This window comes from Aythya ferina, assembly GCF_964211825.1.
Source record: "Aythya ferina genome assembly, chromosome: 14".
Classification (NCBI taxonomy): Eukaryota; Metazoa; Chordata; class Aves; order Anseriformes; family Anatidae; genus Aythya; species Aythya ferina.
This window is the reverse complement of record NC_140312.1, coordinates 1,778,772-1,902,759: the sequence shown is the minus strand read 5'-3', so window position 1 is coordinate 1,902,759 and position 123,988 is coordinate 1,778,772. Positions and strand designations below refer to the sequence as shown.

The window sequence follows — 123,988 nt, the reverse complement described above, 5'->3', positions numbered from 1 at the left end:
GCTGAGCCAAGGTCCAAGGAGAGCAGCGGGGAATGGCTTGGAGGCGTTTTTTCATCATCTGATTCTACCAGTCCAGGCTGAGCTCACTTTAGCACAACCCCACCTAGCACCTAAATAGTCGTGGCATTGAGATCTGGTCTAAAACCAGGAGAAGCAAGCATCCTGCTAGAGTTTCAAACCACTGCTTTCCCTGAGAGTGGAATCAAATCACTTTGCAGAGAGCTTGGCTGCCAGATGCACACACAAATATTTCTGGATGCCCCCCTTGCCTCTCGTATTACAAGACTTTTGTCTGAGACCTTAGCAGAGGAAATATTAAAACTATCTAAGAGTACTTACATAGTACAGTATAGTATTTCCCATAAAACAATGCACTGGGTCAGAATGGAGGAGGCAGGGATAACGAAACTCCTCTGACCTCAGTGGAGCTCAGATTTCTGAAACTGAGTTTTAAAAGTACACGTGTGAAAAGACCTCGTACACAAATAAATTCTAAATTTAGCTGTGTGCCTATTGACTTCCTTTTTTTTTTTTTCTTTTAATGAATGAAAAACAATCACACCAGATCCTAGAGAAGAAAGAATGGGAAGCCCAAAATAAAGGCATGCCAGGATCATCTCTGTGCTGCTCAAAGGCTCAGCCAAAAGACCAGTGTCTTTACAACTACCAGAGCTAACAGGCCATGCTACGCTAGGAAGTGATGTCTGCAGAAGTGCCATCTGCTTGTTAGTCTCACCTTAGTGTGCATAGATGGATCTTAAAAGCTGATGATTTGGGGCACCAAAGGGAATACTACCTCCATGACGGGCAGAAGGAGGGGGTTCTGAAGTGAGGGAGGGTGTGGGCACAGTGCTCTACTGCATCTCCTGCTCTGGCTGTGCCTGCAGGCTCAGCCCTGGCTGGTACCAGCTGGTAGCAAAAATCACAGAGCCTGCTCTGACCCAGAGCATTTGTCAGGAAGCCATCCCGAATCAAAACCCCTAAGAACTAGAGAAACATAGTCCATCAACAGGAAAAGGTGCATGGACAAAAACACTGAGGTGTCAACTCTGCCAGGTTTTGTCTTCTGGCAGAACTCAGAGACCTTGGCTGCAAGCAAAATCCTGCTCCAAACGTTTCCTGAGCAGCCAAACCTGTGCCAGGTCCTCCTAGCATGGTGAAAAGGCCCCTCACAGTGCTCTGCGGGCTCAGTCCTGCGAGGTGCTGAGCTCTGACACTGCTGAGCACCCGGGGAGGCAGCACGCGGTGTTATTCAGGATCGCACCCCTTGAGGACACCAAAGTGCAACCAAGAGAAATGGAAGGATGGGACGTATTCGTTAAATCCTGCTGCAGATAAGCCAGATGAGAATTAATGTGAGATAAACACTCGCCGCTTGGATGGAAAAGGTCTGTCGTGCTGAGCAGGAGCTCCAGCTGTCCCCGTGCCAGCGCTGGGGAGCTCGAGCTGGGTTTGCAGGAGAGGAGGGAAGACGAGCCCGGGGAGGAATCCGGCGGCTCGTGTTCCTGTTTAACGTAATTATGGTACGGCTGGGGCTGGTCTGGCAGCGCTCTGAACCGTGCCCAGCTGCACGTTTACAAGGTCATTTAAACTTCTACAAACATAGAAATAACCAGCAATTGCCTGACTGGCTTATTTAAAACTAAGAGCACCCGCACAGATTTAGTGTCTGATACAGGGAAGGGAAAGACACGTTTTCTATCCTCCTTATTTGAAATAACACCATCATATTTTAATTGCATTTTCTAAGTTGTTCCCCAAAAGAACTAGGAGATGTAGGGATGCAAATTTTCGCCCTCACTGAGCATTGGTGAGGTCTGTGGGCAGCTGTTTGGGGTGGTGCTCCCAATATTCTGCTCTGAGGCCAGCAGCTCTGCCAAAGCACCGGGCAGCTGCAGCCCCCATCATTTACATGCACGGGAGGCATCGTCCAGGGTGAAACATTTTCTAAATCATGTCCACGTTTTATGCTTTTTTATCAAAGTCTGGCCCCCTCCCCCTGAAATGAGTAAGCTCTTTTGTGAACTTGGCTAGCAGGAAGGATGAATCACCCAGCGCTGCCTGTTGGAACCGAGGGAAAAATCCTGCAAGCTGTCTGGGCGCGAGGGGAGATGCTGAGAGCAGTGCTCAGCATCAGCCCAGCTGGGGCAGGACACCCTCCTCCTGCCCATCCCTGCACCCCGGGCTGTGAGAGGTGGGGATGCACCTGGGCACACAGCTGCAGAGCATCTTCCGCCTGACCTTTATGTTCACCGCACAGCAGCAAATGTCACCCCTAACAGATGAAAGGAACAAAAGCCTCAAAGCAGTACAGCTGGACCACCCCAAAAAGCAACCTGTGAGAGATTTACCCTTGCAACACGTTTAACTTCAAGGCTTGTGGAGGAGAAGCACATTTCGACACCAAATAAAGCCCGGGAGAGAGCGTGGAAGAGGAGGCAGATCGTCCTGTGCTGTGCAGACCTTCCTCCCTGCATGCCCGGGATTTTAACACAGATTTCGTACGAGGCCGTGCGGCCAATGTAAAACAGGCTCTGTGAGTCATCCTTTCGCAGACTCCAGCATAAATCAAATCCAGAAATAGGACAGGCCAGTCGGTCACATTATTCCTTTTAGGTTTAGGGAAAGATGTAGTTAAGAAATGTGGGTAAAAGACATTAAAAGACCATTAAAAAAAAAAAAAAAAAAACTCAACCTGCATTTTATTGAGGCTACTAATTAGTGGATGACAAGCCAGGCCTTCAAAAAAAAACATACATTGAACCAGGCTACAGTCAGACCAGCATGAAACTTTCTCTCCAGACAGAGGATAGTTGGCAGCCACCATGCGTTACGTGGTTATCATCTCTGGTGCTTAACTCCTGTCTGCCTGGGGTTTGTACATGGGACTGAGACAAGTTCCTCCAGAAGGGATTTCTTGAAGGAGGGAAGGGTCCCTCCGGCTCTGTACCGCAGGGAGCAGCTCCCAGGCAAGGTGCTAGGTTGATTCTCCTCCCCAGGGACCAGCCAAGGGTCCTTCTGAGGTCCCTTTGCAGCAGCCTGACCCTGGCAGTGTCCATCCTGACCCACCTTGGAGCAGCAACATCTGCACAGCAAAATGCAGCGGTGCCCTTCTTAACTTCGGGAGTCCCAGAAATCCTTTCTGGCACGTCACCGGATTTTAAAAATATTTGGCTGACTTGAACAGTAGATCTTTATTCCTTCCCAGGCAGCAGAAGCAGCACAGTGTGTGCACTGTGCGCTCCCAGTAAGTAAACAGCGAATGCCTGAGCATGGGCACTGGCGCAGGGGTATGCAGCGAGGCAGTGAATTCCTCTCCCTTCAGCTGCTGGAAGGGAACAGCACATCTTCTGCCCATATCCACGCCCCAGGTCCCTCTGTAAATTCACACCGTGCACTTGTTAGGGTTCTCTGAGAGCCCACACCTTGCTGTCTGCCTGCGGTGGGACACAGCCAGCTCGCTGCTCGGGGACCCAGGGGAGCCTCGGGGCTGAGTCCTCCCTATAATGACAGGTTGCACAGCAAGCGGTGTGTGCGGTGGCAGTGCCATTCAGCTTCTCATTTTCTAAGCATATCTGAGTAAACCAAAGAGCTTAAATCAGGATGGGGTGTGGTCTTCCTTTATGTGATAAAATCCCCAACAAAAAAGGGAAAAAAAGTAGGCAGGCAAAGGATTTTACTGCAACTGCGAGAAGTGTCATCCTGTATCTGTAAGGAAGAGATAAAATTAACATTGCAGCAGGTTCAAGGCTTCTTTACAGGAATTTTTATAATTCCTGGTATAATTATGGTGGTATAACTGCGTGCTTGTATTTCCCAGTCTGCTCTTTGTTATATATGTCTTTACTTCAGCTCTATTTAGCAATTAGTGAACTGAGGCATTTTGACTAATGAAGAATCAGAGTTTCCTGGTTCATGCAGAAAATGGATACATTGGACAATGTGATTATCGCAACCACAGAGGCTAAATAATGATGTCTGCTGTAAAAACTGAAAATGTCCCTTGGCTCTTTTGCTTCCTCTAGAGCTTAATGGAAAACTGAAAGAAAAGGAAAATACATTTTGTCTTATTCAATTTAAGAAACACATTAAAATATCATTAAAATAGTCTTCAATCACCTTTCTAGTCTGCTGGATCTGGTTTATATTGCCTCTATGGATGTGACAGAGGAGAGATCACTGGGAAAATAATTTTGGCCTATGGACAAATCTTCAGCTTGTGCAAAGAGCAAAACCCCACCAGTTTCAGGACAATGGCTTTCCTTTAATCAGCAAAGTTTCAAGCCCTAAGAGACAAAGCTATTACATTAGCTGCAGCTCACACCCCGATGTCGTGGCCTAACATGCTTTCCTGGTAATGATTTTGAGGAGCTAAACGTGAAGTGAATCACCCTGGGCAGAACTACCATTTCTGCTGGGTTCTCTCAAAGGACGCAGCTTGTGGCAGAGCTCAGCAGCTGCGGTTTTACTCCTCAGTGCGAATCTCGCCAGGTGGACAGAGCCCAGCTCCGGGCAGGGCCCTGCGTGCAGGGATTTGCATTTCCCACGTCTCCTTCAGGGATCAGTTTTACTGCAGGAAATTAGAGGAAGCTCTTGGGCAACGTTCCCTTGGAGCTCCTCGGCGGGGCGAAGCAGCTTTCCCTCCTACCTGTGGCAGGATTAGCGGCTTGTTTCGTGGTGCCCAGCTCAGGGCAGTGCTGTGATTTCCCACACAAACCCAGTGCTGTGCTGGCCCCACAATGCAGCCCCAGGAAAGGTGCTCGCCAAGGGCTCCAGCTGCCTTCCCTCCTGCAAAGCAAGGTGTTGGAGCTGTTCCCCCTTGGGCCCTGGCTTCTGGCCATGGGGGTAAAACACCTCTCTTTTCATGGCACAGACCTAAACGTGGTTCCCCGTGCTTTATGAGCTCCCCATGAGCTGTGCTGCATGGCACTGAAAGCTGGCTCTGTTCTTCACCCCCAGGGCCACAGCCAGCCAGCTTCGTGCTCTGCTGGGGACCCCTCGGCTCTCACCATAGCCGGGGTTACCAAAAACCCCATCCCCGCTGCTGCAGGACGCTGGGAGCCGCCCTGCTCCCACTCACCCTAATTTTTCCCCCGGACTCCTTGGGTGCTTTTTCCCCGATCCCCTGCAGCCCGCGGGCTCCCGGGGGGGGTACAGAGGGGATGCTGCAGGCTGAGAGCCGCTGCTTTGAGCGGGGGGAGCAGGGAAAGGGCCCCCAAAAGGCATGGGCAGCTAGACCGGGGATGCTCCGGCGCCTCCCGGGCTGCGATCTCCGGAGCGGCCAGGAGGGAGCAGGAGAGGCGCGGGCACGGGAACGGGCACGGGGAGCCAGGGGCTGGGGCCAGCCATCTGCTCCTAGATGTGCTTCCCAAAAAGTGCAGGATCAACCGGACCCCCGCCCTACCCCACCTTTCACCCCCCCCCCGGAGCTGGGTGAGAGACCGGTGCCTCTTCCAGCCCTGCGTTTCCCTGCATCCGTTTCCCTGCATCCGTTCCCACCTAAAAACTTCCACCGAGCATTGAAATTATCAACGTTTTGCTTGCCAGAGGTGCTCAGAACAAACCCGTTTGCCCCTCTGGTGCTTGTGTTGGATCAGTGTGGCTGCGGTGGGCTGGTTATCATCGCTGCGAGGAAAAGTCTCCGCTAGCCAAGGAAGCAGAGCTGGGTAGTATCCAAACTCAAATATAAATTCACATTTTGCCAACATGCTGTGGCTACACACGCGAGCAATATACTTCACTACGCATCACATTTAATTTTTTACATGGTGCCAGCTTCTACTGTGCATAGTTTGGGTATGAACAAAGAAACTCTGGCACAAAATTCAGAAAGCAGGCTTAATGGTTCCAATGGCTCCGTTATGACCCAACTGGAAAACAATGGGGATTTCTATATTGAGGATGTGTGCTCTGCTTCTCTTAAAGCAAAAGAATGGAAGTCTGTTTTTCAAAACCTGAAGATCGTGGCCTCATCCTTCGAAGAATTAACCATACCCAAATGCAGAGCTGCGAAGGGCTCAGCAGCTCGATAGTGAAACACGAAACTGGTGGGACCAATGTTCCCGGTTATCCTGCGATGGGTAAGTCCAGGTTTCTCCCCTGGTCTTGGCAGAATCACTTCGTGTCAGTGTGATTCAGCTGGGAGGGAGCTGTGCTCGCTTTGCCTCAGCCAGGCTGCCCGTGCAGGAGCCCAGATGCTGGCTCTGCAAGACAGATGCTTTGTGTCGGCCTCTGAATCCCTGGCAAAGCAACGCAAGGCCTGGGTCCGTGCGCTGCCACCGCTGCGTGTGCTAAATGGAGCCTTTGTCACCACGTCGGCACTGAGGCCAGCAGACAGAGGAGCAGGGAGGAATGAGCTCCCCAGCTGCCCTCTCACCCCAGTGACCCATGGAAAGTGCGTGACTCGAAACAGGCTGTTTCTAAATGGATCTACTTCAGTTGGCACTGTCACTTTCTGGGTGGAAAATTGGGCGAGTGGCATGCCCACATCTGCTGCTCCCCAGCTGACTTCTCCAGGGCCAACCAGGAGCTGCACCACAGCTCTACAGGCTGGAAAAGCTGTTGAGACACCGAGGCTATTTCTTTGCATCATCTTAGAGACGCTTCCCCAAGGAAGGCGAAGTGAGGTGACACCAAAGTTCACCCAGTTCCTGCCCTGCATCCCACCCGCTTGAACCACGAGCTGAGCGCCAGCTCCTCGCCCTGTGGCCGCAGATGGCCCCAGCCCTGCACGGCAGCTGCCTGGGGACATGGATGGAGCCCTCACTGCCAGAGGTCCTGGAGCCACCACGGAGCTGCCTGACCTTGCTTTTGGGTGGCTCTGGGTGCAGAGATGCAGAGGGAGAAGGAACCCTGCTCCCCGCAGCCTTCTGCAGGCATAACCTGCAGCCTTGGCAGGGGCAGGGGAGCTGGGCTGAAACCTTCCCTGAAAGAGAGAAAGGAAAAAAGAAATGTAACACCTCCCTGGAATGAGCAGAGAGGCGATCCACGTGTTAAAAACACAGCAGGAACGCAGCCAGCCCTGCGCAGACACCCCTGTCAGCTGGCCCGGTTCCTCCCGCAGCACAGCGTCTTTAACACACCCTCCCCAAAAGACTTCTAAAAGCATTTCTGAAGCGGCTGTGGAAGGTGGCCAGGAGCTGTGATGCTCGCTGGTGTGGCAGCCCCAGGGGGTCCCGGTGACCCAGCCATGGCCCTGAGGATGAGGATGAGTCAGGAGGCCGGGCCTTGCTCTGTGCCACCACCATGGGACTCCCTCACAAAGCCCAGGGCTCCGTGGTGTCACCGCCCCACCCTGCCTCATGAAAATCCTTCCTCAGCGTTAGCTCCAGCTCTCTGTTCCTCCCCCTCCATCGATGTGATGTTTGGCTGTGCGGCTGGGTGATGCCTCACAGATGTGCACGTCCTGCGCCAGCACAGGACCAAATCCCCCGTGGCTGTGAAGAAGCAGCAGTGTCTGGGGGCTCAGCAGTGTCTGGGGGTTCAGCACAGGGCCTGTCGGGAGCCCCCTTCTCACCGGGTATTTTCTGAGCCCTGACTCCTGCAACTGGAGCAGCAACCAGATCGGAGCATCAGCGCCTCGCACTCACCTGCCTTTTGTTTGTGCAGGTGGAAAAATCCCAGCAGAGAAATGCTGGGAGCTGGCTCCGTGCCGTGACCTTAACGTGAAGCCAAAGTCCTCAGTTTGGTTCTAATTACACCGCTCCAGCTACACATCGCACGGGGTGGATCCCAGCAGATGCCGCTGGGAAGAAGTTTGGGGACAGACCAAGCGGGGTGGGAGAGGTGTGTGATGCTGAGCTGTGCTCTGCCGGCAGCCTGGGAACCAGCCCTGCTTCGTTAGCACCTGCACCGGGGCTCAGCAGGGCCATGCTGCCTGTGGGACACATCGGGGGCAGTTTGTCCATCCTGCAACCCCGTGGGCTGGCGCTGGGAGAGCTGCAGATGTGCTCGCTAACCACAGAGGTGCTCGGCTCCTCTTGGAGTCTCACTGGCGGATAAAAGCAGCCTAAGGGTAAGGCTGAAAGAGTGAAAGCCGCTACATCCAACATCTGGCTGCAGGCTAGAGAAGGGCTCGTGCAGTTGCATGTTAACAGCAGATATTTATGTGGGCTGAAGGTGAATAGAGCCTTTCATTGCTCGCTGAAGTCACAAGAAGAGAGGAAGGAGGGAATACATTGTCCCATTTACAAGAAAAATCACATACAATGCAAGATTTTATTATGAGATGGTCGTAAGAGGGACAATTTATAGTTAAAGGTCAGAAGAAGTGGAAGACGAGCCCTCAGAGCAGCCCGTGGCCGTTTGTGTCTCATCCTTTTGCTATGTCACTGTTCAAGGCTGGGGCTCTCGGCATCCTACGCAACACGCAGCTTTCTGCCGTTTGATGTGCCGTATTTCTGCTCCGAGCTCCCGTTCCCACGGCAACAAAACTCAACACCATTATTGGTATTTTCCATACGATCATGCAATTTCCCCTCTTCCCCGGGAACGGAGCCACGTGGCCACCGAGGGGCTCCAAGCACGCGGGCAGGCAGCGCTGCTGGGAGCGCTGGAGCAATCGGAGCAGCAAATTAGCGGCTCAGCCTCGGGGAAACCTGACGTGGTGGTGGGAATGGCCTGACTCCGAGCTGAGGCAGCCAGGCAGAGCCCGTGATGCTCCTCGTGTTGGTACCAAAAGGCCGCCCAGCCTGCCCACCAGGCATCGGAGCAGCTCGGCGGTGAGCACCGAAATCAGTGGAAATTCGGATACAGAGGAAATTAGGATACAGAGCTCCGGCTACAAGCCGCGGAAGCCGTGAGATCTTGCACAGCATGCTAAATAAGTGAAATTTTTCAGGGAAAGGCTGCCAAAGGTCATTTATTTCATGAAGTAAATGCTGCCCCAGTGGGAGCAGACCCAACCCCAGTGGGGCTCCTCCACCCGCCCCCAAGAAGCTCACCCCTGCCGTGCGTCCCAGTGGGCTCAGGGTGCCCTACCTGCCTTGTTCGTGTCCCCACCAAGCTGGACCTTGCTTATTTCAGGCATTTCTCCATTTCAACAGCGTCTAATCCTTCCCTCTAATGAGATCTCAGCCTCTCCTGGCTTTGCACCCACTGCAGCTCTGGCAAGGAGGCCGGCTGCCCTCTGCAGAGGCCAGGGCAGCGCCTGCTGCGTTGCCCTTTGATAAGGGCTGCAGGAGCTTCCAGTTCCTCGCTGCTGCTGGGGACGGGCTGTCCTCGGTGACCTCCACGCAGACGCCGACAGCCCAGGACCAGATAAATCACCCCCAGCATGCCCGAGCTCCTTAGTCCTTAAAGCCCATCCGAAGGCAGCTGGCTGGCACGGTGCTAAATCCCAAGTCAGCCCTGTGAGAAGGCAGCGAGTGGCTGCGTTTAAGCTCTGCTAACACCTCTTTCCATCCAGCACACTTTTTTTCCTGAGGGTTGCGCACTGGATGAGTCACTTTTCCTTTACACCTCCCTCCTCCGAATGCGTGCACGGCCATCTGCTGTCCATGGCCGGGGTAATTCAAAGGGCAAAGGGAGGAATAGTGCAGAGGCTGTAGGAGAACCCTCCCCCAGAAAAAATCCCCTCATCGTCAGGAAATAAAACCCACACAAAATCCATCAAATTCCTTGCTTGCGTAATTAAGACATTACTGTAAAAATCACCCCAGGTTGCCTTTCTTTTCCTTTTTTCACCTCCTTTCCAAAAACCTGTGGGATAGAAATCCCTGTTTTCCATAGTCTCCTGACACGGTGCCAAACTGCAGAGAGCAGCTGAGGCCGTATTTTGTCAAATAAACCAAAAGCCAGCATACTTGGCAATAAATGCGCACAAGATGTTATGGTCATTTTAATACAATGACTGGTTTCATTCCAGGCCAATCCGTTTTCATTGGGTTTAAAGCATTCGTGGCAATGCTCTGGCAGGGCAATTAGTTTCATTCACAACCAAGTTCCCAATGTGGCCCCTGCTAACACCATTATCATGCTAAATTATCAGAGGAGCTTCTGGCCCCTCCTCACATCTGCTCAGAGCAGAGGTCCACCTCGAGACCAGAAATACAGCTCCTGGGCTCCAAATTTTGCAGTGTTCCGCACAGAGGGGGAGCAATTCTGCCTTCATAATTTATTAATGAGAAGCATTTGGAAAATGAGGCGGGGAGAAGCAGGGCAGAGGGCTGTGACCTGCCCCAGCTCAGCTCCCTGCTCTCAGCACCCAAGCAAAAAGGAAACGCTCGGGAACCCAGTGCTGGCTTTGCCAGTAAAAATCCCCATTTAGGCACCACTGCCGATTTCCCAAAATACACAAGTAGCAATGAGGCAATCAGCACATGGGGCCAGGAACTCAGCTGATGGGAGCTGGCAAAGCTCTGCAGACACCAGCACCAGCAGCTACACGGGTCCGACCCCGGCGGCAGCTTTGGGATGCGGTGAAGGGCAGTGGGAAATTGCTCTGTGCACTGGTGCTGCTGCCTCCAGCCTCTTGGAGATGCTCTCAGCTCCCAGCTGCAGCCCCGTGAAGGCCGTGCCCTGACAGGAATTTGGGTTTTCTGGCTCAGATGCTGGAATTTCACGCTGGAGCACAGCAATGTGGGCTCCCGGGCCCGGACAGCTGGAAGGGAAGGAGAGGGCAGCAGGTGAAAATGAAGCGTGTTTAGCCAGGATGAGCACAGCCCAATAACAATGAAGTGATGTAAACCCAAAGCGTATCTTCGGCAATTAATTAACTTGATTTGATGTAAACAGCCCTGCTGGTAACTTCAGCTTGCGCTCTGCTGTAAAAGCAGACACTGACTCACCGAAAGCTGCAGGCCAAGGGTTGTAATGGCCTTCTTGGCTGTGGTCACACAGAAAAAGGGTAAGAAATTGCAGGTTGGGCTCAAGGAGTAAAAAAAGAACAAATCTTTATGAACCTCAGAGCCTATTTAAAAAATAAAAAATAAAAATAGACTGTAATTTCTTTAGAAACTTCTGTGAAACACAGTGCCTCTGTGGAGTGTCCAAGTGAGCCAATAATGCAGAATGCCAGGCTTTATTCTGGAGGCAGGCTCCGAAACAAAGGGGCTGTTTCAAGGGAGGTTTTTATGCCCTGAGCAGAAGCAACAGCCCGAGACACTGCCCCTGCCCAGGGATCTCCAGGTGTTCCCTGGAGGAAGCCAGAGACTTTTCCCTGGATCATGGTGGGGTCGGAGGGGCCGGGGCTGTGCTGGTGGCTTTATGTGTGCACCCTGCTGGTGCTCAGCACGGGGCAGGCGGTGTTCCTTAGGTGCCCCTAATCCAAAAACCTCAGCTCTGCTTGCTAGCAAGCTGATTTAAAAATTAGCTGGTTTATAAACTGATCGCAGGGAGAGCATCCAGAAGAATCTCGCATTCATGAGAGATTACCCACAGCGCTAATTGCAGATCTGCGTTGGATTTCAGCAGCTTCGTGTTCTGCTCCGCTGGGCACTGTGTAAGGGGGAGCTGACACGTCCAAGCAGAAGATCCATTCACTCTATTCACTCTAACGAAACATTTAGCTGAAATAATTAGAAACCCAGGTTCTGCAGGGCATTACTGCTGCCCTGAACTCAATCCCAATTGTGTATTCAGTAATCCAGCTCAAATTAAACAAGATCAGCTGAGTTCATCTAAAGAATCCCAGATACACTAAGAGTGGTGGGAACATATTTTCTTAATGGGATCAAATTATTTGCTCTGGTAACACAGTTATTAATACCATTATTACACCAAAGGTGGAAATCATCCTACATGCACCGGTCACAGCAAAGCTCTCTGCAAACACCTGGTCCTAGAGCACAAAAGCAGAAAACCTAAAGCTATATTTTTTTCCTTGGCAAAATCACAGTGAGTGGAATATATGATTTCCTCCACATTGAGAAGACAACAGGTTTCCTCCAGGTTATCCTGAAGTGAACTCAGTTGAGGGCCCCAGCCCAGCCACAGCAAGTCAAAAGACATCTTTCCACTAACTTTGGTGGGAACCGAAGATCTGTGAAGAGAACGTTGGCACATCTTTAACAGCACAGGAATTTGGTACCGAGTCCTTCGGGGAGTAATTACTTCATTAAATGCAAAAGAAATATAGGATTGTGTGTGAGTTATCGCCCGTGAAGAGAAGCAGGTGCTCCTAACGTGACTTCCAGACACCAAAGGAGATGAAGCCCTGGCGCAGCACACGAGCAGCCCCACGGATGGGCCCTCAGGTGGATGATGCTGCAGAAACAGCAGTGACTGCCACAAAAACATCTCCTTACACTGAGGGGCTACAGCCACAGCATCCGACTGACATCCACCATGGGATTTCACTCATTTACAACCATGTTTTATGACCAAGGTGTGCTTTGGTATGGAGGAGACGGAGCATCTTTCCCAACAAGCACACACCTTTCACTGACCCCATAGGGATAACGCGTTTACTGCTCCAGCCATACTTCAGGATGGAGCAGTGAGTGTATCCAGATGAAAAATGCCCATGAAACTAGGACTAGGCCATTGTGTGGCACAACAGTGTCACACTACGGTGCTGCTGGGCACTGTGCCCTGTGCTGAAGTCGCGGTGTGCACAAATGCACCCAGCATCAGCCGTGGGGAGGGAGCTGGGCTGGGTGCCTGGCCAGGGCCAGGGGACAGGGCTGGCAGCAGGGCTGGCTTCCTCAGCTATATCTGCTCCGCGGTGGTCTCGTAGGGGAGTTTACTTACAGGCAATGAAAAACAAATGGGGTGGTTTTATATGTCACATAATGCCTTGCTGTGGAAAGCAAACAAAGGCAAGAACTGCATTTCGCTTAGAAACATCCCTGTTTCATTAGGAACCAACTACATTTTGTCTTCAGCGACTATGAAGCAAATACCTGGGAAACATTGCAAGCAATCCATTCCCTGTCCTGGCCTGATCCAAAAAGCCGTGCTGACAGAAAGGCTGACACGGCCTGGGCCCGAGCCAATACGTGGTGTGTTTAGGGCCCCTTGGTGCACTCAGCAGGGGTACATCACCCTTGGGCTCTCGCCTCCCTGCCCACACCACTCCCCAATAGCCCCAGTACAAGTGTACAGCAGTGCCCTGGGTTCAGGTTCTGCACTGGTGCCACCAAGTCTGGGGCACCACACGACATTTTCTACACCCCAACACTAATTTGGGGCATCTGGGCATGACCTGTCACCCACAGCTCATGTCTGCCCTCACCCACCACTTTGGGATGGTTGATATCTACATCCAGAGCTGCAAAAATCCCACACAGGATGGATTTGGGATGCCTGAGGGCTGAGCACCTGAGGCACGGGTCAGGGCTGTGCTCCCCCAGGGGGTGCCGCAGCTGGAGGCTGTCACCTTGCTGGTGACAAACAGCACAGGAACTGGGAGGAAGCGGCTGGGAAGGGCGATGGAACAGAACCAGATTTCTTTATAAACTAACAAGCCACAGATGAACGTTCAAAGGAAATTACTCGAGTTTCTCACATAGTGAGATCTAGGTGACGGTGATTTGTCTGCCTACGAGAGGAAAAAACAGGAGATGTAAAAAAAAAAAAGACTCCTTTAAGCCCTTTATAACGGAGTTACGCAACACACAGCCATACACAATTACAGCATTTCTTTACCACTTAAAACAACCACTCCAGCTCTGTCAAGCCCTCTTTTTTTTTTTTTTTTTTTCTGCAAATATCAGCACTGTAACCAAAGTTATGAGTTTTCTCAGCATAAGAACATGAAAATATATGAGGCAAAGTGTTAGCTGGCATAAAGCAGCGGAGATTATTAGACTTGGACACCGCACAGACTGACACCAGCCAAGGATCCAGCCTTGCTTATTAGCCGCCCACTAGGAGAATTATATAAAAAAGGCTTTAAAAAAAAAATCAAACAATAAACTTGCCACCTGGGTGTAATTTGTGGGTTTCAGGATTTGTTTAGGTCATCACATATTTTGTCTCAAATGAAGCAGCCGTGAAGTAGCACAGCATTCTGTCTGACATGAAATAGCTCCATAAATGGAGATAAATTAGCAGGAGTTCAGCTCAATCCCACGTCGGGGTTTGCGGTTTGTTTGGGCTTCTGCATCCTGCCTGCCCCGCGCCTCGGGTGCGAGTCAGCAGCAGAAAGCCTCTCCCTGTCCCGCCAAGCTGGTGCTCGGACCCAACGGAGCACGTAATTCTGTCTCTTTTTAGCTTTTTTACAGTGGATGACCCAATCTGGTGAGCTAACAGGAACCTTACATCATTCGAGAGCAGAAAGCCCTGTCCGTGTCTAAAAATACCTCAACTAGTTGTCCAAAAAGAGAGACAAAGTATGCTTCCCTAAGCATGCTGTAAATATTCCGCTGGACACTGGCCGTGGCGGCCTCTTACTCACGGATCCTGTCTTCACCATCACAGAAACGGAGACAAGCCCTAATAAGCCGCCTCACTCACCCAGTGAAGAATATTTTCCTGACAGCATTGTCCACATTTTTATTTTTTTTTTTGCCAAGTTCAGCCAAGGGGCTCACACCATTTCCTTCGTCAGCCCCCTTCCAGGATCAGAAACACGTGGGGATTTTTTCCCCAGGTCTCTGTGGCTGTCAGCTGGGTCCCACCCCTGCCCCACAGCAGGGACATGGCACACACAGTGGGGTCTCGGTGTGAAGGTGGGATGAAGGCCACGTGCTCACTGAGGACAGGCTGCCAGCAAACATTTCCAAGTGAGTCACCACCACCGATGCTCGTGGCTGCGAGATGTGAAGCAGCCCCTGCTGCTGGACTCCGTACCAGCTCTACCCCAGCCTTGGGTGATGAACCATCGGGAGGCTCCTGGGACACTTCAGGAGCACTGCCCATCTCTCCTTCTGCTCTTCATATCCGATCTGACTGGGAAATGGGAGCTAACCAGCAAGCTGGCTCTGCCTGGAGCCAGAGCCAGGCTCTGGTGGTCTCCAGAGGCCCAGCCCAGCCTCACACGTGCTGTGGTTGTTCAAGCTATTTCGTTGGTGTGTGTTAGCCAGCAGAAGCTCACGAGTGTACTTCTGAAAGTGATCACGGACCAATACAACAGCCACAGCCCGTGATCCCACAGCCAGACACTGCAGAGCATCTGCAGGGGGGGAGTGGAGCCGGGGTAAGAGCAGCACCCATCCCGCAGCACTCCCAGTTCCTCACTTTGCTGCTTCTCCACCTTCAGCCCAAGAGCCACTGGAAACATCCCAAAGCCATCTACAAAACCTCTACCCGAACCCACCCAAACCCCCAGACCAATAACCCATACACACATTTCTGCATATGAGCAAAGCAACACGGGGAGAATCCAACCCCCAAAGCAGCTTCTTTACTTTGTTGTAAATCAAACCATCTCAGTAACACCATCCGAGAAGCCTGATGAAGCTCTCTTTCCCCCCAAAGTTTAGGCTGTCCTCTGTGTCCATGGGACATGAGCCTGTGAGATGTGGAGAGATGGGCCGTGCTGACCTGGGGGGATGCTGGCAGTGGGGCTGGGCTGGGGGGGATATGTGGGACCCCCCCAGACTGCCCCTACCATGAACCCAGCACTCCACTTTCTTTGCAAAGTATGGTTTAAAACACTCCTTCTGTCCATATTTTTTTTTCAGTCTCTTAAAAGAACAATAGTACACCTATTTCAGAAATTCTCCAAAAGCACAACTCAGAAAAATACCTGGGGATCCATAAACCAAAAAGCTTCCTTGAACACATGTTTAAACTATTCATGGTTCTCCTGAGACCTTCTGAAACGGCACAATTGACTCCGCGTCCATGAAAACAGAAAAGCAAATATCGACCAGTGCCAAGTATTTGTATTCGCTCTCCCTCGGCTGCAGCCCTGATTGTTTTAAATGTAGTGCTGAGACTGAGATATTGAGTGGAACAGCGAGAGGTTCTTGGGGTGAACCAAAGAGCATGGAACAACCTGGGCCTGACGAGTCCTTCCCGAAAGCAGGAAGGCTGGGGTGATGCCACGGCTGCACAGGGACAGAGCTCTTAACTGAACCAACCATGGACTGACATCCGTGGTGCTGAGAAAAAAAATTACAGGCTTTAGAGCAATATTAAGATTTAAAGCCATCCAAAAAGCCCGCACCATATTAAATCTTCAAAGAGGTATGTCAGGATTAAAAGGTCCGAACAATTCATCCTCCCTTCCCGTTTTATGAGCCCCCAGAACTGCTAGGATTTGTTTGATCTTGTAACACCTCACCTTGCATTCCTAAACAGCCATAAAAATTCCATATTCTTTGGCAACCAAATGCAATTTTGTGTGATGTCTTTAAAAGATGAAACAGCTTCATTTTGGCGAAGCCATTGGCTTCTCCTGCTAACTGGTGCTTTGTCCAAACAGCCCTCGGAGCAAACAACGGGGCAGCCGAGGGCTCGCAGTCCTGTGTGGGTTTCCCAACCCATCCATCTTTGGCTTAAACCTCAGGAGAGCAGATCAGAAGGCCGGGTAGGGCTCCGGCAGGAGCTGCCTGTTTGTTTTGCAACTGGTTGTTTAACCACTGGGTGCCACAGCCTTACTCATTTGTTAAATGCATTGCTGGGGTGTCGGTGAGGACAAATTTGGAGGTAATGTTTGTAAAAGGCCCTAAAGTGCCTCAGAGAAGCAGATTGGGTTTATATTCCTAATACTAAATTAAAGTTTGGATATAGCTTAATTAACATAATGTAATACAGTGCTTGAAGCAGACAAATACTTAAAACATTATTACATAATGCTGGCCCTCCTTCACTTGTGAGAGTGTTTGTTGCTTCTTTAGAACGTGACGTCTTTGCTCCACAGCCAGGTCCTTCCTAGGAAAGGCAGAGCAAGGCTGAGAAACATGAGGAGCTGCATGTGTTAAAAAAGAAACAGCATGATCTAACTCATCACTGAGTGGAATTGATGGTTATCCTAATGCCCACTAAACTCCCAGGATAAACTCCTCGAAACGACATCCCCCCTGTCGCTGCTGGGAGCTTTCCTACTGATGCCACTGGCCATCAATCTGAGACTTCAGTCCTGCTAGACACGGTTTTGTACAGTATCCTAATGGCCTTGCAGGTTCTTAAATATCCTTTATTTTATTTAAACTCTGAGGGCAAGTCTACTCCCAGTCATGCTACGCAGCCCTCTTAGCCTAAATGAGTTGCCCAGATGCAAGCGAAGGCAGAGGTTTGGCCTGGCAGCTGCAGTTCCTGAGTAAGACATCGCATGCTCTCCACTTCCTCGTGCTCTGCTAAATGGCAGACCCATTTCTCTGAGTAATGACAAATCCTTCAGCATACTTTAAACATTTGTTTCAGGCTCGGCTTTTCCAAGTCTCAGTAACTGCATGCGTGGAATGAAGGGAAAGAGAAAATTAAGTTACCATTTGTGCAGAACGAGTTCCTTCGAGGGGCGTGCTCTGCCAGGGAACCTAAAGCAATGCTCTGAAGGGATCGTACGAGCGTCTTCAGTGCTAGGAGCCTGTAGCCTATTAGCTACCTAATTATGTGACCAGAACCTAATGATACCAGAGGAAGGGAACGGACAAAGATGTGTCTGAACTTCTCTGAGCAGGCATGTCGAGGTATGTTGCCCTCTGACTGAGCCACCACATTGTCTCAGCACAGACCATGCCCATCCTAACCCTGATTTCAGCCCCGGGTAACAATGCCCTACAACTAAACCTGTTAAAACTAATCTTGCTTGACTGAAACCTATTCATGCAACCAGCCAAGCAGGTACGGGAAGGGTGCTGTGGAACCGAAGGGGATAACCTCTTCGCCCACGCAGCTGCAGCTGGAGAGGATGGGCACCAACACCCTGACACTGCAAACAGGGGAAATGCACAGCCCAGACCCGAGGGAGCAGCTACGGCACCGTAGGCGGGCGGCTGTGGGGCCTGACAGATGAAAGGAGCAGTGATGGATAGTGTTGTAGCAACAGTCACTGCAAAAGCAGAAAAGGGAACAAAAGAAACAGGATGCGGCTGTTTAAGGAGGTTGATATGTTACATTCCAGCAGGCATTTATGAATTCGTGCTTATGTGCTCAAATACAAATATTGGCAATTCTATTTTTTCGCTCACTCAGCAAAGTTAGGGCCTGTATTCAGGGTTTCTGGACTTGTGCTGTTACACGTTTTGTAATCTGGGTGCACAAACACTGAGATAGGGAACATTAAGAGAAAAATACAATACAAAACAGTAATTCAAAAACCAATCTCAAACGGTTATGGCAATCTTTCAGATTCTATTTGCGTATTATTTGATTGCTTTTGGTCTGATTTGGTGCCCAGGAGACTCACTCCCATGAATGGTGGGATTTGGACACCAAAAGCATCTTCACTTTGGCCTGCAGGCTCTGGTAGGGACAGGAAGGCTTAGTCCATTCATTTTTTTACAGTAATCAAAAAATGAGGGTTGAGCCTGTCAAAGTCATTAGGAATTTTCCTCGGTACATCTTGAATTTTGGATCACACCAGCACTTCCTCAGCTGTTTCTCCTGTATCCCCTGCTAGATCAGCCCAGCCCATGGCTTCTGGCCATTATTCCTCACAGAGGTGATCGCTGCTGACAGGACCGTGCTGCGGATGTGCATGTGTGCACGCTGCTGGGGAGCTTCTTCATTTGCTGTCGGTGCTGCTGTTACTGAGTTTCTGCATTTAATCCTAGGGAATGATGGATGTTTTTCCTTCAGTCCAGCCTGAGCACCTCATAGAGTTTCACCTCAAAGTTCAAGCAAAATATTTTTCAAAAGATACTTTGGAAATCCTCCTCCAGCAACCCAATGAAGTGAGGAACTGGGGAGAGTTTGACTTGTTAAGCACGTGTCTCATACCCAGCATAAACGCTGCCAAATATGCTCTGCTTTTTCTATACAGTCCCGGGGGATGTTTGCTCCAGTTCACACAAGGCAACAAAAAAGTGGTGCTGTGCCTGTGAGTGGTGCTCAGCTGAGGCCTGAGGATGCTTGTGCCTCTGTAGATAACTTCTGTGAAAGCCCTACAAGCGATGAAGAGCCTGAGGGGAGGGGAAAAGCCTCTGTGATGGTACAGACAGGGACAGCACGTGTCCTGGTATCACACCCTCAGCAGCTGATGAACAGGGCTGAGTTAATCCTGGCAGGATGCACAGGGACAAGCGATTGCATGGCTCATCGCCCCATTTTTTAGCTTGTTTTTCCCCTCTGTTCCTGTCAGGAAAAGGCTGTGGAATATTCTGGAATGGATTGGAAAGGTTCTGTGAAATCCACCTACAGAAACCTCTGTGATTCCTGAGGCTTAAATACGGCATCTGTGGAACTCAGCCTTTCAAAAACAGTGAGTTTGCTGAACTTATCTCTGAACGATAAAAGGCAAACTTTCCTTGACCTGCATAAATTGGGAACATTCAGCTTAATTTTCTCCAGTTGTCTGCATTCTGTAGTGGCACAACACCCAAAAAAGGAAGCACAATCAATGGGGTCCAGAGCTGGGATGATAAAAGCTGAAATCCCGAAGAAAGGCATGAACCTATCTGCTGAATAGTTGCGATTGCTTGCTTTCTACCACGTGAAATAATGATAATAAAGACGTATTGAGTTTGTTTGCAGAACACCCCAGCAGCTGACGTCTGTCAGGATTTCACAAGAACAAAACACAGAAGTTGGAGTGTGCACGGTGCACGGGCTCGCGTTACGCGTGGGGTTTTCACTTTGTTCTTCCCGGCGCTGCTTCTGACAGGGAATCAGTCAGTTTAATCCCATAATGGGAACAATTAGCCTTACAGAAGAAGCAGATCGCTTCTAATCTCATCTTCTCCTCGCAGTGTTATGCCAGAGTTTCTCGTTGTTTTCCCACCTGTGGCTCATCAGTCACAGGGCGCACGGTGCCGGCAGGGGAGCCTGGCTCACGTGCATCCTTCATCCATGTGCTCTGGAGCAGGACCGAGAGTGGGGAGAACACGGAGCCAATTCATTTTACAGCAAAACCAACGGGAAACAGCAAAGTTTTAATTCAAAAAGACTGTGCTTAGCTTTTGAGAAGTACAAGGGAACATTCTGTGAGCTTCCCATCAGCCCTGAAAAGCCGCCTTGTCCTCCTCGCGGCCTTCCTTGGGGCTGCCCTTTCTCGAGGACAGGCTGCTGCTGTGCTCCGACAATCGCCGTGTCGCTGCCTCCCGGTGCTCCCTGCCGGGAAACCCATCTGCCGGCCTTATCTCGTGTTTAGTCTGCACGGCTTCGGAGGCAGGGATTCATCCCAACCACACGAAGCTCTGGTAAGTGGCTGGCGGCCCGATGAGCAAGGACTGGAAGGGCACGTAGATGTTATCGCACCACCATTTGTCATGACGACAGAGCAAACCGCGTTTTGCATCTGCCAGTGTTCTTGCTTTTCATCTCCTGAGCACATTTTGAAAAGAAAAAAGGATCTCCTGGGCCCTACCACGAATCTGCTTGTGCTGCAGAGTCTGAGAGCCTTCGGTGGCAGCAGCAACCACACACAGCCCAACTGCTCACACAGTTTTCTCTGTAAAATCCTACAAAGATACAAAGCCTTGGGATGCAGCAGCAACCACACACAGCACACCTCCTCACACAGTTTTCTCTGTAAAAACCTACAAATCTAGGCAGCCTTTGGAGGCAGCAGTCCTCCACACCTGCAGCTGGTTACAGAACAAGGACTGTACCGGACTGCCTAGCGTTCTTTCATTACCCTAATGATTTATATCACAGCTCATTTTTTTTTCTCTGTGGGATGCCTAGATCTGTGAGATAAACTTTTTATAAATGATTTAGACAAACAAATGAATTAAACGGAATTCAGAATGACAGCTTCCAACACTTGGGCACTAGCCAAGGAACTTTCAAAAGCCAAAATAATAGCTCAGATCTGAGAGATTCTGCAAAGCCTATAAATTAAGTAATCCTTTTCAAACCGGCCGTCAAATCTGCCATAGGGTTGAGATTTGCCTTGACTTAATCCAAATAATGAGTTTCAAAATTAAATGTTTTCACAGGATGTTGTTCTTTGGATAGCTCGGATTTTTTTAATTATTAAGTAAAGAAATAAACCAAAACCCTTAAGAATTTGTTGTACATGAATATGGGGAAGGTCCCACAGGGTTAGAAAGGCACCAGAAAGTGCTAATTTAGGCAGGGGAGATGGAAATTAAGATGAAACTGTCAAGCACGGCTGATTAATGCATGAAAGGTTATACTCTGAGAAACACTGACTACTGGGAGGGCAAATTAAACCACAGCTGCACAAATGCCATGAAACTTTGCTTGGAGTCTTCACTCCCACAAGAATTTTGAATTCGTGTAATCAGCATCATTTCCAGGGACTGTTTCCAATCACAAATGAGAGGAACAGCCAGTGTCGGAACGTACAAACGAAAACTCCCAACAACTGAATTTCCAGCACAAGATTTGTTTTTAAATGGGAGTGCAACTGATGGGACGTCCAGCCCACAGGCGAGCACCCAGCATGCTGCTCAGCACTGCTTTTAAATGCCCAGTGTCTGAGTTCAACTGCTCGGAAATGGTCTAAGGAGACATTATTAATCATTCCCTGCACAGCTAGGGAACTCTGTTAGGTTCCCACCTTCATTTAAAAATGAAATATAGATATTTTTAAGGCCCAAAAAGTGCATCCCGTGAAACATGTAGGTACATTATTTTAAAATATTTCCAACAGCTGCCACACTGAAAGAGAAAGATCTCATGCCTAGGGTAAATACCATGAGCTGAAACAAAGGGAGCTATAAAAATATTTTCCTTACCTTAATGACAGAGGCATTCTAATTCTCAGGTGATAAAATTAAGCGGAGCTTGGAATTTTACACATGCTACATCAGACGTCAGTGTAACAGGAGCTCTTTCAGAGCAGTCATTCATCTGGAACCTCTGGGCAAATAAACTGCAAGAAGTATTTCAGAACGTGATGAATGTCACATTAAAATGAACTTTTCATCACATAGGAGCTCGCTACTTAAGCGAGCAAGGTGGGGAGCTGCACCTCCCAGCATATAGCGGAGGATGCCTGCAGAGGTGCAGCTCCATGTAACGTGTGTGGCTGCTGAGGAGGAGGCTCCCGACTCAGCCCCGTTGCACTCACCACCTTTGCAACATCTCCTTTATTTTTTACCCTCGTGATCGGTCACGGAGGCATCACGGGGGGCTCGGAAGGGCTCAGCAGCATCAGTCCCCTCTGGCACTTGGCTGCGCTGCTCTGGGTCTCCTGTGGCTTGCAGATGTGCCCCTGGGTGGCTCGGGGGACACCAGGGGTCAGGCAGTGGGGATGGACTGCAGGAGGGAAATAAGCATCACATGGATCCCTCCAGGACCTGACCGTGTGAGTGTGAGAGACAAGCACTGAGCACAAGTTGGGTTAACGTTTTTATCGCTAGCTTTCCATGCAAGGAATGGACCTGCCAAGTGAACCCTTACTGAACTCGTTGCAGTTTAATAATTTGCATTAGCACCAAATAATCAGCTTGTCACTTCTCAGACCTTCCATCACTGCCGCGCCACCACGGTGCTGCGCTGGCATTTCCAGAGGTGTCTCTTCTAATGGGGAAATTGGGCACGACGGACGGATGAGTGAAAAGTGCAATTCCTAGCACATTCCCTGTTCCAGGTCATGGAGTCTCATTGAATAGTTAATTGTGCAGTGAAACATACTCTGGGTAGAAAAAGAGAGGCAGAAAACGTAATCACAGATATTCCATGTGTCAGCATTCACACTGGGGACCCCACAAGAGTTTGGGTGATTCTGCAAGGCAATGGTGCTGGGTTAGGGGAGTTAGCGGTGAACCAACACGAGAGCCATGAAGCCACTTGGAAACCCAAGCTATGCCTACAGAAATAATGCAGAAATGTTGAGCAACTTGTCAAGCTGAGCTGCATGCAGCCAAGAGGGATTCCCCTGCTCTGGTGACCAATGTAGAGATTTATAGGCCCCCACATCAAAAAAAGATCCATCAAGAGGCTGAATTCTACCTTAAACTCCAAAAAAAATGAAGAAGCTTGAATTTAGCAAGCCTTTTGCAGATCTCTGACAAATGCAGTAATTTATTGAATTTGCACTAAATATTGGGTATTTTTTTCACAGTATGAAAATGGAATATTTTTGGTAGACCTGGGGCCAGTGCAAAGCCTCCAGCTAGAGAGGACCCGTGGCTGACTTCCAGCCTCCTGCAACTGCTCTGAGGAGAAGCAGCCCCAGTCCAGAAGAAGGTGATCTGCAGAGCAGGAGAGCCTCCTGGCCTGGAGGAGAGCCATCAGGCTGTAAGGACACCAGAAATCACTCCCGTGTGGGCAGATATTCAAAAACATTTTTGGGGGGTTGTTTTTGGGGCTCCCGGGACCTCTGCGAGATGTCAGGGGGTGGCAAATGGAAAAGCTGAGTGCTGGTTCAACAGGGAACACGGAGATGGAGATGCACAGTTTGCCCAGTCAGTCTGCGATAACAAAGGCAGGAAGCAGACAGTGACCCCCGTGGCAAAGGAGAGCCCGAATGAAATGCTCTAAAAAGAAACAGGGAGGCGATAAGGCTGCGGGGTGGAAAAACACTGGAAACATACACAGAGAGAAATATTGGGGGGGAAAAAAAAAAAAAAAAGAAAAAAAAGACACAGCAAATGGAGTGATGAGATTGAATTCATGAAAACATTTGACCTTTCTTTTGAGTAATGCGTCGTCTTTGTTAGAGCTTGCTATAGAGTTTCAGCACTCGGCAGAAGGAACATGTTGGAGATAGGGTGTTATTAGCTTAATGTTACGGCTTGCTCCCGCAGCAAGATCCCTATCATCTTCTGGTGATTCTGTCATTTCTGTTCCAGAAGTAGAACTCATTTCTGGAAATGACTTAAAATATAGCTGAAAAGTTATCATGTTAGGAGAAACAAAGAAATAGAAATCGCTGAGTCCGCTTTTGTTCCCCAAAACGACCGGGCCCTTTTCGGGCTGCAGAGCTGTGCTGGCTTTCTCAGAGGAAGCACATGTGGGAAGGTGTGGGAGCAACGGGAGGAAACGAGGTGCCTGGGGAAAGTGGGGCTCTTCAGCTAGTGGTCTCATTCCCAAAAACCTTGAAAAAACCCACCGGTGATAGAGGGGTACAAAATGAATTCCTGATGCAGTTCTCCGATCCGAGGGCTGGTCTACACATGGACACTTTCCAGCAGGAGGAATTCCACTGCAGATACTTTTATTCAGACTAAAACTGGCTCTACTTCAGCTCGGTTTAATGCATTTTGGAACGGAATTTAATTTGGAATAAGCACACCCACAAGTTTAAACTGATTTGGCTAATTCCCATTGTATTTTACTTGGGTTACCTTTTCCATCAGCCTTACATTACGTGAGGGGCAGCCTCGGCTGAGCATTCGAGAGGCCTTGAAGAGAAACTGTCCTGAAGTCAGCAGCTTTTTCAGCAGATTTCCGAAACGAATACTTTAATAGCGGGGGGCTCTGCGTTCTGATCGGCTACTTCCCATGCCAACAAATTGCTCTGAAACCCTGGCAGGCTGCTGTGCCTGCCACTCACAGGCAGGCTGCATTTTAGAAACCACCATGGAAATAAAGCCTTGGCCATCGCCGGCACCGCACGGATCAGCAGCTCCGTTTGTCTCTGTGCTTTGCCTTTTCCCTGTTGGCATTGCTCTCACTTTACAGCAGACTTAGTTTCCTGAAATAAAAGAATTTTTCTTTGTCCTCTGCAGGGGGAATGAGGGCAGCACTGCCTGGCTCAGCCCCGCGGGGCCGCACGCTGCTCCTGCCCCCCGAGCAGGACAGGGGGGACCCAAGCTGTGCCTCCAGCCCCCTGCGAGGCGAATGTCGGGGCTCAGCCGGGAAGCGAGCGAGGAAACCTCGGGCCAGCCTCCCCGCAGCCTTCTGCAGCCCGGTGATATCATGCAGGAATGAGGCATGATTCATCAGCCCTCGCACAGACAAAAGTGAGCGTTCGCAGCCTGCGTGCGCGGTGGAGGCACCCGCCCGCATGGGACAAAGAGGATGGGTAAAAGCCCGGCTGGTCCCAGCTGCGCCTCGGCTCTTCTTCTGTAGGTCTGTTTCTGTCAAGGCGAACAAAACTTATTGTATTTGGGGCTCATAACGCGTGCTTGCTGTGCTCAGGTTGCTAAATCACGGGGCTGCCCCAGAGCCCGCGGTTAAATGCCGCAGTTCCCACCCCAGCCAAGACCAAATTCCCCTGGAGAACCCGGGCACGGCAGCCTCCGACAAACCCTCCTATGGCACGAGCAAACACACGCAGAAACATTTCACAGCGAGCAGCACATAAATCAAAGTCGCAGAAACCAGGCAACACGAAGCTACTTCGCAAAAGTGGACTTTTCTAACAATGCCTCCTTTGTTTGGTGCTGTTTGGAAGCAGGGTATTTCGGCCCAGCCCTGCCCAGGCAGTGTGGGGTTTCCCAAGCCCAGGTCTCTCTCGCACCCCAATTTTCAGCAGGGACCCGATCAGCTGTGCCCATCGCTTCACCCACCCCACCTCTGTGCCTCTGGACACCCTCTGCAGTGCCAGCATCCCCTGGGTGCCCCCATGGGTGCTCGTCTGGGGCAGGCAGTGTGTTGGGTGGCAGCCCCATGGTGGCCCCACACCACTCGGCCAGTGGGAAGGGGCTGCACCGCGGGGTCTGACGCTGCCCTGGCCACCCAGGACCCCCTCCACAGGCTGGTGTGGAGGTTTCCCAAGCTGCTGTGACCCAAGTGGGTCATTCCGTTTGGAGTATCCTTCCAGACACCAGTGGTGGTGGACAGCATAATGCCTCTGGTTTTACTGGAACATCACAAATTTCGTCATGTGCTGCTGGGGGGCAGCCAGGGTGCGTGCCGCAGTGCCCACGGGGACTGCACACCCCCGAGCAGCCACCCTAAAACCAAACCAGAGCCCAGCCGAGCTGCCCGGGGCGGGGGGTGCCAGGGCTGAGCCCCCCACCCTGCTCCATGACCGCGGGGGCTGCGGGGGGGGCGCCGCCGGGGCCCCTTCGGAGCGGCAAAAACGAGAGCTGGGGGGGGGATGCGAGGGGGATGGAGGGGATGTGGGGGGCATGGAGGGGATGGAGGGGATGTGAGGGGGATGTGGGGGGGATGGAGGAGATGCGGGGAGCATGGGGGGGATGGAAGGGGTGTAGGGGGCATGGGGGGGATGTGAGGGCATTGGAGGGGATGCAGGGGGGATGGAGACTCCCGGGGCCGCCCCCCTCCCCTCCGCCTCCCGGTCCAGGGCCCCCCGCCCGCCGCTCCCGCCCCGTCGGGGCCGGACCCGCCCCCGCGGCCCGCCTCTCCCCCCCCCTCACCCCCCCATCGGGGCCGTCCCGGGGCTGGGCGAAGCTTTAAGGGCTGCGGCGGCGGCGCGGAGCGGAGACGGAGCAGGAGCGCAGCGCCACGGACCCCCCCCCCACACCCCGGTGCCACCACCGCCATGCCCCACTCGGTGGCCCTGCGCGGCCCCTCGCCATGGGGCTTCCGTCTGGTGGGCGGCAAGGACTTCAGCACGCCCCTCACCATCTCCAGGGTGAGCCGGGGGCCGTGGGGTCTGCGGGGTCTGCAGCGTCTCCCCCTGCTGCTGGGGGTCGGGGGGCGCAGGGGGGCGCAGGGCGCGGAGCCGTCGGGGGGCGCTGGGCGCGGAGCCAGGCGCGGAGCCGTCGGGGGGCGCCGGGCGCGGGGCTGCGCGCTGGGGGCTTCTCTTTTGGGCAGCTCGGCTTTGTGCTTTGGGGTCGGGGGAGCGCTGGGTGCTGGGCGGAGGGTGCAGGGGTGCCACTGAGCTCCCCCCGCTGGGCTGCGGGGTTTCGGGGGTTTTTGCTGGACGTGGGGGGGAGCGGGCGGTTCGCAGGGCGGCTGTGGCGTTGAGCTGCCCTCCTGGCGCACAAAAGCCCTCTGCCATCTCTTCGTTCACCGGCCAAAGGCGTGACAGAAAGTGGAAAATATTTACCCTGGGCTGTAAAGAAAGCTGGGGAGGAAGGCACCTTTAAAAGGACCTGGGGCTGTGTTGGAGCCCTGCAGTGCCCACTGCCCAGCTTCGTGGGGCTGGTTTTATTCCGGGCTGCCCCCACTCAGGTGGCCCAGTGGGGTTGGGTTGTGAAGGTATAAAGTGGAGAAAAGGGGGGGAGATGGATTTGGGAAGGACTGGGGTGCAGGCTGCTGCTCCTGGGGGGCTTGGGCACCCAGATCTGGTGTGAGTGCCCCTGGGGAGGTGGGCACAGCAGCTCCCCGAACTCCCCAGCCATGTGGGGTTTTATTGCAACTGAGCACAGAACCTGGGTGTCTGTACGAGCCTGCCTGCTGTGGAGAGGAACATCTGAATTTAGAGGAGGGAGCCTGCTCGGCTGTTACTTTGGAAAGTTTGGTTTAACGTTAAGCAAGAAAAAAACTCTGCTTTTGCATAGCCAAGCGCTGGCCCAAAGTGGATTCAGCAAACGCAGGAGGTGTGAGTATAACGCCCCTCTGGCTGGCTTTACTTTGGGCAGCAGAGCAGGGCTGGGGGTGATGGGTTGGCGGGGTTGGCACCCCCTTAGCCCAGGCCTGTTGTAACCCTGCTCCTGTTGAGGTGAGGGGCGATGCTCTGAGAGCAGCTCCCTGACGCTGCTGGGGGCTGACAACAGCCAGCTCTGCTCCCACCACACGGAGATGGTGCTGGTTTGGAAATAATGCCCAAAGGGGCAGAATTAGGGAGGCTGGGGGTGGGCATGGGCTCTGGGAGCTGGGCTGTGCTGAGATGTGGTTGGGAGCAGGTGTGCTGTGTGCCCCCCTTTGATTATGGAAGTGCATGGGGAGGCAATTAGGTGAATTGATGAACCAGGAGCTGGGGGAGCAGCTCTGCCCATCCCGAGGCTGGTGCAGCCCCCGGACCCCCAGCCCAGCAGTGGGGAGGAGGGGAAGATCCGCAGGGCCGGAGACAAAAGCGTGGGAGGGAGCCTCTCTGCAGGCTGATTGTGGAGGCTTTTGGCTGACTTCTGCCTGGTTCAAAGTGCTTTTTTATTTATTTTGTATTAAAATGTCATTAAATTACAAACAGATACTCTAAAAAGCAGCGATCCTGGTGGGAGGAGGGAGCAGACTCCAGGGCTCCCACCTCCAGCTGCGAGCCCCAGCTGCTGACATGGGCCAGGGCTGGTGGCTGTGGGGCTGGGGTGGCTGTGCCCCTTCTGGGGATGGATGCACCCCTCCTGTGCCCTTATGGGGCTTGGGATGATGTGGGGCATGCGGCTGGGGCTGCTCAGCAAGCCTCCTGTGTGTGGAGCTGATGCCGGCAGCTTGTGGGCTAGAATTTGGGACGTGAGACATCTGAAAGCCACCCACATCCAGCTCTCGATGCCAAAGGCTGTCTGTCTCTTTGTAGCCCTGCTTCCAGTCACTTGTAAAACATGAATTCATCTGCGTGGGGTTTGAAAAAAAATATCCTCAGTCACCAATAGGTTGGTTTTGTCTAGTCCTTGCTAGGCTGCTACAGGAAACAATTTCTCTCCAGACCTGACAGCTCCCTGGCAGTGAGGGAGCGCGCTGCTTGGAGCTGCTTGCTGCCTGCCTGGAGAACCCTCCCTGGGTGCAGCTGCTTCTCCCAAACCTACCTGCGTGCTGTCACTTCACCCAGAGCAATCTTAAGTGTTGCGTTGGTGGGACCTGACCCCAAAGAGGGGCTGTAGGAGGGGTGATGGAGCAGCCGGAGCTGGCTGAATGGTGCTGGAGCAGGAGGCACTGCTTTGGTGCCCAGGCTGGGGCGGGATGAAAAGGACAAACCTGGAAAAATATGGATTTGGCAGCAAGAAAAACAATGATCTCAAACAGTGCTGCTTTGGAGTAGGACTTGAGTGGCTTACCAGGACTTGCTTTACCCTTTCACTCCCTGCAAAGTCCTGCACTTGCACAGGTGCAGCTCGTGGTGGTGAGCCCTGTCGCTTGCAGCTGTTTCGAATATGCTCATGAAGTCAAGAAATGATTTATTTGTCTTGAAAGCAGGTCTCATCCCTCTGTGGTTTGATAAATCTTAAATGACAAGTGGTAAAGGTCTGATTGCTCGAGTCGCTGAGAACAGCTGATGCTGAGGCCATGGCTTGAGCTGGAGCGCGAAGTGTTAAAGTCTTTAAAATGAAATCTTGGGTATTAAAGATAAGGAAATGCAAATACAGATGGGTGTGCTTAGGGCATCTGTCTCATGTGGCCACTTAAAAAGCCAGCTGTGCTTGCTGTCCCTTTTTTTTCTTGTTTCTTCCCCTGTTTTCTTGGGGGCCACAGAGAGCAAGACTGGAGATGGTGGTGCTGCCCTGCAGGGGAGCCTGGGGGGGGACAGGGGACTGCAGCCTGTGGCTCTGTGCTGGGGAGGGAGCCTGGCTTGTTTTGTCCCCGTGGCTACAGCAAGTTAAAGCTCATCATGTAATGAGAGGTTCCTTCCCCTAGTGATATTTATAGGGGTGGGGGAATGACCCAAAGCACCTGGCCAAGGCCAGCTCTTAGGACTTGACAGAAAGTGGCTGTAGGACCTTATTAATTTTCTGGTAGCTGTCAGCTGCTTTTCCTTGGAGGCTAACAACTGGACACTGCCTGTGCCTGTGGCACGGGGGCTTCCTGCTGCTTTCACGCAGGTACCCACAACGCTCCCTTTCAGCTCCCTTTCACCCGCCAGCACACCCAGCAGCAGGAGTGGAATAACTTACTCAGCTGCTTTCAGTGCTGTGCCTGTAACCACATCAGTAACTGCTGTGGTTCCGTGTGGGATTGCTGTTGATCTACCCCTTGCCTAGGATTAAAAGATAATCAGTCATTAGTGTAACTGGAGTAGCTGAAGGTATTAATCGCCCGAACTCACTTGTTGAGCTCTTAGAGCAGCCAGCGTCATCCCCTGCCCAGCTCTGCCAGCGTCAGTCCAGAACTCCCTGGCTGAGCAGGCTATTGACAAATGGACTGTGAATCCAGTATTGGAAACAAAAAGTAGTTTTTTAACACAGCTTTTCCGTTATCTGCTGGCTCCAACATCGGTGTACCTGCTGGTCTCTAGCAGAGCAGCAAGAAATGCATTTGTCAGCGTTGGCTTGGAGCTGGAACAAGAAATAATCGGTCTGCAGCCCATCAACCAAGTAGTGTGGTGTGGAGAGTTCAGGTTGACTCAAGTTTAAGCAGCTTTTATGTTTGAGCAAATACTTGCACCATGTAAGGTTGGGATACACAGAAGGAATTCTGCCGATGGAGGAATTCCAATAAAAGTTGTCTTGTTCACTCCTCTGGGCTCCCTGCAGATCCCCCGGTGCCATGCTGGGATCCTGACCACTTGCACACCAAATGCATGCACCCCAAGCCCCAGTTTATGTTATGGGGTGGCTCACGGGTCCTGTTCCTGCATGCTCTGGGCTGGGGATGGCAGAGCCCAAACCTGAGGCTGGGCAGTGCTGGGCACAGGGGGGTGGTTTGGGTTAACCCCCTAAATCCTGACCTGTTTGCATGAATCCTGACACTTGGCAGAGAAGGCAAGAACCAGAGATGCCAACAAAAGGAGCAGGACTTTTTCCTTTGCTTTTCTGCTAGGCCAGAAAGTTGTTGCCCTGGTTTTATATGCAAATTTTATGTACTTGATTGTTTATTAAATGGAAACGGTCCACTTTGTTAATAGTCCCAAATGGACTGGAATAACTGCTCTGTGCTGATAAAAATCATAAAGCTACAGACACGGCTGATTTCTGCTGGCCTTTGGTATTTCTATTGTCTGTATAGAAGAACTGAGGGATCTTTACTGTTTCTCTTTGTTGCATATTATTGTTGTAACGTAATGATTCAAGTGGGGTGATGTTCTTAAGTGGCAGGAACTAGTTGTGCTTGTTGTTGTTTTGTTTTCGTTAGTCTCCCAGTGCTTGGTTGGTTGGTGCAAGGTCTCAAATGAGAAATCTGTGCTCTTACACTTCAAGCTGTAGTGGTGCTTAACAGTTAATTTAACAAAGATAAGGGCTAACAGAAGTATGTTACAAATATGTTCGCTGCTGAACGTGTTCCATCACTGAGGCTTTATTTAATAACCGAGAGTGAAGTAAATGCTTGTGCTGGTTCAGGAGACAGTAATGGGAGAATAGGCTGGAATGAAAGGCTAATGGTAATTACCCTAATCAAGCACACTGATAATCCCAAGTGGGAAACCGGGCGGAAAGAATGATTCACGCAGGTCCATTCATACGAGCTCTGACCTTGGTGCAAGTTTAGCAAAATAAACCCAGCACACCCTTGAAAACACTCAGGCCGCTGCCAGGTCGAACAAAGCAGAAGGTGCTCGGTGTAACCAGGGTGTTGAGCTTTTTGTTGTTGCTGCTATAAAACTGACATCACCTGCATTGTGAAGATGGAAAGATTGCCTGTTGGGACAGGTAGGCAGAGTCAGAGTTCCTTTGGAAAAATGTCTGGGTGTATCTCGCTCCATACGAGGATAAAGCAGAATAAAAGCTTAATAAAATGCTCCTGTTGATGTGGGATGCATGCAAGGAAAATATATGGAATGCTGCTTTTTTATTTTTTTTGTTGCTTTATGGTTCAACAGGTGGTGATACATATAGGTGGTCCTGCTGGGGGTAGATCAGTCCTTTTAATTTTAATACAAATATGTCATTATGGGTTATGTGGAATTAGTGAAGACTATTACAACTCGTTTTTTCTTGTAGCTTGGGGAGAAAAATGCATGTTACAAGTCTGCAGGTGTTACATAGTGAATCTCTGGAGGTGTGGATCCTTTTAAATGTAATATTTTAACTTAAATCGTTTGACTTCAGAGTTCTTAAAATGCATCGGCTCCTGGTTCTTAGATACCCAAACACTTAGCGAAATTATTTTTGTTCTAAGCCACCTGTGACCACAGGTGCTGGAGTGTGAAAGAAAACAGCAGATCTCTCAAGATCTGGTGGAGCTGATAAAACAGCTAAAACAAACATGTTAACAGAACACACTCCACTTGATTTGTTGTCAGTGCGGAGCTGCTGGATGTGTACTGAAGCAAGGCACTAATATATGTAGTGAAAGCTCGTTAATGTAATGGGTTTGTACACTGCCGTTAACACCAGCTCGCAGTAAGCCCTGGCAGATAAGGGCTGGGAATGTTTGGCTTCAGCTTCTCATCTTGCTTGAGGTTTCTGTGCGAGTACCAGATTCACTGGGTTACTTGGAGCAATCGCAAAAATGCAGAGCCACAGCGTGTCGTTGGAGTGGGTTTCACAGCCAGCAGAGACCAGGAAAAAAGAAACAAACGTTCTCACCATATAGAACGTATCTCTATTTAAAAAAAAAAAAAAATGCTGTGCAAGAGCATTTCAGCCGATAAATCTCCCAGATGTCATAAAGATGCCTTCAAAGCCTGTACCACACTCAATCTTTCTTGTCAACCAGAGCAGCAGAAACTTGCAGCTCAGATTCACACCCATTAAACCTTAAGTACTTTGACAGAAACACGTCTCGTGGGCTAACAGCAGAGTACGTGCAAATGACATCTTAGAGTACGAGAAGCTGCAGAAAGCAAAATACAGCTGATTAAATAAGATTATTTTAAACAATTATTCCTAATTATCAGTAACGGGCAGTGCATGGCTGGAAGAGAAACAGCCTTGAAGAACTAAAGCCTGTGTGGTTTGTGAACAGGCACCATGGGCTGGATGCTCTGCTGGAAGGTTACTGTGCCCTGAGCCTGGATGCTGTCATCCCCCGAAAGCCAAAGCCACGGACGTTTCCCAGAAGCCTTTAGCACATGTAAAGCTTCCAGCACAAAAGGCCAAACCCTGCAAAATATCTACTGTGCACAAATAAACCAGGAGAAGGCAGTGGCCCGCGGCCCAGTGGCAGCAGGGTGCATGATGTGACTGCCTCCTTGTTTCTCAGGGACCGAGCTGCAGGTTTGCTCCCTGCCTGAATTCAGACTGCTTGTGGTGAGCTGCTGCTTGACAGCACCTCTGCCACTCTCCTTTAGATCATAAAGAAAATATCTGCCAGGAAGATGGATTGAGAGAGCCTGTGTTTTAAAGGGAGCGCTGCGAGCACCCGGGGCCTCTCCAGAGCTGCTCCTTGCAACCCCTGTGGCAGTGCCAGAGGTGGGCTGGGGGGCAGAGAGGGGGCTTCACAGCAGGGCTGGCCACAGACCCTTGAATGGAAATGAGCTGCTGAGCATGATAAAGGCTTCTCTGCTGAACTGGTGTGCCAAATGGTGGCCATGGTGTGGCTCCTGGGGGACCTTGGAGCTGCTCCGGGCTGATCCACATCATGGGGTGTGCTGTCCCCCTGGGAACACGGGGTGACCCTAAGTGTGGCAGAACCCAGGGTTGTGGTGGGCTGGTGCTGGGTGTAGCAGAGCAGCTCATCCCCTGCTTCTCCCTGCTAAGGAGGGAGGAGAGGGGCAGCAGTGTGGTGGGGCTGAGCAGGGGATCTTCCTGCAGTCAGCCCCCTCCCATGGCTGAGCAACCTGTGGCTTCCTCAGCTCTTTGCGATTTCCACGTGGGTTACATGGCTCAATTTATATGGTTCAATTTGGTTCCTTGATTCTCATCCTCTTCCCTGTAGAGATCTCAGCCCTTGAGCTGGATTAGGACCTAAGCTACAAATCTGATTCTAAATTTGGATTCGGATCCATCAGCACTTGGGCTAGGAAGGGGAGTTTTGAGTGTTTTGCCCTTCGTAATGCTTGTACTCTGCTTCTTTCCCTTTTATGCTCTTAAACGTCTTCCTTCTTATTTCTTCAGCAGTTAAATGAAGTCACATTATGTAAACAGTGCTCCTTGCTTGCTGTGGTGTGCAGCATGCCCAAGCAAAATCAAGATATGTTGGTCTCTTGCACTTCTCTAACTGCTTATATAAACGGATTGGCAAGGAAAGCATATTAGTTCAAAGAACAATGCTATGAAAAGCTGAAGAGAATCCCTGGAAGGAGTGGTTAAAAGATTTGGGGAATTTATCTTCATTAGTTTGCCACTTAACTCTTGGTCCTTCCTGTTTTAAAAGATATTGCTGCTGTAAGAGCATCTGCTGCCTTGTGGTGTGCTTCCTGACGGCAGGACGAGTGCGCTTTGTTGGAAAGCTGAGAACTTTATCACACTGTCTTGAAAGCCTTTCAGAGGCTTTAATCAGGCCCTTTTGATCACGCTTGCAGAACAGAAAATTTCCCCTGACTTGCCTGTAACAAACTGCTATTGATTTGGTTACCAAGTTATGTGGTCTGTACAGGTTTGTGCAGAATTGTGTCTTTTAACCCATTAAATTCATAAAGATAGTTCCGATAATTGATGGAGTGAGCTTTTTTTTTTTTTACAGTAGCACTCCTACTGTGTTAACCTATTAATATAATTACTTAATATAACAAATGAAGCTTTTGCTTAAGCATTCATTGCTTCTGCTTATGGTACCGGCCAGTTTGAGCTCCCTTGAACAAAGCTGCTTTCACACAGAGCTGCGAGTGCCCTTCCCCTCCATGCCCAGCACCAGCCCCTGCCCGCACCCCACGGAGCTGGTGGTGCTGCACCCACAGCAGTGCTGGGGGCTCACCCCCAGGGTTTGCTCTGCCCTGCCTGCTCCTACAGGCCTGGCAGGCACCTGGCTTTGGTCTACAGGAGGGAAAGAATAATACTGCGTGTTTCAAGAGTAAACTCCTCTTAGTGCAAATAATCTCACTTACCAAATGAGATTGTGCAGCTTCCAACACCAGCTGGCTTAGTGCAGCAGTTGCCTTAATGTGCATTATTTTGTTGGCCTGGAGTCAGATGCTAGCACTTAGTAAATCAGCACGAGGCCCCAGCGGCCAGATAAGATAGCCACTGTTGGGTTTGGGGCTTTTCCCAGACCTGCTCCAGAGCATCCCCTTGACTGGGGATAGAGGGTGGTTGTTTTTTTTTGAGCATGGCTTGGCCTGGCGATGCCTCCCACAGTCAGTGCTGTCAGATGGGGAGCAGACTGCCCTGGAGAAGCAGTGTCTCCCAGCCCGATGGCAACGTGGTGGCCTCCAGGGCATCTCCAGCAGCACCACGCTGCTCTTGTGTGGCTTCTCCCAGCTCTGCATCAGCTGGCGTTGGATTAACAGCAGTGGGAAGCACAGGGTAATGATAATTATCAGCCTAATTTAACTGGTAGCTGGTGTTCATGTCAGTGCGAGGGTCACTGCTGTGGCCCGTGGTCATCGCTGGTGTGGCTGCGTGAGCTCACTGGGCTTCCAAATGGGGCTGGATTCTTGCTAGCTGGGAAAGAAGAACTTCTGGATAGCTTTATTAAAAATATTTAAAGGTTTTTGCTTTGGGTGTGCTTCTGCCACAGACTTGACTGCTCTCAATGTGTTATTGAGGCTGCTGTCAGCCCGTGGCATGGGCAGAGCTCTCGGGGATGCTGAGTGGCCTCGTGCCTGCAGGGCTGTGGCTGTGGGGTCTGCATGGTACAGCTGGGGTGTGTGAGACAATGTTTGATGTATTTATCCTGCTCTGATTCCAAATAAATCCATTATAAGACGTTTTTATGGTTGTCCAAAAAAAATTGTTAAAAATCCTGTGCTTTGGCACGTCGTCTTCCTTGGGCTGTAGAAGACCAGGGCTGTCCTCGCAGCCTGGCTGGAGCAGGAGCAGATGAACACCCTTGATCCCTCCAGCATGGGCAAGCTGGGGCAGGGCACAGGCACCACGGGACGTGGCCACACACCTCTGGTGGGTGATGTGTGCCCCAGGGGAGCTGGGGCTCTTGATTTGGGGAGCACAGGGAGGGCAGCACGGGGAGAGGGGCTGCAGCTTGTCCTGGCTCCGGGGATGCTGCTTTCACCAGCCCGAGTCGCATGCCCTTGGTTTTGTCTTAATCTGTGTCCCTTTAGCCTTAATCCTACAATGGTTTGTCCTCTGCACCCACAAACAAAGAAGCCTTACTGCTGTCTTTGTAGCCCTCCCTGTTCAATACCCGCGCCTTTGATGGAGGGCCCTTGTGAGAACACAGCTCCGGTGACTCACTGCAGGGTTTTCACAGGGTTTTTAACCTCATAATATATCCAGTTACTCTCAAATTTGTGCACGCTTGATTCATGTCATGCATACCGTGGTTACAGCAGACCATGGCGCTCTCTGAGCATGAATGGGTGCCTCTGTTCAAAGCCCCGTGCCAAGGCCTCTCTTTGCTGCCCCGCGGAGATGTTACAGCCACGTGCAGCACACCCGGCTGTAACCCGCATCGCTTAGCCACAGCCCCGGTGTGCACAGCCCTAGGTTTGTCGCTAGTACACCTACAAAAAATTAATTTGTTCACAATGGTGGATTCTCAGCAGCAGGTTTTCCTCTGGAAAAGTGGCTGTTAAGAACCTGGAGCATTTTGCTTTGAGCTGACTGCTGCTGATGTGGGTGCTGGCTGCTGGCAGCTGGCTGGGGGGTGCTTGACTGAGCCCCCCTCCTGCTCCCTCCTTGTTTATTTGTTCATTTGCACATGGTAATAGAGGCTCACCCTACCTGGATACTTGACTCCAAATGCATGTTCTCCTTCAAAGATTACATTTAACATTGCCTCCTTGTCCTTCGGGAGATCCTGGCTTTGGGGGAGGCTCTCCGCGTGGATGCTCACCGAGAGGAGCAGGTAGGGCAGTGCCCAGGGCTTGATCCTGTGTTCAGGCGCAGTGCAGTGGCCCAAAGCCTGAAGGGTTTGCCTGTGGCATCTTTGGTGGCAGTGGCTTTGCACAGCTGGAAGTTGGGAGAACTTGGCTTGAAGCTCTTTAAACACTATTTGCCAACAAATACGAGCACTGGACCTGACACGTTGTTATACTGATTCCCAAGCTGCTGTGACACTGATGCTGTATCTCAAACTAATGAGTTCTTGGAGCTCAGCTCCGTTTCAAGCCCTCAGTCATCTACGTGGATATCATAAAATGCTAATATGAAGATGCTGCCAAAATAACTTGAAATAAACCAGAAACTAAAAATAGGAAACAGCTAAGAGCCCCATTTATGAACAGCTTATTCTCCAAGGAAGCTGCAATGTGGTTAAGATCAGTGCAAGGGGAAAAATCCGTCAGACGTCCAGACAGCATTGAACAGACAGGAACAAAACGCAGCTGTAGTGGGTCAGACTGAAGGGCTCGGAGTCCAAAAGCCTGCTGGCAGCGGTGGCTGAGTGGTGGGCACCAAGGGAAACGTGTGACAACATGCGGGTGCGTGGAGGTGCTTCCTTGGAGGAGCTGCCTGAGCTGCTGGGTGGCTTTCAGGTAGGTCTGGCAGCTTCTGTGGCTGCAGAAGGAGCCTCGTACTGGGTGAATTTCGTGTTTTCTTACCCAGGTTCAAAAAAAACAACAGGACAAATTAATTCCAGGAAAAAAAAAAATAATCTCTCCGGGGTTAAAATGCCCTGTGTCAGAGCTTTGCAGCTAATATGTGCTGTGTTAAGAAATAGCTCCCATTGTTTGCTCTGGGCTTAGTCATAGGGGAGCCAGGCTGGGAAGGAGGTAGCCAGGCAGGTTTTTGTGGAGCAAAAGAACTGGCTGGAGCTATTGAAGAGCAAGTGGTAAATGTTGATTTGCTCTGACAACACAACAAAAGGCCTAATTCAGGCTGTCAGTTCTGCTTAGATGCAGAAAGTGATTTGGAGCTCCTCGAACACCTCCAGGTCTGTGTCTGGGTGGCACCTGGAGCTGTGGTGGAGGGGGAGCGCTGCTGCCGGGGCGGTGTGTGCCAGGCTGGCCTGGGGGTGCACAGGGCTTTGTGTGGTGTGATGGCCAAACCCTCTGCAAATTCCCTCTGAAAATAAGAGCTTTAAAAAGCAAACAGAAGGAAAAAGGTGAAAGCAGATGTGTGCATGACTTCTTCTTTAAGAGGCTGCCTATTTAGTGGTAGCATGGGCTTGGTGGCACCACAACACAGATGGCCAGCACCTAGCAGCTAACCAGGCAGCTGGAGATGGGTTACCCTGTGCGCTGGGGGGAGGTGGAGGATGCAGCAGGGATTCTGTTTTCTGACTCTTGTGTTTTATTCTGAAACCAAACTTGGTGAAAATGGGACTTCTACCAACTGACCCTGCCAGGAGGCAGCCTCTGGTCTCGGGGCAGGCAGCATCCTCTCTGGTCCTCGGCACACCTCTGGACGTGGTGAGGCACGGAGCCATCACCTAAGGCAGGACTGCACCGGTGTAAATCAAAATTAAAGGAATCAAGGCGCTATTACACTAAATACAGCTAGGTACAGAGGGGCAGAAAGCCACTGTGCTTTGAGCCATGTGTTGGGTCAGCAAAGGGGTAGCAGATGCTCTGGGTGCCCGAGGAAATTGAAGGACACACATGTAGTTATAAAGAGCTTAAATAGGCGTCTTTACCTGTCCTGTCTGTGTTGTATCACTTTATCCTATTGCAAAAATTAAAAACATATTTGGGCTGATGTAACCGAAAGGGTAATTTCTCAATGTTTTTTATAGGCTGTAGGTTTGGCCTTACGTCTGACCACAAATGGTACCTGGACATGTCATTAGCTCCTCAGGAAAGACGTTAAGTTTTATAAGGCTTTGGCATTCCTACAAAAAACAGTAGGAAAGGGTTGTGGATGCTTGATGAGCTGCGTTATGTTCCATGCAGAGCTGCAGAGAGACAAGTTGTTTGAATAATGGTCAGGAAAAACTGATGTCAAATGTAACATCTCCCCAGGAAGCAATTAGGGTGACTGCTCTCATCTCTAAATTACATATTTATCCAAAGCAGAGAGTTTCACGTACTCCTCAGGGACTGATCCTTAAAACACGTTATAGGGCCTGCCAGCTAAAGGAGCTTTCTTTAAAGAGGGTGTTGCATTGTTCGAATAAAGAGGTTGGATCTGATCATGTCCTGAGAGTGACAGAAAGCTCGTGCACCAAGAGCCAGCACCTGGTGGCATCGTATCCCTGACCCTCAAGGGTGCAGGGATGGCCCTGGCTGTGTCCCAGCTCTGGTAGCTGCTGTTGGCATTGGCAAAATGTGTGGGTCTCCAGAGAGAACTTGTTTCAACCTGCTTGTTTCAATGGGTCTCTTTAAAGCGAGCGTTCTTTTAAGTAACCCTTCCGTGTTCTCCTGCCTAGATTAACCCTGGAAGTAAAGCAGCCCTGGCAAACCTGTGCCCAGGAGACATCATTCTGGCAATTAACGGGGAGAGCACGGAAACCATGACGCACCTGGAAGCACAGAACAAGATCAAGGCGTGCACGGACCAGCTGCTGCTCTCCGTGAACAGGTAGGTGCTGCACGCCGCTGGCTGAGGCTGCAGGTGCCGTGTCCGTGTTACTGAGAAACACCTCTGTGGGCATTTCTGTGCAGCCTGCGACACCTTCCCATCCTTTTCGGAGCCCCTGCTCCTCAGCAGGTCTGCTCCTGGCTGGTGGGGCTGGAGGAGAAGTCCCAGTGCTGCTCCCCTGCCCTTCCAACGAGGGCGGCTGCTGTTTCTGTCCGTGCTCCCTCAGAGAGGGAGATGTGGGAACAGGACAGCGTTGGGGCTTTGGTTCCTTACGTGCTCTGTATCAGCTTCGCCTGACACTTCTCCAGAAGGCTTGCAGCTGGCCCCGGAGCAGGCGTGCTGTTAGATCCAGTTCTTGATGCATCCCAGCAGCCCGTGTGGTGCTTGTGTGGGTTTTAGAAACAGTGAGACAGACTATTTCTGGAGGAACACTGGTACAATAAATGGATCGAGGTCACTTACACGTGTCTGGGTTCTCATTTGCACCTTGTAAGGCTCCTGCAGGCTGAGTTGGATCAAACCCTTCAAGGCAGTGGAGCTCCTATAGACAGGACCAAAAATCCTACCTGGGAGAAGCCTCCTGTTCGATGTGCTCCCACCTATCATTTTCCCAAGTGTCTGTGCAATTAATACACATTTGAAGGTGCTGCCAAATACATGTGAGGTTTTTGTTTACTTCTTTTACTATTTCAAAACAAAATGAAGATTTGTTTTTTTTTTTTTTTTTTTTGCTTTCTGTTGGAATTAATCTTTTAGCTGAAGGCTTCAAGTGCGCACCACAAATGTTCTCGTCCCGCTGAGTGCTCCTTATAAGGCTGACACGGGACTGTTATCTCCAGTAGATTCAAATAATTTGTACTAATTGCCCACTTCAGATTAAAAAGGCATTTCCTGCTATAAAGAGCTGTCACTTGCTGTTTATACTTCTTTTAGGAAATATGTAGATTCTCACTGGAAGCCTGGTCCCGGCCCATGGTTGCAGCAGCCCTGCTCTGAGCACAGAGCACTGCCCCAAATGGGAAACCTGGGTTTGTTCTGGGGTTTCATGAAGCAGGGTCTGCAATGCCTGGCTGCAGCAGGGGCTGCTGAGCTCAGCCTGTGCTGTGGAGGTTGTGGTTGCTTCTCTGGGGAAGAAAGGAGAGGGAAAAATAAAAGAAAATCCTTCATGTGGGTAGGACTTCACATGGAGGATTGTCCAGCCTTCTATCAGATGAAGTTTTTGGGAGGCTCGACCACCTATTTACACCCAACTGGGCTACCTGGAGCAGGACGAGGATTCTCTCCCAGTGCTGGTGGAGCTTTCTGTGGGCTGTCTGAAAGCACAAGAGAGGTGGAAACACTCGTGTAGCAGGAGGCTTTGGTGGTCTGACAATGGAGCATCTTTTGTCAGGAGTTAGGATGCAGTTTTGCTGCAAACAGCTTTCACCTGAAGTCTGGCAGCATTGTGTTCTCATGTGTGGGTTCCTCCTATCTGAATTTATAAGCTGAAGTCCAATTTTTTCACCCCATTTTAGCCATCAGAATCAACTGGCATTTATCTGACTGAGATCAAACCGCAGGTATTCCTTTTTTTGCCCCCAAACATTGACATACTTCCACATTTGTGGGTTGCCTAGTGTCCTCTTGTCATGGTGCAGTTACTCGGTTACACGTTTATATTTGGAAGATAAAGCTGAGATGAATAGTGAATGGGAACTTTGTCATCACGGCAGCTTGAAGACTTCTTTCCATCCGTTCAGCCAGATGTGAGGCTGTGCCAGCGGCTGCCATCCAGCACTGCAGGGGAGTTAGTGCCCAGCAAAGCGGCTCAAATAGTCCTGGGACGTGCCTGGAATCGGAAACTGCTTTGTCCCTGCCTAGAGCAGGACACTGCCAGAGATGACTCAAGTTAATGAAATCATCACCTTTTCCATGGAGACTTCTTAATCTGTAACCTGAGGACAGCACCGCTGACCCCACTTTATGGCTGAAGAGAGGAGCAGGAGGACGGCGTTTGTCCCAGGACCTGGGGCAGGGTTTGGAAGTCGTCCACTAAGGGCACACAGTGGGAGGTTAAAACCAGAGCTGGAGCTGTTAGGGCATCCAGCTGTCTGCTCATGGGCTTGATGGCATTGCCATCTTGAGACGATAATTTAGTGGTTCTGACCTTTATACATGTAGGCATGCTAAGAGAAAGATGGTTTTGTTTTTCTTTATGCTCTGCTGACGCTGCAGTGGTTCCGGAGTGATTTCAGGTGCCCTTTAGTCCTGCCTGCTGCAGTTCATCCAGATCCTAGAAAGTAAGGAAATGACTTTTCTTGTGTCAAAGCCTTGGGTCCAAGTTTCTGCTGCCGAGCGACTGCTGGTGGGGTTATTTGGTGGCTCTGCCTATCGGAGGAGTCATGCTGACAGCAGAGAGCATCCATGGGCACAGCCCTGCTGTCACCCAGTCGTGCACAGAGTGGTGCTCAGCTCGTGGTGGCAGTGTGCTCGGTGTCAGCAGTATCTGTGAGAGTGGCTCCTGTTGTCCCAGCAGAGGTTCCCATCCTGGTCGCAGTACAGCAGGACGACATCCAGCCCGATGCCTGCTGCCCCAGAGCAAAGGGCAGCATTTTAAAAACCACAAGACCGATGCACACAGCTCCTGGGGACGATGAGGAATGGCTGCGTATGGGGTTTGGTTTTGGGAACGATATCCTAGAGCTGGTGCAGTTACATGGTTCTTCAGAAAGCAAGCACCTTGCGGGGCCTTGAGAGCTTTCTGCATCTCCTTAGCGTGGCCTTGCGCTTGATAGGAAAAACTGAATAGCTTGTTTTCTCTGCAGAGAGAGAAGCAGCTCCAGTGACACGTCATTAACTCTATTTTTAGTCTGGCCAAGCGGAGTGCTCGGTGACATGGCTCTTGGACTTCTCCCCTGTCTCCTGAGTGACCTCCTGAATCCAGCTGCCTGTGCCCAGCCGTTAGTCAGCACGGGCAGCACATCCAGCAAAGCCTCGGGAGCAGCTCTCGAAGAACACCGTGGCCTCATGTCTGGGGTGGCTGTGGGTGTCCAGCAGCTGTGTGTGCAGTATTGCTGTGTCCTCCTGGGCTCTGCAATGGGACTGTGCTCTGGGAGAGCCCCGTGTATGGATGAACGGGAGGCTGCCTGCTCATCCCGAAGGATGCTTCCCAAGCAGCACCCTTTCTGCATGCCCCCTTTGACAAAATCCCATACGGAGTGATTAAAAAGGCAGTGTCTGAAGTATTTGATATAACAAGCTCAGTGGTCTGTCTTTTATTAAATACACACAAGACTTGGTGTTGAGTGCCTTGCCAAGCATGGCTCCATCCCTCTGTGAGGGTGGACGGGGGCGAGGCAGTGAGCTGGGTAGTGGAGGGCTCCCAGGCTCCTGGTGCTCTCTGGGCTTCTTTCTGTGCCGTGCCCTTTCTCAGTGAACCCCTGACGTTGTGTTCCTGAGATGTATAACAAGATTGGGTTTGTTTTTGAATTGTTGAAAGTTCAAATTTAATTGAAAGTTGAGCAGGAAAGTCGGAGTGGGTGACAACCATACAAGGAAAAAAGAAGCGAGTTGTTGCTGTCTGACAGGGCAGGCTAACAGACCTGGGTGCCCTGACACCGACCAGTCCTGCTGGGTTTTGGGTGCCCTGGCAATGCAGACAGCCCCTTGGATTTGGGAGATGCTGATTATATTTATCAGATTTGCCTGAAAAGGGCTCTTGGTGGGAAAACAAGTAAGGATGACTGGTTTGTGTGCAGAGCAAACCATCAGTGTGTAAAGCTTTCCCACGCGCTGCAGACAGTGCTCCTCGCCGTGCTTGGAAGGAAACAAGTGAGTGGGACATCTGCAGTGATGTGGGCTGGCAGTAGCGAGGTGTGACTGTGTGGATGGGCTGCAAATAGCTGCCTGCATCTGTCCTAAGCACAGTCTGTCATTAGAAACATCGCCCTGGCTTTGGTTTTCTCTTGCCCAGCTGCAGGGCAGTCTGCTCACGTGTGCCAACTGCAGTGGGTGGTCGCTGGGGAGCAGGAGGAAGGCGTGCTTGTCTCCGTGGGATGTTTTTGGTTTGGGTTCTGGTGGTGGTCTCAGCTCTGTCACAACAAGCAGTGAGCAGGTCAGTGACTGGCAACGGGATCAGCCAGAGCTGTACCCCGAAACAAGAAACCTGCAGCCTCCTGGTCACCAAACCTGACCTTCAGCAGGCGTCTCCAAAGGAAGCGTGGAAATGGGAGGTTCCCACTGAGGCATGAGGTGGAGCAAAACCAGAGAAGTGCTCAAAAACTGCATCGGGACTCAGGGCAGCTGTGTGCACCTGATCCTCCATTTAGCTCTGGGAGCCTGGGGGAGGCAGTGGCTGCAGGCACTGGCAGCAAAACTCAAAGCGTGGTAAAAACAGGCAGGGCCAGGCCCTCCTGTTCTCCAAACAGCGGCAGCCAGCAGTCACCTCGGGTGTGAGGAGCTGCAAAAACAAGATAATTGCAAGCTTGATAAATCACGTCTGGATCCTCTGCAGCAACGTAGGTTCAGATGAAGAAGTCGCTATTTAAAAATCAGTGTTTGTTCCCATAACCAACCTTTTCTCCTCCTGGAAGGCAGTTGGCACGCAGGCAAGCACATAACATGCTCTGCCCAGAGATAACCCGCACAGCAATGCAGCTCGTCCTGTTCTTACATCTCATGTTGGAGTTCTGTTAGCGCTCTTAAAGCCTTGCCAGCTCCTTCAGATCGGGCTGTGCCTCAAGTGAAAGCAGGCACAGAGCTGGTTTGAGCCGCTGAGGGCTGGGCACACGGAGGACCTCGGGCGCCGGACAGGAGACCTCGTGGCATCGCTGTTCCTGCTGACGCACGTCCTTGGCAGTGCTGCCCAGGCCTGCCGCTGCCCCCCAGGGGAAGGGCGAGCCAAGAGGCGTGTGCTGGGCTTCTGCCCTCTGCCAGCCAGTGGTTTTTGGGGTTACATTTCATTTTTTCTAAGGTAGCTGGCCCTGAGCCCACGGTGGGAACGCCTCCCCGCATGCTGAGGGTCAGGGTAGCGCAGGGGGACCCTCAGCATGGTGTCAGTGGGGCTGCCCCTCGTGCACTGATGGCACTCGTGGCACCGCTGTGCCTTGTCCCAGCGAGAGGTGTGGGGGAAGCGCTGGCACTGGGGAGGATGAGCCGGGTGGGTCAGGATGTCCACGCCTACATCAGCCCGGTGCTGTGTCGGCTTCGGGTCCCTCAGGTCCCTGGGTGAGGCAGCAGTGTCTGCAGGAGAAGGTCAGTGGCATTAGGCATCCCTCATGAGTTACTACGTGCAGAAACGTGGTGTGCAGGTCTGGTGTTTAATCACAAAATCTGCGAGCTTGACCGGAGGCCAGGGATTTCAGAGTTTTTAAATAATGCAAATGTGTGGACAATGATGGTTGTGCGGTAAACTTTGTTCTCTTTTCCTCACTGTGGAATTGTCTCTAAGGTACACAAATGAAGAAATTCCACGTCAGGAAAGCATGCATGTTTATTCCTGCCCCGTGAATAGTGTGCTCGTATTCCTGTAATGCACAGAGAGGATTTCGTGTGTGTCTTGAGTCTGATACTTAAGAAATAATAATGTTGCTGCCTCTTTTCTCAGTGCAATCCAGTGGTAGCCCTTTGTTTTGGTGATAATGCTGGGCTCCTGTGCCCGGGGCTGGGTGGGAGCTGCAGACCAGCGTCAAGGGGCTCAGGGCTGTCACGCCTGCACTTCTCTGAGATGGAGCTTCTCTGCAAGCTGCCCCCCTGGAGGAGGAAGCCCAGGGATGAATCTGCCGGACACGGAGCCCCCAGAGCCCTGGATCTTCACAGAGCTGACTTGGAGCCTTCCCTGGCTCTGTGCACGTTTTTCTCGTGGCTGCAGCGCGTCTGAGCCGTGCAGTCGGAGATGGGAGATGGGAACCGTTACAGGGTGTGATGTGCTCTTACTGGAAACTTGAGAACAACTGAGTAAGTGAATCACAGCTTCCCCTCGGAGCTGTGCGAGGACTAACAGGGGAAAACCGGCAGCTTTCCAGCGCCCAGCTCCTTGGGAACAGCTCGAGCCAAGAGGAACGAAGGGAGAAGCAGCACCACGGCCTCTTCTGTATGTGTCCTGCGTGAGCTGGGGCCCCTGTGTGCAGTGAGGCACACCTGGCACTAGCATCTTTGTCAGTATGTGTGAACTCACCTTGCAGAGCCAGTGAAAGCCCCATGCAATGCTGCAGGGACTGATCCTGCACCATACAGCTACCACAGCGAGCCTGGAGAGCCACGAGCATCTGCTGGAGCTGCTTTCCTGCTTCTTAGAAGGGTAACAGCCATATGGGAAATAAAAATCACCTCTGTGGTCGTGACCTTGATGATGTGCTGTAGTGGGAGGTGGGCAGTGATTTCCAATCTCTGCCCCAGGAGGGACTGAACAGATTGGGGTGAAATGCAGTGACATGCACACGCTGCAGAGATGTGTGGCTGGTGCCTGCTCACGCCTACAAGCTGCACGAGAGCGGGTTGCAGCATCCCAGATTGGGCTGGTGCCCCTCGGGGTGCTGCTCAGCCCTTTATAAAGGAGCAAGTAGATGCCCAGTAAGACGCAGTTCTTGCAACTTGGAAGTAGCCCTGTAAATGTGGAGCGAGACTTGCAGATCATTACCAGGTGAAAAAACACTTCAGTAAAATGTGCCAGCATATGCAAGTAATTTCTGGAAAAATGATATTGAGTCTTTTTGAAAACAAATTGTGGGATAAAAGGTGTCTGCAACTTTCTTTATTTTCTTTCGTGTTGTCTTGTTAATGGGCCTGTTTCCCATGAAGCCCCATGTCGAAGGCCTAGCACTAACCTGGGTGAAGTTATTTTTCTTAGGATTGTTCTAGCAGCAATTAAAATAGAGCAGAGCATTGTTAATGCACAGTAATGATTTCCACATAGCTGACTTTAATCCCCTACAACACATCTGAAAACACTTTTCCCGTCCTTGAGCAGTAAATTAAACAACTCGGAACATTTGAGCGCGGTGTCTGATCTCTCACCCATTACGCTGGAGAAGCGTGATTAGTTTTTGCTGTTGCCTAAACACAGAGCTGGGACTGCTGGCAGCACGAGGTGCCTCGGGGTGGCCACAGTGACCCCAAGGTCCCTGCTGTGCCTCCATCCCAGGGTCCACAGGGGCCCGTTGTGCTGGGGATGCTTTCCTGAGTTAGCTCGTGCTCCCCTGGCAAGGAGGGGGGGGTCTCCTCCTCACCAAGCCTCAGAAGGTTTTCATTTCGCTTTGGTAAGGCTGGCGATTTCCCCAGTCCCCTTCGCTTTGTTTTTGAAAATGCCAAACAGAACCTGAACTGTGCCATATCGGTTTAATTTCAGAGCAGCTCAACTGGAAACTGCAGCCGAGGTCAGTCTGGGTTTGTTCCACCCTTGCTGGAAGCTGCACAGGGCTGCGTCCTGCTTGCTCCAGCGTCTTCCTTACTCCAAAAACTGGTCGCTCTACAGAATTGGTGAAGCCCTGGAGTTTAATCATTAAAAATGCTAACTATGAATGGTCTTCTGCATGCAAGCCTGCGGTCTGACCATGCTGTCCTTAAGTGTACAGGCACGATGACTTTGGAAGCTGCCAGTTATCTGTGTCCCAGGACAGCCACCGTGGCTTGTCGGGGTGCAGTGGGCTGGGAGCTGCAGTGTGGAAGTGGCGGCAGCGCCAGTGCCTTGGCTTAGCATGGAGAGAGCTTGCTGTTGCTTATCGCTCTTATCTCCTGGAAGCCGAGCCACTTTATGAATCTCATGTCTTACTCGTTGGCAAATTGAAATCTTCGGGGATTTTTTTTTAAGCTGTATTTGGCGTGTGGTCTCCAGAGCTGCGCAAACAGGAATGTCATAACCGCCCGCTCCTCGGCGGCAGTGCGAACAAACAGCAGGCTAGTTCAGCACAAGGGGAAAAAAGCACGGAAATTATAACCATGATTTCTGCCAATGCAATTAGGCATTCTCATTGTTCTGAGCCTCCAGATGAAATTCTTAACGTGGAAGCAATATACACAGCACTGGGTGACGGCAAAAATGGAGTCGGGGTTGTTGGGAACTCTGCCGTTCCTGGGAAGGTCAGCTTCCTTTGTCCCAAAAAACAACAGTCTGAAAGACCCATTTAGAAGGAAGGGTCCCAGCCTACAATCAAATAACTGTAGTAGAGTGTTTATCAGAACCAGACATCTTTGTCGAACTGTGACAAAGAGCAAGCTCTTTGTTGAACAAGCTGTGATGGTGGGGGCCCTGAGTCCGTAAAGGAAGGGCTGCATGTTGACAGGTTTCGATACAGGACACTGGAGGTAAAACTTTGCATCAAAGATTCCGGGATTAAAACTGCTCCTTGTTCTTCACACTTGGACTCTGCAGATAATTAAACCAAAACTGAACCCGGTGTGCAGCTGGGGCCAGAGTCCAAGGAGGGATGCTTGGCTGCAGCGGGTGATCCCAGGCTATGGGAACTAGAGCTGCTCTTTGCATTAAGTGGTGCATGCAGGCTGTGAGGTTAAACACAGCAATCTGCTCTGTGTGTTGGGTGTCTGATCTTGCCCTTCATCCCCAGTGAGGGTGAGAAGCAGTGCAGAACAGGAGCAGCTGGCTGGGGCGGCCTGGGGGAGCTGTGCCCGAGGCTCCTGGTTGGGAAAGAGATCAGGGAAACCTCCTGGGAAGCCTTTGGGCAGTGACAGTGCCCTGGCGTAGCAGGACTGAAGGTGCTTTTGTGAACAGAAATTGGGTTTTAGGGCCTCCTGTCTGCAGCACCTGGGTAGGAAGGGTCCAGAGTATTCCTACATGATCACACAGCCTTCTCACTGGAAGGCATTTGTGTTACTCCTGCTGTGTTCTAGTGTGTAGTTTCTGCCAAGTTGTATGTGTATGTGTGTTCTTGGATATTTTAATTTTTTTAATTTTAATTTTAAAGCTGAGTTTGCTTTATGTCCTATTTCAGAGCTGAAGGGAAGACCTGGTCACCCCCCGTGCTGGAAGATGGGAAGGCGCAAGCTTACCGGATCAACATCGAGCCCGAGCCACAGGTACTGGGCAGGAGCTGGTGCTGAGTTTTCAAACATTGCTCGTGGTTTCCCTCTCCATGAAAGTCATTTGTGTTAGAGTCTTTTCCATAAGAGCTTGTTTCAGTGCTCACAAAGCCCCCCTGAGCAAATGGTGTTGGCTTGGCTGTGTGGCTGACTCCTGGAGCTGGGCTTCCCGAGCATCTCAGGGTCCCGAGTCCCCCAGCCCTCCCTCAGTTCACTCCAGGATGAACAAAGAAGCAGCCAGGGTGATGCTCCGAAGGGTGGCATTTGCCTTGTTACCTTTGAGGAGGAGCAAGGAAATGCACCGACAGCAGGGAAGCGACCAAACGATGAGCTTGGCTGCCGGGAGGACAGGGCCGGGCTCTCCAAGCACCACCAAGAGCTCCTCGGTGCATTCACACCCCTGAATGCGTTGGCCATCGCAGCCCTGTGACACATCCATGGGATCCGTGAATATTTTGCATTCCCATGTAGTGAAAACATGGGGTGATGAGGGCGTTTGCTCGTGCCACAACATGATGACCCCTGGGATGGCCGTGTCTGCCAGCCTGCCCCGGTGCCACAGCGGGAACACTGCTTGTCCCTCTGCCCTGCTGGGTGATCTGTAGCGTTGGCATCAAGTTCTGGCTGCGGTGGTTTCATTAATCAATTATGGCAATCTTTTTTTTTTTTTTTGACAGGGTTTTTTAATAGACTTTGATGTGCCCCAAACCTTATGAGTAATGTTAAATAAGGAACAAATGTACAGCAGTTCCACTGCCAGATACAACATTTCTGAGGTTTAATGCAGATTGGATTTGATTCTTACTATTAATATATCTTACATGTGGATCTTTTTTAAAAAATTAGTCAACTGCATAAAGCATAATGAAGGGGGCAGTGATGCATTTCCCTGAATCCAGACTTACACTGGAAATGTCTAAATCTGGAGGAGTCAGTGGCTAACCAGGCAGCTTTGTGGCAAGGCCCCAGAAGAGGTGTGGGAATAGGAGCAAGCAGGTACAGTGAGCACATTCCTGCTCTTGCTCCTTCCTACAGCTGCAGCCAGGTGGGCAGCAGACCTGTTCCTGTATCTCCTCGCTCAATGTCCTCCTGGGTTCCTGGCCACTAGCTGTCCTCAGCCTTGGGTTTTTGCAGACATCCTTGGCCTTGCCTGATGCTAGTGGTGACGGCAAGCCCCAGGAGCACAGCCCCTGGCAGGAGCTGTCCCTGGAGCAGAGCTGGTGGTCGTGGATCGAGCTCCCCAGGACCCGTGGCGCCAGTTCAGTCCCTGCAGCGACCTCGTTTGTTAGGTAGCAGGAAAGAAAAGGCTCATTGTAAAGTAACAGCTTGGCTCCGAACGTGCAACTCTGAGGTGTGCTTCCTAGCATCTGGAAAAAAGCGCTCTGCTTTGAAACATGGGGAGGCGGGGGGGAAATCCTGCTGGAATTCTGCCCTCAAATTGCAGGAATGGATCTGGGGTTGTCTTTGCAAAGGTTTACATGTATTGTCCTGGGCAAAGATGTCTTGAAAGTCTGAAAGTTTTTTGATTTCTGGCTGGAGTTCCCCTGCCCTGAGACATGTGAATGTAGGCAGAGTGACTAAATTCATGTGATTTCTAGGAAAGCGTGTATCCCATAATCTCACTGTAGTTTATTGTTTTAGGTTTATTATTGTGGAAGGTGTGAACCGGCTGATAAGCTCTTGTGCTCTTTGTCTTCAATTCTGTTGTGGTTTGTCAGCTGAGCTTTGTGGAAAACCCCTACTCCGACCAGGAATGTAATCAATCCTCCTTATTAAAACTTTGATTAATGCCATGACTGTAGGGAGTAATTGCCATTGGAATGGAAGAACTTGGAAACTGGGAGTGCTGCTTGCTCACATTTAGCAGAAATGTGAATCATCTCAGTGAACTAATACTTAACTGATAACCAAAGTATTTTTTGTACTGCATGAGGCTTTCTTTAACAGCTAGAGCATGTAGAGAAAATAGTGAATTTGGTGACATTCACTGCATCCTAACAGGGGCTGTGTGTTTGTCCTGCATGAACGTGAGCCACCCAAGCTGTGCAGGGACATTGGGAGTAGTTTGTGCTCCCCAGGGAGCCGTGCCCTTGTCGTAGTTCCCATGGTGTGGCAATGGCATCACTGTTACGTGCTGTGACCTCCTGCCCAGCTGTGAATCAGTCCTGGCCGCCCCATTTTAGCATCAGGAGCAGCGGCCGAACCTCTCCATGGCCAGGGAGAGCACAGCACCAGTGTGTGGGATGGGATCGCTTCCTGAAAATCCCCGTCCTCGGCCGCCTGCGGTGTGAGCCGTCCAGTCAAAACACGGCCATGTGGTGCTAATAAAAGCGTGGGATGTTTGTTTTCTTGACCGGAGCCGTGCTGCTGGAAGTGACAGCTTTCTGGCCATGCTGGGCCGGCAGCGCGGCCTGCGAGGCAGAGCCGTGGCCGCGCTCCTCGCCGGTAGCTTCATGTGCCTGGGGTGAGCGGGATCGCAGAGAATTCAGCTGGCAGTGCACATACAAGTCTAGCAGGGGATGTGTGCGTCCTCCCGGATCCGGGCACTTGGACAGAGCCAGGGCTGGAGCCTGGCCTTCCTCTCGCCTGTCCGCAGCCCTGCAGCAGGCGGTTATCGCTGCGTCCCGTGGGAGTGGTGCTGTGGTGCCACTGTGTCTGTGTAATGTCACCAGTGTGGTTGTCACAGGAGGGCTGGGCACATTGGCTTGGTGCTCCTGGTTCCCTTTCTGTCCCCCTTTGGTTCTCCCTTGCACCATGCCCAGTAGTTGTGGCTGTCCCAGCCCAATGCAGGGTGGGCTCTGAGCAATGAGGATCAAGAGCCAGCCGTGCCGTAACGTGGGATAGTGGTGCAGGCAGCATGGGAATGCTGTTTCTGCTCCTCACTTCATTTTTTAATTATAACTTTTCCCCTATATTGTCTTGTTTTGTGGTTGACTGTGGAAAGCAGAACTGTGGCACGGAGGGATCATGAGCACAGCCCCCAGGATACAGCCAGCTGTGGGCATGTGCCAGCATCCCCGGTGGTGGGGCTTGGCTCCAGATGGCTCCACACAATTACAAGTTCTTCATTAATTTATTTTCCATTATGTAAAAAGCTGTGAGGCTTACCAGGAACCGAGCTGTATCTACAGTGTGGCAGCACAGTCTTTGCTGATGCTATAAAACTGCTAACAGCTTGAAAAGGGTCTTTTAATATTCTTATGTTAACTTTTTGGTCTCATTACGTTGTCTTAATAAGGATGAATTACTTCTCATTTGATTAATTGGCTCAGAGAACTGTTTCAAATTCTTACCGTGTTGGTGCTGTGCAGGGAACTTCCGAAACCATATTTGCAAAGGGCTTTTTGGCACAGGCCATCCTTATTTTTGTAAGTCTGGGGTTAAAGCCCCCTGGAGAGGGGGGATTTCTGTGCAGCCAGGGTGATGCCTGCTGTAGGGAGAGCTCGAGCCCCCGTGGCAAACCAGCCTGCAACCCCTTGGAGCTGGAGCTTTGTACAGGCAGTGAAATGTCTGCCCGTCCTTCAGGGAAAACAAGGGATGAGATAATGCCCTGGCACGGCGCTGGGCTCCCGGCACATGGGAACTCCCAGCGTGTTGGTTGAGGGCTGCTAACAGCAGAAACATGCCCCGTCCTGACAGCCCCTGAGCTGGAGCCAGCCCCGTGCTGCAGGTCCTCGGGCAGCGTTTCAGTCGGGTGCCCTGGTTCTGTACCACCTCCAAAACTCGCTGATCTCATTCACCAGGTGGAGGAGCTGCTCACGGGCTGGTGTGTGCTTGGGGGCTTTGTTCTGCGACCTAAGATTGAATCGCCTGAAAGCAAATGAATTTCCTCAGTGTGGTGTACTGCATCGAGCTGTAGTAGCTGTAAGCTTTTACATGTAATTCTCTAGGTACTTCTCATGTAAGTCAGCATCTTAGCAAGCGAGCTTCGATGATCCTAATATATGAAAGAGGAAAGAAAAATTTGGGAATAAAGGGAAAAGAAAATAGGAATTAAACTTAAAAATGTGTCTTTCTTCTATCCAAGTAACTTAAATAGTTTGCTGTCATTGAAGGTAAATAGGAGCTCCACTAAAATAATACCACCTTGGGTTGATATAGGACAAAGTGGGAAGTACCACTGGATGAAGAGCTAAGATACATGCTGGTTCTGGTTCCATGGGAGACCTGGTGGCTGGGGCTGTCTCAGGATGGAGCTGAGACATTTAGGCACAGCCTGAGCCCCAGCACAGCGCACCGTGTCCTCACCATGTGGGTGCTGCAGCTGCTCTCATCTCTGAACATGGTGGTGCCTGTGCCGAATGGCTTCATCTGCAGAGCTTTGGCTGAAAGTATTCTAAAAACGCAGCAAGGATATCTTGTGTCCTCTGACTTGACAGAGCACACGCTCCCCGGTTAGCCTGCTTTTTATAAAAGTGTTAATAAAGCAGAGACATTGGTACAAAGCCCTCCTCTGTCTGCTTGTTAAACACAGCCTCGCACCGCTGATATTAAAAACATGCTGCCGGAGCTGAGGCAGGCAAGATAAATGGAAACACATTTTAATCATTCTTGCCGTTCTTGGGTAACTTTTTTCCACCGCTGTGGATTTTTAAGAGACAGAGGGGAGCCAGGTAGCTTTGTGGACAAAGCCGTGCTGTGGCAGCTCGGGTCCTCTGGGAGCCCCCTAAGTGATGCCAGCCCTGCAGGCACCGAACCCAGCGCTTGCTCCTTGTCCTGCAGGCAGCTCCGTGCCCTTTGCCAGGTGATGTTTCCCAGGTGGAGATGTTCCCCTCGAGGGGCTGGGCAGCTCAACCCAACAACAGAAACAGTCATGTGGCTCCCTGCCCCTTTGCTCATGGGGAGGACTTGTTCCTCGGTTGGAGGTGTGCATTACAAGTGCAAAATGTGCAAATATAGAGCTGGAATATTTTCCTAGCTAACCCCAAAAGCACTCTTTTTTAATAATGCCTCATTTTACATCCCAGAGCTGCTTCTCCTGAGAGCACTCCTTCAGCAAAGGGTCACTGTCTTCCTCCCCCCAGAACAATACTGGATGTTAAGAAATCCCCAGCCCTCACTTGCAAATGGTACAGAAACTTCCCCATCCGTGCAAATACATTTCAGATGACTGCTGTCAAGGCTGCCGTAATGCTGTCAGAGGTGACGCATCGCTGAGCACTGGTAGGAAATGTTCAGCTTTTCCCTGCCTGGTGCTTTCAGTGCTGATGTGCTGCTCTCAGGCAGGGCTGGTCCGGGTGTTGGTGTAATTACTGCCCTAGAATAAATCACGGCTGCTGTACGGAAGGGTGTGCACCTTGGAAACGGGGTTTTGTGGCTGAAAATTCACACCGACGTGAGATTTCAGGGCTCACCTCAACCCTGCGCCATGCTCTAATAATTAAATTAAAAAAAAAAATGCAGCGGAGGTTTGCCTGTGATGCTTTTTCTCATAGCTTGCAGGGGTTTAACAGAAACTGCAGAACACAGCACAGAAACACTCGCAATAAATTGTGTTCCCCCCAGGACCTGACCCTGCTCGTGGGGGCCCCGCTCTCCCCTGCCTGCCCTGGGGCTGCGCCTGCTGGGGGCTGACCCTGCAGCCCCCAGAGGGGCCGGGGCCAGGGGGGTCACGCTTCACACGAACACTGCCTGCTGTCTCCTTAACCCAAACGCCCTCTGGGTGTTAAGGGTTTGGGTTTATGTTCATCTGAAAAAGGGTTTTGGTGTTCGGCTGATGTCTGCAGTGAGCAGGACGTGCTGCGTGGGGCTCTCCTTTGTGCCGAAACAGGGACTTGGCAGGATCTGTGAAGTCCGTCTCATAAAATAACTCACATGCTCCGTTCATCCAGCCTCAGACAGCCGCGCCAGCCCTGTTTCCTTATCTGTTCATCTCCCGAGCGGAGCTCAATAGCAGGGATGGGCTTACCGAGCTTTGCAAAGCGAGGCTGGAGCCTGCTCCTTCCATAAAACCCGGCCCCTCAGCAGGGCAGCTGGAGGGCCCACAGGGAAAGGAGAGCAGACCTTTTTCAGGGAACTCTTAAAACATGTGTAGCTGCTAAAATGTACCCTTTTCCCGCAGATTAGGGGCAGCTTTTGAGATATGTGTTTGCCACAGGCTTCTTTTGGGGCTGTTTCCCAGGGAAGCTCCTGGTGGCAAGTCCTGTGCATGGGGGGGCTGTGATCTATCCGCAGGCCCAAACCTTGGCCCCAGCTGCCACCTTGTCACTGTTTTCACCGCCTTATCCATCCACCTCTTGGTCCTGAGCTTCTTAAATCCACTCATGCTGGGAGATAAGCAGCTGTACTGCGTGGACCAAGCTGGAGAATCGCTCCCTGCCTGTGGACACTGGCCACAAAGTAAATCTGTTTTGTGCATTAAAACGAACACAGCACTGTCCGGCCTGTACCTCCTCGGGAATTAATATGATTTCCATTTCCAGGACTTTTGAACCCATCTCTCAGAGGCAAAGCACTGAGCTTATTGCTGAAAAGCTGGGGAGGGGAGAGGAAGGGAGGGCTGCGTTGCATTTGTCTTCTGGTCAGAGGCTGAATTTCAGCCCTGAGGGGTGTGCCAGCACGTGTCCGCACACCTACCTGCTTGTGAGATTGGCACAAAAGAGGACTTGTGGTGACTTCGCTCACAAAAGGCTGGAGCCTGGGGAAACTGAGGGGATTTTGCTGGAGGATGATCAGCTTTCGCCTGAAGCTGTTCTGGTGCAGCAGGGCTGGGTTGGCCATGAGGCTCCCTGCAGCCACAGAGGGTTTCTTTTGCTCTCGGATGAACCAGGAGCTTCTTCCTCGGGTACCTCGTGTAGCATCACCAGCCTCCGTGTTTCCTAAAAACCAGGGAAGGAAGGAGAAGGAGGGAGAGGGAAGGCCAAAGCTGCTGGTGAGGAGCTGGAGCGCTCAGCTCTGCTGCCATCCCGGGGGGGGGACACCAGCAACCGAGTGTGGTCACACAAGAGGGACCTCTTTGAGGTGACCCCGTGGCTAAGTGGTGCTTTGCGGCGTGCAAATATCGAGGCTCTTGTCGCTAACCCAGCGTTTTGGCAGCAGTCATCCTGCCGATGCTGACTGCTGACATTCTGCTTGGAGGAGGGCGGGATCTGAGGCACATCAAACGGAGAGCTGCTCTCCTCCGAGCCAAGCTGTTAATGACCTTCAGCTCTGTTTAAGTCTGGTGCATCGCGTGTTTATAGCGAGAGCAGGACTGGCCCCCCTTGGCTTAGCACAATAAACATCTCGCAGCCGCTTTCCCAGAGCAGCCGGGCGCCCGCAGGAGCTCAGCACCATCGGTCCTGTCCCCATGGACCCTCACACCCGATGCGCCCGGGGGCCTTTTGGCTGAGCCTCCTCGGGCCTGCAGAAGGCTCAGAGCTCCCCTGAATCAGCTGTGGGCTTACGTGGAGGCTGTAGGAGCCAGGACGAGCCTCTCAGATCGGTGACTTCAGTTTTAGTCTGCCTGACAGGCTGCAAGGTGAGCCCAAACGTTTTGTTTGTGTTCCTGGACTTTCAGGGGTCTAACTGAAAATGCTGTGAAGTGAATGCACTTAATACGCTTGGGATCATGATGTGAAATCTTTTGTCCTTTAAAGTCTTTTGTCCTAAAAAAAATATATTATTTTGTCCAGAATTATTTACATTTTGTCCTAAAACCTTTGGTTTCTGGATCTAAAGGCTTGTAGATGACAAAGGCTGAAAGACAAATGGGGCGTTTTGCAGGATGTCTGAAAAAGAAAAGAAACAGCTTTTTTTTTTCAGGTAGGTTGGATGTATTTTACAAAAGTGCATCGGGACAGAACTACAGGTTCCCAAAACTTAAGAAATTAAATCTTGTGCAGTACCTCCTGTGAGTGCCGAGGGCAGGTAGCTCCTGGCAGGCTGCACGGCGCCGCTGTAAGGAGCACGAATGAGGGCGGCTGGTACCGAGGGTGGCGGAGACAGCGAGCACGTGGGAGCTCTGCCTGCCAGGGGAAGAGCTTAGCTTTAAATCCTTGATTTAAAGTCTTCCCAGTTTTGGATCCCAGCACTATTCCTGTTAAGCAGGCAGCCGGAGCTGCATGCTTGCCTTGACATATTTTAAAAATCTGAACAGATTTATGCTTTTTGTTGACCCTACAAGAGTTGGTTACAGAATAGGATAAACTCTCCCAAAGACAGACAGACTGAGACTAGTTCTCAAAACCTTTCCAAAACTCGTGGTTGGCTGCACACTCCTCCTAGCTATGGGAATGCTTATTCAAGCAGTGATTAGCTTGATAAAAGCATTTAATTTCTGAGTCTTCTCTTATATCGCAGATTTGACTAAAAAGCAAGCCAGGGGAGCAAATATCCCAAATTATCTGCTCCAATGGAGTCTGCAGCACGGCTTTAATGAGCAGGCGAAGCAGATCTTGTTCTTTAACCAGAGAATGTTTTGGCTGGAAATAGCAAAGACCCGGAGTATATTTGTATTTCTGTTGAAATATTCAGCCTGCTTCTTATAGTGCTCTCCTGGACGGTTCCTGGGATTGGAAATGAGATATTGTAGCAGGGTCTCTCTGCAGGCACCAGCCCCAGTGCTGACGGATGCTGTGTGTAGCTCAGCGCCTGGGGACGGTCCGTGCCGTGTGGCTGGGGGTGGCTGCGAGGTGACGGCTGCTGTGCCCCTCGGGACAGGAGTGGGGTGTGCAGGCAGAGCTGTGGGGTGTGCAGGTAGAGCCCTGCAGCTCCTGCTCCCACCAGGCAGCTCCTGCAGTGTCCCTGCTTGTCACTTCTGAGCCCTGAGCACGCAGGGGTGAGAGGAGCCATTCGGGTGCCTTTGTGCTATCCTTGGAGAGGATACTCCTTCACGTGGTAGAAAATCAGATTAGTGCATTAATGTAGAGAAAAGGTTTTCATTAGGGAAGCCGAGGAAGCATTCCTGTTTCCAGCAGAGATGCAGAGCCGATCCATCAGCTGGGCAGAGCAGCCTGTTTCTCTTCCAGATTTCCTTGCGCAAATCCCACGAACTTTTTTCCCTGTGAGATTTATAGGCAGCCTGTAGGCTTCAGCTGATTGGCAGTACGGGTTGTTTTCTTAAAAAAAAACCCTTTTATCACTCTTGATACTGTGTAGTGGTGGTGAGAAATGCTGGGCACTCGTGGCACTTAAATTTTTCTTTCCCCATTTTCATAGAGGTGTCACCTGAGTGGGTGCCCCATGGTGCCCACGAGGCTCTTGCTGCATACCGGCTCTTCTCCATCTGCTCCGAACTGTCACCTCTTTGCTCACCTTTCCCCTGGTGGAAGATGAGCAGAGGGAAGGGCTTGGGGTCTCTAGCAGCCAGGAGAAGTCACCAGAACTGCTGCTGGGCACCCGCAGCCACTCAAACCCAGCTGTGCCCTGCGCCCACGACCCCGTGCTGTCCGGAGAGAGACAGACATGTGCTCAGCTTCTGCTAAGAGCCGGAGGCTTGAAATGCTCAGCCTGGGCTCCAGGAGTCCCAAATGCTGTGTGTCAGTTCAGCTACACTTCGTAATTGATGCTCCTACAAGGCAAGCGTGAGAAAACAGATTTGGAGTCTCCGTTTTGCAGGCTAAAAGAGCTCTTTTCGGTGAAACTGAGCAGGCCAGCTCCTAGAAGGGGTTTGCAAACCCTCTTAATTTAGGAGAGGCCATAAAAAGCAGGGGAAAAAAAGCCAGCAGAGAAAAGCAAATTAGGTCCCAAAGGGGCAAAAACTGTTGTGATCTTGAATTTGAGAACTGGAAAGAAACCCATCTGGTTCTAGGTTTCCGAGAACGAGTGCGGGAGCGCTGTGCATGATGTAAAGCCTTGCGCGGGGCTCGTGGGAAAACGCCGAAGCAGCTTGCGAGATGGAAAAAAGGAGACTGAACTCGGTCCAGGGAACAGCTTTTCATGCATCAGGAAGGATTTTAACAGAGAAACTGTAGAGCGAGAAGGAGGACAAGAGAGAGGCTGTCGTGCCTTGCGGAGAGTGTCAGGGCAGTGAGCTTTAGCTTTACAGGGGCGTTTGCGCCTGATTTACAAATTGCTGGGTTTAGCAGGAATGAGTGCAGGACACTTTATGAGCTGCTGTGGCTTAAAGCAAGCTCAGAGGTGACCAGGAAGGGCCTAAGGGTACTGGGGGGGGGAGCAGGGGCTCTGGTGCAGGAGCCTGGCATGGGGGAGCCCATGGACAAAGCACTCGTTTGGGCCCAGGTGCACAGGGATTTAACAATCGGGGCTTTTCAAAGCCTGAGTGTCCATAGCTCTGCCATCCAGGCAGCATGTGCCGTTGCTTTTGTTCCTGAGACATTTATGATCCTTCTTTTCCTCTCCGTGTCACGGTTGAAAGTATTTTCTTTATTTCCCTTGAAATACTAATGTAAATCTGGGAATTGGAAACCTCTAGCCTGGTTTTAATTGTATTTATTATTTCTTTTTAGAACAGAAATTGGGGAACAATTAAAATTATATTATTCCTGGCAGCGAAATTCCTTTTTTAATAGCTAATTTGGAGCGGTTGGGTTGGAAGCTGCTTTCCCACGTGCGTGCACGCGTGGTGTGTGTGGGGTGTGTGCTGCCCGGGGGAGCTTGCCTGAGGCTGCTGCCCTTCAGCTGGTGGCATGAGGAATTCAAAGGCCCGGTCTTGCAGCTCTTAATTAAGCCGTGTTTTTATCAATGGGGGTTTGCCTGAGGAAGAACCGAGGGATCGGACTTCCAGAATCTTTTTCTAGCAGGATCTGGTTTTTATTTCTCTTAGCTGTTCGTTTTTACTACGCTTGGAAGCGCCGGTATTTTCTCCTATGCACCAGTGATAGACATTTGTTTCCCATTAGTGTTTATTGGATGATTTTAGTCAAAAGCAAGCTTTGTACAAGAGCCCGCAGCATGCGCTTGGCTGTTTGTTCGCAGGGTGATGTTTTCTCTGCTCAGCTTTGCACAAGCTTCACCCTGCTGCAGCCACAGGCATCGCTCTCAGCCGGCGGATCTGCCCTGAGACAGATTAAATCAGATTACAGAGATTACAGCCACCTGTGTAAGCATCTATTTCATCAGTGCAGACGGGTTTCAGACTCAGGCAGATGGAAATAGCAGCGGTGATGCCCGTGGGCTGTGCAGCTCGGTGCTGCCAGCAGCACATCGCCGCGCTCGCAGCTCCGGGCTGGGTCGAGTGGGAAGGGTCGGGGTGGGCGATGCTTTGTGGGCATGCACAGGACTGAGCAATAAAGCTTTTGAACTGCACACGTTTAATGTATGTAGCTAAAATCATTAGAAAAACGTGCATTTTAATGGCATACAAGTTCCTGACTTGAGATAATACAATGGAAAGATTCCCATAGTTGTCCCTGCAAATACTCATTTATTAAATTAAAAGCTAAGAATTAAAAAGGTGATGAAGATACAAGTACCAAGCTAAACTCCTGACCTTATCACACTGCAATTGATCTTGTTTTGGGAAGAAACCTTTTGAAATCACAGGTCTCTGCGTAAGGGGTCATTGAAGGAAGGCAGAAATGCAGGGATGTGCCCCCAGGTCCAGGTCTCGCTCCGCTGCGGCGTGCCGGTGTGTGCCACGAGTCCTGCCCGCAGTTTGAAGGGGCTGAGCACCGCAGGAGTGCGGTAACAGGGAATTAGAAGCAGGCTCGAGCAGACTCACGGCCCTTCTTTAGAGGAAATAACAAATATGCTTTTACAGGAGGATAAACGGAGAATACTTGGCAATGGCTAGCCCCGGAGAAGCAGGCACGTTTGTGATTAGAGACCAGGAAAAGCTGCACGGCTTCAGCAAGATCTGATTACAGAGCGTGTTCTCCTTCTGCTGGTGCACAGCCCTAGCCTCCACAACACACATCAAACATGACTACTGCAGCCTCACGTCACAGAGCAGCCTCGCCGTGTGTTTGCACGGAGAGGGATAAACCTCAGGGGTTTCTCTGCTTCCCCTTCTCTTGCAGGATAACGGCCCCGTGCTGAACAAGCGGCCGATGCCCCACACCACGGCCGGGAGCCCGGTGGACAGCAAGCAGATGCTGAACCTGCAGTACAACAACCCCACCCGGCTCTACGCCAACAGCAGCGCCGACTCCGCTTTGCCAGCCCAGATGAGCGGGCTCCACATCGCTCCTTCCCAAAGGTAGGGCAAGCACGGTGCTCGTGCTCTGTACTAACTCCAGACCCCCAGCCCGGGGTCGGTGACAGGGGGTGTCACGAGCAGCACAGTCCTGTTTCTTCTAAATACACGGTCAAGACAAGATCTGCAGGTTTTGCCCTTGTGGTGGTCAGCACGGCTGGAATTGGTCACAGAGAAAATTAACCCAGAAAGCTGGGGTGCTCATAAATGTGCAATCTGTTCGGCGCAGCTGTCCAGGAGGCTGCAAAGTAAATAATGCTCATAGGAAGGACAAAGCTTTTGTATAGCCAAGAGCAGTTCGTGTGGGTAGTGGTAACTCAGAGACAGGCCGGGCTGTGAGGCTTTCACATGGCTTGTGCTGCCGATGATTTATGCTCCCACGGACTGGCAAAACTTTCTGCAGGGAAGTAAGGTCTGTATCAAGTGCAAGGGCAAAGAGAGTTTGTGTTCATCTCAGGAGCTGAGTGCCTGTACGAATTCATATTTCACCGACGCTGCAAGCCAGGTTATTCCCTGTGCTGCTCCAGGGAAGTTAATGAGTTTGGAAAGATGAGAACCGCACAGAAATGCTAAGAACAAAATCTGATGTGATCTGCGTGTGAGCCAAAGTCGGGAGATTAGCTCTGGCCGTGTCTGAGCAGAACTGGGGCAGAAGCGCGTTCCCGTTGGGTTTGTGCAGTCGGGCGCTGCCCTGGCCTCTTCTGCAGGAGAGGTTGGTTGGGGTCTGGTGGGCACGAGGGGAAGGCAGGTGGAGAAAAGGAGCCAGGTGGCACCAGAAAGGGTTCAGCTCTCTGATGGGCTTCAAGGCTCTTGCTGCTTTTATTGGTTCTGCAGTGACCTCGATGAGCTTGGCACTCAGAAAGGGAACTGGAGCCCTTTGTCGCAGGGCTTTTGTACCTCAGCCTCAGCACAGCATAAAAACACTTGAATTCATCTCTGCTTAAACATCTACCCAAGGTATTTTTTTATTTGAAATTATGTTTTTCATGGTTGGATGTACTGAAGAAGCCGGCACAATGGCTTAAACTGCAATTAGTGCAGCGTACCCCAGTCACGCCAGATGCAGGCAGCTTTGGGTGTAGGTGCTGAAGGCCAGCACTTATTTGGGAGGAAATCACGAGAATGTTTTTATATCCCATTCTCATGGAAGGCTGCTGTCCTCATCGGAGCTCCGGGTTTTCTGGCAGATGGATGTGCTGACTCCAAGTCAGCCACAGCGACACTGACCCAGAGAGGTGGCTGTGCGTAATCCTCCACGCGCTGTCACCCCCGTGCTGGCAGCAGAAACCTCTCCCTGTGCCCTGGTACGGGGGTGGCTGGATTCCCTTGGCCCTGCATAATGAATTAAATATGTTTTTTTATCCCGTTTTTTTTCAATGCATCTCACGGGTGGCAGAGCGATTCGCAGTGCTTGCAGCTGCCCTCTTTCCTGAAGGCATCTGGTAGCTGGTCCTGCCCCGGCTGCGTTGCTCAACAGGGAGCAAGCAGGAAACAAGTTTGTCCCCGTCTGTTCTCCTAGCACGGCTGTGCCTGCAGGCAGAGAGGCACGGGGGAAGAGAGGTGTTTCACAGCATCTGCCTGAAAGGGGATTAATCCAGGTACACCCCTGATTACCTGACGCTTGCTGTTTATATCTGACTTGAGTGTCCCTTTGTTTCCAAACAGCATCGACCCCGTAAAGTCTCTCCCACGGAACAGAAACGGGATTGATGTGGAGTCGGATGTCTACAAGATGCTTCAGGACTATGAGAAGCCCGTCTCGGAGCCGAAGCAGTCAGGATCCTTCCGATACTTGCAGGGCATGCTGGAGGCTGGGGAGAATGGTAAGGAGGTCTGCTGGAGGCTGGCATCACCCGGAGGGGCCCCAAAACCTCCCCAGTAGCAGCTGGGCTCTTGCCTTCATTCATTCCTCCTATGCCCTTTTTATGGCTCCCACGTCCACCAAGTTGCTGCTGCTGGCTTAACCCCATTCCTTTTCCCTTCCCAAGGTCCAGAAGCTTGGCAAGCCTCAAAGGACTGGTTGGCAGGAGCTGATGGGGCATTTTTGCAGAGTGACCGGCTGGGCTGCTCTGTTTTGCTGCGCGTGACTTGGAGCTAGGCTCTCTCATCAGCTTTCCAATCAGGATACCAAGTGCACGGGCAGAAGCTCGGGGCAGCATCTGGGCACTTGAGAAATGTTGTGGCTGAGCTGGGCATCACGGGGAAGGTCTGTGGATCTGCAAACGGCATCTACGTGGCAGTGGCTTTCCTGGAATTGTTTGTTTGGATGCAGTGGTGTAAAGGGGCTGAGTAAGATCAGCGATGGAGAACCCTGTGCCTTTTTAATAAACGGCATTTACACGGGGACGTGGATGGTCCTCAGCAGTGCAGGAATAGAGATCAGGAGCTTTTGGCTTACTTCTCAGCTCTGTCCCAGCTTCCTGTCTATATCATTAACTTGGGTAGTCGCCAGCTCTGACCACTCAGAATAAGATCCCCAAATGACACATTTCTGCCTCTTTTTATTCGCCTTTCAACCCTAAGTCCACTGAGGCTTTTGTGTTCAAGCCTTCAGGCTTCTCTTTACAGTCACTGGGGCTAAAATCTTCTTCTTGTTTCCTTCCAAGAGCCTCGGACTCTAATCATGTGAATCCAGGAACTTAGATTTTATGGGAAAATAACAACTACTGCAAATCTCATTACGAAGCTGCAAGAGTTAGGGAGCCAGGCTGCCGTGCTCCGGGGGCTCAGTGAATGAAATGGCAGAACGGTGTTTTGATGAGGAGATTATTGCTTCTTGCTTCCCAGGAAACACAACCACAGGTAGCTTCTGACCATCAGGAATTTCCACCAGTTTGGGTTTTCTGGGTGCCTGCGTGGCTGGGGTCACCCGTGGGGGCACCAGGAGGAAGAACCACGGCCGCAGGCTGGCAGGGAGCTCCCCGTGGGACAGGGACACGGCGCTGTGCTGCCTCCCCGCATCTCCACACCAGGAAGGAGCAAATAGGAAGCAGCTGAGATAATCCCAGGCAATAAAGCTGCTCCCCCTCTTCCTCCCATTCTTGTGCAGGGAGACGGAGCAGAACTGCAGCCTTGCTGGTTTGTTCGGTTTAATAAGGTTTTTATTTATTTGTTTGTTTTTGTTTGCTTTTTTTTTTTTTTAATGCTTCTCGGTTGTTGCTTTTTTTGGGAAAAAAAAGCAGCAATCTGCTGCAGTCACATCCTGGTGCTCTGCCAGCCTCTCTGATGGGCTTTCCAGCAGGCCCGGGGCTGTGCAGCCCCACGGTGCCTCGGCTGTCGCAGCGCTTTCGGTGTTTCGTAAGGGTTACCAACAAGGTGCACCTCAGTGAGGAGCACCTCTCTTGGCAGAAAGCTCTGCGATGTTTCAGCAAAGCTGAAATCACTGGGAGTGTTTGTGCTAGGTTGTTTTACAGCTTCCACCCTGTTCCATTTCCCTTAAGCCTACGCATGTCACAAAAATACCCAGTTTGGCCCAGGGCTGCTGCGTGTTGTCCTTTTAAAGTCAGGCTCTCCCCTGCTGTGCAGCTGGGTACCTCGGAGAAGGGGCTGGTTTATATGGGAAGCATTTCTACTGGAAGCTCTGTCTTCTCCAGCATTCCCAGCCCTGTCCTGGTACTGGGAGCACTGGTGTGCAGTGGTGTGCCGGATGGGAGGAGCAGGCCCTGCTGCTGGCAGTGCCCTTTGGACCACGACGTGTAAACCTGGGCAGCATCAGGAATCCACCCGCAGTGAGGCACTGATTGCAGATACGGAGAAGTCTCCTTAAAAAGTGCAGAGCCGTAGTGGGCACTTTGGGGCAAAATCCAAGCACAAATTTCCAAAAAATTTGCAGCAGGTACAGGTGCCTCAACCACAAAGCAGCTGTGCCCATGCCAAAACCTCACAGAGCTCAGTGGGGTCTAAGCACACCTTTAAGGGTTGCAGTTTGCTTCATTCCTTCCTTTCCTGTAGTTGGACCTCTGTGAAAGGAGACCTCATGCCCCAGAAAACCTCATTTTCTATCAGAAGGTTTTATTTTAGATTAGATTATTTTAGATTAAAGTAAACGAGCCTTCTAGGAAGAAAAATGCACGCAGTTGTGGTCGTTTGTTTCAATTTCCCTAGTTCTCCAGAAGACTTTCATCTTCGTCTCCTTGGCGGTGGTGGATTCAGCAGGTGCGCCCAAATGTTTGTGGGCTGGAATCGATTCTTCCTGGAGCTTTTTGGAGCTTTTTGCAATTTGTCTTTCTTTCCTGACTCACTAAACAGCACTGCAGCCAGATTCCTCTCTCATCTCCAGCAGACTGCGTTGCCTTTTGGCAATGTAGAGGTATTGAGGTGGTGCTGTGGCAGTACGAGGGGAGAGGAGCAAAGATTTCTACTGCCATCCACACACCGTGAGGATGAGCAGAAGATGAGCAGAGGGTCCATGTGCTGTCCTGCGGGCACCTGTGAATGCTGTGTGACTTTTAAAGGGAGTTGGTCTCGCTCTTTACTCTGTAGTTCCTTACAAGCAGGTTGTGACAGGCAGCGTGTGTGTTCTCCTGGGAAAAATAACTAAAGAACTCGTCTGGCTCCTTAATGAAAATTTAAAAAAAAACAGCTCTCAGAGGACAAGTTTTCAGTCTGTGTCTGTCTCAAACTCTTGGCAGGTGAAAAACTCGACAGACTGAGCAACCCTCGGAACGTCAAGCCTGCGGTGCCGAAGCTCGGCGGTGCCATGTCTGGAATGCAGATGCTCCCCGAGTGCACGAGATGCGGGAACGGGATCGTGTAAGTGCCGCACAGGGACGTGGCTGGGTCGTTTCCCACCAGAAATGCAAGTTGGAGGCTACAACAGAGTCCCTGAATCCCTTGGTGGTGGTCGGTTTGTTGGTTTTTGGGGGTGTCTGTTTGTTTTGCTAACCATGTCTGAAGCTGGGGTTGAGGTAGACAGCTTGGCTTGCCCATTTTAAAGGAATCCTGCAGCAAAATTTGGGTAATTCACTGAAGGGTTTGTGCCCTGCTTGTCACAGTAACTGCCCAGCAGCCGTGTGTGGCACCGAAGGCACTCTCAGTTGTTTGATGCCTAATTGAGGGAGAAATGCCACGAGGGTCAAGTGTAAGAGGCCTGTAATTATTTGTGTTTGTTTGTTGAGGAATTGCTCTCAGGGGATGTACACTGGGTCATGTTTCAGGGAATAGAGGTGCTCTTCTGCTTCTCCCTGTTGTAATTCGTGCTCTGCTCGAGCTGGGCTTGGTGGTGCTGGGTTCTGCAGATGCCTGGCACGGCAAGGGGACAAGTGATGGGGAAGGAGCAGGGGGTCGGAGAGGCCCCCGGTGCTGCTCATGTCCCCGTGCCCCTCTCGGTCTGACCCACGCTCTCCCCATCTCCCCAGGGGAACCATCGTCAAAGCTCGGGACAAGCTCTACCACCCCGAGTGCTTCATGTGCGACGACTGCGGCCTCAACCTGAAGCAGAGGGGGTATTTCTTCATCGAGGAGCAGCTCTACTGCGAGACGCACGCCAAGGAAAGAGTTAAGCCCCCCGAGGGCTATGACGTGGTGGCTGTTTATCCGAACGCTAAAGTGGAACTTGTCTAAATCCCGCTCTGCTCCGCAGAGGTCAGACGGCGCCCGCCCACCCACATGCACGCCGCCGGCTTCGCAATGTGGCTGTAATCAACCCCGATTACTAAAGCCCGAGTAAAATGCCTTCTCGTAGATAAAACCGTTTACACTTGGGATCTCGAGGGGATGGTGTTGAAAGCGTATGAACAGGTTTTTCCCTTCTCTTTGACACTCTGCTTTTTTGGGTTGCTGTGCCGGGTTATTAGTCTGTGCCATAACCTTATCCCAGATCTGCATAAATATTGATTCATTCCCTAGGGTTTTTTTTTCCTATAAAACTACTATACCTCCCCCCCATCCGAAAAAGCAAGGAAGAAGTTTTAAAAGCTCGAAGAACATAAGGCACTTTACCAAAAGAAGCTGATTCCTCTGCCGTGACTTCAGCCTCCTGCCCACGGATGACTGCTCTGTGCCCCCCCTGCACCGGGCATCCCACACGGCTTTCCCTGCTCCCAGCCCTGCTGTTCTGTGACCTGGCCGCCTCGCAGCACGTGTAGGGGATGCTGAGGACGGGGTGCTGAGGACGGGGTGCTGAGGCAGGATGCGGAGCCCACCTGGCTGCCCCCACGCTGCTCCTCCTGCCTGAATTCCCGGCCCCTTTGCTTCCGTCCTCCCGACTCCGACCCAGCTTCGGTTACGCTTCTGTGGTCCTCCCCATCTGGCTCTGCTCTGACCTCACAGCTGGGGAGAGGGAAACAAAATCCCCCCCGGGCACTTCGGAGGTAACGTGAGAGCTCTTTGAGCCCACCGTGAGGCCCCAGGCCTGGAGCGAGCCGATGCAAATCCATGCCCATGCCCTGAGACTGTGCTTTTAGCCAGGTTTCTCTTGGCCTTTATTTTATGGGGGAAAAAATAGAGGATCTTGGGATGTTGCTTTGTTGGAGGAATGTTTTTTATGTTAGTGTTTAGAGGAGAGAGGTGTGGTTTAGACACCCTGCTGTTAGACGCCACCACGATGATGGTGGAAGCCGTGTGGGTGGTACCATGAGGCCCTTTCTGAAACACGTTTCTGCGCTTTATAAATGAGAAAGTGCCTTCTGTACAGGCAAACCTTTCATTTCTGTGTCACTATTTCCCCATGTAACGGATCAGCGGGGTTTGGTCAGGGCGTTACAGGGCCAGGAGGAGACCAGGCACTGCGGTGCCTCGCGGGGCTTCCAGCAGCTCCTGCGGGCACCGGGCTTTGGCCTCAGGACTGCTCCTGTCTGAGGGCTGTGAAAGCAGAAGGCAGCGTGGTCGAGGCAAAAGCAGGACACAGCAGCACTGGTACTCCAAAGGCTGCCGGGCTGCCTTGCAGCAGGGGGGTGCTGCTCCCCCAGCAAGCTTCCCACCCCCAAACACTGCCTCTTGCAGCCGGAGGGATGCCAGCAGCAGGACACCCACCCCCAGCTCCTTTTCCATCAGCATTTTCATTATCGAAGTGCAAGGAACGCACGGCAATTTTACCACACAGCTGAGCCTTGTTTTCCTTGTACTTGCACAGCCTGGCTCGGTAGGTTGGACCAGCTGAACGGGAACACTCGGGACAGCTGTGAGCGATTAGGAGACTAACACTAAGCAGGTATGAAGTGTTATTGCCCCTTGTCTGCAGGCCTCTGCTTGGAGCTCATTAGTTCGCGATCAGCAGCAGTGTTTGTTCTGATTTCCCTCATTAACCTGGTGTGTTATGGGCCGGCAGCGGTGCTTTGGAGGTGGTGCTGCACCCTCTGTAGCAATGGGCCCGTTCTGGGGCTGCACCACAAATACTGCCCGCAGGTCACTGCTGCTCCCTTCACTGCTCTGCTTGGAAGATCATGCTCCTCCCAAACCCAGGGCCAGAAATCCCCCCGGGGCTCTCCCACGGTGCCACAGCGGGAATTGCACACCGGCCGTGTTTCATCCCTGGCACCTTTTGTCCCTGCTCAGTGCCATCTGTGGCTGGTTTCTCACCCCACAGGTGCCAGCCGTGCTGCAGCTCCAGCACAGGGAACACCTTAAAAATTGACGAGCTGGTTCAGCACCCGTGGGCTCTGAGCACAGAAACGATGTGGAGAGAGCAGACCCAGGCTTTGCCTGCGCCTTTCTTTCAATTTGGAAATGCATTCCCCCGAATCAATTTTTCCACACACACTCGTGATACTCTTTCCTATGAGTTACCAGCTGGTGTGACCCCCCTGAGGAGCTCAGAGCCCCCTCGAACAGCGATGCCCTGGGGCAGGTTGGTTTCTGGCTCCGTGCTCTAACAGATGCCTGAAGGCAGCGACGGCTCCGCCTCGCCCCTCTCACAACAAGGGCCAGCTGCACAAGCCTTACCTGTTAATTCTATTTAACTCTGTAAAACGTTTGTATGAGATACAAAATAAAGTTGTATTGTTGGTTTTATGCCTCGCTTTAATTGCTTTCGCTTTGATCCATTCCTCGGGTTTCTCCCTCAGCAGCACACGTGCGTGGCAGAGGCCCTCGGTGTCTGGATAAGGTGGGTGCTGGACAGACATTTAGACAGCTCCTGGTACCTTTTGTCTGGGGGGAAATTCTGCTGGTGAGTCCCAGCAGCATTGTTTCCCTTGTAGCAGCACTGCTTGGGATGCATGGAGGGAATAGCCTTGCTGCTCCCCTCTTAAAAGGGACTTGAATTTCACCTGAGTTTAAAGGCAGGGTGTTTTTTCTAATTCTTCATGAAAAGGCCTTCCAGCCCGTTTCTGTTTCAGGCAGTAACGTGGGCCGTGCAGCTGTTGCATGCCAGCCCCTACCGCTTGCAGCCTGCTTCCCCAAGCATGGCAGAAAGAGGATTTTCTTACCCCAAATCCACAGGTTTCCACTCCATAAGCCTTAATAAAACACAAGCCCTGGGACAGAGAGCTGCACCTCTCACCTCTCTAGCAACTCAGAGTCTTACCTGAGGTCTGCTGTGTGGTTTTGGGGGTGCTGATTTTGTGGTCTTTTTTTTTGTTGTTGTTCTCTTTTTCTTTTATTTATTTATTTATTTTTAATCATGAGTCTTTCCTGCCCTTCTGCTCCCATTCTGCTTCCCATCAGGGTGTGGAGCTGGGCAGGGTGAGAGTGTCCCTGCCCTGCAAACACCCATGGGTGCCCTCTCCTTGGCACCGATGTAACACAGCTCACCAGGTCTCTGCATGTTTGCATCCAGAAAGCCAGAAATGTCACAGAAATGTTGGTTCCCATGCAAAAAATACTCACTTTGTCTTTATTTCTGAGGCTTTCCAACTGGAATGGGGGCGGATGGCCCCTGTGCTGCTCGGGTGCCAGGGCAGGAGCTGGCACTGCCGGTGCTGCATTTGCCAGCAGGATCACAGCAATCATTCCCATGTCAGGAGCACTGGCTCGAGGGGCAGGCTCGCTAATCGCCGTTAATTTGGCACAAACAGGAGGGAGAACAGCAGCAAAGGCCATGGGAGAGACTGTTTGGAAGAGACATTCCCAGACACTTTTTTTTTTTTCACGGGAGCTGGGGGGAGCATCTTGGCATTTCCAAGCAGCCGAACAAAACGTCCAGCGACTGAATTAAACATCATGAGTTCATCCAGCGCTTCCTGCACGCGTGTGTAATTAAGGAATTAAGGACTCAACAGGGCTGCTCTAACACTTCAGGTGAGCACTGAGAGGGTGAGGATAGGCTCGCTGGGGTTTAGCAACCGTATAATAGAGGGATGTTTGCCTACGTAGCTAAATCTTGATAGGCCTGCTTTGAATAGCTGATTAGTATTCAATTCACTGGTACGTGGGAAAGTGGGAAGCAATGCGAGTTATTTGCCTCCAACAGATAGGGAATCTAAAGGGTTTTATTTGGAAAGCATTAATGTATGGAAATTGTTGTCTGAATGTGCCTTAAATATTTTAAAACACAGAGCCTCTGAGGATCTGCCTGTGGTACAAACTCTCCGGGCCTCCATTTTCATACAGTTTGGGTGTGCAACCCCGGATCTAATTAGTGCACATATTCAAATAATTAACATGCTGACGACTCTCCCTCCAGTCTGTGGTTTTTGGTTCCCCCTCAAACACAGACGTGGGGTGCCAGGCTTGGTGCGCTGCTTGCACCAGGACCCCTGCTCCCAGCCCAGCGCCCCGTGCCAGGCGCCTCCCCAGGCTCCTCCATGCTTTGTAAAAAGCTTTTTGCTGCTAAGATCAAACGTGGTGAAGGGCACCATCTATTAACTAAATGAGGTGGGAACGGAGCCAAATTGGTTCAAGTTCTAATTGTTTAACTTTTTCCATGTCTCATCACTGAAGTTTCCTACTTAGCCCGCATTATTTCCACCACCACACCCCCCCTTTTTTTTTTTTTCTGCTGCTTTTGTTTGGAGTTGTTTAACTTTGCCTTTGTTACTGGATGGCTGCCCCAGGGACCTTAAAAAAATATCTCAGCTGTTCCATTTGTGTTGGGATAAAAGTCCTTGTGCCGTAGGAGGGGAGGTAATGGGAAAGAGGATTGCTGGAAAAAATGTTCCCTCTCCTCCCTTTCTCATGTGTGTAAGGGGCTATTTTAATTACTTTTTGGGGAAAAAACATCTTCCTCACACATATAATAAAACAGACAAAACTGCTCCTGACCGTACGGGAACTTATCTGCAAGCTTGTTTTGCCTCTCAGTTTCTCCCAGGGAAAGCACAGGCTCACAGGGACACCCACAGCGCTCCCCAAACCCAGGAGCAGCTTCTCCCAGCAGGACATTTAAATATTCCGGATTTTTATGCAGTCCTGGAGCAACTCTTCATGCGGGGAGAGCTGATGGGGAGGGCCTGAGTTGAGCCAGCGCTGCTGCTTGGGGCTCTTCATTTCCACGGGGTCGCTGTGGCTGCGCAGAGGTGGTGCTCAGGCACGCTTCAGGCTTTTCATTTTTTTTAATGAGAACATTTATTTTTTTTTGCAAGGAAGCACCCCAGCTCTTCAGTCCCAGAGCCCAGGGGTGCGGGGAGGCTGGCGGTGGGTGCCTGTCCCCCCCGCAGCATCAGGGGGGCACCAAGTTCCGGGCTGGACAGAGCGGGCTGGGGGGGGGACCCCGGGGGCGAGCCGGTCCCTGCCCCTGTCCCCGGGCAGCAGCAGCCACCTGCGCCCCCCTTGGGGGTGTGGAGGGGATGGAGATCCCCGGCAGGGAGTCCTGGGGTGTTCCCCGACCGTGGGGGAAAAGGGGGGTGCAGGGGGTGCGGGGTGCAGGGAGGGCAGCGCAGCCTGGTGCAGCGCAGCCCCGCCGTGCGCTGCGCCTGCCTCCGGCACCACCTAGTGCTGAAAGGCGGGATGTCCCGCAATTCCGGGCAGGATAGGAAAAAAAATACCGTGCTCTGAGGATTTAAAGCCTTGGGTGAGCGGTCCCTGGGTCAGAAGATCACAGTGAACCAGGAGGACAGCTCTTCTAGGAGGTAACCGGGCGAGGGCTGCTCCCGGAGGAGCAGCTGGAGGCTGCGCTGCTGCCTTTCACCTGGTCGAGTGATGGTGCACAGGTGAAAGTGCTTCATTTCTTAGTAGGAGGTGGGTAAGTTTGGGGAAAGCTGCTTCCACTTGAGCAGGTGCATTTTGGGGGCTTTCCCAGCCTCAAAGCCGTTCTGCAGGCAGGCATGCACCCCGGCTCCATCTGTGTATGTGATGCCTGCCACAAGTGTGCTTACCTGAAAAATAATCCTGCTGAGTGCCTGCCTGCCCAGCCCTCCTCAGGAGGATAAAAAGTTCATGCATCACTGCCAGGAACTGAGAAGGGATGGCCATGACTGCCTGTAAAAGCTGCACATCCTGTAAATGGGTATGGCTGCGAGGAAGCGTTGCAGCGGGCAATCCTCAGCGGTGCTCCCCAGGAGCGAATGCAGTCACGTCTGCTGGCAGAGCAGCCGGTTTGAAATGGGGCAGGAGCTCAAAGGAGCCAAAAAACATTTTGTCCCAGATGCCATCAGCCCAGTGGGATGGTCACTGGCTCCAGCCACCCCGGTGCAGGCAGCAGCAGGCACAGGGGGCAGGCTTTGGGCAGAGCGCTGGGCACGTCGCCCTGCTACGGGCACTGCTCAGAGCCAGCCAACGCCCTTAGAGAACGGATTTTGCTTTGCCCTGTTGATAAGCAAGCTTTTGCATGATCCAAGTGTTATGCAAACAGTATGGAATTACATAGCTCTGATTTATCATGTGTTTTCTTAATTTGCAGCTCTTGAGATGGCTGCTGGGAGTGTGCCACGAGGGTGCCACGAGGCTGAGGGTCCTTCCCCAAGCAGAAGGGGGAGAGTGGAGCTGCACGGGCAGTGACCACTCCAACCCAGAGCAGAGCAGGAGCTCACATAATCTCCATGCCTGGATAGAACCATCCCTGAAGCAGGCTTTCCAATCCGGGGAGCACCCAGCAAAGGCCGGCAGGAGAGCAGCAACACTCTGGGCTGTGGTGCTCATGTGCAGGATCTGGCGGGGCCGTGGCAGAGCTGGCAAGGACAGCAGGTGGTTCTCTGGCTACCAATCTGCGTGTCTTCACCAAATAAGAGAAAGCCCAATGGTGCTTTCATGTTGAACATATGAAATTTATAATACGTTAAGGACTCGTCTGTAAAACAGATAAACACGTGTGTGTTACACGTTACCACTTTTGATACACTAAATCTGCACTCCATCCACAGCTATTTATGAGCGCTGCAAAGGATTCCTCTGTAGACAATTGCTGCTGACTAATTGCACTAACACTAAGGATTAAGACAAGACATTCCCAACTCCTTATTTCCCCATGGGGCTGCACACACGTTGCCTGTCTGTCCGTGGTCCTTGTGCTGTCCCAGGCAGGGCAGGGCAGCCCCCGCTGCAGGCTGCAAGCCCCCCATCCCCCTGCCAGCCCCGTTCCACTCTTATCACCAGGGCCAGCTTTGGCTCAGGCTTGGCGTGGAGACGTCCCCCCCTGCCCCTCTCCAGGCGGGCGGTGTCTGAGCCCTCCCCATCTGCTGCACCACATCAGCCCCTCGCTTATCCCGCTCAGCAGCGGGCTCTGCCTGGCCCGGATAAATGCTGCCGTCTGCTCCTCCTCCCCAGGCACTGCTGCAGAGGTGGCTCTGTGGCACAGCGCCCGCTGATTTGGCTGTGCCTCCACCTTCCCCAATGCCCACGTAAGGCTCTGATCACTGCTGGGGAGATGTTTCCCTGTCTACTTTTGCCTGCTGATGGCACAGGTGAGCTTGGCCCTGCGAGGCCAAACCGGCTGCTCCCCAGCAAGCACCCTGCGGAGAGCTCCGCTGTGTCCTCCTCCAAGTGACTCACCAGAGATCTCTCCTGTGCCTGGGGTGCACCTTTTGATAAAAAAAGACAGCAAAAGCTCAGCCAGCTGAGCACAGGCTGTGCCCACACACCCGTGTGTCCCACACAGCAGCCTGTGCTCCCCTGAACGAACACTGGAAATGGGAGCTGTTTGCTTTTGCTCTCTTCCCTCACCCTCTTATCATGCCTCCTTTCCCCTCCTGTCTGGTCATTACGGCCAGGGCAGGAGCTGCCACATGTGCTCCACACTGTGCCAACATCAGCAAAGGGACCAGCCCCGTCCTGGGACTCACAGGACTGCCACACAACAGCGCATTGACATTTGTGGGGTTCCTCCGAGAAGGCTTTGGCAGCCCACAGCAGTGTCACAAGCATCAGGGGAGCACAGCCCAAAGCAGCATTATGAAACAAGCCGAGCGCTGTGCGTATTTCAAACAGCGCCGTGGCTCCGAGTGCCCCTGGAGCCATGGCCGGGGCTGGCAGTGCCGCTCAGATTTCCGAAATGGCTTCGCCAGTTATCCATGTATCTCCCTCCGGGCAAGCTAAGAGTCATGCATAAGGCAGGAGAGGATAACAGATTGGAAACTGGGGCACACAGAGCCTCTCTCCGGGGCCCGCGCTGCCCCAGGACCCTTCGGAGCAGCCGCTGCTGACCTCGTCTGACATTGTGCCGAAGAGGATGACAAAAGTTGGGTGCTCCTCATCCCCCTCCGGCCTCCTTCTGCCGGGAGGGAGCTGCCGTGGGGCCGGCCTCGCTCCGGGATGGGCGGAAAGCACCGCGGGAGGCAGGGACCGGGAGAGCCCCGGCTGCGGGGCGGGCGCTCGGGGGGCAAGGCGCGGGGTGCGCCCCCCGGGGATGCTCCGCGGGGAGCCCGGGCACCGGCAGCGCCCTCCCGGGGCCGGGACAGCGGGTGTCCACCGGGATGCACCGCCTCTTCGGGGGCCGGGCCGTGCCGTGCCGAGCCGTGCCGGGGCGGAGCCGCGTCCTGGGGGCGCGCAGAGCCGCGGAGAGCCGCGGGGAGAGCCATGCGGGACTACGAGGAGGTGTCCGCCTTCCTGGGCGAATGGGGCCGCTTCCAGCGCCTCGTTTTCTTCCTGCTCAGCGCCAGCATCGTCCCCAACGGCTTCAATGGGATGTCGGCCGTCTTCCTTGCCGGCACCCCCGCGCACCGCTGCGCCGTGCCCCGCGGCGCCAACCTGAGCGGCGAGTGGCTGAACGCCAGCATCCCGCTGGAGCTGCGCGGCGGCCGGGAGGAGCCGAGCCGCTGCCGCCGCTACCGCCTGGCCGCGCTCGCCAACTTCTCGGCGCTGGGGCTGCGGCCCGGCTCCGACGTGGAGCTGGGAGAGCTGGAGCAGGAGCCGTGCCTGGACGGCTGGGAGTACAGCCGGGACGTCTACCGCTCCACCATCGTCACCGAGGTGCGCCGCCGGGGGACCCCGGCGGAGGCGGGTGGTGGCATCACCAAAGGGCAGGGGGTCGAGGGAGAGGGTGCGGGAGGAGGGGAGATGCTGCTGGGCTCGGGGGGACGGTGGACGAACCGTGCAGCCCGTCCGGGTTCTCGCTGCGGAGCGTCCAGTGGAGACTCCAGCCTGGTTTGTTTGCAGAGGGCTTCCCCGTGGCGGGGAGGTGAGGGCTGGAAATAGACGGGTGGCAGCTGGCTGCGGCCCACTGACCCTCCTGGCAGCCTCCCTGGGTCGCTGGTTCCCAGCCCTGCTGTGGATGGGGCCATGGACACCACTGGGCACCCCCATCAGGGCTGCTTGGGGGGCTGCTGCTGGCTCCTGTGTGAGCCTGGCCCCGAGGCTGTGCCCAAGCTGCCAGTTTTAAGCCCCTACAACATCCACACAAGGCGTCGAGGGAGCATCAGCAGTGACGGTCATGGAAGCACTTGTTTGGGGTTTGAGTGCACCAGCGGGGCCGGGCTGTCTGCACGTCTGGTGGCGAGCTGTGATAAAGGAGGAAAGCACCATCCCCTAAACCTGCGGAGCTGCTCTCGCTCTTCGGTGTTATGTGACAGGGTTAAAGGGATAACGGGCTCAACCCACGCCTGCGGCACTGGGGTTTGGCAGCCGGCAGGCCCCGTGGGCCGGGCAGCGTGCCCCAGGGCAGGCAGCGTCACCCAGGGTCACTCCAAGTGGCCTGGGAGGGGACAGGAGATCCCACGCAGCTCGAGGTCACTGCAGCCGTGAGAGGGCTCTCAGGGAAACCTCGGACTTGTGTTGGGTTCTGCACAGCTTTGGGGAGCCGAGTGCTGCCCCGGTCGGGCTCAGTGGTGGAAGGATTAACCCCGCTGGTGCGCCCGATGGATCACGCTTGGGGTGCGCAGCGTGGGCAGGGAGCGGGTGCCTGCCCCTCGTCTGCAGCCACGGTGACTCAGCAGGGACATCGCCACCAGGAACCATCCTGCTGGCCGGGCACGGCTGTGGGGTTGTGCCAGGGGGCGTGGGGGCACAGGCAGGGGTGGGCAGACGGGGGTTCAGCTGCACTGAGGCATGCGGGAGAGGAAGATGAGCAGGGAGAGGCTTGGGGAGGGGACGCCCCTCGCGTGCCCGTGGACACGTGTAGCCCATGTGTGCATCTCCCCTGCCAGCAGCTGTGCTCGGTCCCCATCCCTCGGGAAGCTCCCCCAGTCCTGGCCGTGGGCGAACTGTGGCCACGTCCCAGCTGCAGGACACATGCTGCGGGCAGGCACGTGCAGCAGAAAGGCAGTTGGGGGCAGTGACCCCCAGCCAGCCCGTGCTGGCAGTGGGGTTTGCCACGAGACCTGGAGCGCACCCGAGGGGAAATAACACACCCAGATGGTGGAAACCAAGCGTCAGGTTCCCAGCTGTAGGCCAGATGGAAAAGGATACTCGTTTTGTTTAAAATGGCACGAACGTTGGGGAAAGATGCTGAATTCTGTTTTAAAACAAGGAAAGCGGGCAGTGATGAAACCATGAGAAGAAGCAGTTGGGTTGAACTTGTGATTATAATTTTTGTGCCCAACGTTTTTCTCGGTATTAAAGAAGACGAGCCTGGACATGCCATCAGGAAAGCTCGATGGAAAAAAACATCTTCAGCTGAGGAGCAAAACCTGGTGGTTACGGGACTGGGCACTGGAGGTTGCATCTGAGTCATTCAGCTGCATCAAATCCTGTTACTGCTGCTTGAAAGGAGCAGGCTGGGAGATGCCAGCCCAGCCCTGGTGTTATCTGGGGATGTGCTGAATTCCCTGGAAGGGAGGGTCCCAAGCTCAGTCGTATGGTAGGTCTAAAAGTGGAGATGATGTCAGCAACGTGCATGTGTCCAAAACGCAGGGGAAAAAGGGACATAACGAGGTCAGGGAGCTGAAGGTGTCGGTCAGGTTGTTCCACATAAAAATGATGATTTTTTGTCTGACCAGGTGGCCGGTGTGGCTGCTGCACCAGGTCAGCACTGCTGGCACTTTCAGGGAGGCTCTGACCCAGAGCGGGGCTGCTCCTCTCTGGCCATTCCCTGGTTTCCACCATCTGTGCTTTGAAACTAATTTAAGTGTGAACATATGTATTTCTGCTATGCTGTGGGTTTTTGCCTGGAACTTAACCTAATTCTGCTCTAATTCCAGAGAGCCGTGCTCAGATCTGGCTGTCACTAGAGGCTCAGGCACAAGCAACGGTTTTGCTCTCTGGAGCAGGGCACTTACACGCACTTAACGCTCCGTTGCAGGGCTGTCAGCTCCCTGAGAGGTGCTCTGGGCTGTCCTGCAGCACCACAGTGCTGCACGGTGCATGTCCCTGCTGCAGGAGCCCCACGAGTGCCCACGGCAGCGCTGCAGGCTGCTCCCTGCTCGCTTGTGCAATTCCCAGGGGAGGCAGGGGGCTGGGGATCAGCAGGGGTGAGCAGCCTCCCCGTACAAAGCTGGGTAGGAGCTGCTGTGATGTGAAGGCATCTGAAGGATTTGTCTCTCCCCCTGAGGCTTTTTCCCAGCAGCTGAGCAGACCGACCAACCGGTCAGGTCACAAAACTCATCGACCTGCAGCATCCCTGCTGGCCACGCCGGCAGGGTTCACCCTTCTGGAAGCCAGGAGCTTGGGAACAGGGGTCTCGGGGATGTGGTGGCCAAAAAGGGATCCAGCAGCATTCTCGAGCAGCTCTAATTCCTGGTGGTAAAAGGAACTCGCACGGACGCTTGCACGTACTTTGTTCTGCAGCGTGCGTAGGCAGAGATATTAAAGAATTACTTATTTGCTGGTTAATGAATAATTCCTCCAGCAGACAGTTTGGGCGCCGTGGCTACAGGTAGCTCAGCCTCTGTGTGCTGGGCACGGGCTGGGGTGGGCACTGTCCCTCTGGAGGAGCTGAAATAAGTTAAATGGCACTTTTTTTCCCCAGGAAGCCAGTGCTGCTTGCAGCACTGGGGTGGTGATGGGGCTGCAGAGGCATGAGCTGCAGGGGCAGGATGGGTCGTGTGTGAAGGAGGACGAGGTGAACTTCACCTATTTTCGTATAAAGGGCACTTTTTTGCTCAGCAGCTTCAGCTGTTCCTCGGGTCAGATGGATTTCATTGTGTTTGTGTGTTTTCTGGTCAGGTACAGCGAGTTCCTACAGACAGAAAGCCCACCCCACCAGCCGGCTGCTGCACACCCCTACCACATCCTGCAAATTTTAAGGGCTCCTGGTATCTTTAATTTTTTTCTCTCTGTGTGCCATGGGACAAGGTAGGCAGCTGGGAAGCGCAGGAAGCAATGCAGTTCCATGGGCAAATTATTAGTTAGCTGGTTTTAGGCTGTAGCCAAAGTGCTTTTTAGAAGGCTTTTTGGAAATGCCAACCCCGCACCTGGCAGAGCAGAAGCAGGCACGGGCTGCTGCCCTGAGCAGGGCGTGCAGCGGTGCTGTAATTAAATAGCAGCAAATGTTAATTACAGGGGCTTTGCTTCAAGCCTGTGGGGCTGAGTGCGTGTCAGGAAGCCTCCTCGTTTCCCAGAGCAGCTCTTTGGTGTCCAAGCAGAGCCTGCGGACAGCATGGGTCGGAGTTGGGGACCACCGGGGACGACGGCCCGACCTCCCCTGCTGGTTGGAGTGAGCAGAAATCGGATTTTAATACCCTGAGTGATGTTGTGTACGGGCTGCGAGCTGTCTGCCACCTCGTTATTCACCAGCTTCTCCGAGGCTGAGCATACAAAGCGCTACAAGTCCGGACATGGCAATTTGGGAACCTGCCGCCCTGTTCCCTTTCCTCAGTTTTTCTAGGAACATCCAGGGCTTGATTTGCACCTCTGCCTTTATTTATTTATTATTTTTTTTAATCTCCATTTCTTCTGACAAGTGAAACAGATCCTGTGTATGTTCTCCAAGTCCAGCATCCCTGGAAGCATCCAAGCCCCGCTGGCCCACGCCCTCCCTCCTATCTTATCAAATACAATTAAGATAAACAGAGATAACCACCTGGGCCTGGCCCACACCTACCCACCTATTCCTCCCAGCAGGGACAAGATGGTTTCCATTTGAAATAAATCAGATTTAAGCAACTGAGGAGCATTTCAGCCCCATGCCACAGGACTCCTGCATTGCAGATGATGCGCTGGGTGTTTTCAGAAGTAGGAACAGGCTGTGGTTTGAAATGCCAACCCGCTGGTTGTTTTGTTTCACTTTGGCAGGACAGGGAGTGCCATCAGACAGCGCTGGGATCTCTCTCCAAATCCCAACTCGCTCCTTTTGGCCGGGTGCCTCTGTGCTGGGGGCAGCCTCAGCCCCCTGCTGCTGCTCAGCCCCTGCACCCCGCAGGCAGAGGCTGCGTCCCAGTAAAGGCGATGTCCCCGCTTCCTGATAGCAAGGCTAATTATTAAAGTGATGCTGTACTTTGAGCTGAGCCTGATTAGCCTACCTTCGTGGTACAATTATCTAAGCTGCAACCGACCTGTTTGAAGCGTATCCAGCAGCACCCCGGCGGGTGTGCCCTGACCGGGGGATCGCTCCCCGGGACGTGAGCAAGCCCTGGCAGATGTGTGCTCAGTTCTCCCTCGGGTGCACCGAGGCTCCTTGTGCTGATTTCATTTTTTTAAGCCTTGCGTGGGGTGACGGGAGGCGCCGGGTGGAAGTTTCCACGCTGGCTCCTGTCCCAGGCCTCCGGTCCCAGCCACGAGGACGAGCGGCGAGCACGGAGCCGCCCATGAGGATGCCAGGGGGAGGAGGGATTTAAAAGAGTAAATCTTTGTGGGATGGAGAAAAGAGAATATGGTTTCACTCTGAACACTCTTGCATACATTCTGTCAAACCCATAAACCAGAGAAATGCAGCAGGTTTTGCACCAGGGAGGCCAGGCAAGCTGTTCCCAGGAGCACCCCAGCTTGGGGTGCAGGATGGGTGCGCATCAGCTGCAGGGACCTCACGGCCCCAGCCACTGGAAGGGATGGGGAGAGGACGGGGGGAATTTGGCCACAATATGGGGAAATCGGCACCCTCCCGGGCAGTGCCACGCTATTCAGGGCAGATCTGATCGTGGCCCCTTCTCTTGCAGTGGAACCTGGTGTGTGAGGACGACTGGAAAGTGCCGCTGACGACGTCCCTGTTCTTCGTGGGTGTCCTCATCGGCTCCTTCATCTCGGGGCAGCTCTCGGACAGGTAACGCCACCACCGCCGGCTTCACTCAGGAGCAGAGCAGGGTAAAACCCTGGGAACAGGATTTTTCTTTAAAAATCCCAACCTTCACCCTCAACACACGTGGAACTGCTGCCATTTGTACGTGTCAGGAAGCCAACAGCTGGTCTCTGCACCGAGTCCATGTGGCAGCCTTGCAGTTTGATGAGCTGGTCCCAAGCTCGTTCCTTTGTCCACCCCTTCTGGTAGCTATAAATACCTCGTTTGCTGTCACACATTAACTGGGAGTCTGTTGTTGGAGCTGTAAGGCAAAAGTTGTCCTTTGAGTGGGAGCTCCAACGTGTCTTGTTGGATGAGATGGTTCGCTGGAAACAAAATGCACCCACGAGGAAAATAAAAGGATAACCTGTAAATGAATAGCAACGATGTGATGCCATCTAACCACGTAGATGTAAAATGCCAAGAAAATACAGCAGGCGTTTGACAATTATCTCAGCAGCAATCAAGTTTTGGCCTTACAGGTGTCCAGTGCCAAACGCCCATTCCTCCTGCGTGTCCCCATCCCTGCTGCAGCCCCATGGCCATCCCTGCCCGGTGCTGCTGCGGCTGGGGAGGAACATCTCAGCAGGGGGGGGGTCAAAACTCAACGTGAGACTTAATCCCAAAGCCATGAGTATTAAATTCCATGTGATCCAAATTTAATCTCCTGCCCCTGGTGCAAAAGTCGGGCCGCGTTACTGTTTGAGAGGAGACGAGATTATCACTAAATCCCTCTGGTGCCCCTTGGGAACATCTGATAAAATGTGCGCACCCGAGCAGCTGGCGAGCCAGCGGGCCCTTCTACTGTTAGCTGCTTGTGGAGCTTTTTGGAAAGGTTTTGTCAATAAGCGGGTGTGTTCTGAGCCCAAGTGGGGTGAAACCAGCTGATAGAGCTCGATAACACGTCCAAACTGCAGTGGTGTTACGCCGTACAGATGCCAGCAGCCTAAGTGCCATCATTTCCTAACTTTGGTCTGCACAGCTTGTGATCTCAGAGTTTTTCTCACCTATATACTGTCATCTGGGCTCCTGAGTTCCTGTCTAGTGACAGCCTGAACTTTCTGCTCTTAATTTCCTTTATTAATTTATTTCCTGGGTCTTGGAAATTTTATTTTTCAGTTCTTGTAGAAATAATACATAAAAGGCATAAAAATTTAGCTGATCTTCAGCCAAGCTGTGTCACCTGCAGTTGGATATTTATGCTCTCTTTTGCGTAGCCCTGCTCCACGAATGAGTTCAGTAATCATCTCCTTTGTCCTTGGCACCAGGTTTGGCAGGAAGAGCATCCTCTTCTCCACCATGGCCGTGCAGACAGGCTTCAGCTTCCTGCAGATCTTCTCCACCAGCTGGGAGATGTTCACGGTGCTCTTCCTCATAGTGGGGATGGGGCAGATCTCCAACTACGTGGTGGCCTTCATCCTGGGTATGGATAAGCCTTTATTAGATTAAATGCTTGCTTAATGTACTGTTGTTTTTTTCCTCTGAACTTGCAGCAGTTAATTAGAGACAGCTCTAAATCCTCACTGGTAAAATTCCTAATTTAGGCCAGCATGTGTTTGTTTTTTTTTTTCTCTTGGATACTTTAAGGAATCTCTTCAAATAGTTAGAGCTTGTGCTTTTTGCAGGTTTAGAGAAAAAGAGGAGTGCAGGAAACATCAACACAAACATTATTTCTGTGCTTTTTGGAGGAAAGGTTCGAGGCAGGCTGAGGGCTGTTATCAGCGGGAGCAGGGCTGAGCCAGCAGCGACTTTTGGGTTCCTCCCTGGCCACCCCCACTTTGCAGAGGGCTCTGGGCAGCCAGCCCTCGGGGTAAAGCAGTTTCCATGCACAGCGTGAGGAGTTAGCTCTCTAATTGTGGTTAGTCATCAGCTGTCTTCAGTGCAGAGAGGCATTTCTGCAGCGCTTCCCACCCTAAAAGGTGCAGCTGAGCGCCCTGCACGCCCCTGCTGCTCCCCCAGCCCAGCCAGGAGCTCCCAAAAATCAGCACATGGCAAGGGTGCTGGGTGGGGGAATGCACCCACAGGAGGAAGAGAGGCTCCTATAGGACTCCCATCCAGTGGTGGGCTCCTGCTCTGGGGTTGCTCCCTTTCCCTGTGCCCTGGAGGCGCTGCCTGGTGCTGTCTGGCGTTGGTGGACGCTGTGTCTCCAGCTCGGGGGGAGCAGTGGCACCAGCACGTGTAAATCCCCGCTGTGCTGCAGCCCTGGCACTCCCCAGCACCAGCTGGGTTTGGGGTTTTTGTTTGTGCCAGTGACTGGTTTCCCACGGGTTTCTCCTTTCGGTTCCCATCCCAGCTCTCGATATCCAAATGCTGGAAGCTCGCTGTCAGCCTGTGTCACCTCCCCATGCACAGCTCAGTGCCTGCTACAGATTCCACATACAAACCAGCTTTTTCTGCCAGTTTTTCCTCAGTTGTAGTTGTTTTTATTCTGTGTTCAAGTCCTGAGACTGTAAAACAACAGAGAGATTTGTGAAGGCGTGCTGCTGTCAGCCCAGGGTTGCTATTGCCAAGAGAATAAGGGAAGAGGAGAGACAGAAGAGAAATAGAGATGAAAGATATTATCTCATACTGGCTCATAATGCCACAAATCCTACATCTTAACACACTGCTCAACAGGTATAAAACAATGCTGCAAGGCTCAGACGTCTCCCCAGATGCCCCTAAGCAAGAGCCATCTGCGGAGGAAGACAGCACAGTTTATTTTTTAACACACCCTTCCTGACCCTAAGAGTCCTTGTTTTCATCTTCTCGTGAATTTTTTCAGTTACCCCAAGCTTCTGAAATGGAAACTTGTAGCTATCATATAGCTTTTTGGTTTGGTTGGTTAGTTTTTAAGTCTCTGGTATTTTTTTTCCAATCGCTCTCAATATTAAGGGTTTTAACCTTTAATTAAGGGGTTTTAAATCCCAAACTGGTGAAAGGGGGCAAAGCCTATTTCTCCTCCAAGCACATCAGGAAGGCTCCTGGCAGTCTGCCGGCTGCTGGCCCAGGCCTGCCCTCACCTGTGTCGGGCAGCGTGTTAATCACAGCAAGCAGAAGCTGCTCCATCCCCTGGGAGCCCCCGACAATCCCAGGCATTTTTAGTTACTGGACAGGTCTGAACGCTGAAAATTGGGAGGAACTCCCCCCATGCTAATAGCTCTGTCATGACCATCACCTTTTGGACCATTACTCCTTGGCAGTGTCAATTAAAGTGTTATATAAGATAAATTTTATCTCTTTATATTTAAACTCTTTTCTAACGTTGTTTAGCTTTATTTTATAAATGCAGTAAAGTATTTAGTCGTGACTGCGAAGAAGGAGTTAAAAATGCTAATCCAACCTCCCTTGTTTTAAACAGGCACAGAAATTCTTGGCAAATCAGTTCGTATTATATTCTCTACGTTAGGAGTTTGCATATTTTTTGCAATTGGCTACATGTTGCTGCCACTGTTTGCTTACTTCATCAGAGACTGGCGGATGCTGCTGCTGGCGCTCACCGTCCCGGGGCTGTTCTGCATCCCGCTCTGGTGGTGAGTGCAACGCGCCCGACGCTCTCCCCTTGTGCCCAGTTCTCTCCAGGGCCCAGTGTTTTATTTTGCTTTGTGTTTTGTTTTTGTTTTGCCTGTGTTCAGCCCAGCTATCTGCCCACTGATCTTTCCTGATGCTCACCATGTGCCTGGGGGCACTTGTGCCACCAGCTCTCCGGAGCAGCTGGGGAACTTCGTTTGGCCCCTAATTCTGGACACTGTTAACCACCTCGTAGCTGTGGTAGCCCTGGATGATTCAGTCTAACCTTTCTTCCCTGCTTTTTTCTTTAAGCCATGTTTAATGAGGATTCAGCTGCTGATGGGTACTAAAATCTGAGTGGAAGGCTGGCAGGAGACTGCACTAAATGTCATCAGGCAGAGGTGTGCGCTCCCAGGCTTTGCTTTGGCTGCCAAAGCAAGTGTGTCTGCAGCCCTGCTGGCACTGAAAGCCAAGAAGAGAGCTCACACTGAAACCCAGCAGTGGTGGAGACCTTGTGAGGTCCCTCATAAACGCTCAGCTCCTCTGAGCCATCCCATGCTCTTGTCTCGGTGGCTGAGCCCATGTTTTCTTTCCTCTCCCTGCTGCGCTCATCCACCTCGGCTGTAGGTGCACCCTCACTTGCCCATGGGTGCTCTGCCCCGGGAGGCTGAAAAAACAGATTAGGAAAAGTTAATGCTGTTCTCAGCCTGACAGGCACCCTGAAATTACTGCTGGCTAAAGGAAGCAAGGAAGCATTTGTTAAGGTCACGGGATTTAGTTAAGGAAAGGTGAGATTTTCTGTCCCGTGGTCAGTGTTAATTCACTCAACGCATGTTTGGAAGTGTTTAGAAAATGCCATCAGCTCTGCATGGGGACAGTGCCTCTGTCCTGTGCCTAGGAGAGCCTGCATTAGAGTTGTGGTAAAATCGTGAGGTTTGTATATAGATTCCTATGACACAGAGCCTTTAAATATATCTGTGCATTTAAAGCATTTCCACGCTGCATGCAGTTTCCTAAGAATAATTTTGCTTAACAATGGTTAAGCTACCCCCGTATTTTCTGTCTGTCCAGTAACATCAGTCTTTTCACTTATTCTTTAAAAAAGAAAAAATAAAAAAAGCAGGCCCCCTAGGAGAAGGGCCCAAGCATCTCCTTCAGCAGGAGGATAAGCGCATCCCATGTGCTTGAGCTCTCCCCCTGGTCCCAGTGGGACACGTTCAGGAATTACATTGCCTGCATGCTTCTGCGCTGACCGTGTTCAACCGCAAGTAATTTGTGAGATGAGAGCGCAGTTCAAAAAAACTGTACATGTGGCTTTAATAATGCTTTACTTTTGTGAAAACGTTGAGTCATTTATTCTGAAACTTATTGCAGGATCATTCCTGAATCCCCTCGGTGGCTGATCTCCCAGGGAAGATATAAAGAGGCAGAAGCTATTATCCGCAAGGCTGCAAAAATAAATGGCATTCCAGCCCCGGCTGTGATTTTCGACACCGCGGAGGTATGTTTCACGTGCCCTGTCACTTTACCTCGTCAGCAGCTTTCCCCTTTGGCCAGTTGACTTGTTGTGAAATGCCAGGGCAGGAATGGCTTCCAGCAGCAGCTCTTAGGGGCTGGCGCTGGCTGTTGGCGTGAGGTAAGTGTTGGGTTAGCAAAGTCGAGATGAGAAGCCAGAGGGCTTACTTATTTGTTTGCTTTTTACAGTAAAGCTCTGTTCCGCAGCAGTGGTTGGTTGTGGTTTTCAGAGCAAGGGTGACCCAGCTTGCTTCACCCTTCGGGCACGGAGGAGACCCGAGGAGGACGCGTTCAGCCCCGTCCCAGCGCGGTGTCAGCGGTTTGCACTTTAACAGGGGCTCTTCACGGGCGCTGCACGGGGGCACCAAGTCCAGGTCCACGTGTGCCGGGGCCCCACGGTGACCCACAGGATGCTCCAGTCACACAGAGCACCGAATGCCTCGAGTGCCCTTGAAACTTGACTGGAGAGAAGGCCTCGGATCAGCTAAAATTATTCTGCAGGCAGATTTTTTTCTTGCATTTCATATTTATTGGTTAAGAGGAGGAAGCCTAGCACCGAGCAGGCTCACAGCTGCGGCAGCACAGCTGGGTTTCGTGCTCACCTCCCCCCCAGCAGCTCGTCTTTCCCCAGAGCTCCTGCTGAAGAGGCACGGGCACGGTTCCTGCGCAGAGAAATCCACAACGCCGTGGGTCTGTGTGTCAGATCCGACCTTCCTGCATCTTATCAGCACCTGCGTTTTCTGTCTGCTGATACAGAAGAGAGCAAAGCACCGCACACCCCTTTGGGGTATCTGCAGGAGAGAAATGCTGCACCCTTGCTGGCAGCATCGGTTCATCGAGCGTCCTGCTCAAATTTTGGCTGGGCTGAAGATCTCTGCTCCAAGCATATGTTGTGCTGTAAATTCTCACACACGTTCCAGCTATGGGAACTCTGGAAGCACTTTCCTTCACAGCCTGAGCTCAGTTGTCCTTCATTTTGGATCTGACTCTTTCAGGCCCCAGGGGGTGGGTCTGCTGTCGATCACTCACGTGTTTTTGAGACCAGGCAGCAAAAGTGGGCGATAACTTGCATTTATCTCACACCATTTGCGAAAGTTGAACGGAAGAGAGCTGAGGGCAGCGCACGGAAAAATGCCTCCAGTCATGAGGCTGCTCCTGGAAGGACTGTGTCAGATCCTTAAGGAAGTGTTTGTGCATCTCTCTTGTCAGTAATGCTCCTTGTTCAGTAGTCAGCACGGTGCAGAGGTCCCGGTGCTCCCGTTTAACAAAACCTGGAAGGTGCCGCGGAGTACAGCTGGGTGCAGAGACGAGTGCTACCTGAGGACTGCACCCCGCTGCAGAGCTTGGGCTGCCTGGTGGGGCCCTGGGATAGCCGTAACCTCGTAACTGCCCCGACGTGTGGGTGTGCAAAGGTTGTTGTGCTCTGAGGTGTGGGAATTTTTTTGGTTTTGTCTTCCTTTTTCCTTCAGATGCAGGATTCGAAGCCTCAGCAGCAGCAGAAGGCTATCCTTCTGGACCTATTTCGAACCCGAAACATTGCAACTATTACTATTATGTCATTACTTTTGTGGTAAGGAAATGTGTATTCCTAAAGTACCCAGGCAATAGAACGATTTCTGATTTGAGGGCACATGCCACAGGTTTAGATGAGTTTCAGCCTCGGAGCCTACCCACACGTGGTCCTTGGCTGGTTCGTGCCCCTCAGCGGCCCTCGCACCCGCACTGCATTAATACGTACAGGTGTGGGGATGGTAGCCTCAATTCAGATGGGAAATAATTAAGAAAATATATGTAGCAACTTGTGATTTTTTTTTGCTTTTGTTTTAAGAAGCTCCCATCTCCATAATCTCTCTTTGAAGAGAAATGTCTCAAAGCAGAGGCAGAACCAGAGCCAGACCCATGGCCAGCATTTTCGTTGTGTTTCTGTGCAGTGCCTCTCTCATTGGGATCCTGGTCCCTGCCTGGGCAACCACAAGGAATGACGACCAAATAGTGCCATGTAGCCAAACTGCGGCCCTTTTCTGTACATATTTCCCCCAGCAGAAAGGAACTGGCTAGCACGCCTGGCGTGCCCTAGCAAGGCACTCTTGAGATTTGAATCCTGGAGGTCCAGCTCTGTTGAGAAGAGTCCAGTGAGACGTAACCAAAGTGCCGAGGGTGGGAGAGCCTGTCCCTGGAGTTTGCTGCGAGTAGGAACGTAGCTGGCGTGGGAAGCTTCCCAGACTTGTTTCGAGGTGCCATTAATGAGCCCGTTGCAGTGAAAAGCCTCTGTGACTGACTTCCACAAAGCCTAGTGCTTGGTTCAGGATATGGAGGAAGGAGAGAAATCAGAGGGCTCCGCACGCTGCTGTGGATATGAGCACTGCAAGGGATGGCAGAATTAGAAAGTTGGGGTTGCCACTGAGGTTTTTAAGCCACGATGTCCATGGCAATGTTTTGCAACATCCCAGTTTTGTAACAACCTCTGAGGCAGCACCGGAGGTGTTCAGAGAATGGTGTTTCTGGAATAATTTGTTCTTCTTGCTTTTCTCAGGTTTTTCACGTCAGTTGGTTACTTTGGCCTCTCCCTTAACACTCCAAACCTGCATGGCAATGTCTACATCAACTGCTTCCTCCTGGCAGTTGTTGAAGTCCCATCCTACGTCATCGCCTGGCTTCTCCTCCGCTACCTGCCTCGGCGCTACTCAATAGCTGGCACCTTGTTTTTAGGGGGTGGCGTCGTCCTCTTCATCCAGCTTGTTCCTACAGGTACGAGATCTGATACAACACGTAATTAAATGCAATGTTATGATATTTTATGCTGCTGTCTAATGGGTCTGTGGAATTACTGAAAGCTGCGATCAAATCTGGAATCTGAGGTCAAATTTATGCTGATCACTCATGGCTGTGATTTTTCTTTTCTTTTATATATATATATATATATATGCATATGCTGAGTCACACATGGCTCTTGCTTATTGTGTCAGATTACTGAGCTTTTTATAGTCCAGGGGAACCAGCTTGTAAAGTGAGAGCCAGAAGTGCACCGTGATTTATCTGGTTATGTGTAAAGGCCAAAAACACCCTGCAAGCTTCCCAGAACTCACTGTGTGCAAATCTTCATAGAATTTTGGAAAACCAGGGTGGATTTAAGATTGTGCTTTGTTACTGTGTAATCCAGAATTTTGTTCCCTTTCAAGAACATCCTTTTACTGAGTGAAATATAAAATCTGAAAAGTAAAAAACCTGCTTGTGCCTTCTACAGCGTGCTCAGCAGGAAGACCACAGCCAAGCGATCTGGGGATGGGGCTAATGTGCTGTGGAAATAAAAACAAACAAAAGAAAAACAACACAACTTCTAGATGAAGGAAAAAAAAAAAAAAGAAAAAAAAAAATAGAGATGGGGCTCTGAAAAGTTAAAGAAATACAAGTAATAAGCAAAGAGTCTTGTTTATTTATCTTGGTTTAATGTTTTCTCCTCCAGATTACAGTGCCCTGTCTGTTGGCCTGGTGATGCTCGGAAAATTTGGCATCACCTCTGCGTTTTCAATGCTTTATGTCTACAATGTGGAGCTCTACCCAACGCTGGTCAGAAACATGGCAGTCGGAGCTACATCCACGGCTTCCAGGCTGGGCAGCATCATTGCTCCTTACTTCGTTTACCTGGGTGAGACATCGTGCATTTCTTGCCTTGAGCTACCCAACTGCCCAGAAAAGTTATTATCTGAGCTTCTGAGGCGCAGGTTCAGCTGTTAGCCCCTTCATTTGTTGTCCTTTAAGTCCCTTCACTCCCTTTGGGTTTCACGTTGTACACTATAGAAGTGAAGCAGAGCCCTTTGGGTTTCACAAAAGAAAAAGACGTTGTTCATGTCTTGTAAGCAGGTCTGTAGGCAGAAGTATTAATTACCTATAGGCTTTTTTTTTTTTTGGTTTTGGGCACTCATTACCATCTGAGTGCTGCACAAATATGGAATGACTGTGATGTTCCTTAGGGTCTTCAGTCTCTGTTGCAGCATAGGTAGCAGGAATGGGTAGATGTAGACAGGATGAAGTTTTTATTGTTTTTGTTTTCTCTTAGGTTTCCAGAGGCTCAGTCTTTAAAAAATCTTGTTCCAGTTATCAGAACAGTTTCTGATTGCTTTCAGAATAAACTTGTGAGCTGCTGATGTCTGCTATGGCTAACTTAGGACTTGCAGTTCATCCAGTTTATGACCACAGAAGGAGATCAAATCACAAACTCTGGCTATATATGTGAAATACCCAGGGGTCTTCATTTTACTCTTAATTTATTCCACACATTCTAAAGCATGCTGCTGTATCCCAAGTGAAAAATAGAGCTGTCAAGTTCAGTTTGGTACTTTCTCCACCTTAAGTACTTTAATTCCTAGCTAATCCCTTCACTGAAAGACCTTTTAATTTCTGTGCTATTGTGATCTGAAAGTCTCACATCCTGCCTGAACACATGTGCACTGGCTGCAGGCTGCTGGTAGGGGCCGCTGCTTTCTCATCCAAAACCAGAAACTGAACAGACCAAGGCCAGAGCCTCTTGTGTCACTGCAGGCTGATTCCTTCTCCACTTCCAGAAAGGAGGGTACTTAACAATCACATACACACACACACATTTAATGGTCCATTAGTCTGAAATTGGCCTGTCCAGCTGCCATTAGTCAGTTCCCTCCCTTTGCAGGGCACCAGCGGGATGCTCAGTCCTGGACAGCTGAGTGCTCAGTTGGTTATGAGCACTTTCGTCTCTCACATTGAATTATTTCACTGAGGACTTGGTTCCAGATGGCAACCCAGTACTGAAGACTTGCTTCTTTCAGCAGTGATCCCAGCAGAGCTGCTACCTTGCAAAGATGTTGGCTATCCCAACTGAAAATGTGCAAAAAGCTATCGGCTGCTACAGAAACGTGGGTGTAGCATGGGATGGTGATAGGTGGTGATCACGACTGAGCATACATTATAGTTTTAAATCAAAAAGTCTCCATCTTTTCTGGCAGATACTGCATGTAACCCAGTTTGGATTGACCTTTGACATTTTATAAATATTTCAGCTAATTTTTCCAAATTAATTCTGCATTGCAGTGATGTCTGGAATATAAACTAATGTTGTTACGTCCTGTGCTCTGCCAGGTGCCTACGACAGAGTCCTACCGTACATCCTCATGGGAAGCCTGACTGTGCTGATAGGGATCCTTACCCTGTTCCTCCCAGAGAGCTACGGAAATTCTCTGCCTGAGAGCTTTGAGCAAATGCTGAAGGTGAAATGGTAAGTCGGCTTTCATTTACCCCATACTTCACAGGAATTGAGGGCTTCTTTGTACATAGTCCCTTTTCACAATCAGCAAACATTTCATCAGCTCCATTGCAAAAACATCAAAACATTCAAAGCGCCCTTTAGATTTGTTGTTAATTTTACGGACTTTGACATTGTACAGTTCCCCCAGAGTCTCTGAACCTGAGGGCTGACGTGCTTGTTTTGCACGGACACGTGCAAACCAAGGCTGACCTTCACATAGCTTTGGGGCTGCTGCTTCATGCCTCCCAATGCTTTCCATCCTTTTATATCAAGCGTTTTTTGTTGAATTTTTTTTTTTCCCTTTCAGGAGTAAGTTACTTAGCAACACGGATATAAGTCTCTCTCCTTAACTCTGCATTTAAATTAGCCATTTAGTAGGACAATTTACAAAACACTTTTCCCTTTCAGTATAAATTTGTTAGGTGCTACTCTAAATTAAGCACAGGCTTTTGATTTTCTAGCCTCTTTTCCTTGGGAGGTTAGAGACACACCAGGACAGCTCTTTCTCCTGGTTGTTTGTTTGGCTGGTTTAGCTGTAAACAATAACAGTTCTCCTGCCCCACCAGATTCTATTTAGGGTACTCTGAGCAAATATGCCCCCTGAAATCTGTGTCACACATTATAGTGCAAGTGCAGTGGAGACAGTGTTTGCTAGCTGCTGTTGTGGGCAGGAAAACTCATGTAGAGGGAAACTGAATTAGCTGAAATGCAAATGCATAAATACTGTCTGCCTTAGTGAGAGTGTGTATTGTGAATGGAATTTTCCCGTAACCAAAAAAAAAAATAAAAATAATCTTGAATTGCCTGTATCTAATCTGGGGTCAGTAACGGAGCTGTCATTATGCTTTCAGAATAAGAAGAATTCTCAGGCCAGGTTCCTTGATAAGGGCACGCTGCTATTTATGACAATTAGGGACTTCTCAAATATCTGACCCATAGCTTTTTAGCTCTGCAGTTGGTGAATTGTAGCTGGAAGTCCTGGAGACCAACCACATTCCCTTTGGAGACTGCCTGTATAAACAGAAGGAAGTAACTGAATTACAGTCACTGAATTAAATTCAAGTTCTAAATGTTGTCTGCTGCATTGCTTCTTCCATGCAGAAGGGCATACTTCAGAGAGGAAACGTTTTTTTCCAATGTTTATATAAATACCATAACCTGGTTATTTTAGCAGTGCTGATTAGGAGGGGTAAGTGTCTGTAAAATATTCTCTAGCTTCTCAGTCTCGCACTTGCTTTCAGTTTCAGAAATGGGCAACAAACCACTGGAGCTAGGAATTCTAAGAAGAGTCCTAAAATTTTGGTAACCCCAATGTGAAGATGGATGCCTGCTCTCATCGGGGCTGAAAGAACAAGATGCATTTCCTGCTAGAGGAAAACAAAACCTGACAGTCAGTGCTGCCACACCATAGTTATTATCCCCTGTGCTGCTGTAGCTAAATACCCAGTTTACTGAACAGATGCTGTCTGCTGCATAGGACTCTTAGGCTGTGATTGTGTCCTGATTCCTGGAGTGTGCCAGCAGGTCCAGTCCCTGCTGAAAAACAGAAGTCTGTGTGTACTAGGCGTGACTCGAGCAGCAGGAATACAGCTATGACTCTACTCGGTCATGTACTCAATGAAAGCTGCTAAAAGGAAAAAAGAAGGTAGCAAATGTAATGCTGGTGGTTTCTCTTGCTGTGTGCACTGACTGGATGAAGGGGAGCTGGGTGTCTGTCACCGAACATCTCAGCACACGTATCTAAAGGAAAGACCCCAGCCTCATTTGAAACCTGTAACCAAAGCCTGATAGTCTCGGTGGAATCCAAGTTTAGCTGTAGCAAAGCACATGTAGACATCACTGAAATAACATTTTTGTTTAAAAAACATAATATAAATAACATTAGTGTTTAAAAAACAGTAACATTTTTTAAACGAGACAGAGTAGCTTTTGATGTGTGTTTCCCACTTTTGATCCACTTATCCCTGTAAGAGTTGATGGTTTTTTTGTAAAGCCTAAGCCTGCTGAAATCACTGGGCTTCATGAATGTTCTGTGTAAGGACCCTAGCTTGCTGACCTACTTCTGATGGGCCGTGCCCACTTTCAAATGAAACACAGACTTCAGCAAGTAAATGATCCTATTCAAATATGCTCTGCAGTGTTAGCTTTGGGGGTTTTCATGGTATATTGACACAAGCAGCTTTTTGAATCTTTTTGTGTTTTTTTTCAAAGCTTTTAATTTCTCCTTTGAATACACACTACATTGTGCTTTACCTTCAGAGAAAGCTCATCTCAGTTTTTAAAGCCTCTGCAAAAACCTTTGTACCATTTTCAAATTTAAAGGGGATTGATGCTTACAAAAATCTGATCTGCACAGGAGTTGTTTACCTGCAGCTAGCAAGAACTCAGAAGAGCTGATTTGGGACCATAGATATTTTTTTTTCAAAACAAAGAATGCCAACAAAGCCAGTATTTTATTTTTCAAATCCTACACGTTATATATGCATTTTTTTAAAGTACAGCAAAGCTAGGTGAGATGAAAAGTCACATGTAGTAGAGCTCAGATTTGTGTTACTACTGTTTTATGAACACTACATAGTTTGCAAAAAGTCTTTTTTATTGGTTGTGCATGGACGTGTTGGCCACATAAAGTCTGTCAGCCTAGCCAGACTACCTAGGACAGGTAGGCTGATTTTTATCATTTATAAATAACTACCAGCCATGATTCACATTCTGTAAGGGCCAAGAAAAGCAGCATCTCATCTCTTAATGTGAGAATTCATGGCAATTTGTCTTGTGCTGGCATTTGGCACACAAGTGAGGACCTCCCTGTAAGTTCAAGCACATATATAACGCTTTGTAACATTTAAATGCAAGGAACTTGTGCAATCATTTCAAGCTGCTCTTTGGGATGTGGAAATTCTACTGCCTTTAATATTAATGTTCTGAAGTCATGTTTTTGCCACAAATGTAATGTGGCATAAGGCTAATGACCCCAGATGTTCTCATCCCTTTTCAAACTGGAATTTCTCTAATAACAACAGTATTTAATCTTGTCTTATTACAAAGTTAATCTCTAGAATAGCTGTTTAGACATAACTAGATTTCTGAACAAAACCTTTATATCAGCTTTGAGGACTTAGTTAAATATAGGTGGCTGTGTTTTTATGAAGATTTTTATATTAAGTTCATACTTATTTTATGTGATTGTAGGCCTAGGTATTTCTAAAGGTAAATATTTTTATATTCTTAAACTTTGTAGTATCTTAAAACCTAATTTTAATTTTTTAAATAAGAAAAAGGATTGTGATTTTTTGAAATACCTTGTTTAAATCAGTTTTATTTTTCCTGTTTATACCATTCATCCAAAGCTAGTGTCACAGTTTAGTATTGGCAGATTTAAAAAAAAAAAATCCTATGTGAGTGGAATGTACCTCTGACAAGAATGTGATGTTGTTATAAGGACTTAATGTGTCAGAGTACAGTCAAAACGAGAAAAGGAGATTGCTTCAGCTGACGTAGTTACTGAATTTTTAATTGTACAGCTGAAGAAAACAGCATTGGTTTAGTAGCTGTTGGCAGGAAATAAATGTGTTGCTGGTGAGCAATTTAAGACTTTCACTGCAATCTTCAGTGAGTTTTCTGTGTCAGACACTCAGTGGGGCTCATGATGAGACCTGCATGCTCACGTGCAGTTGGCAGATGTATGTACAGCTCTGACTCGGAGATGGGAGGGAAGCACGACTGGATCTCTCCCACTGATTGCACTGTGCCTCAGCTCTCTCCTCTGTCACATTTACCTGGTTCTGTCTGTGTAACCTCTTATCTTCAGTAAGATCTGACGTGGGCTTATTGGATCTGTTAAAGCATGTGTACAAATGTAGTAGTTGTTGCTTGGTAACTGCTGTCTTTATTGTAATAAAAATGTGCACTGGCATTGTGTAACCTACTTTCTCTGTGGTTTGTCATGGAAGAATAAAGTCTTCTAAATTTAACACTTGCAGAGCTGTTTAAAGAAGTAATTTATAATGTATTTAGCATGGATAAGGTATGAAAACAAAGCCCATAAATAAGCTCTTCCCCAGAAGATGACTGTTAGTACAGTTTCTCTAGCTTTGAGATGGCTCAATCCTGGCTTCCTACAAAGCCATGAAAGCAGAATGCTTTCAAGCTGTGTTGACAAGTCAGTACAGCAATCCAATATGCACGTGTGTAGGGTCAAACACAAACCCCTTAATTAAATCCTCAAAGATGATTGTGAGGTTTAGCTTCTATTTAGTCCCTTTCATTTGCCACATTTCCCCACACTGGAGATTTTTCACCACTGTGATTCCAACATGGAAAGAAAGCTCTTTCTCACTACACGCATTCAAGAATGCCATACGTGGTATTCCTTTGGCTTTTATCAGTTGGAGGTATCGGAGGAGCTCGGAAGCATTACAAACTGACCGCAGCCCCCATTCCCCTGGGCTGCTCAAGGGGAAGAGGTAGCAGGTGGACAGGGGGAAGGTGCTTTTAGTTTGCTTTTAGTTCTCACTGCTCTGTTAGCAATAGGCAATAAATGATGCTACTCTCCCTGCGCTGTGTCTGTTTTACCCATAACAGTAACCGGTTGAGCAACCCCGACCCTTGAGCCCTTTCCCGTTGTGCTTTTTGTCCTCATCTCCCTTTGAAGAGGGCTCATGAGGGAGCCATGCGGTGGTGTTGGCTGCCTATTAGTGCGAAAACAACCACAGGAGTGCAGATTTTACATTGAGTAGACACTCGTGCATTACATGTGTGCTTTATTATACATTTGTAGACACGTGTGGCTCGGAACGGGCGGCCGGGCCCGCGTCCTTCCCCCTCAGCGGCCGAGCCCCCGCCGCGCCTCCAGCCGGCCGCGGCCTCCGCCGGGCCGCACCGGGCTGGGCCGGGCCTCGGCGGCCGCGGCGCCCGGCCCCACCTGCGGGCCCTCCGCCTGCAAACCCCACCCCCGGCCGCTCCCCCGGCGGCTGAGGCCCGGCCCCATGGCTCGGAGCTCGGCGTGCCGGGCCCGGCCGCTTCCTGGCCGCGGGTAGCAGGCGGCGGCGGCGGCGGCGGCCGCAGCTCGGCGGCGCCATGCGGGACTACGAGGAGGTGTCCGCCTTCCTGGGCGAGTGGGGCCGCTTCCAGCGCCTCGTTTTCTTCCTGCTCAGCGCCAGCATCGTCCCCAACGGCTTCAACGGGCTCTCCATCGTCTTCCTAGCCGGCACCCCCGCGCACCGCTGCGCCGTGCCCCGCGGCGCCAACCTGAGCGGCGAGTGGCTGAACGCCAGCATCCCGCTGGAGCTGCGCGGCGGCCGGGAGGAGCCGAGCCGCTGCCGCCGCTACCGCCTGGCCGCGCTCGCCAACTTCTCGGCGCTGGGGCTGCGGCCCGGCTCCGACGTGGAGCTGGGAGAGCTGGAGCAGGAGCCGTGCCTGGACGGCTGGGAGTACAGCCGGGACGTCTACCGCTCCACCATCGTCACCGAGGTGAGGGGCGACTGAACTGGTCTGTGCTGGCAGTTTCCAGTTGCCTGAGTAGCCTCCAGGTGCTGTGTGTTAACAGGGGTAGTGTGTGTGTGCATCGGCTGCTTGGTTATTTCCGTCTGATAGCAGCTTATGTACCGTAGGGAGGACAGGTCAACCCAGCACCATGGGCTTGGTAGCTCAAGGATGTCTCTGAACTCGTGACATCCACCTCTTTTTTTGTCTTAAAAAAAAATAAGTCGATACAAGTCATCCTGAGTTGTACAGGGCTCATCAGCGGGATGCAGCAAGGCGCTGTTTTGATGCTGTGTCCGACAGGAGCTGAACTTTGCCGTGTGCCAGCTCTGCACCTGCTGGGAACGGGCCAAATCCTGGCCACCCCAGTGTGTCCCACAGGGCACTGAGCTACATGAGGCTGTGCTGGTTGTCCTTGGGTCAGAGGAAAGCTCTGCAGACAGACCCACGGGCACTGGTGGCTTAGGATGCAAGGAAATACTTAAATTTCAAAATGTAGAGAGTTTATTTATTTATTTATTTATTTATTCAGAAGGGTTGTAAACCCTTTGTACAGTCCAATTTCCTCCTTGTAGCTGGGAACAAGTTTTACAGAACTAGCTATTTTCTGCTCAGAGGCCTGTATTCCTTGCTTTGCAAGGATGGTGGTGATGGATGTTCAAGTGTTTAATGACCACCAGCTGATCTGAGCGCTGAAGCCTTCCTCAGGAGAAGCTGGGTGAGGAAGGGAGCACAGGGAAGCAAGGACAGGGCAAAACCTGAATTGTTGAAAACTTCCCTTGAGCATGCACATCCTCGGGGCTTGGGTTGCGTTTGACAGCTGGCACAAGGCATTGCCTCACCTGTTACAGAAGAATTGCTTTCTTCATGAAGAGAAAAACTGCTCTGAATTTCTAGATCCTGGTCGTTAGTGAAATGTATGGTTGTGAAAAGCTGAGGCAGTCTTAAGACAGCATAAGGCAGTTTGCATTTTCTAGACTTAGGCAATTCACAGGCGAACATAGTGGTTTTGTCCCGAGTGCCCTAATAGCGAGGTTGGCCTGGCTGAGGCATATTTTGTCAGTGCTTTGTGTCTCTGCAGCTTCTTCACTGAGCTTTGACTGGCTGCGAGTTACAACATCCGAACTCAGAGTATCCTCCAGCAGCTTCATGATCTGTAGGGAACAGAAGCTGCTAACATTTCGGTGAGACTCTGCAGCAGCTCTCACCCGGTGGCTGTAAGGTTTGGCAGATGTGCTGCGTCTGGGGGAGGTGATGTTTGGCTGCCCGGGCATCGTGCACCGAGGCAGTATTTTTTCCCTTTAATATTAATGTTTCTGAGCCAGTTTTGCAACAGCCGTGGCCTTTCACATACTTACAGGTTTTCGGTGTTAAACTTGTTTAATTTGTTGGCTTGGTGCTGCTGCTTTTATGATTCACTAATCCTGCCTTTAGTTGCATATCTCTAACTTGTTGAATAATCATGAGGACCTTTGTCCCAGATTTCTGTAGCTGACACTGGGAGGGGGAAGGGGGAATTTTTTTATGAAAGGTTTTTGCACAAATCTCTCATGACTCTAGAGAAAGCCTTCAGTTACGTTTCTGCTTTTGAAGGAAAACTTAACACATTTAGTTCTCTCTTCAGTTGAAGGGGAACTTTCTTTTTTCAAGCAGACTAACAGCACAATGCCGTTAGCTAGTCTGGAGTATTCAACCAGGAACAAAATCCCTTTTCATCTTTTACTTCTTGAGATACTGTGGCTTGAAGGGTATGAAAAGTTTTCCTTTAGTCAGAGTAACCATCTGTGTCATTCTTATTCCTCCCTAAGTCCCATAAAAAAGAAGAATGTAATCACAACAAAAGTTTATATATGGGACTGAAAGATATATAAACTGGGGTAATTAAGGGAAAAGGCTAACTCCCAGTCATGTCTACGAAAGCTTAGTGTTTGGTTAGGGTCTATACTGAATAACTGGGAACAGAACTGAGCAGTGAATTTGAGCACTAATAGGCTAGAAAAAATGATATAATGAGGATATGCGAGATGACACAGCGAGTAAAACATCTTAGTTTGGGACTACTCTTACATACTGAAGTGTGGGAGTGATTCCTACAGACTGAAACTTAAACAGGTGCAGAGTTTTGTGTACGCATCTTTATTATATATTTTTTATAATTATAGAAGTATGATTGTTTATCAATTTAAAGTCAGTTCAATGCAGGCATCCTTTTGTACTCCAGAGCTGCACGTTTTATGCCTCTTGCAGTCTTAACACGTTTCATTTTTTTTCAGAGGAAGGATGCTTACCCTGGGAATTACTGAAGCATCCTGAGGCCTGGTGTAGTGCTGGAGCTCTGGGTCCTGTAAGAACACAGAGAGAAAGTTCCCGTGCAGGTCTTAGGGCCCTGAGTGTTCCGGTACCTTTACATCGAGGTGGCTGTCAGACCCTTGCACTGAAGCTGTGCCAGACCTGCAGGAAACAAGGGGAAGTTGTGGTGGTGACAGCTGGAATGACACAAATGGGCCCTGTAGTGCAGCTGTGTGACGAGGTTCTGATGTTCCCTTTTTGTTGGGAGACAAGGGCTGCGTTAAATAAAAGCACAGGCTTGTGATAGAAACCTTAATTTCCACAAGCTTTTCTAATAGGGGAGCCAGCAGCTGAAGCATAAATCAAATCCATGTCGTCCAGGTTCAGCTCTGGCTGACGTCTTCAATCACGTTAGTGCAGTGTCCTCAGAGGCAAGAAGTCACATCAGGACTTCCACCATTTTTCATCTGTTAAAAGCAGTGCATCCTCTTTTTTTGCTGCAGGTTAACATCCGCATATTCTTCTGGCTGAAGTTAGTAGTGACGGCTATGAGCTGGCACAGCTGTGAGTGTCAGAGCTAAGCACTAACTAAAAGGCTAAGACTTTAAATGATTAATGGATGCAAAATCTTAGTATTAATAGTCATCGAAAGAAAAATGTGTACTTTTCAGCTCAGAAGTGAGAATAATGGCTGGCAAATGTACTAAGATCATTTAAAAATGATGAGGTTTTCGTGGTATAATTTAAGAAGCGCGTAACAGGACTCTTCAGAATTGTGCTTGTAAACATTTCTAGCCTTGGAACGTAAAACAGGGTCAGTATTTTTACAGAATAACAGACTTGTAGTTCATATAATTAAAATCTAAATAATGCTAACGTAGAGGTACTGTAGGCAATCAGTTACAGGGTATTGTTCCTATTTTGTCTTTAATTTTGGATTAAAAATCAGCTAATTTCTCAGTTTACCTCTGTAAAACTCAAAAATAATTACAAGGGGAGAAATTGAGCATAAGGAATGTTTTGTAAATGCAAACTTCTGTTTAGAGATTAAAAGCTGTGACAGAATATCTAGAACCTCCAACTATTTGGAATATACAAGTGTATTTTCAGAGGAGAGGGTGTTTAATACTGCCCTTAGCTCTCAGCTAAGTGGAGAATATTTATAGGAGTCTAAACAAGGCCAGATTCTGCATCAATGGTTGTAAGTGCTCAGTTGTGAGACTGGGATTTGTTTATTTTTTATTTTTTTTTAACCTGCCTTGATTTACAGAGAGAAGCAACTGGTAGGAGAGAGCATGTTATGTTGGATTAGCTTCAAGAATTCTTGCTAACATGTTGATTTTTAAAAAGCAAATATTAGCACACGAGACCGTCCCACTTTTTTTCAATCATGCATGCTCTTCTCAGCAACAGAAGTGTGTTTTTTTAAAAAAAAACAAAACAAAAAAAAAAGAGAGAGGATTAAGAGGACACTGCACTGTAGCTGTAAGGTTTTTCCTTATATAACAGGTGTAACCGGGTAAGGCTTCCAAAGTTTTTAGTATTTGCTGTAGTCCTTCTTTGTGTAGGATTCTAGTACTGGTATCAGGAAAGTACAGGTGCTCCTGCAGTGGAATAATTCTCTTTACATTGAGAAACATGCTTTTTTTTCCCACCATGGTCCCAAACTATATTGTTGACCTCACAATTACTTCTGTAACTTTCCAAATGTGTTTGCTAGCAGCACGTATTTGGTGGCAGTATGCATTTGCTTGCTGTGATGCTGCATTGCAACAACTTCTGATGCTCTGTAGAGCTTCCCCATAATTAGACTTGCAGTTTCCGTGTTCTAGTGCATTACAAATGCTGGGCAAATTTTATGCTTAAATATGATTGGCACCTTGTCATTAGCAATTAGAGTTTTGTTAGTTACTGTTATACCATGTTGGAAAAGATTAAAAAAAAAAAAATTACAGGGAAAGTTACATGGGATGAGGGGTCTGCATCAGTGTCTGGATAAGAGCCAGTGTGGGATTCAGTGCTAGTAATTAATCAACGGCCAGCTCTCCTTTCAGGGCACGTGGTATTCTGCTAGCACAATGGATGCAGAGCCTTCATGCAGAAAAAAATAAAAATAGTAGTCTGCCTCCTGGAGGTTTTGGAGGGCCTAGAGAATTTAGAAGTACGCTTTTTGCTTGGGGTGTGGCAATATCGTCAGCTGGACTTGGGGCATCTGCCTAAACTTGCCTGGCAATTTTAGTTTGGTACCTTTATTTTTCACTTTGCAGAAGGCTGTACAGAAACATTCAGCTTTAAAAAGATCAAATTTCATCTTGGAGGAGTCTGAATTTCATTGTGATTGCGGCTGGTGTGAATTTCATTGCGATTGCTGTAGATCCCAGCGTGTGAGCAGTTATTGCTGCTGGGCGTGAGGCTGCAGAGGAAGGATCGCCCTGACCTGAGAAACGTTTCAGAAAGTAGTTACACCCCAGCCAAAGGACCTGCAGGCTGCTTGGGTAAGGAGATAGGTTTAAACTGCACCAGAGGATGACCTCGTCCAAAGTTATTAAAATAAAAGGTGGTGAGAAAGCTCTGTGTCAGGGCATGAGCATTGGGTACCGGTGTTCAGGAGCTTGGCACTTTGCAATGTCAGTAGGTGCTGTTTGAAACAGGGCTGAAATGGGGTTTTTCTCCTGTTTGGAGCCACAGTACCTTGCTGAGGTTAGCCTTATCTTATTTACTGGGACAAAGGCCATGCTATCCAGCAGGCTCACTCAAAGAACACAAAGAAATGAAACTAGCACATGATGTAGAGCACTGGGTCACGGTGTACTGTGCTCACACAGCTCCGCCAGCAGCAGGATTCAATCAGTAACTACTCGGGATCCTTGCTCCGAGCAGTGCTGGCCTCCTAGCAGTGATGCTTCAGTGACTTCTTGGGCAATGTGCACTTCAGGGAACGGTGTGCTTGCAGAGTGGCTCTGGGAGATCGATGCCCCCATCACAGACAAGCAGTAAAAGACCTGGTTGGTGAGGCGTTGAAAAGCCAAGCACTTCAGCCTACATTAACCAGCGGGGGCGAGAGGTAACAGACCTCAATGTCTGTTTCAATGGCTGTGCACGTGGAGTTCATGGCTATAAATAAGCGGTATTGCACAACCAAGGTAGTTTTCCCTTGGAAATTTAATATTGAAGTTTGCTTTGGTGCCCGGTTCGAGTGCTCTTCAGCATAACAGCTCCTAAAACCGTGTTAACAGAGGCACAGAAAAACAAGATGGTAATCAGAGTAGCGTTCGAAGGACCAGTATGTTTCCACCTGCCAACGCAAGAAGCTTCTGGCAGGGCACTGTGGCATTTTATAACCATGAACTTTTCCAAGCAACGTCTCTGCCTCAGCACTCATAAGAAAATGTTTGTTACCGGGCACAAACACGCCAGTGTCTGGCAAGCCAAGTGTTGTGCAACCTGCGTGCCAAAGTGCAGAGCGGAGGGCGGGTGAAAGGAGGCGGCTCATTCACAGGCACAGAGTGATCAGCTGGGAAATAATGACTCGTTTAGTAACGATACACTGTAAATCACCGGGCTCACTGTTTGGCTGGTTCGACTTCAGTTCTGTCACTGAAAAGGATGTCTGGTTCCTGCGGCTGCTGGAAAGGGGTGAGAAGGCGAGTCTGTTACGGCAGGATGCCTGCTGGGAGTGGTGGTTGAGCTCCTGATAAATGTCGAGTGAAGACACAACAACCACAGAAACCTCTGTTCTGTGGAAATATGCAGCAAACGATCATTATCAAACTTACAGTGTCCTGATGTTGCTTTGCCAAAGCTTCTTGGCTGGATCTGGCTCTGTGAAAGGTCATCAGAGAGTCGCTCAAACTTTCTTTAGTCTACAAGGAATGAAGCATTTGAATAAATACAGATTTAATCATAAATATGTTAATTATGGTTTTTAATCTACATGATATTGATAACTGTAGAATCACATCTGAGTTGGAAGGGACCCACACAGGTCATCAAGTCCAACTCCTGGCTCTGCGCAGGAGCACCCCAAAATCAGACCACGTGTCTGAGAGCCTTGTACAAATATTTCTGGAGCTCTGGCAGCTTGGTGCCGTGACCGCTGCCCTGGGGAGCCTGTCCCAGTGCCCGACCACTTTCTTGGTGAGGAACCTTCTCCTAACACCCAGCCTGAGCTGCCCCCATCATGGCTTCATGCTGCTCCCTTCGGTCCCAGCTAGTTAAATCCCTTACAAGGATGGTGTAAATTTGGTGGCACATTAGAAAACCACAACGTTAAAAGGAGCTTCAGTAATGATGGTGTTGGTAGGGTTTCTCGGACCCTATTTCTTTATTGAGTGTCCATCCTTCAGCAGGCAGTGTGAAACTGGAAGGGCTTTGGGAATAAGTGCAAGAGTGAGGTTGAGGACTGCGAAGTCTGATAGAAGACAAAGAAAACCACGGTCATATTTATCAAAGGAGAGGTTAAGAAATGACTTGAATACAGTTACAAATTGGGAAAAGGTGTGTTCTGCTTGCTCCTGTGACCTTTAGCAAATACGACTTCATCCATAAGGATTATAATTAAGACAGTCTAATGGTTGGCGGCTTAAGTTGCACAAACACAGGTGAGAGTAAGTCTTTATGAAGGAGGATAATTCATCTCTAGGAAAACTTCTTGTAATTCAAAACTAGATGCTATTCCATGAAACAAGGGGTTGTTTCGGTTGGGTTTTGCCCTGGGGATCTCAAAGGCACAGACAGCAGTGTCCATTCAGTCACTTGCAGTGATTACCCAGCCCTAAAATGTATGGTGAGCTATGAAAAACTGAGGGTTGTGAGCTTCCTGCAGCCAAAGGCTTAACGATAAGGAGACAAGGAGGCATGAAAGATATAACCCTGAAAGAGAGAAGGAAAAAGCTGTTTCCTGTGGGCATTCAACATTCGGCTGGCAAGCAGATGCTGGCATTATGGTGTGGCAGACCCTCGGCACACCGGGACCCCGGCAGCCTGGTTTCCTATGGGGCAGATCAAAGCTCTGAGAGCTGCTCCAGTACAGATTTTAAAAACAAAGGAACAAAAAACCCCATGAGTGAAACGCCCAGTACTGAATTGTTCGTAAGCTGGGGCTGAGGGGGATTAGTTTTATGCCCAGTGTAAATATTTTCGTCTTGACCTGCAGATCGACCTGTAAATATTTTCATTTTCAGCGCAAATTGGAAACTAAAAAATTTCCATCACTAAAAGGCTGAAAGGGCCCCTGTGGGGGGTGTTTGAATAACGGAGGCTGGCAGGGTTTGGCCGCACATCAGAAGTGCTGGGTGCCTCCAGATCCCGGGGGCTGCGTCACCTCCTGCCCCCCGAGAGCAGGACGGGGGCGCTGGGAGCTGCTCCAGCCACAGCACAGCAGTGAGGGAAGGGACAAGGAGGCAGCCCTGCTGTTTTTGTCCTTTCTTCTAATATTTACACGCTTTTTTTCCCCAATAACACAAACAGAATTATAGACTCTCAGTCATAGCTGTTGACACTGATACAAAAATAACACAACCGCTGTTTCAGAACCATCAGAGTGAAGCAGGAAGTGATTGCAAGCCAGTGCCATCTTCGTTTAATAGGTATCTTTATTTCCTCCTCTTTTTGCCAAGATTTGTTTTCATTTTTGACATCTCAGTTTGCTTGGTGTATATTTCAATTTGTATTCTAAAGATTGCACTTGACACTTTCCCAAATAACTTGAACGTGGATTTTGCAGGTGTCTGCTGCAGACCCGTGCTGTGTAACGAGCTGCAATCTGCAATTAGGTCCCCAGCAAGCGGTGGATCTCCAGTCTCTCTCAAAGCCATATTAAAATATAATAAAGAGGAGGCATTTTTTCCTATACTTCTGACTGTATAGTTCAATTCCTCATAAATTAGAAGTGTAAATTTTTAACAGAAGACTTCCCCATCAGCAGGAAACTAAAGCTTCGAGTCTGTTCTCAAACAGCTGCTTGAGGGGCTGCAGAGCCTTTGAAGGCAAGCACAAGGAAACTGTTAGCCACACGTATGTGTGTGAGTGATCATGCCCAAAACTCAGGTTTTTGTAGAGCTAAATCTGTTCTGTAGGTTGGCTGCTTGTTTCTTTTGTGGAGGTTTTCTTTCCAAAGGGTACATTTTCATCTGGGCTTAGCTGTACATGGAAAGAGAGGGGGGATTCCTGTTCGTTGGAAGGCTTTCACGTTCTCTCTCCTTGCAGTGGAACCTCGTGTGTGACAACGACTGGAAGGGACCCCTGAGTACCTCCTTGTTTTTTGTGGGAGTCCTGCTGGGATCTTTCATATCGGGACAACTCTCAGACAAGTAAAGTATATACACCAAACTTGCTGGCTCCTTGATACTGTTTTGCAAGCAATTCTTGTATGTGAAGTTTGCTCTAAGTGTCTCTCTGTGACTACTAACACATCTTAATTCTGTGACTGTCCCATCCGAGTGCACTCAGTGTGTGGGGTAAATGTCTTACCTTAGACCAGAGCATTACAAGGATTGTTAGCGGGTGTTACCTTTACCTGATTATTTTTTTCAGAGAAATCACTTCTGCAGCAAACTATTTTTGCACCAGAAAACAGGTGCAGGAGATAAGATACATATGGAAAAATCCATAATGTTCTCTTCAAATTACTTCGGACTATGTTCAGGGAGATTCCTGAGGCTTGTTTCCCTCATTCTGAGGTCAAATTTGAAATTCTGTTTATCAACACTTAGAGCTTCGCTTCTTCAGACTCAACATCTGAGTCCGGTGAGCTGTGTATGTGGAAGCTGGAAGCACGAATGCTGCTCGGCTGTGCTCCAGCAAACATTTCAGAATGGGAGCTGCCGTGAATTTCTGTGGTGCAGATGGTGGGTTTTTTGTGTGTCTTTTTTTTTTTTTTTTTTTTCTCCTGGTTATAACCCTGAGATCTGCTGTGCAGTGCATCAATTGTACCGATTCCTGGGGAACAATACGTGGTCCTCTGATTAGTCAATTTGCTTGGAGAGTTTCTGTTTGAGACGTAATCCCCATGCTCCCAGTTTTGTAGCATCCATTCTGTTTCCTTTTCCCTTTTACATTGTGCCTCAGTCCATCAGAACTGCTAAGATCCCTTAAATTAGGTTGCTTTTTTTTTTTTTTTTAACCACTTACTGATAGTAACATCTAACAAACCTGATCTTTACCTCTTTCTGGCCTTTTCTTTTTGTAACATGCTGATCTGTGTAACGAACTCTGTGCTGCTCGAAGGAGGAACATCTACTCCTGCTCTTGCATTTTAAATAATTTTGCTCCCAGTGATTTGTCTTCCTACTCATCCTATCCCAAAGGAAGGAATAGCGTTATAGCACATACCTAAAGATGACTTCTTCTGTGGCCATAAGCATATGATTTTTTTTCTTGGCCAGTGGATTTTGTAATGTATTTAGGATAGTTATGCATGTGTTATATTTCCCAGATTTTGCTTTTTTGCAGATATCTTGTATCTCCCCAGGTATACAAATGAGTAACAGTATCTTTCTCTTTCTGAAGGTATATTTCATGCTGTTGTATAATGATTTGGGGTTTTTGTTTGTTGTTTTCCTATAAATCCATGGAAGGTTTGGCAGAAAGAATGTGCTCTTTGCAACCATGGCAATGCAGACCGGCTTCAGCTTCGTCCAGGTCTTCTCTACCAGCTGGGAGATGTTTTCAGTGTTCTTTTTGCTGGTCGGCATGGGACAGATATCTAACTACGTGGCAGCGTTTGTTCTCGGTATGAAAGCCCTGCTGGGCACAGTATGCAGTCTTTAGTCCTACGCACTTCCCTGCTCCTTTTTATACTGGCTTAGTGTTGGCCGGGTTTGCCAAGCAACACTGTTATTAAGATCGTGTTCTCACCACGCATGGATAACTCGTGCTCTCTTTGGAAATTTCCAGTGGATAGAAGTGCAATCTAAATTAATTCTGTAGCTTGCCCTACTAAAAAGGCAAAAACCAGAAACTGATCGTTTGAAACAAAATCTATCTTCTAGTTGGAAAGGTGTGTAAGTGATATTTTTCAGGGATTTGTGTTGTCCATTATGGGACATAAATGTGTATTTGATGTACAAATTTGTAAAAGAAAGTGCTGTATCCCTAAAACATCCCAAGGGTAAAAATTAAAAGGCGTAATGATTCTTACATCATTTGCTTTCAAGTTAACTACGGTCATATTCGATCTGATGGGAATGTGAATTACCTTATGAATCTGAGATTTCAAAAACAATAAAATGAAGTCACTGGAAATAATACCAATCACTGTCCAGAGAACCAGATGTTGGCAAGAAAATCCTTTTGGGCTAGAAAAGGCCAGCACAGCTGTGAAAACAGTATTTAGCTAACATCAACACGTGCATTCTGCTGCAGTTTATATAATCTTCTTTGATTTCTGCAGAAATGGGAAAGATTATCTCTTTAGGAGTCTCTTGATTTGCAGGTCCCAAGGTGTTTTTAAAGGAAAGCATTGACCCTCTGTTAGTTCATTTAATTCTACTGCCAGTAGCCTGGCCCTTTTTATTTTCCATAATCCAAAAGATTTGCATTTTTCAGGCGCAAGAGAAAAGAATTTCAGAAGGTAATACAGGTCAGAACCTAATTTAGGAAAAAAATAGAAAATTGTTTAGTAGTATATCAGGTGGTTTTAGCTCCTCAAGTAAAATGGGGGATTCTAAGAACATGTAGCTAACACTTCTGTATTTCTTTCTACCTAAAGAAATACAGTTATAGCCTGATTCTCTTCCCTTTGTACTTATAGTTACCTGGGTTTATGCAGGATCATGACATGAAACAGATCTGGAGTGCCTCAAATATTGGAAGGCAAAACTGTATATGCTGTAACTACCCAATGTAGTATATTTCAAAGCCAGTTATTAAGGAATTTTTGTAAGTTATCTGGTTGCTATTAAGTTAAAATACTAATCTTCAATCTTTTTTTTTTTTTTGAACAGGCACGGAAATTCTTGGCAAATCAATCCGTGTGCTATTCTGCACGCTAGGTGTTTGCATATTTTATGCATTTGGCTACATGTTGCTGCCACTGTTTGCTTACTTCATCAGAGACTGGCGGATGCTGCTGCTGGCACTTACTTTACCTGGGCTGCTCTGCATCCCACTCTGGTGGTGAGTACAAAGAAGTTATAAAACATTAGTGTTTAGAAGGAAGGTCTTGCCAACAGGTTTTTAAGATCCAGATGCTAGCCAACCTTTACCAATGAAATTCAGGAGTGGGCAGGTAAAAAGCGTACCCAGTCTATTAAGCTACAAGTCTGCAACTTTGATCTCTGATTCATGTCTGAAAAAAATAGCGTTCATTTTCTGTAGGCTTCTAGAAAATGAAATGATTCTGTATTGAAAGGAGGGAGGGGGGAAAAAAAGGCAAAAACTCATCCTCCTGCATCAACCAAAATCAGTGAATTTTAAGAGCAGGCCTGGACTAAGAGCAGAATGAAAAATGGTTATTTTGGGAAGCTGGGCAAATGGTATGGTGATACAGATATGACAAGGTGTAAAACAGTGCTTGCACACCTGTGAGCCTGCAATATTTTCATCCAGAGTTGGTGAAATACTACCTCTGTGATGTGACATGTAAAGTTTAAGTAGTCCACATGGTGGTGGTGTTTCTTCGCTTACACAGACTGTGTCTGATTCCATCTAGCTTCTCTTATGAAGCTGAATGACTCATGCAGATTCCACTTTCTGTAAACAGTGTCACAAACAGGCAAGTCAAGAACTGATTTTATAGGCGTTAGTCACTAAGCATATACTCTTAATGTACAGAATGCTGCTTGTGTGTTCACATTTCTGAATTTCTTTAATTAAACCATTTCCCCATACTTTGGAGATTTTAGTTGTTCTTATTTTCTGAATCATACTTCAGCTCTTTAGTGTTTTTTTAAAATCCATGAACTCATTTTAATCTGTTCTTGTTCAGCCTGCTAGTCTGCTCTTGTAAATCTGATTTCTGTTGCCTTTGCTGTAAGCTCTGCAAGGTATGGCAAGTTTTGAGCTCTTTAGGGCCTGGAACAATATGTGTTGGTCTCTGCAGCAGTGCGTTCTGTGGAAATGCTGACGCATTATTATGAACATTTCTTACAGGGTCATTCCAGAATCTCCACGGTGGCTAATCTCTCAGGGACGATTTCAAGAGGCAGAAGACATACTCCGAAAGGCTGCAAAAATTAATGGTATTACACCCCCAGATGTAATACTTGATCCTAGTGAGGTAAGATTCATTTAGCACTCAAGTTGTTTGCTAAAACTATTAATGATTACAGAAAGCAGTTAATTTCCAAACATATGAAATGAGTTATGCCTGCAGTGTGTTATGTATTTCTCAAATGGGTAGAAGTTCATCCTTTTCCTGAAATGCCTTAAAGCATAATACCCTTTAAAGCCCTTGATGTCCCAATCCCATGCAACATTCTAATGCAAACATGTTTTTGATCCAGTTGACAGCTCTTTTCTTTTTAAACCTTTTCCATTTAAACCTCATTTCCATTTAATTTTGAGGGGAGGTAATGCATTTGATTTACCTATTGCTTTTGTATCTGACTGTATCCCATATGAAGTCAGCAAATTAGCAGGGAGTCTAGTTTATCCCAGGGACTCAGAATGTGGTGGGCTTTCTTAGCCCACGCAGCTGACAAATGACTTGATTCTGATCTTTCAAGCCTCTGGCCACGTTGAGGAGTATGTCTTGGGACCCGGCAGAGAACACTTAATCTCCTGGTCTCTTAGCCTTTGTTTTCCTCTAGACACTGACCTTTTTGGACAGAAATGTCTGTTTTCTAGTGATTGGCTGTAGATAGTAGTTATGCTCTGAACAGATTTTATGCTTGCCTAGTCTAATATAAAACTGATCCTGGCCAGTGGCACTGGGATTACTGTTCTAGTTCAATTTTCACTCAGTATTGAGGAGATCAAAACTTGAACCTCTTTAGAGTGGATGAGGAAGAAAAGATGCTGTTAACTACTCCATTTCTTCAAAGGTGTTCTTGTTTCCTCTGAGTATCTCCCCTTTGTCTGAGCAGTTGGTGGCCTTAAGCTGTTTAATCATCTCCACATTCATTCACACATCAGACAGACAAATAGTTTGCATAATCCGGGGGAATGTGGAGATCTGTAGAGTCTGTCTGGGCATGGTTGCTCAATTGTGTTCTTATTGACACTAGACATTGTCTAGCTGTTGACAGGAAAATTGATTGTCACTACCTTTGTATGTTCACTTGATTTACAAGGCCTCTCAACCAGGCTGAGCAAAATGATTAGCCATTAAACTCAAACCTGTTGCTATTGAGATTGAAAAAGCTTAATTTGGCTGGAAGGTGGCTGAGGTACAGGCAAACCTGTTTATCTAGACTGATTTGTAGATAGCAGGAATCTCCCTGGAACAGACTGAGAATGGCAGGAAAGCCTAGACCTCTGATGATGGCTCTTTCACTGGACTTTCATAAGAACACCCTTTTTTTTTTTTTTTTTTTTTTCCTCCCGCCCACATTCTTTCTCATGCTGTAGGGATAAAAACTTACCCCCTGCCAGCACTGTGGCAAGAGAACAGAAAACGAGCTCTGACTCCAACACTGGCTTAAGGTCACTGCGTCTGGAATGCCTCCATCTCCCATTCGCAGAAAGAAATACTGATCTGTTCCCTGTCTCTGAGTGGGGCTGGGTGAAGAAGCAGCAGGAGACAGGGGCAAGACTAGGGAACTAGTGATCCTGGGGAAGGGAGGGTGTTTACACAGTACTTATTTATGGCCAAAAAGATTAAACCAAAGCACATCAACTTTCAGAAATGCTGTTTGACGCTCAAAGGCAAATGAGCTAGATTAGCAGGTAATTGTTTAACTGCAGAACTGTTCTCTTTTTTTTTTTTAAAGTAAAAGTAATGCTGTGACAAAACAATCTGTGCAAAGCCATTCTTCCTCAGTGGCCTGTTTACCCTGTTCTCTCGTTTGCTTGCTGAAGCGCTGTAAAGCAGAAGGCTGGCATCTTCCCCTCAGTTTTTAGGAAATGTGTTTACACTGCAGCACGATTCTCAGAAATCTGGGCTCGCCGTGAGGCCCCACGCAGTTGGAATGAGCAGTCAGGATGGAGCAGTGCCCAGGGCTCCTGTCTGAAGCTTTCCTCAAACTGGTGCAGCACCCACAGCATTCAGGCTCTGAGCTTTCAGAACAGGGTCTAGGAGGGGACTGTCCCCAAACAGTCTGCAGAGCATAGAGCCCGGTTGGTTGGATTATCCAATATGAAGGGAATGAAAATGTTTGGGTGATAGTTTTACTCACAGCCCATCACTTTGCCCTCCCTGCCCTTGCCATAGCTTCTTGCTGTCGCATTTGGGGATTGTATTGTCTGCTTACACAGCTGCTAAAAGGCTGGGCCCTATTTCTCATCAACTGTTTAAATTTTTGCAGTGTTCCTGGTTTTGTTTTGTGCTTTGTTTGTTTTTTCCTCCCTTTTTTTTTTGTTTCCTGTTTGTTGGTTTCTTGGCAACCAGGAGTGGCAAAACTGGAGAGTACTTCAGGAGGATCATGTGGTGGATGAGAAAGGGCCACGAGCTGTAAAGCTGCCTGCAGCCTGTGCGGTGGGAGCCTTGTGCTTGGGAAGAAGGGGAAACGATCAAATGTTAAGCCTTTAATAGATCTTCTTGCCTTTAATAGAATAAATAAATGAAGATTTACGAAGGCACATACACTGAGGTTTGGAGTGCACAAGCAGCAGGCTACTGTTTTATCCTCCAGATCTGCAGAGCCAAATAGCATTTGGAAATAACTCTGACCTGATGCAGAAGTTACATAAACTGCTTGTTGGCATCAGCTCAGATGCAAGATGGTTCACAAGAGGAAATAATACATTATTTTGAGTTGAGGGACAAGACCTTAAGGGCTCCAAATCAGTCTCCAGCAATTAACTTGCCAAAAGATCACCTACCTGAATATGGAGGAGATGCTGATGAGGAATTAAGTTGACCTGGCGGTTGCTTTTGTCTTTTCATTGTGTGTTGTGTCTTGGAATGTATCCAGCTCTTCTCCTGGAAGGCCTGATGATTTAGGGGAAAAAGTGTTGCAAGCTGAACTAATGGAGTAGAGTACTGGATGTTAAATGGGACCAGGCAGAGAGAGAGTTGAGAAAAGTTTGAGCTATTTTGAAGCTACAATCTTACTTCACTTTTATCTGTAATCATTTGCACACACCACGGAGTATGCAGTGCTAACAAAAGACATTCAGTCTTTAAACATTAAGTGTAATTTGACTTTCTCGAGTCTTGGAAAATCAGAGGAGGAAGTAATCTTTGTACATATTTTTTGTGTTTGCACATAGTAGCGGTCTATCTGGTAAGAGGGATTCTTCTGGTTATGAAGAGAGGAGTTGTTGCTTAAACGTTGTGAGCTGTCTTGACAGCTTGTATTTCAACAAGTGTCAGAATTAAAAATATTTCAGCAATAGGTTATTATTTTTTTTCATTTTATAATTTTGAGTTGCTAAAGTGGATGCTTGTTTCTTTCTTGGGTAGGTTTCTAATAGTTAGTAGGCTTGCAGATTCAGATAGATATAAAATCACCTAACAGAAAAATCTGGAAGATTGTCAGACCAAAACCTTGCTAACATTCTTACTGTGAAAACATTTAAAAATAAAATAAAACTGAGCAAGTACTTTGACAAACCCTGAAAATACACCATCTTTTGTGATGACAAATTATCACATGTCGAAAGAACAATTGTTCTTCAGCCATATATTGTTGCTTTATCAGAATTTCTTGTTTTAATCAATGCAAGTTGTTCTCTCATATCGCCTTTTAAATATTTTAAAAAATCTCTCCTTGTTACTCATTGTTTAAAGGTCTAAATAAAAGTCCTAAATTAAAAAAAATAATAATAATAAATCTTTCCTCTTGTATAATCTTATCAAGCACAAAACTTGTTAGCATGCTTCATGGAAGAATGCCTTTGCACTGTTTACACAGACGTGGTTTTATTTTGAAGAGCTGAAAAATGTCATGGGGAAGGGAGAAGTGATGCGCTGTCTTCTTGCTTGTATTCTTACAAGGAGGTTTCAAAACCAGGATAGATAATGGTGGGACTCTTCAGCTCCACAGCAATTTGTCTCAATTTAAATACATTACTGTTAGGTCCAGCATGAGGAGTCATTTACTAAATTTATCCTGCTGCAGTTTAATCTTGTTATTTCTTGCCTCCTCTGTGGTAGATGTAGACAGTTTATCACTTTTTTGCTGGTCTTTAAAAACCATTCTTGCTCTTCTAAGACTCTGTCAGTCTTCTGGCCCTTAGGCTAAATAAGTTCTGTATTTTCAGCCTTGATCATGTTTTTTAAATGTCTCATCCTTGTTTCTCTCCTCTTGTCTGGGTGCAGTTGGCTTGCATGATGCTGAAGGTGTTGAGCTCAAAACTGGATGCAAGAATGATGCCAGCAGTGGCATATAAATTATAAATGTTGTTGCTTTATAATTCAAGTATAAAAGTAACAATAAGCAGCTGCTTTATGGAGCCTCAGGCAGAGAAAATGATTACAAATGTCAGCCTAAGTTTTAAATGATTTTAAATTAGGAAAGAGCAACTGCTTTCGCAGATACTTGGCTCTTGTGGTTATATAGCCATTTAGTTAGAAGCGAGGCACCTGTTTTGGCTCTGCAGCTTACTGAAATGGACCCAGCTGTACTCAAAATACTGGTGTGCAAGTCAGGCAGTGGACCTGTTTTCACAATAATTCTGCTTGCGTGATGTTAATGTTCTGTGCTTCTGTTTGTTTCCAGCTGCAGGATGTGGATTCCCAGAGACAACAGACATACACCATTTTGGATCTGATGAAAACCCGAAATATTCTAACTATCACAATTATGTCAGTGATTTTGTGGTAAGCGAGAATGTGATTTGGGAGTAAGTAAGCACAAAGGCAGCAAAACAGTAAGAAACTGCTCTTTGAACACTGAGATATTCTGAGGAGGTACGGACAAAACTAGTTTTAGCTGGCATATCGTACACAGCAATGGAGGGGTTACCCTCAGGTACACTAGGCAGCTTATTTTAAGTAACCGGACCATGAACGTTCTTCCATTGTGAAGTGAGGAGGAAAAAGACCTAATCTTTGGGCAGTGATCCACTTCGTGCTGTGCAGTCAGGTTTCTCTGTGTTCTGCTATCACATAAGTGCTGAAGGAAAGGCAGTGCTGAGTGTTCTGTGCCTAACTCGCACCTGGACACATCCTGATCCAGTGACCTCGTTTACCTTGTTGCTTGTTGGTGAAGCATAACCTTCTTCCCAGCATCTCCCACGACACCATAGATTCTGTCAGTAGGGACAATTGTGTGTTTCCCTGGTCACGGGGAAGCCGGCTGCAGTTTAGCAGTGACACGGTTAAGATGGCTCTGTGCCCAGCCACCGAGCTCTGTCCTGTTATCCTGACCAACCCAGGCACAGAGCCATGCAAACACGACTTGGGTGCTGTCCAGCCAGAGTGGGGCATGGCAGAGAAAATCCCTGATTGTTTGGGTCTGCCAGGATGCCATACTCCTCCTCCCTGACTTAATACACAAAGCAGGGAGGGTAATGACCCAGAAACAATTTTCTCCTCCCAGAGCTTCTTGTATCCTTCTAAACATAACGAGAAGCTACTATAGGCCTCAGAAGCTGTAGAATTCAGTTGTTCAGACTGTCATGGTAAAGCTATAACCACCCGTAATAAGAACTAAATAATATTGTTAGATCATGAATTAACGTCACATCTCTCAGGGTGACCTGAAATAAGGAAGCATGCATGAACCTCACTCCCTCTCCATCAGCATGATTTCTGCAATTGGTAGATAGAAAGAGGTTCAGGAGGAGGACCAATCTGTCTGATTGTGTTCTTCTCTTTCTTTCAGGATGATAATCTCCGTTGGTTATTTTGGACTTTCTCTTGACACACCCAACTTGCATGGAGATGTGTATTTAAACTGCTTCCTCTCAGCAGTGATTGAAGTTCCAGCCTACATTATTTCCTGGCTGCTGCTTCGAAATCTCCCCCGACGGTACTCAATGGCTGCTGCGTTATTCTTGGGAGGCTGTGTTCTTCTCTTCATTCAGCTGGTGCCTTCACGTATGGAACCATTGGTTGATCTCAAACATGTATGCTAGGTGAAGTCTAGTGCCATGCATTGGGCAGATGTGGAGGGAAAGTATCTTGAGGGGACTAAATATAGACGTTCAGTTCCTATCTGTGCCCTTCTTCCTTGGTTCTCAGTGCTGCTGCACTGGGAGCTCACACAACATAGGAATTCAGATTTTTAAGGGAGGGTCTTCTGCTTTGTGATCTGTTCAGATCAGCACTGGAGTCCAGTTTTGCCTTACCATACATCCCTGGCAAGGTGTTCTGGTAAAGTCCAAGTGTAAAACCAGGGCTAGACTAACTGGAGGTTAACAGGAGGCTACAGAACTTGCTTCCTAAACAACTGTTGATTACTCTTAGGGCTCATTTAAACAGTCATTGTTCAAGACAGTTGCTGTGGAAGCATTTTTGATAAGCAAAGATGCTTGTACTAAATCAGAGTTGATAGATAAAGTAATGTCTGGCAACTGCAAGGAGGGCAAAATAACATTTATTGGATATCAAACAATATACATCTTCAGGCCAGTTAGACTGAGGGCTGTGGACTCTTTCTGATAATGATGTCAAGTATAACTGGGGAGAAGGCTTGTTGCTTAGCACTTGTTTACAAGTCAAAGAATAAACAAAAATGAACAAGCACTGCCTTGCTTATTTTGTACAGGCAATACATGAATTGCATTCTTTTTTTTCCCAATCCTTTTTTGGTTAATTGGACACTGATATGATCTATTTCAATCTTCAAATCTAACTGTCCTAGTTAAAGTCAACCCAGTGCTGTAGAATTAAATTGTTGACTGGTAGCTGGGAACGTCAATGAGAAACCAGAGCAGCAAAGTAAAAATAACTTGTTTCAAATAATTAACTTTGCTCGTTGTATTAAAAAGGAATATATGGCATTGTTTGCAATAGCAACAGTCTGGCCTCTGAAATCTGAAATAACCATTTCAGCTCTTTCTGTCGTACTTATTTTTAACCTGGCAGAAAGCCCCATGCTCAAGAGGAAAATCAACATGTTTATCCTAGCTTTCTTTTTCTAAAAAAAAAAAAGTTGCCTGTAGACATGTACAGGAAAAAAATGACATTGGATAATGGAATTAGACAGAAGTTATGCAAACACAGTGGAATTAATAGATATCATAAATTGTCAGTTTTATAGAAGTTCTTACTGCATTTTGATTTCAGAGTTCCGTGCCGTATCTATTCTCCTCGTGATGCTGGGGAAATTTGGGATCACATCTGCCTTCTCAATGGTTTATGTTTACACGGCTGAGCTTTACCCAACAGTGGTGAGAAACATGGGAGTTGGAGCAAGCTCCATGGCCTCCAGACTTGGCAGCATCCTCTCACCTTACTTCGTTTACCTTGGTAAGTTAGCTAGTCTGCACGTGTGCTGGGGAGGTGGTGGTAGCTGGAAGGCGTTGTTCTAGTGCTGCGTGCAAGGCTTATGACAGAATGGCATCTCAATGGAAGACCTAGTAGGAGGGATGAAAAAAAAAATGAAACCAAATCAGTTTTGCTCACTTGCACTCACTCTTGAACAGTCCCAGCTTCGCAGGCACCACCATGTGTGTCAGAGAAGCCTGTCCAGCAGCACAGCACTCCAGTGCTTATGTCCTGTAGGTCCAGGATCCTTGTTCTCCACGTCATTGTAACGGGACACCAACTACCAAGTCTTACTCATGTCTCCTGGGTTGTTCTTAAGGTGGCAACCATGTGCTAGTTTTAGATGTGCTTTTGACTCAGTTCAACCTCCCACCTCTGTGGGTCACTGGGATTTTCTGTCTTCTCTTGGTTTCCAGATCCAGGTGGTTTGTGAAACTGCAGCTAAAAGAAAAAAAAAATGATCTTAAGACATCTGAACAACGCACAATCATAACATAGAGAAATTTGTGTTTTATGCCTGTTGAAGAGGTGCTCACAATCTTACTGGTTCTGTAGGACAGCTCTCATAACTACTGTTTCCCATTCTTTGAATTCCTAAAGCATGTTTAAATCAACGTGTGCTTTGAGTGCTAGGCCAAGAGGGTTTTGTTTTGTTTACTGAAAGCTGTACCTAGGTATAAATGGTGTCAGTGACTTAGAACTGATGCTTGCTTTTCTTGCATTCTGCTAGGTGCCTATGACAGGTTCCTGCCTTACATCCTGATGGGGAGCCTGACCGTGCTATCAGGAATCCTGACTCTATTTCTGCCAGAAAGTTATGGTATGCCTCTTCCTGACACAATTGAGCAAATGCTGTTGGTGAAAGGGTAAGTGTTGCCTCCTGATTTTAATCCTTCTGATTTTAATACATCTGTTTTATCTATAAATGTATGTGCACGCCTATGCATATGTTCCCTTGTATAGAGCCTTGCTAAAGTACTTGGTTTGCTGTATAAAAGCATACTAGCAGTAGGAAAGGCTAGTTCTATAGAGACTATTGGGGTCACAGCACAAGTAATTAAGGACCAGTGTGCCTGTATACCACAGAAGCTGCTGGTTAAAAGTTGGCTGTGCATTTTAAAGAATTCTAAGAGTTATAACAATGACTGAAGAGTTGTAAAAAATTGTCTACAAAATACTGTTCTGGGGAGAGATGGGATCCACCACACTAAGAGGAGCAAAGGTGTCTTTGCCAGCAGGGCGGCTGGCCTGATAAGAGGTCTTTAAACTAGTAGCAGCATGGGAGAAGCAGTTACCAGCAGTCTTGTGAGGGACTTGTGGACAGAGTTAACCTTTTATGAAGGAAAGGGAATGCAAAATCAACAAAAGAAGGCTGTTAAATGGGATAACCCCCTGCGTTTGCATGTAAGCAAGGAAATGCCTACAGGGTATTGTTATGGGGAAGGGAGGTGGGTGGGGGAAAAGACAGCTTGCTGGGGTGCCTCTGTGAGGTACCTGTACACTAGTGCACACAGCTTGGGGAATAAACATGAGGAGTTAGAGTTGTGTGTGCAGTTGCAGGGCTACAGTCTTATTGGAGTCACGGAGACAAGGTGAGACGGCTCCCATGACTGGAGTGTTGCAGTGGAGGGATACAGGCTCTTTAGGAAGGACAGACTGGGACAGCGTGGAGGTCGAGTCACCCTCTGTGTGAGAGCAGCTGGAAGGAATGGAGCTCTGCCTCAGGATGGATGAGCCGTAAAGATTAAGGGTAAGCGTTACAGAGCAGAGCAGTACGGGTGACGTGTCGGGCATCTGCTGTAGGCCACCCAACAAGAAAGAGTAAGTGGATGAGATTCTCTACCGACAGCTGGAAGTAGCCTCATGTTCACAGACCCTGCTCATCATGAGGGACTTCCTCCATGCCAACATCTGCTGGAGGACCAACACAGCAAGGAGTCAGTGATCTAGGAAGCTCCTGGAGGGCATCGATGACAGCTCTCTGACCCAAGTGGTGGAGCAAAAAAGGAAGGGTGATCTGCTAGACCTTGCACTCACAAACAAGGAAGTACTCATTGGAGATGTGAAAGTTGAAGGTCAAAGGCAGCCATGGATACAGTGGCCATAAGATGGTAAAGCTCAGGATCCTGAGAGGAGTAAGCAGGGTAAAAAGCAAGATCGCAACCCTGGGCTTCAGGAGAGCAGGGCCTCTTCAGGGAGCTACTTGGAAGAGTCTCAGAGGATAAAGCCCTGGAGAGAAGCATAAGGAAGATGGTTAATGTTCAAGAATCACCTCCTCCAAGCTCAAGACTGGTCCATCCCAATGCAAGGGTAAACAGGCAAAAATGCCAAGAGTCTGCATGAACAAAAAGCTCCTGGCAAAACAAATACAAAAAACATTTATACAGGCAGTGGAAACAGGGACAAGTAATCTGGGAGGAATCTAGAGACACTGTCCAACCATAGAGATGCAATTAGATGATCCTTCTCCTCTGTTCCACGCTGGTGAGGCCCCACCTGGAGTTCTGTGCCCAATTTGGGGCTCCCCTGTACAAGAGAGAGACAGACAGACTGGAGAGAGTCCAGTGAAAGGCCACCAAGATGGACTGAAGCATCTCTCCTGCGAGGAGAGGCTGAGAGAGCTGGGACTGTTCAGCAAGGAGAAGAGAAGGCTCAGGGGAGTTTTACCAAGGTATATAAATACCTGCAGGGAGGGTGAAAGAGGATGGAGCCAGGCTGTTTCCAGTGATGTCCAGTGATATGCCCGTTGCCTCTTGTCCTACTGGCACACAGGAACATCAGAAAACATTTTTTGTGCTGTGTGGGTGGCAAAACATTGCCACAGGTTGCTCAGAGAGTCTGTGGGGTCTCCATTCTTGGAGATACTCAGAAGCTGCCTGGATGCATGCTCCTGGGCGAGCAGCACCAGGTCCCCCTGCTTGAGCTGCGGTTGGACCAGAAGGACCCAGAGCTTCCTCCAGCCTCCAGCAGCCTGTGGTTCTGAGAAGAGGGAAGGACTTGCCTAGGTATTGTCAGGTACCCAATTAGCTTTGGTAATTTAGTTAATAGTTCTGTTGAAGATGCAAAAGCTTGACTACAAGCCTAGTCCCTCTTCTCAAGTGTGTGTTGTAAAATGTATCTCATTAGGCTCCAAATCTGTTGTTCTGCTATGAGGACCAAATAAAAGTACATGAGGCATGCATTTGTAAAAGTTATTTGCTTTAAATATTTGCTTTTTTTTTTTAATGGGCTTTATTTTTAGTCTGTATGTTTTCAATAGTTCTGCAATATCAAACTGTTATGAAATAATTTACTTTTCTAGGTTCTTAAAGTCATTTAAGTAATGGCGAAGGGCTGAATTCTTCCAACTTAGTTCAGCTAACCTAAAAAAAGCATTGGGAGTTTGGCCTTCTGCCATGGCTCTAATCAGAGATGATACGTAAGCACACACCCCATGTTAGGAAGGGACCTGTCCAACTAAGTCAACAGAATATTAAAATTAGGAGTCAGTAATGTCAAGTAGGTTTCAGGATATCAAAGACTTTTTTTCTGTTCTCTCATTCATTGATTTTTTTCCAGATTGGAATACAGGCCTGCATCTACAAGGAATTCAAAGGATGAAGAAGAAAATCCAGAGATTTTTAAGAGCACAGCTTTTTAATGAAACTGTCTGTTTCCTTGTGGATTGAAAGTTAAATGGACTTTTCTTCTAATATTCCTTCTAGAACAGGCTAGTGGCAACACTTCTTCCTGCAATTTTAACCTTATTTATAAATTTAAGCACTGTGTTCCAAACATTCTCATTTTACATGGCCATAAATACTGTGTAGCCTTCAATGAGATTTTCAGCCGCCTTAATGCATTAGTACCATGGAACAGTATCTGGTCAATCCTTTGTAAGTGTGTAGTTCAGCTGAACAATACTTGAAAATGAGTTCAAGGGCTAGCAGAGCACCTGGATTCATCAGTGAGCCTTCTCCAGAGCTGATGCCCATCAAGAATTTAAAATAGCTAGAAAAAGCTGCTAATTGGTTTTGAATCCTTGACTTCCGTCTCTGGACAGAAAACTTATTTATTATAGTAAAGGTTATGAAAACGTGCCTTTGTTATCTGAAGTGACTTTACACGTGCTGAATTTGGTAACAGATTCAGAAAGATGCAAAGAAAGATTTTTGAGAAGGAATTCTAACTTGAAATGTTTCAACTCAGCATAGTGAAAGGAGAGTCTTGCACAAAATACCTGTAGCATTGAAGCTTTGCTCACAAAATCCACTGGAATCCAATGCTGGTTTTCAACTACATACGTCTGATGAAGTTGTTTACATCTGACACTGGAATGTGGCCTGATTTGAGGCTGTATTTATTTTAAACGATGCAAAAGGTTTCATCTGTGTGTGTAGAGGCTGTTGTGAGTTTGGAGTTCTTCCTTTTTGATGAGTGTTGGAAATTTACTGTCTGAATTGTTTGTTTGTTTTTTAAATGTTCTGTGCAATTTGGGATGATGGAAGTGATTCTCCTGTCCTTGTTCTGTCTTTTCCACATACATGCACATCCACATACTGTCAATAATCCACGCCACTCCATTGACCTCATGGTAAAATTTACCAGGAACAACGTTTAGAATATGTTTGTGACCACTGGTTCTTGATTCTCAAGTGCCAACGGTTTGATTCCTGTGAGGTCTGTTACTTCACTTAACTCGTGTTAATTGTGTGTGTGAATTTCTTAAAGGAAAAGAAAAATCATGTTGAAAATCTGCCAAGAAATTCCTTGGGTCATAGAAGCACCTTTGGCACTACCTGTGTTTCTTTAAATACATACAATATACACCTACGCACAGTTTCGTTTGTGCCATCCTGAACTTGCATTACTTAATACTGTGACAGATGTGTATGGTGAAAGCATTTATCTGTGGCATTGTTTGTGTTTTGTCCTGTCTTATAATGACTGAATAAACAGAACCTGAACCTGTATAGTCCAAGCTGTTAGGGGCCTTACTTTCTAGGTGCAGCAGCAGTTCATGCAGTTGAACAGCTGAATTGCCAATACTCTGTGTCCTGTCCTCACTAACCGGGCTGCAGCAGCTGGCTTGGTGCAGGTCTGTGCCCTCTGGACTGCTCATCTGGGAAGCAAGAAGGCAGAAACTCTGCACAGACTGCAGTCTTTGGGTTTGTGTTTTACACTCTTCCTACCAATGTCTTAATCTGCAGGGTTTGCTCTTCTTTCCCTGCATCTTCTCACCTAATTGTTCAACATTTTATCTTCTGGATGCAGCAGGAAGCTGGCCAGCGTCACCAGGCCACAGAATGATACGGAGAAGCTTACTTTTGTCATACTGCCAGCTTTTCTGAGGAGAGAAATCCCAAAGTTCCAGCAGGTTCAGTTTCATTCCTGTTTGACAGATAGAGAGGCATTTAACAGATGAGTTTAAAATGGAGTGCATAATTTGAAAATGGTGCATATGTTGAGAGCCTGAATTTTGCAAGCTTCACTGCACATCACTTAATGGCCTTGAAGTGAGCAAACAAATGTCAGGAGAGGGCGTGAATCAGCCAGGCTTCCTGGTGGTGGGAACATCCCTCATCCAAAAGTCACGATAGAATTTGTCAGGTTTCCCACCTTGCACCTTTTCTGGAAAATTTTAGACCGTGTTCTTACATATGCAACAAACTCAATGCAAATATATTTTTGTAAGCCTTATCTCTTTTAAACTGATAGGAACTGGAGCATCCAGAAGCAGCTGCTTTTTTGTGTCGTATATAGAAGAAATGTGATCACCACAGGAATTTGAGGCAAAGCACAATTAGCTGCAACTTCCTTGTGATGAGTTTGCCAATGTAAACAACTGTGTCCCATAAGCCTCTTCCTGTAAACTGTTTCAGAAAATATCCTGAGATGTAAAATACAAGATACGTGCTTGTCTGACACATGATCTATTATAGAAATTCCTGTTAAAGTCCATCTAACATCTGATTTAGCTGTTATTTTTAATCCACTGTGTCAACCAGGTATGTGCCTGATAGTCTTTTGTTCTTGAATATTTGAGTACTCTAATGTTTACTAAACAAGGGCTGGGGTTTTTTTTTGTTTATTTTTGGTGCAACCTAATTGGGGAATTTTCTGGTTATGACTAACACTGCAAAACACAATGGCAAGCTCTGTGTCACAAAATACACCTTCTTCCTTGCTAATCTTAAAAGTAAGAAGTGTGACTCAGAAACGATGTATTTAATATAGCATCCTGGGTTATTTTCTGTTTACTTTGTTGTCCTGCACTGATCCTCAGGCTTATCTCTAAAACAAGTTCCTTGTTTAAAGCAAGTTCCTTGTTTTAGTGTGTAGTCACAATCCAGCAACTAAGTATTTCCAGAAGAACTAAAGGGACTATTTTAATAGCATCAACAGGCAGGTGATGTGATCTGTGCAAGACGTAGATTAAATGAACTGAACCAGTAGTTAGCAGGTGTTAGAGTGACATCAGTACTGGCAACGAGTCAGATCTATGACACTAACTGTGGCTGTGGGTAGCCGTGGAACAAAGCATTGGTGCTGCACAGTACCATGGTTTGGGATGGTGCTCACTGACTGCAACCTTACCAGACATGGCTTACTTCCAGTATTGTCCGGGGTGGTATTTCCCTATAGACATGTCCTTGGCGTGTCACTTTGTGTTACAGGGAAGTGAAGCAGGACTGGGACCTGTTTTCTGAGACCCTTCTGTAAATGGACTGCTGTTATAACTTCAGGCTGAATGTTTGCAATGCCCATAACCTGTGTTTCAACAGCGGAGACTGCTGGCTAGGTGGAATTATCTGCTGCTAGAGAACCACGCATGTTACAGGGCCTTCACCAAGGAAAACAGTATTAAGGCCTTGACCTGGGAACTAGGGTGTCTTCATTTATAGCTCTTTGACTCTTCTCATCACCTCGGGCAAGTTGCACAATCCTGTGACTGGTTTCCTTGCATGCAAATGGAAATACCGTTAGCTCAAAAGGTACCACAACTTCTTCAGTCACTTGTTCATGCAAAACAGTCAGATGTCACAGAATTTTCTGGATCGACTCTCCAGACTTTGAATGCAATCCTCACAACAGCATTATCTGGTAATTCATCTTTCAGAAGCAGGCAGGTTTGGGTCACTTCTGACACTGCACTTTAAGAGGTGTGAGCACCTGCTCCCGTGCTTCCAAATTATGGTTTGAAAGAAGAAAGCTCAGGGAGGTGGTGCATAGACTGGGGAATGGGACTGCAGTAAGTCAGGGCAAGGGTTGGGCTCTGAATGCTTATTCATGTTATTTTAATTGCACAACCCTTTCTCGGTTTGATGCGGAACTGCCTTCAGCCTGCTGCCTGTGAGGAGGAGCATTCTTTACAACTTTCTCTGTGTACCTAACCACATTGTAAAAATAGTTTTTATCCAGGAGACTTCCATTTTGAGATACGGTGATACCAGTACTGAATTGCTGAGCTCATGGAATCCGAGATGAACGTGAGTTACACCCAGCTCTGTTTACAGCCACTCATGTTTCACCCATAGGGGCTGTTCTTGGTTGTGCTCTCCAGAGACCTATGTACAGTAGGCACCTGCAGAAGTTGTTGGGACTGTCTCCGAATAAACTTGTATTTCACTATTTGTAGAATAGGGCCTTAACTTGCAAACCATTTTCTTAAAACTTAGAATCAGCTTAGGCAGCATAACACATTGGTTACACGTGCCTTTGGGAGTACTTCAACCTCCTAGTGATGGTCACAGCCTTGTACATAGAAACACGTGGAAATTTCTTTTAAGAATGTAAATATTCCTAGCTGTAACTAAATTGATTCTTACACTTTTTTATATATATATATAGAAAAATGCTTGTTGTTTGTAAAATTCTGAATAAATTTGTATCTGAAATTCTCTTTAAAATTAAGTATTCTCATAATTTTTATGTCGTGTTTTAATGCCTTACTGGTATAACAGCAGCTTCATTTATTACAGCCCTGTAGGCACTGCCACGGGACCAGTAAAAACACATGTATTTAGAAATGGCACATCACTGAGGGACTGCAAGAAGTTTCTCTGCAGCACTGCTGACGTATCTGTAGCAGCGTGGTGTGGGAGGTGTTTGCCACGCAAACGGTGCTGCTGGGTTTCTGTGGGCTCCCCCCACGAGCTGCATGAAACTGGGTGCTCGGAGAGGAGCAGGAGCACCACCGGCAGGGTCAGCCAAGTTCGACACTAGGTGGTGTAAGAAACAGTGTAGGGACCCTGCCTGTCAGCGCCTGGTTTTCCTTTTAAATAATCAGTGTTTGGCCTGTCTTGTACGTGCAGGTTTGGTATCTGCAAAAAAATAAACCCAACCCTGCATTACAGCAGGTAACAAGCAGCCTAAGGAGCACAGGGAATCTGGTTTCCGTGGCCCAGATTTCAAATATAATTTGGATAACTGGTAACTTTATGATTTTATAATTTAATATATGTATGTCTGTAAATAAAAGTGGTATTTAGATAAAGGGAAGTCACTTCCCACGGCTCAGTTCTTCCCCTGTTGGGTATGGATCTGGATTCTGCAGCCCAGTTAAATGTTAGAGGAGAGCAAGCCCTTGTGCTAACCATGTCCCAGCTGCCTTCCCTTGTTTAAGCAGACTACAGATCATTAATCCTAGAAGCCCTTTGAAACATTTCCTCCAGGATGTTAGTGTAAAGTTTCATTGTTTAATAGCCTGGCTAATGTATCACTTGTGCTATTTTGTTTTGGATCCTTTGGAGTAAGGGGTTACAGCAGCAGTTCTGCAGGGCAGCCCAGCAGCACTTGTGCAAACCCCTGCGCCCTCCCCTCGGTGTTCCTCTCCAGCACAAAACAACCAAAAGCCTTAAGAAAGTAAAATCCTTGGTGCCCCCTTCTATCAGCCTGTGCACAG

The 123,988-nt window shown here is 49.2% G+C and overlaps 3 protein-coding genes and 1 long non-coding RNA gene across 8 annotated transcripts; all 4 read left to right on the top strand.

Annotated features, from left to right (window-relative positions):
* The first annotated feature begins 26,274 nt into the window (after positions 1–26,274).
* PDLIM4 (PDZ and LIM domain 4) lies at positions 26,275–68,124 on the top strand. 2 transcript variants are annotated; one of them, XM_084535846.1, is made up of 7 exons: positions 26,275–26,449; positions 38,935–39,086; positions 48,011–48,095; positions 59,999–60,177; positions 61,840–61,997; positions 64,806–64,926; positions 65,532–68,124. In XM_084535846.1, the coding sequence occupies exons 1-7, from the start codon at positions 26,357–26,359 to the stop codon at positions 65,734–65,736; spliced, it is 993 nt and encodes a 330-aa protein (XP_084391972.1). In that variant the 5' UTR covers positions 26,275–26,356; the 3' UTR covers positions 65,737–68,124. The 2 variants fall into 2 exon arrangements, with proteins under 2 accessions (XP_084391972.1, XP_084391973.1); XM_084535847.1 differs by lacking the exon at positions 26,275–26,449 and adding an exon at positions 31,123–31,277.
* Positions 68,125–71,287: 3,163 nt separating this feature from the next.
* Positions 71,288–72,043, top strand: LOC311444587. The gene is made up of 2 exons (XR_014697970.1): positions 71,288–71,497; positions 71,891–72,043. It is a non-coding gene; the product is annotated as an uncharacterized lncRNA (long non-coding RNA).
* A 1,933-nt stretch (positions 72,044–73,976) lies between these two features.
* On the top strand, positions 73,977–93,834 carry SLC22A4 (solute carrier family 22 member 4). The gene is made up of 10 exons (XM_084535845.1): positions 73,977–74,394; positions 79,452–79,555; positions 80,839–80,993; positions 82,911–83,082; positions 84,434–84,560; positions 86,044–86,144; positions 87,108–87,322; positions 88,038–88,220; positions 89,687–89,822; positions 91,094–93,834. The coding sequence occupies exons 1-10, from the start codon at positions 74,002–74,004 to the stop codon at positions 91,167–91,169; spliced, it is 1,662 nt and encodes a 553-aa protein (XP_084391971.1). The 5' UTR covers positions 73,977–74,001; the 3' UTR covers positions 91,170–93,834.
* Positions 93,835–94,833: 999 nt separating this feature from the next.
* On the top strand, positions 94,834–122,993 carry LOC311444578 (organic cation/carnitine transporter 2-like). 4 transcript variants are annotated; one of them, XR_014697963.1, is made up of 11 exons: positions 94,834–95,324; positions 103,833–103,936; positions 105,203–105,357; positions 106,571–106,742; positions 107,718–107,844; positions 112,391–112,491; positions 113,498–113,712; positions 114,904–115,086; positions 115,835–115,970; positions 116,659–116,854; positions 118,663–122,993. XR_014697963.1 is itself a non-coding variant. In XM_084535838.1 (10 exons), the coding sequence occupies exons 1-10, from the start codon at positions 94,932–94,934 to the stop codon at positions 118,742–118,744; spliced, it is 1,668 nt and encodes a 555-aa protein (XP_084391964.1). In that variant the 5' UTR covers positions 94,839–94,931; the 3' UTR covers positions 118,745–122,993. The 4 variants fall into 4 exon arrangements, 1 of the variants encoding a protein (XP_084391964.1); XR_014697964.1 differs by having other exon boundaries at positions 116,659–118,109; XR_014697965.1 differs by having other exon boundaries at positions 116,659–118,119.
* The last annotated feature ends 995 nt before the right edge of the window (positions 122,994–123,988 follow it).

What these genes read in the sequence shown, in the direction of transcription:
- LOC311444578 (XM_084535838.1), top strand. Translation starts at nt 94,932, where the DNA reads ATGCGGGACTACGAGGAGGTGTCCGCCTTCCTGGGCGAGTGGGGCCGC. An exon ending in ATTATGTCAGTGATTTTGTG is followed by an intron (nt 112,492 to 113,497) that starts GTAAGCGAGAAT and finishes TCTTTCTTTCAG; the next exon opens with GATGATAATCTCCGTTGGTT. An exon ending in ACCTTACTTCGTTTACCTTG is followed by an intron (nt 115,087 to 115,834) that starts GTAAGTTAGCTA and finishes GCATTCTGCTAG; the next exon opens with GTGCCTATGACAGGTTCCTG.
- SLC22A4 (XM_084535845.1), top strand. Translation starts at nt 74,002, where the DNA reads ATGCGGGACTACGAGGAGGTGTCCGCCTTCCTGGGCGAATGGGGCCGC. An exon ending in TTCTGCATCCCGCTCTGGTG is followed by an intron (nt 83,083 to 84,433) that starts GTGAGTGCAACG and finishes AACTTATTGCAG; the next exon opens with GATCATTCCTGAATCCCCTC. An exon ending in TCCTTACTTCGTTTACCTGG is followed by an intron (nt 88,221 to 89,686) that starts GTGAGACATCGT and finishes GTGCTCTGCCAG; the next exon opens with GTGCCTACGACAGAGTCCTA.
- PDLIM4 (XM_084535846.1), top strand. Translation starts at nt 26,357, where the DNA reads ATGCCCCACTCGGTGGCCCTGCGCGGCCCCTCGCCATGGGGCTTCCGT. An exon ending in CACATCGCTCCTTCCCAAAG is followed by an intron (nt 60,178 to 61,839) that starts GTAGGGCAAGCA and finishes GTTTCCAAACAG; the next exon opens with CATCGACCCCGTAAAGTCTC. An exon ending in AGATGCGGGAACGGGATCGT is followed by an intron (nt 64,927 to 65,531) that starts GTAAGTGCCGCA and finishes CCATCTCCCCAG; the next exon opens with GGGAACCATCGTCAAAGCTC.